Source organism: Rhinolophus ferrumequinum, chromosome X (genome assembly GCF_004115265.2).
Source record: "Rhinolophus ferrumequinum isolate MPI-CBG mRhiFer1 chromosome X, mRhiFer1_v1.p, whole genome shotgun sequence".
Lineage (NCBI taxonomy): Eukaryota > Metazoa > Chordata > Mammalia > Chiroptera > Rhinolophidae > Rhinolophus > Rhinolophus ferrumequinum.
The window spans coordinates 53,713,246-53,857,424 of NC_046284.1; the positions used below are offsets into that span (position 1 = coordinate 53,713,246).

The 144,179-nt window shown below is 39.8% G+C and overlaps 3 protein-coding genes across 6 annotated transcripts; 2 read left to right on the forward strand and 1 right to left on the reverse strand.

Moving 5' to 3' along the window:
* The first annotated feature begins 13,241 nt into the window (after positions 1-13,241).
* On the forward strand, positions 13,242-84,752 carry SYTL4 (synaptotagmin like 4). 3 transcript variants are annotated; one of them, XM_033108539.1, is made up of 17 exons: positions 13,242-13,364; positions 59,005-59,184; positions 59,437-59,652; positions 59,790-59,899; positions 60,125-60,227; positions 68,575-68,676; positions 69,145-69,220; positions 69,496-69,586; positions 69,702-69,805; positions 70,318-70,413; positions 71,515-71,693; positions 71,990-72,092; positions 72,648-72,809; positions 78,220-78,328; positions 80,109-80,208; positions 80,967-81,175; positions 83,093-84,752. In XM_033108539.1, exons 2-17 carry the CDS (start codon positions 59,075-59,077, stop codon positions 83,239-83,241), a joined length of 2,019 nt encoding a protein of 672 aa, XP_032964430.1. In that variant the 5' UTR covers positions 13,242-13,364; positions 59,005-59,074; the 3' UTR covers positions 83,242-84,752. The 3 variants fall into 3 exon arrangements, with proteins under 3 accessions (XP_032964430.1, XP_032964448.1, XP_032964439.1); XM_033108557.1 differs by having other exon boundaries at positions 59,043-59,184; positions 83,093-84,744; XM_033108548.1 differs by lacking the exon at positions 13,242-13,364 and adding an exon at positions 13,730-13,888.
* Positions 84,753-86,754: 2,002 nt separating this feature from the next.
* Positions 86,755-120,146, reverse strand: SRPX2 (sushi repeat containing protein X-linked 2). 2 transcript variants are annotated; one of them, XM_033108573.1, is made up of 11 exons: positions 119,850-120,146; positions 117,949-118,031; positions 113,695-113,775; positions 96,071-96,262; positions 93,819-93,995; positions 93,391-93,517; positions 93,110-93,231; positions 91,818-91,997; positions 91,353-91,486; positions 89,075-89,196; positions 86,755-88,008 (listed from the first exon to the last, which is right to left on the reverse strand). In XM_033108573.1, the coding sequence occupies exons 2-11, from the start codon at positions 118,028-118,030 to the stop codon at positions 87,828-87,830; spliced, it is 1,398 nt and encodes a 465-aa protein (XP_032964464.1). In that variant the 5' UTR covers position 118,031; positions 119,850-120,146; the 3' UTR covers positions 86,755-87,827. The 2 variants fall into 2 exon arrangements, with proteins under 2 accessions (XP_032964464.1, XP_032964474.1); XM_033108583.1 differs by having other exon boundaries at positions 117,949-118,166.
* A 6,837-nt stretch (positions 120,147-126,983) lies between these two features.
* TSPAN6 (tetraspanin 6) lies at positions 126,984-132,957 on the forward strand. The gene is made up of 8 exons (XM_033108595.1): positions 126,984-127,212; positions 128,222-128,410; positions 128,697-128,771; positions 129,619-129,717; positions 130,218-130,352; positions 130,757-130,840; positions 132,004-132,109; positions 132,739-132,957. The coding sequence occupies exons 1-7, from the start codon at positions 127,126-127,128 to the stop codon at positions 132,070-132,072; spliced, it is 738 nt and encodes a 245-aa protein (XP_032964486.1). The 5' UTR covers positions 126,984-127,125; the 3' UTR covers positions 132,073-132,109; positions 132,739-132,957.
* The last annotated feature ends 11,222 nt before the right edge of the window (positions 132,958-144,179 follow it).

Here is a 144,179-nt window from a genome sequence, read left to right on the forward strand (position 1 = left end):
GGACCCTGAAGTGGTATATTAGAAAGGCCTACATGTGGGATATTTCACATCTATCATAGCCTGTTATTGCCATAATCAACTTTTATCATTTTGCAGATGAAAAACCAAAGAATAGTGAGGTAAATGCCACATTTTTTCAAGTACACATGATTAATTTAATGAGTTCATATCTTTTGATTCCCAGGCCAGACATGATCCTATTGGACTATAGTGCCCCCAAATGGAAATGTACCAAAGGAAGATGAGTCCTACTCAAGTGTGAAGAATCAAACAAAGGGTCAACTGGACTTAGAGTGGATGCTAAACTACTTTTTGTTTTTTTAAGTTTGACAGAAGGAAAAAAAAATGTTGAAAGCATTGGAAGGTATCTTCTGCCTTGAGAACTTGATTTTTACGTACCTTGAGCACTGAATCATCCTAGCATGGTGTAATAGAAAAGCATTGGATTTAAGTACTTGTTTCTTTTCTTTTTTTAAATTAAAGTTTATTGGGGTGACAATTGTTAGTAAAGTTACATAGATTTCAGGTGTACAGTTCTGTATTGCATCATCTATAAATCCCATTGTGTGTTCACCACCCAAAGTCAGTTCTCCCTCCATCACCATATATTTGAGTCCCTTTACCCTCATCTACCACCCCGCTCCCCCCTTACCCTCTGGTAACCACTAAACTATTGTCTGTGTCTATGAGTTTTTGTTTCTCATTTGTTTGTCTTGTTCTTTTGTTGCTTTTGGTTCATATACCACATATCAGTGAAATCATATGGTTCTCTGCTTTTTCTGTCTGACTAATTTCACTTAGCTTCACTTAGCATTAATGTGTTACCTAACTTCTTGAGCCACAATTTCCTCATCTGTAAAGTGAAGATAATAACAGTACCTAATTTACAGTGCTATTGTGAGGATTAAAAGAAATAATGCATGTAAAGCACTTTATACAGTGTTTGTCATATAGAAATATCTCAGAAGTGTTCATTAATCTTTCCTTTTCCAGTTGTACAGAAGTTTGTCTAGTATACTTAGCTTGAGTAGAAAAATGGTGGCTCTAAAGAGTCTGAGTTCAGTCTCTTTGAGCCATTTGTGAAATGGCCCATCTCTTTGTAAGTGAACATTTTCCCAAATACGGGTTTTAGCTCATCTAGCAAAACCCCAGCCCACAAGAACTTTATCTTTATGACTCCTTTTTCCTCCTCATCATTATCTGAGACCCCAGAAGACAGGACAGAATTTCACAGGCAGCTTTGTAATTCAGCATGAAAGTTCACCATAGCTGAGGGGCTTTGCTTGCCCTCAGACAGGGTTTCTCAGCCTTGGCATTATTGATGGTTTCAATTGGATACTTTATTGTGTGTATGTGTGTGTGTGTGTGGGGGGCTGTACTGTGCACTATAGGATGCTTAGCAGCATCCCTGCCCTCTACCCAGTAGATGTCAATAGCATCCCACCCCTCCCCAGAGTTATGACAACCAAAACTGTCTCCAGACATTGCCAAATGTTCCCTGAGGAGAGGGGCAACATTGTTCCTGGTTGAGAACCAGCTCTAAGAGAAACTAATCTGCTAGCTGTTTTAGCACATAAACATCCTGTAGAAGTAGACTAAGGAAATCTTTAGGAATGATTGGAAATTCAAAGGGCAAGGATGAGTGTGGGAAAGAAGACTTCAGGCAGAGGAATACACTGGATTTTGAAAGAGAACCTATCTTATATGCCAGGCTTTATGGACACAGATTAATAAGACATAGGTCCTGTTCTCAAGGAGCTCACATTTCAGTGGGAGGGGCAGCCACTTAAACAATGAGAATGTGGTGAAGTGAGTGCTACGTCAAAAATATATAAATGGTGCTATTGGACAATGGGGGCACAGAGGAGGGTCACCCATATTAGTGTGGTACAGGAAGGTTTTCCAGAAAAGATCACATTTGGGCTGAAAAATGAGTAAGGATTAGCCTAGAGGAAATAAAGGAGGATTGAAGAGACATTAGAGAATTTGGAGTTTGAGAGAAGTGCAAATCTTTTCGATTGGCTGGAAGAGGAGTGCTCAAGAACAAGAGTGGTGGAAGACATGGCTTGTAAATAGGTAGGAAGCAGGTCAGTCCTTCTAAGCCACATAAAAGACTCAATTCTAAGAACTATCAAGAGCCATTAGGTTTCTCCATGATCCGGTTTGGATTTAGGGAAGATTACTTTAGCAGCAGTGTGGAAAATAGATTAGAAGTAGGGTGACCAGTCAGGAGGTTATTGTTGTAGTCCAGGTGAGAGATGATTATGGCTTGAGTTAGGATAGTGGCAGTGGGAAGGAATTTACAATAATTTAATTCACAGGCATTAAAATGTTCAACCATTTAAAATCGAAATTTTTATCTCACTTTCAATTTAAAGCTTCTCATCCAGCCCCCAACTTCCAGTGCAGTTTGACTAGAGACCCACAGATCTCTAGTGAAGGAAAGTGACTTGGTTTGTTCTTTCACTCTCCTTGCTCCACCTCCTTCTCTACTTGTTATGCTGCTTCTGACTCCTCCAGCTTTCAGGGGTGGGGTGGATAAGGAGAGGAAATTTTAAAGGGACTGTGAGAAGCTTAATTGACTGGGGCCGGTGTAATTTAGCTATCAATACCCTTTGTGAGGTAGAGGCCCAAATACTGCCCTTTTGTGTGATGTGCTTTTGTGGTTTCTTCAGGGACCACATCCACTCCCTATCCCTCTACTGGGGACCTCTTCCTTGTACCGTTCCTGATGGGAGCAATGTACCCTCTAACTATCTTCCCCCTTGGGCACACAATTTTCTTCTCATGGGATCTTCATTTTTCTGTTGGAGTTGCCGGCTACAGTCAGAGGAAACTAACTGGCCCATAGAAAACCTGGTCCCTTTTTCTTTGCCTTGCTATTGTGAACAACTTCAGTGAGCCTTCTGCTTTTAGATTTCTTCAGGTAAAAGTCAAGCACAAGTGTCTACCTTCTCTAGACACCAGAGGACACATGTGAGGTTCTACCATGAACTCTTCCTGCTTCAGTGGCAACACAGGCAAGGCCTGTAAATTTCAGTAGTGCAGCAAAACTCCGGCCTGGGAGTAAGAGTCCAGTCTCTCCTCCGGAAAGGTTTAACTGGGACCTTTTAGCTTGGTTTGAGCAGGAGAACCATAGCACTTTCTACTCCTATGAATTCCCTTCAAAAATCCTCTTTCGTTTTCTTTAATTGATCTCTAGATTTTCCTCATGTAGACTGGAGTTGAATGGTGAGGAATGATAATTGAAATACCAATTTGGTTACCTCTTAGCAAGTACTAGTTGATATATTTATTTATTGCTGATAGGCAACATAGAGTGCTAGTTAAGAACCTTAACTCTGGAACCATACTTTCTGGCTTTAAATCCTGACTTAACCATTTGACCTCCCTGTGCCTCGGTTTCTTTATTTGTAAAATAAGGATAATAATAGAATCTACATCATAGGATTTTTTTGAGGACTAAATGTGTGTAAATCTTAGATTAATACCTTAAAACAGTATGTAGAATAATAGTGCTGTGCATTTTTACTGTTATGCGATTAGTGCCATTGCTTATTTTTCATTGACTTAGAGTGTAAGCTCCATGCATGCAAGATCTTTTTTGTTTGTTTGTTTGCTGCTGCATTTCCAGCTCTTAAAGATAGTGCATATAACAGGCACTAGGAAATGTTAGAGTCCTTAGACTTCTTCTGAATAAATTAAAGTGAAATTTAAGCTTTAAATGTTAAGGTGTGGGCAGAGGAGGTTAAGCAACATATAGCCAGAGAGATAGGAGAACCAGGAGGCTGTGACTTCAGAAACCAGGAAGGAGACTTTAACAAGGAAGGAATGGACAACAGCGTCAAATATCACTGGAGTGTCAAAGAAAAATATAACTAAAATGTGGTCATTGCATTTTGAACAAGAAGTCCCTATCTTTTTGCTTTCATATCCTGGTAAGTAATGGTTCTCTTTGCCCTAGGGGGGCTTTTATAAGAATGGATGACCACTCAGAATAAGTCTTTGAATAGGTCTTAAAAGTTTTCAGCTTAAAAGTTACCAACTTGCAAAGAACAAACCGGTCCTGCACTTAATTAGTTTTGGCGATAACCACAAAGGATCCATCCTTAATACAATTCACTACACTTTTCCCAACCCAGACTCTCCTCTTGAATCAAACAACAAAACCGGCTGTTGACATGTGCATACAACTCCATGCCACTTCCTATCCTAAAAACGTCCTTCTTCCTTCCCCTTACCTACCCTGTCTTTTCAAGGATATAAATAGAATATATAAAGAAGTCTTACAACTCAATAATAAAATGGCAAATAACTTAAAATAGACAAAGGATTTGAATAGGCATTTCTTCAAAGAAGATAAACTAATGACGAATAAGTACATGAAACGATGATGAACATCATTAGTTGTTAGGGAAATGCAAATCAACACTACAATGAGATACCACTTCACACCCACTGGTGTATCTATAATAATAATTAATAAAAAACAAACAATAATAACAAGTGTTGGTGAGGATGTGGAGAAATTGGAACTCTCATACATTGCTGGTGGGAATGTAAAATGTTGCAGCCACTTTGGAAAGCAGTCTGGCAATTCCTCAAAAGGTTAAACATATCATATGTTATCATATGACACAGCAATTCCCTCCTAGGTAAACACACAAGAGATCTGAAAACATGTTAAAAAACAACAACCTTATATGTAAATGTTTACATCAGCATTATTCATTAATAGCCAAAATGTGCAAACAACCCAAATGTCCATCAACAGGTGAATGGATAAGCAAAATGTGACATATTCATACAGTGGGGTATTATTTAGCCATATAAAAGAATGAAGAATGATTTGGATGATGTCACCAAAAATGATGGAGTAGAGGACTCCAGGGCTCCTCAAAAGGCTGTAATTATCTACTGAATAAATTCCAAATTCTTCAACATGATTCACAAGGCCTCTGAAGTTCTAATCCCTACTCATCTATTATGAGGGCAATTATGTCCCCCTCCCTAAAATTTATATATTGAAGTCCTAACCTGCAGTGTTTCTGAATGTGTCCTAAGTTGGAAATAGGATCACTGAAGATGTAATTAGTTAAGATGAGGTCATTAGGGTGGGCCCTAATGCAATATAACTGGTGTCCTTATAAAAAGGGGAAATTTGCCAAACTACCAACGGCATTTTTCACAGAAATAGAAAATATAATCCTAAAATTTATGTGGAACCATGAAAGACCCCGAATAGCCATGGCAATCTTGAGAAATAAGAAGAAAGTGGGAGGTATTACGATACCTGACATCAAATCATACTACAAGGCTATAGTCATCAAACAGCATGGTACTGGCATAAAAACAGACACATTGATCAATGGAACAGAATAGGGAGCCCAGAAATAAATCCATACCTATATGGTCATTTAACCTACCAATGTTTCCCCCCAAATAAGACCGGATCTTATATTAATTTTTGCTCCAAAAGACACATTAGAACTTATGTTCAGGGGATGTCATCCTGAAAAAATCATGCTGGGGCTTATTTTCCAGTTACGTCTTATTTTCGGGGAAACACAGTATGACAATGGAAGCAAGAATTTGCATTGGGGTAAAGACAGTCTATTCAATAAATGGTGCTGGGAAATCTGAACAGACACATGCGAAAAAATGAAGTTGGACCATCTCCTTATGCCATAAATGAGAATAAATTCAAAATGGATTAGAGACTTAAATGTAAGATCTGAAACCATAAAACTCCTAGAAGAAAACATAGGAAGAAAATTTGCAGACATTACCCTTAGCAATATTTTTACTGATATATCCCCTCGGGCAACAGAAGTAAGAGAAAAAATAAACATATGGGATTACATCAAACTAAGAAGTTTTTCATAGCAAAGGAAACCATCAATAAAACAAAAAGGCATCCTACTGAATGAGAGACGATATTTGTCAATGGTACATCTGATAAGGGGTTAATATCCAAAATTTATAAAAAACTCATTCAATTCAACACCAAAAAAACAAAACAAAACAAAAAAAACCACAACCCAATTAAAAAATGGGCAGAGGACATGAAGAGACACTTTTCTAAAGAGGACATACAGATAGCCAACAGACATGTGAAAAAAATGCTCAAACTCACTAATGAGAGAAATGCAAATAAAAAGAACAATGAGATGCCACCTCACTCCAGTCAGAATGGGTAACATCAATAAATCAACAAACAACAAATTCTGGCGAAGATGTGGAGAAAAGGGAACCCTCGTGCACCGTTGGTGGGATTGCAGATTGGTGCAGCCACTATGGAAATCAGTATGGAGGTACCTCAAAAAACTGGAAATGGAACTACCTTATGACCCAGCAATTCCACTCCTAGGTATCTATCCGGAGAAATCCAAAACTCCAATTCAAAAATCTTTATGCACTCCTATGTTTATTGCAGCACTATACACAATAGCTAAGACATGGAAACAACCAAAATGCCCATCGGTAGATGACTGGATTAAGAAACTGTGGTACATTTATACAGTGGAGTATTACTTGGCCATAAAGAAGAATGAAATCTTACTATTTGCCACGATATGGATGGACCTAGAAAACATTAAGCTAAGTGAACCAAGTCAGACGGAGAAAGAGGAATACCATATGATTTCACATATATTTGGAATCTAAAGAATAGAATCAATGAACAAACTAATCAGAAACAGTCTCAGCAATATAGAGCAAAACTGAGGGTTGCTAGATGGGAGATGGGGCGGGGATGAGGGAGAAGGTGAGGGGATTAGAAAGCATAAATTGATAACCACAAGATTGCCATGGGGATACGAAAGACAGTTTGGGGAATATAATCAATAATGTAAAGATTTTGTAGGGTGTCAGATGGGCACTTGTCTTATTAAGGAGACCACTTCAGGGACAGTGTAAATGGCTGACCACTGCAGTGAACACCTGAGGCTGAAGCTGAAAAACAATGTCAACAATAATTTAATATATATATGGTCACAGGATGTGGAGGACAGCACAGGGAACAGAGTCAGTGGAACTGTAACAGCTATATACGATATCAGAGGGGTAGTAGATTAGGGGAGGGAGGTTATCACTTTGTGAGGGGTGTAAATGTCTAACTGTTACATTGTTTTGTACACCTGAAACTAATCAAAAAGAAAGGGGGAAATTTGGACACAGGGAGACATGGACAGGGAGAACTCCTTATGAAGATGAAGGCACAGATTGGGGTGATGCTTGTATAAGCCATGAAATGCCAAATATTGCCAACAGACCACCAGAAGCTAGGAGAGGGGAACAGATTCTTCCTAACATCCCTCAGAACTAGCCCTGTAGACCCCTTGATCTTGGACTTTTAGCCTCCAGAAGTATGAGAAAATAAGTTTCTGTTTTTTGAGCCACTTAGTTTGTGGTACTTTGTTACGGCAGTCCTAGCAAACTAATACATCATCTTTCTAGCCTCATCTGTGATCACATTTTTTTTTTTTTTACACTTCATGCTCCAACAACACCACCTTCCTTTGCATAGGCCTATTGTTTCTATACTCTTTGTTCTTGCTTATGCTATTCTTCTGCCTGGAATGCCTTTTTGGTCTAGCTAATTCCTTCTAATCCTTTAAGATTCAGAGAAGATACCACTTTTCCAGGAACCCTTCACTGACCACACTGGTGAAAGTGGCCTTGCTAGGTGCTTCCACATATCCTGCACATCTTCCCAGCTTTGCACTTTCCACACTGTATTACAAATTTGTGTTTTTGGCTTGTCTGCTTCCCTCCAACCCCATGCAATAAATTGTGAACACCTCGAAGAAATGTTCAGTCACCAAAATCCCAGTGCCTAGCCCAGTATACTTTCCACATAGTAGATGTCAATACATACCTCTGTGAGTGAAAGAACTATTTTTTTAGTGTTTATTCATCTTCTTTCTTCCCATAGCACCTACTAAAGTGCTTCACGTGTAATGGGTGCCTAGTAAACCTTAACCAGTGGTTCTCAACTGAAGACATTTGGCAATAGCTGGAGACATTTTGGGTTGTCACGATTGGCATCTACATCCTACAATGCACAGGATAGCCCCTCACAACAAAACATTATTCAGTCCAAAATGTCAGTAGTGCGGAGGTGGAGAAACTCTGATCTTGACTGAATAAGAGACTGAATCTACTTTTTACACCCCATACTCGTTGTAGACCACTAGTGAACTAAATATGCTTGGTCAAGAAGACTTCTTTTTTCGTTTGTTTGTTTTTGCAAAAGTTTTTATTTTTATTATCTAGCAAGAAATGAAGAGGGAGTGTCCTGGCATCTGGAATTAAGACTTTGGCAATAGAAGAGTACCTGATCAATAAGAGAACACATAAATTACAATATAGTTATGCCTGGAATGCTCTATAGCAATGAAAATGAATGAATTAGAGCTACGTCTATCAACAGGGATAAATCTCATAAGCATAATGTTGAGTGAGGAAAGCAAATTGCAGATAGTACATGCAGAGTGACACTATTTCTGTAAAGTACTACATATTGTTTAGGGATAGACACATATGTAGTAACTGTATAAAGACACACATGGAAATGATCAAGATCAAATCTGGTATAGTGAAAACCTTGGGATGGAGGTGTATACAGAGGGCTCTGATTGTAGTGGTAATGCTTTCTTTCTTTCTGTCTTTTTTTTTTTTTGGCGTGTTTAGAAGTTTATTGAAGAGATGCGAAGATGGGTGGAATTTTAGTTTGAATGTAAATCTCTTTTTTTCCCTTGCTAAATTATATATATATATATATATATATATATATATATATATATATATATATATATATATATATAAATTTTGATTACAATTTATTGGGGTGACAATGGTTAGTAAAATTACATAGGTTTCAAGTGTACAATTCTGTAATACATCATCTATATATCACATTGTGTGTTCACCACCCAGAGTCAGTTCTCTTTCCATCACCATATATTTGACTCCATTTACCCTCTTCTACCACCCCCTCCCCCTTAACCTCTGGTAACCATTAAACTATTGTCTATGTCTGAGTTTTTGTTTCTTCATGTGTTTGATTTGCTCCTTTGTTGCTTTCAGTTTTATATCCCACATCAGCAAAGGCATATGGTTCTCGACATTTTCTGTCTGTCTCATTTCACTTAGCATAATAATCTCAAGATCCATCCATGTTGTCGCAAATGGTACTATTTCATATTTTCTTATGGCAGAATCGTACTCCATTATATATATATCACATCTTCTTTATCCATTCATCTATCAAAGGGCACTTTGGTTATTTCCATGTCTTGGCCACTGTGAATAAAGTTGCACTGAACATAGGAGCACACATATGTTTATGGATAAATGTTTTCAGAATTTTTTGGTATATACCCAGGAGAGGGATTGTTGGGTCATATGGTAATTCTATTCTTAACTTTTTGAGGAACCTCCAAACTGTCTTCCATAGCAGCTGCACCAATCTGCATAATGCTTTATTTCTTAAGCTGGGTTGTGAGCATATTCTCTTTGTCGTACTGTTGTCTATATATTTATGCATTTTCAAAATATTTAAAAAGAGCAATTGCTCAATGCTGAGGCATCCCATCACCTGGGGCTGAGGAAAAAAACAAACAATGGAGTATCTTATTAGTTTGCACTATCCAGAACTACTTCAATGTGGTAAATTGAAACAACTCATCATATCCGATCATTCACTATGGGACAGGAGTTTACATACCATACATAAGATAATAATCCATAAGTTCCTATTTACATTGTTGCACAGGATAGTGCCTGGGTTTGCTTGCATTGGAGCGCTCACAATATTTGGCATAAGAATTTGAGCACAGAATCCTTGCGACAAACAAAGAGGATCAAACAGATAATGGACAGCAGATTGCGAAGCATGGAATCTGTGTAAACAGGCCATTGACTAACTTGGTTTTGGTTCATTGCTTATGTTTGTCTCTGTGTATTTTCAGATGGTTTAGTGAAACTGTGATAGGAGTCAGATCCTCACACATCCTCTTTAATGAGGTGGACCTTGGAGAGTGAGAAACCACACATGCATAAAGAAGGAAAAACTTAAAATAATATCTGGAAATTTTGCTGTGGAATAAGAAGATTGGACTATATGTTTTCTGAAGTCCCTTCTAGCTGAGGGTATTTCCAGCTCCTGCCAAGCACCACCTGCAAAGAAGAAGCAGAGAAGTGCTTGTTCTGAGTTCCCACAGGCCAGGTTAGGGAGATGAACACATTCAAAGCCCAGAGCTGAGGCAGAGAGGCCCTGAGGATGGAGTTAGCAACGCTAGACAGAACAAAAGGGTTTCCTTTTTGAAGAGTCTTCTTTGCACTTAAGGCTGTGGGTGGTGTATTTAAGGATTCCAGAATGGCAGAAAACTCTGGGTAGAGCCTGGGAGCTGAATTTTACTGTTTTGTCTGCTAGAATTAAAATGATTTTTTCCTTCCCTATTAAAGATTTTCAAAAAAGATGTTTTATATTATCAAAGCTATACCCACTATTATAAGAAAGTTGAAAAATACAGAAAATTAGGATGAAAATGAAAAGTTCATTTAGTTATACCACCTAGAGACAGCCACTATTGATAGTTTGCATATTTCTTTCTAGCCTTTTGTTCATGCATATCCTCCGATTTCCATTAATTGTTGTGATCATATGTATATTAAATACTGTATCCTACTTTCAGTTAATATTACACATACGTATTTCTTGTCATTATGAGCTACGTGTAAATACAGTAGTCCCCTGCTACCTGCTACAGTAGTCCCCTGCTACGTGGTTTTGCTTTCCACGGTTTCAGTTACTCATGGTCAACTGTGATCTGAAAATTTTAAATGGAAAATACCAGAAATAGACAATTCGTAAGTTTTAAAGTTTGTACCATTCTGAGTAGTGTGATAAAATCTCGTGCCGTTCTGCTCCATCCCACCGGGGATGGGAATCATCCCTTTTGATCAGTGTATCCACATTGTATATGATACCTGCTCATTATTAATTTTTGGCTGTCTAGGTTATCATATCAACTGTCACAGTATTGCAGTGCAGTGTTCAAATAACACATTATACTTAATAATGGCCCCAAAGTGCAAGTGTAGTGATGCTGACAATTCAAATATACCAAAGAAAAGCCATAAAGTGCTTCCTTTAAGTGAAAAGGCTTGTATGTAAAGGGAAAAAGCATAGTATGTATAGTGTTCAGTGTGTTTTCAGGTATCCACTGGGGGTCTTGGAATGTATCCCCCATGGATAAGGGAAGACTACTTGTCAATTTTACTGGCTATATAATATTCCATCGTATAACTCTAATTTACTTAACCATTGAACCATTAGGTTTTGCCCCTAGTATTTGATTATTCTAAGTAATACTGCAGTTAACATCATTGTACAAAAAGTTTGTGTTTCTTTAGGACACATTCATTCATTCATTTATTATACAAATATTAGCGAGGGCCTACTATGTGCCAGGTACTACCATGTTTCCCTGAAAAATAAGACCTAATCTGAAAATAAGCCCTAGCATGATTTTTATGGATGCTCGTAATATAAAATAAGCCCTAATGAGTCTTTTGGAGGAAAAATTAATATAAGACCCGGTCTTATTTTCAGGGAAATATGGTAAGGCTTATATTATATTATGAACATCCTGAAAAATCGTGCTAGGGCTTATTTTCCAGTTAGGTCTTATTTTCAGGGAAACATGATACTCTAGGTGCCCACTTTCTGCCTTGGGTTTTTTATACTGATACAGGAAACAATGGAGAAGGAGCAAATTTAAGAGAAAAGATGGTGGGTTCAGCTTCAGATGTGTTGAGTTTGAAGGGCCTGCAAGACATCCAAGTGGAGATGTCAAGAGAGCAGAGCTCAGTGGAGATATCTGGATAAGCTATAAAATTACAGGTGTGGCCATACAGATGATAATTAAAGCCAAGTGAGTGAAAGAGATCACTTAGGAAGAGAGTATATGTAGCCTAGCCCTGAGAATGTCTGTCTTTCAGAAGTTAGATAGCAGAGTGGAATGTACAAAGGAACTGAGGAGAGGGCAAAAGGGTAGGAGGAAAAGCAGAAGAGTATGGTGTCATAGATGCCACAGGAAGACTTTCAAGGAGGAGGAAATGGTTAACAGCATTAAATGTAGAGAAGAGGTCAAGCAAGATAAGGACTAAAAATGTCTTATTTGTTTGTTTGTTTGTTTATTTATTTATTTATTGACACGGAGGTCATTAGCTGGGTATCTTGTTGAGCACAGTCTCAGTGGAGTGTTGAGGAAGAAAGTCAAATTGTTGAGTGAAAATTAAGGGAGTGGAGATTACAAATGTACCTCTAAAGTATATTTGGAATAAATTTGTTCATAAAGAGGAGCTGGAGAGGTATTTGGTGTGTAAAGAGGATTTTTTTTTTTAAGATGGCGGAGACTTGAGCATGTTTATTTGCTGATGACAGGTGAGAGGGACTTGAGCATTGTTAATGGGTGATGAAAAGAAGAGAGGGAGAGAGAGAGAGGGAGGAAGAGAATGGGAGAGGAACTTACAATTACTGGGTAGATATAAACATTTTAGAGTCTAATTGATATATATTACTCACATGCTTTGTCAAAGGATTTTTAACCAAAATACACTCCTTCCAGCAATTATAAGATAACTTATCTGGTGGCCACTTTGTCATCATTGTTATAAAAACAAACAAACAAAAAACTTTGCCAAGGAACCTCATTATTGTTCTAATTTACTCTTTGATTAAATAGTGAGTTGAATGTTTTACCCACTTGTGTCCATGTGTGTGAATTTAGTCTTATGCTATTTGCCCAAAACGTTTCTATTTTAGACACTTTTCTTTGCCACAAAAGGCTGAAAGTCGAAGAATCAGAATGGTATCATGTTTTATCTTACCAAAGTATATGGTCTACAGTCTTCTTCTCCCTAAAAGTACACGACCGTTTGACAACTTTTGGCTCAGCTGAGTGAAGAGGTTTGTGATTTATCATCTGAGAGAGTGACCACAGATGGAAATAAAAAGGGGGTCAGGTCTAGTCTTAGACCCTTATCCTTAATCCTCAAGCTCCCTTTCATAATCCTGGAGGGCATCCCTCCAGTGCCTTAAGGCTTTGGTTCCCAGAGCTCCTCTTGTAGTGGCACCGTCCCCTACTCAGGAGCCTGGAGCGCTGTGCGGCCCCTTTAAGAGTCCAGCTCCTCCCCGCTCCAGGGAAAGTTGCAGCTTTTTCCGCCTCCCGGGAGGGTGAGAAGGACCGGCCACTGCCGGAGTGGGGTTGCGGTCTTCCCAGAGCCATAGACCCTGCCCTGAATCCGGTGCTGGGACTTCTAGCCTCTCTCGTGGCACCTGTTGCACCTGACAGGTAGGTTCGCGGCCAGAGGCCGCCCCTTCGCCGTCGGTCGGGGACTCCTGCCTGGCCCCCAGCCCCTTGTCTCTGCCTAAGCGCCCCCACCCCCATCTCAGGGCCCTGCGTCCTTCCCTAACCCCTTCCGCCCTCCCACTCTTTCCTGTCCCCTTTCTGCCTCCCTGGATAGCCCTCCTGCCCACGCCTCGACTCCAGTCTGCTTGACTCCCCGGGGACAGTCCCTCCCCGCCAGTTTGCTTTCTCCCGAGCGCCTTCCCAGGCCCACTGATCGCTAACGAAGGCTGTGCCTCTCTGTGTTCCCTGTCACGCCTCGAGCGGCGTGGCCGGCTTTTCCCGCCTGCCGGAGCTGAGGCAATTCCGGAGAGCCGGCCCGGGGGGCAGGGGTGGGGCCGGAGCTCCTAGCGGGAACTGCGCCCTCCGAGGCGTCGAGTCACCTTTTCGCCGGTTCCTCTGGCAGTGCCCGGCCATTGCGCGTGGTATTGTCCCCGTACTCCTTACGGACCTCAGGCGGCCCGCCACAGGTAAAAAGGCTGCTGGCTGGCTGGTTGGCCCTAGTCCTGCCTCGGTGGGCTTCTTCTGCACTTGGGGCGGGGGACCCGGCTGTGTGCTCCAGAGTTGAACTGCTTTATCTTGCCACTTTTCAAGCAGGCTTTGCTCCTGGAGGAGAGTCCTCAGAGCCCTCAGAAGGGGCCCAGAACACTTCTATCTTCTGTTTTGGTTTATAAAGGGGCTTATGAACGTCTCCAGCCCTTAACGTTGAATGAAATGGTTAGTTTTGGTGGTGAAATCATTTGGTTAGAATTCTGGTGGCTTGAACAACTGATCTGTTTCTCATTAACTAACCTTTTCCTCCCCCAGTACCCTACTTCTTCAGGACCAGAGGACCTAGCGCTCCAGAATACAGCTTTTGGCAGGGTTGACCCTAGAGCTTGAACATCTGTGGCAGACATTAGTCTTCAGTACATCCTGGACCTCCTATTTTAAACTGGCTTTTCTGCTTTTTCAGCTCCCGGACACCACCCCTCATAAATCCATTAATATTAAGGTATTAATGACCTAATGTGTTTACCCACTGGTTTGTGGAGAGAATAATGTCTAATGCAAAGAGTTGAGACTCTGAGAAAGTTTTTTGTTGTGTTTTTTTTTTTTTGGTTTGTTTTTGTTTTTTGTTTTTAGCACCTGCTGGAAATCCTAGTAGAAAGGGACCACCAACTTGGCTTGTGAGACTTATCCTGGCAGGAGGCAAACATTTCTGGTAACACAATTTCAGGGGCCTCACTCTAAGTCTGAACAGTGAAATGGAGGCCTGTTCAGGGATGACTGGTCTGTGAGTGTATGTAGCATTCTGGTTGATACTCTCTGAGTTTTCCCCTTAAAGGCTGCTATTAATAATGGTTGTTAGAATCCACTGAGCCAGGCGCTGTGATAAGTTCTTGACATAATTATCTCATATAATCCTCATGATAACTCTATGAAGTAGGCGCTACAATTATAATTGTGTTATGATGAAAAGGAGACTGAGAGGTTAAGTGCCTTGCTCCAAATCACCCAACAGATGAGGGACAGAGCTGGGTCATCTTAATGCACAGCTCTGTTCCTATCCCCTGTCATACCGTCTCTGCTGCCTTGGATGTTAGGAACACTAAATAGCTCACGAGTGAGGACTAAGTGATTAAAAATTTCCCTTCCACGCCAAAGTATAAGTTTTGGTCCTTGACTCTACCCTGGATGCACTGAGGAGACTTTGGACCATTTACCTCACTGGTATCTTGCCCACTTCACCACTTCACTTCCAGCAGGGGGCCAGTTGCCACATTGCCACTCTAGGTACACACCCCTGAGTGTACCTGTCTGAATGAAACTTCCAGGGCTCTTAGCTCAGTAGTCATTGTCCTGAAGTTAAGAGAGGGTAACTGGATTCTAGGGATGTGTGACTGACTCAACTTCTTCCTTTCCTGCTTGCTAGGGGAGAAATGAGGATGTGGTATGCGATAAGGATTTCCCAACAGTCAAGCCAGAGAGCCTGAGGGGAAGTGTTTGCTTATTTTATCCTGGGATGGATGGCATATCTGAGGCAGGGACAGTCCAGGAGAAAAATGTCTTCCCTGATCCGATCACTGGGCCTTTGCTCAAACTGCTCTTTTTTTCCCCCTGAAAAGATAACTTGCCACCCATACCCACTCCCTGCCATTAATTCCTATTTATCTCAAAATTTACTCTAAAGTCACCTCCTTTGGGACAGCCTTTCTGAATACAATTCCTTCCCCTATGCAGAATTACCAGTTATCCTGTGTCCAAAAGCTCTTTGTTTATACCTCAGGAAAGCCCTTAACACCTCTCTTAGTTGTTTTTCCACCTGGAAGGTTAACCACTTTAAGGTCAAGGTCTGGATCTTGGAGCTCCCTTTGTCTTAAGCGTGAAAAATCAACAAACATTTGTGCTAAGAACCGGGGGTCCCATGCCTTCAAGGGCCTGAGGTCTGGTGATGGTGGGATTGAAGTACAAAAGATACCTTTTTTGAGGCGCTTGAAATCTGACAACTAGGAGTTTGTGTTTAAATGTCACCTCAGTGAGGCCTTCCCTAATCATCTTGTTTAAACTTGAAACCCTTCCCGGAATATTCTATGTGCCCCTTCCCTACCTTATTACTCTAATGTAACATATTGCATATTTTATTCATTTTTCTTTCTTATTGTCTGTCTCTCTCCCCCCTCCACAATGTAAGTTCCACGTGGGCAGGGCTTTCTGTCTGTTTTATTCACTAGTGGACCCCAGCACCTATAACAGGGCCTGGGACATAGGTACTTACCAACGTTTGTTCAATGAATTAATGAATGACATTACTGTTCTAGGAACTGGCACTTTTTTGGGCTCTCCTGGAACTGAAACTAAGTGTCCCCTGTCTGTCACCCTACAGTGTTAGGCTGCCCTGGGCCTAGTTCTCACTGTTTTCCTTCCACTGAGTTTTGCTTTCAGATTGCATTACTGATGACAACTTTGATCTAGTTGGAAGTGCTTCCTCTCTCTCTCCCTTTAAGGCATGAGGCTCTGGATGGAAACTTCTGAAGTTTGAAGTGGAAATGTAAAGATGCTATGCTTCTTGTGGCTACGAAGAGAGGCTGCACTGAGGGAGGGGTGTGGATTGTCAGATGTCTGGATACATTTTAGGCATTTGGTGAGCTCAGTAAGAAGCTGGAGTAAGTTACTGTGCAACAGGGAAGTGAACAGCCTAAAAGAATAAAAGATGCCACAAATAAAGCTTCTGGCCTAAAGTCACCCTTAGCCTTTTAGGCATGAGATAGCTATTGGATTATTAACTTTATGGAAAAGACATTGCTGAGTGCTACTTGTGTAGTGCTTGAAACCACTAGGTAACATAAAAGAAAACAAAGTACTGATCTGTTTAAATGTGTTTTGAAATATTCAGAAAGAAAAAAAGGGCTAGAATCCCTTAAAAGACGGGCTTGGAAGGAGTCGGACCCTTGATATGGTATAAAATATGTGATTCTTCACCATTTGATGTAAACTTTGAAGCTCAAATTTGTACAAAAAACTTCTGCTCAGCATCCTCTTCTACTAAATTTATTTCGCTAACCTCTGAACATTGGATCTCAGGGCTCAGTCCATGAACATTTGTCCATCCAAAATCTTCCCACAAACACTCATCCAGCCCCATGGCTTTAAATACCATCTATCTATACACTCATCACCCCCAGGTGTATGTCTCTGACCCAAGCCTTCTTTTAAGCTGCAGCCTCATATGTCTGCTGGCCTATTCAGCATCTCTACTTGGATGTCAAGTAGACATCTCAAATGTAATGTGGCCAAAACAGTACTCCTGATTCCTCTCACATCCCCAGCCCCTTCCCTCAGCTTCCTCTCAGTAACATGGCACTAGCATCCATTCAATTGCTCAAATTAAGAACCTAGGGTCACCCTTGATTCCTCTATTTCTCTCAGCCCACCAACATCCAGGTCATCAGCAAGTCCTGTTGACCTGAACTTCCAAGTGTATATATTCTGCCACATGTCTCCATCTCCTCTGCCTATTGCCCTAGTCCAAACCACCACAAAGCTGCAATAAACAGTTTGCACAACGCTGAAGGGTGGATAAATATAAGATGTAAGACACATATGCACGCAAATATTTCTGTGAGTTAGCTTTCTAGTAGAGAAATAGTTGGGTCAAAGGATATGTACATTTGAAAATGTGAGTAGGTGCTGCCAAAGTGACATCTAAGAGGGTTTATATTGTCACCATGAGAGTGAGTCTTTTTTAATTTTTGCCAATCAGATAGGTGAAAAATAATATCTAACTGATTTAACTTGCATTTTTCTGATTACTGGTGAGGCTGAGTATCTTCTCATGTGTGTTAGCTTTCGTCTTTTTCCTGAAACTTGCTCCTTAATATTCTTTGCACATTTTTCTTTTGGGTGATATATTTAATTTTTTTTTGTAAGAGCACTGTAATTACTAGGGATATTTACCCATCGCCTGCTATATAGTGCAAGGTTTTTTCTCTCTAGTCTGTCATATGTCATAACTTTGTTCATGATGTGTACCCCTCTTGAAATCAGATAAAACACACTATAAAACATTTTAAAAACATGTTCATTAGATTTGGCAATTATGAGGTCAATGATGACATTGGTGCAGCAGCAGGATGGGAGGCAGATTGTAGAGGGTTGGAGAGTGAGCACTGAGGACTGATAAGGAGTATGGTACACACTTTGAAGGGGCTTGGCTGTGATGGGAATGAGAGACTATTTCTTATAGACAGTAGGGCACGTGGGACAAGAAAATGTTGTTAATTTTGTTTTGCTTAATTTTAAATACAGAGAGAGGTGAGCCCATTTGTGTGTAGATGGCATAGAGCTTGATGATGCAAGGTCGCTGAGAAAGCAGGATGATGGGAGCTCCAGAGTGAAAGAGGTGAAAAGACTGGCTTTAGAGAAAGGGAGGTGGCTCTTCCATTGAGACAGGAGGGGAAGTGCGCAGGATTGGTGAGGCTGTGGAGAAGGAAGGAGCTGTGGAAAGACAGGATTTTGAGGGAGGTCCCATCTGATGAGAACGGTGAGGGGTTGCAATGGCATTTGAGAGGGATGGTAAGAGGATCTCATTAGAGGTATATCATCCAGATTGCCACATCAGGGAGCCAAGAAAGTCTTGATAACTTGAATGTGTCTCCACCCCATCACAGAGCTCTGTATCCATTTTCTCCAGCAGCAATCATCAGCCCAGGTGTAGAAACAGTGTGAACAATCCAGTTTGGAGGATTTTTCTGGGTGGCTGTGACAGAAATATAAGAGGGCAGGAGATTAGTCGCTGCTGGCAGAATAGTTGAAATGATGGACCAGTGTGGCTTTCATAGCTGTGACTATGTAAACCTACCTTGAACTCGAGTAATTCTTAAGACATGGAAAATTTCCATGGCATCTACACTGTTTCTTGTTTGTAGCTCTATCGGTTCAGGCATCAGAATAGCTTTAGTACCAGTGTCTTTTAACTGTTGCTTGCAACTTATAAGAAAGCATGTGTTGATTTACTGAGGGCCTACAATGTGCCAGTTTCTAGGCTAGGTGCTTGAGATATAGTGGAGAAGAGAAGATAGACGATGGCCTTTTTTATGGAACTTATTTCAGCAGGGGAGATATGTATTGAACAATGTAGCACATAATCAATAATTTAATCACAGTTGTGATAGTTCTGTGAAGTTCGGTTTTTTAGAAATCACATTGTCACATGGCTTTCTCCAACAGGTTTTACCAATTTACATTTGCCAGCGAAGTATGAGATTACCTCCTACATTTTCCCTCTTTAAAATTGAATATATGTTTTGTAATTTTGCTGAATCTATAGGCAAATATTTAAAAAATCTTATTATCAGCAGGTGTGAAACTTTTACTTTTTTATGTATATTGGCCATGAGATCTTCCTCCTTGAAGAATTATCTGTTCATGCTCTTTGCCTATTGGGTACTTACCTCTCCTTGTTTTTAGTAGATCTCTCTTTCCATGTTTGAAATAATTAATCACCCTTCTTTTTCTCCTCCCTTAGCTCTGGAAACACTAAAATAGACTTTTACCCAGTCTCTCAGGCCATTCCCTTTTGATCTCTTTTAAACTTCTTTCTTACCTGCATTGGAAATCTTGGTGTGCTTAGGGATCTGATGACATTATTACTTGACCCAATAAAAGATAACATATAAGTTTTCCGTTCTCTCCACATTCCGTTCCCAGGAGGTAACAATATTAAATTTGTCTCTCTTTCCAGGCATTTTCCATGCCTACATAAATATTTCTTCCCCTCCCTCCCTCCCTCCCTCCCTCCCTCCCTCCCTTCCTTCCTTCCTTCTTTCTTCCCTCCCTCCTTCCCTCCCTCCCTCCCTCCTTCCCTCCCTTCCTTCCTCCCACCCTGTCTTCACTTAAATGTTAAAAATACAAATATATCACAGAATTGTACACCTGAAACCTATGTAACTTTCCTAACAATTGTCATCCCAATAAACTTTAATTAAAAAAATACAAATGGAATCATAATATATATGTTTTGCAATGTATTGTTTACTTAATATTTGTGGCAAGCTTCTAACATCAGTATATATAGAAGTACTTGCTTCTTTTTAACAGTGGCATAGTATTACATTTTATGTATGTACCATAATTTATTTAATCAGTTTCCTATTGATAGATGTTTAAATTGTTGTATTTATTTTTTTGTTGGTTCAAACACTGAGCATTCTTCTGATATATATTTCTGCATGTACTTGAATATCAGTAGGATACGTTTTTCAAAATGGAATGGAAAAATCCATCGATAAATGGTCAGTGGTGCTACAGATTCAGAGAGGTCTAGGAAGATGCAGGCTGACTATCGTCCATTGGATTTAGAAGGTTCTTGATGACCTTAGAGGAAATTCAGGGTAGTGAGGGTTGGAATTTTAGACTTTGGTGGGTTGAGAAATGATTGGGGATATGACTAAGTGGTGGAAGTGAATATGGACAATTCCTTAAAGAAATTTGGCTCTGAAGAGCAGAGAGAGGGTGGGTGATTGTAGGGGACGGGTTGAGATCCAAGGAAGGTTTTGTTTTGTTATGTTTTGTTTTTCTTCAATTTAGGAAGGACTTAGATGTTTTGAAAGGCTGATGGGAAGTAAGGGATGATTGATACAGCAAAGTCTTTACAGGGTAGGTCCTTATATCAGATAGAAAAGGATCCAGAATGAGGTGGAGGGATTACCCTTAAATAAGAAAGAGGAAGAGCATTAATATTGGGAAGAACAAAAAGTGAATAGATACAAATGAAAATCGGTTTATAGATTTGGCAGCAGGAACTTGTCTGAGGGCATTTTTATTTCTCTATGATGTAAGAGGAAAGGTCATCCTCTTAGAGCAGGGATTGAGATGGGGCAAGGTTTGGGTTGGAGATTTGAGATGGTTGAGGAAGGTTTGAAATAGTTATTGTGGTGACCAGGAGAGTAAACGAGGACCAGGGAAGCGAACTTGGAGTGTCAGGCAGTGTTGAGGTAAGCTTAGAAACGAAGAATTCATATTGATAATAATCTACCAGATTGTGATTTTTCTTTTCTCCAGTAGAGCTCAGGAGTCCCAGTGCAGGCATAAAAGCACAACAGTTGGACTCTTCTAGGGTTATGTTTTTTTAGCAGATATTTGCAATGAATATTGAGGATATTGACAAGAGTGCAACTGAAACAATAGAATCCAAACTGTCTAGGAAAGGAAGTGAAGACAAGGTGAGCGTAGAGGGTCTGTGGAAAGACGAACTCTCCCCTTTGAGGTCTGAATACCCGTATGAACAGACTAGAAGGATAGGGGGTTGTAGTCAGAGTGGAGTATTTGAATTAATATCAAAAGTGGAGAAGTCCTGGGCGATAAGTTCTTGGGTGTGGCTGAATGTGATATTCAACAAATATTTATTGTGTGCATATTATGTGGCAGACATTGCTCTATGCAGTGGAGGTACAGAGATGAACAAAAAGTCCCTTTCTTGTACAGTTTTCTATCTAGTAGGGGAGATTATTCATTTTTATAAAATAAAAGGGCATCCTCATTGATATGCTGGTTACTGAATGTGTAGTTCTAATTAGAAATAATACTAATAATACCAAGAGCAAATAGTCATATATATGGGGTTAGGAAGTCCATCTAGATTATTTTGAGTACCTTACTTTATTGTAAGTTATATTAACTGAATTATGAAAATTGCTATGTCCTCCCCTTAGAACTTTTTAAGGCACTTTCATATGCTATGTCAGAATTAAGGATAAAACAAATGCCGTGTTTCCCTGAAAATAAGACCTGGCCGGACCATCAGCTCTACTGTGTCTTTTAGAGCAAAAATTAATATAAGACCCGGTCTTATTTTAATATAATATAGGACCGGGTCTCATGTAATATGATATAAGCCCAGGTCTTATATTAATTTTTGCTCCAAAAGACGCATTAGAGCTGATGGTCCGGCTAGGTCTTATTTTCCGGGAAACAGGGTATATACACATGTAATTTGGACATTGTAGCAGTTTTAAATTTTTCACACTTTAGTATTGTTTTAATATTAGAACATTGCTTCTAGCTGTAGACCAGATGTTGGTAATGCATGTACTAATCTTGTTCTAGGGATTTGATGTAATGTGTAAACTAATTATGGTTGAACAGGCAGTTTAAGAGGGAAAGAGGGCTTACAGTATGTTAATATTTTATTTTATATTCTCCAATCTATACCGATGTTTATTTTATGTCTCATTGGCCTTAAATAACACCTTACAATTATCTGTCACATATACTGTTCAATTTAAGTTCAACTACAGGTTATTGGATTGCGTTTAAGGTTTGTGTGGCCATAGCTAGATCACAGCATCCCTAAAATTAAAAAGAAACCAAATGCATGAAATCACAGTTATGTGTGAACATGGGCTGGATTAGTCACGAAACATCATGATTTCTCATTTAAGGGAATTGCGTGGGTGATTTTTAGGTGATGTGGCCTGCAAGAAAGAATTAGATGGTAGCTAGAGTTCAGTTTAGAAATCCCCACCATCTGTGACCTTGGCAGGAGAAGAGGGTCTTCTCTATGGGGGTGCTGGTATATCAAAACTTGTTGACTAAGGAAAGAAAACGGTGTTCCATACAATGATGAGGCTTAAAAATGACAATGTGTTGGCTCTCACCAGAGTTTAAAAAATGTTTTATGCATGTAAATGACCTGAATTTTAAAATATTCTGTTCTTTTAGTTGGGGATTTCCGATCTTTTTAAGCTTTGGGGCTGTTAAGGAAAGGGACTTTGGCAGAGAAGAGGATGAACTCATCATCCTTCACCCCATCAACCTCATGCGGCTCTTGTGAACCCACCTGGGTCATGTGAGAGGAAACTCCCAGTGTAGGTCTTGCAAGCTGGAAAGCCAAATGGGATTTGTCTTAATATATGCATTTCCCCTGTTGCCAAGGTGTCAGGGGTATGTGTGTTTGGATGCATAGTCTCGTTTTTATGATCTTTTTTACTTCTATGTATGGAGGTCTGCTTTCTAGGATTGGTGGTAGATTTCTAAGATGCTTGGAGTTGCTGAGGAGCAGGAAAAAAGTGTGAAATCATGAAAATAAGACGACACTTCCATGTATCCAAGTAACTACTCTGCAAGAGAAACATATATATTATATTGAGACAACTAGCTTCCCTCTGGGATTCAGTTTTGAGAAGTATGTATTACTTTCAGTGGGAATTTCTTCAAACCATTTTTGAATAGAATTTGGTGGTATTGAAAAGTAACCATGTAGATTTAATCTGGAGGAAATTTTCCACACCTATGATTCTAAAAGCTAACAAAAGAGACTCTATTTTAGTTACCACCACCCCCCACCCCCCGCCCCATATGCTCGTACCATCCTTGAGAAGTAACATCCTAGATGAGGAGAATGGGTCCTTTCCCATGTGCAGAGTTGCTCTGAATGTGTTACACCTTATTGCGGGGGGAGGTTAGGGGATGGAGAAAGTAAGCCAGACCAAGGGCCTCTCAAGCATTTATCTGTTATTATCTGAGGACTTTTTAAAAATTCTGCCTGTAGTGCCTAAGTGTAAGATGTCTCTTTTTCCAAATATCACCATGTATAAGCAATATTGTCAGAATATGAAGAGATCATATAGCATAGTGGTTAAGAGCTTGGACTCTGGAACCAGACTGCCTGGGTTAAAAAAAACCCAGACTGTCAGTTATAGGGCATATGACCTTGGGCAAGTTATGTGCTTGACGTGTACCTCCCTTTCCTCATTTGTAGAACGTGATAACATAGTACCTACCTCATAACATGATTGTGAGAACTAAATGACTCTGTGTGTGTAAAGTGCTTAGAAAAAAGTGCCTGGTACATAATAAGCATTTTAGAAGTGTTAGCTGCTTTCTTCTTCTCCTCCCTTTCTCCCTCCCACCCTCCTCCTCCTCCATCATCATCATCACCATCATCATCTTAAAAGGAACTAAAACTGCAAAATGCCTCAGTACATGCAGACTCCAATTTTGTAGAACCTATTTTGAAAAAGATTGTGGGGTCAAAAGAAACTTAGTGCAAAACCAAAATGAGAATCTTGTCAAATTGAGAGCTAGTTATAAATTTCTTGTTGTTAAGAGAAAGTAAAAAACTTGGCTCCCGTAACACTTTTGAGAATGGACCCACTGTGGTCAGGCCTGGGCATGTTGTCTGAGGCATGGATGTGCTCCATCGGTGAGCTTGCAGGGGTCTAGACCCAAGCCAGCAACTGGGAAGCCTCAGCTGCCCTTTGGTTTTGAAGCCTTGATTTTGACTCCTCTACTTTGACGCCACTCTTGTTTTTCTTGTTTTTGATCCTATTTTTAAATTTTATGCTGTTTTGTTATGTTTTATGTATCTTTGTAAGTCGCTTTTTAAGTCCTGTCTGGAACAGTGTATAAATAAGTACTTTTAAACTGATCATGTCTAATTACTAACATTTGCTTAATATTTATGCTTGTCAGCCTACTTCTATGCAGAGAGGTACCGTGGCTATCCATCTGGGCAAGAATACTGATTAGATTTCTCAGATTTCATGGTAAGATGTCAAAACAACCGTATGCTCATGTATTTTCCAAAGCATATGGTTAATAATAATTAAAACCAAAATCTACCAATATTGGGTGCTTATTCTAGACCAGGCACTATGCTATGTCCTTTACTCATGACATATACTTGAATCCTCACAGCCTTAGGCAGGAGCTCTTATTATTAGTGACTGTTTTTACAAATGCAGAAACTGAGACACAGGGAGGTTGAATAACTTGTCCATGGTCACATGGCTAAAACATAGTGAAGCTATGGTTTGAACCCAGGCAGCCTGGGCCCAGATCCAGAGTTTGTAGGCACAATTCCATTCTCTACTGCTCTTAATTAGAAATCTAGCACAACAGAACTCCAAGTCCTAATAGAAGAGACTATTCTGTGTTACAGAACATTCACAGGTCCTGCAGATTTTACCCTCATGTTATGTCTTCAGTATGCCCCTTTCCATCTCTAGTACCACTGCCCCGTACTTTGGCCTCTCATCATCTTTTCCCTGTATTTATATCACAGCATCCTCAAATCTATATTCTGTGTAACTTTCACAGTGATCTAACACATCCTTGCCTTCCCTAAAACTCTTCAGTCGTTCCCATTATCAAAGGCCGATTAATCTTGTTTCTGAGCATAACATATTGAGCTGCTCTGTCCATGTGATGTGATCCCCCCTGTCTCTTACACATGCTGTCTTACAATTTACTATCTGGTATCACTGCACTGCTTGCCCACACCACGGTGCTTTGTGCCACCATGCTTTTATAAATGCTGTCCACTCTACCTGGCTAACCAGCTGGCACACACCATTTATAAACAGTTCACATGCTACTGCTGGTATCTCTTTTGATTCTCCTTTCCCCAAGTTGGAGTAGGTGTCCCACCTTGATATTCTCATAATACCCTGTACACGTATTTCTTTGGTTATCATGTTCTTTTATGATTATCTATTTAAGCATCTCCTTTGATAGACTGTGAGCTCTTTATGGGCAGGGTCTATGCATCATTCTTTTATCCTTAGCCAGATAGCACAGCAATTAGTGCATACTTGGCCCTCCTAACTAGTGAGAATTCTGTAAACAGTTCAGAACACAGAACCCTAGGTCAGGGAAAGAAGTAGGATTTTGAAGGCCTGAAACCACACATATATTCAGAGAAAACTACCAGGACAGCAGAGGGAGGTTTCACAGAAGAATCTTCGGGGCCAGATACATTTACATTATTTAATGCAGGAGCCAGAAGGGGTTTGGGAGGATGAGAGTGGGGATCTGTATCCAAAAAGAACTTGGAAGGATCTGAGAAACCAGAGTTAGCAGCTTTGTGATTTGAATCTACCTTAAATTTGTCTGAGTGGACTTGACTAGATAGCTAAGACAGATACATTTTAATAAACATATTTAGAGTAGTTTTCTTGGAAGGACATCACCCTAAAAGTAAAGGGGACAGTTGATAAAATAACCAATATAATATCCCAACGTAAACATTTTATTGATTGTTGGCAATGTTGCATGTTCACTCAGCTATTACCAACCAAAAAAGATGTTATCAGTGGGTGCCTTTGTGCATACGTGACTGGATTCAAACAAGGGGATTTAGGGATGGTAGGGATGGTTGCATCTCTGGAAACTTTCTTTTCTACATGGAATCCTTTTTTTTTTTTTTTTTTTTTTTTTTTTTTTTAAGTTCTGCTGACTCACCACATAACCTGCATTTTGTCTCATTTTCCCATGCTCTAAAATCAACTCTCTTTTATCTTTAGATTTTAAAATAATTAGGTTTTTCCCCCAAAGGGGACTGGAGTTTGCTAGCCTTTTTAAAAAGATTTTTATTAAAATATAGCTAACATACAACATTGTATTAGTTTCAGGTGTACATCATAGTTATTCAACAGTACCCACCTGGCACTATACATAGTTATTAGCTTATTATTGATTACATTCCCTGTGCTAAAGAAGTGATCACCACGATAAGTCCAGCAACTATCTGACACTGTACCATGCTATCACGATATTATTGACTACATTTCCTATGTTGTACATTGCATCCGCAAGACTTACTTGTTTTATACCTGGAAATTTGAACCTCTTATTCCTCTATGTGTTCCCCCGTTTTTTAATTTTTCAATTACAGTTGACAGTATTTTATATTTATTTCAAGCATACAGCATAGTGGTTAGACATTTACATAATTTAGTAAGTGACCACACCCCCCCGACTAGTACCCACCTGGCACTATACATAGTTATTACCATATTATTGATTATATTCCCTATGCTTTACTTTACATCTCCATGATGTTTTATAACTACCAGTTTGTATTTCTTAATCCCTTTACCTTTTTCACCCTGCCTCCAACTCCCCTCCCATCCATTAACCCGATAGATCTATTACCCATCTAACACTATATATAGTTATTACAATATTATTAACTATATTCCTTTTGCTATACCCTACATCCACATGACTACTGTGTAACAACCAATTTGTACTTCTTAAGCCCTTCCCCTTTTTTGCCCACGCCAAACCCCCTCCCATCTGGCAACCATCAAAATGGTCTCTGTATCTATGTTTGCTTCTGTTTATTTTGCTGTTTAGATTCCACTTATAAGTAAAATCATAGGACATTTGTCTTTCACCATCTGACTTACTCCACTCAACACAGTACCCTCTAGGTTCATCCAAGTTGTCACAGATGGCAAGATTTCATTATTTTTTATGGCTGAGGAATATTCCATTGTAGATGTACCACCTCTTCTTTATCCATTCATCCACTCTAGGACACCCAGGTTGCCTTTATATCTTGACTATTGTAAATAAAGCTGCAATGAATACATGGATGGGCATGTCCCCTCGAAGTGGTATTTTGGGTTTCTTCAGGTGAATACCCAGAAGTGGGATTACTAGGTCCTTCTTTGTCTCTTGTTACGGTCGTTGTTTTGTTTTATTTTTTTTCGGGACCTGGGCTCAGGCCCTAGTTCTTTTTAACTTTATTTTTTTTTTATATTAGTTTCAGGTTTACAAAACTATAGTCTTTGTTTTAAAATCTATTTTGTCTGCTATCAGGATTGCTACCCCAGCTTTTTGTTTGTTTGTTTCCATTTTCATGAAATATCTTTTTCCATCTCTTTGCTTTCAGTTTCTGTGTGTCTTTTGATCTGAAGTGAGTCTCTGGTAGGCATCATATATAAGGGTCTTGTTTTCTTATCCATTTAGCTTCCCTATCTTTTGATTGCAGCATTCAATCCATTTACATTTAAAGTAATTGATAGGTATGTAGTTATTGCCATTTTATTATTCATATTTTTTATTTTTATTTTTCATCTTAAAGAAGTCCTTCTAACATTCCTTGTGATACTGGTTTGGTGGTGATAAACTCCATTAGCTTTTTCTTGTCTGGGAAGTTCTTTATCTGTCCTTTGATTCTAAATGATAGCTTTGCTGGGTAGAGTCATCTTGGTTGTACGTCCTTGCTTTTCATCACTTTGAATATTTCATGCCAATTTCTTCTGGCCTGCAAAGTTTCTATTGAGAAATCAGCTGATAGTCATATGGGAGCTCCCTTGTAGCAAACTAACTGTCTTTCTCTTGCTGCTTTTAAGATTCTCTCTTTGTCTTTAACCTTTGGCATTGTAATTATGACGTGTCTTGGTGTTAGCCTCTTTGGGTTCAAATTGTTTGGGACTCTGCAGGTACTGGGCTTCACCACGTTAGGGGTTTTCCGTCATTATTTTTTTCAAATAAGTTTTCAATTTCTTGCTCTCTTCTCCTTCTGCTACCCATATAATGCAAATGTTGCTATGCTTGATGTTGTCCCAGAGGCCCCTTAAACTCTCCTCATTTTTTTTGGATTGTTTTTTCTTTTTGATGCTGTGATTGGGTGTTTTCTGCTACCTTTCTTCTAAATCGGAGATTCAGTCCTCTGCTTCATCTAATCTACTGTTGATTCCCTGTAATGTATAATTCATTTCCATTATTATATTCTTTATTTTTGACTGGTTCTTTTTTATATTTTCTATCTCCATTTTTACATTTTCTATCTCTTTATCGACGTTCTCCCTGAGATCATCGTGAATCCTTATAACCAGTGTTTGGAATTCTGTGTCTGGTGGATTATTTATCTCCATTTTGTTTAGTTCTTTTTCTGGAGCTCTGTTCTGTTCTTTCATTTGGGATATGTTTCTTTGTCTCCCAATTTTGGTTGCCTCCTTGTGTTTGTTTCTATGTATTAGGTAAAGCTGCTCTGTCTCCTGGTCTTAGTAGAGTGGACTTATGTACCCTGTTTCCCTGAAAATAAGACCTAGCTGGACAATCAGCTCTAATGCATCTTTTGGAGCAAAAATGAATATAAGACCAGTATTATATTATATTATATTATATTATATTATATTATATTATATTATATTATATTATATAAGACCCAGTCTTATATTATAGTAAAATAAGACTGGGTCTTACATTAATTTTTGCTCCAAAAGCCACATTAGAGCTGATTGTCCGGCTAGGTCTTATTTTTGGGGAAACATGGTAATAGCTGTGTTGTGGGGCTCAGTGGCACAGTCTTCCTTGTGACCTGGGCTGGGTGCTCCAGGTGTGTCCCTTGTGTGAGTTGTGTGTAGTTGCTATTTGCAAGTTCTTGTAGTTGAGCCTTAGTTGCTATTTTCATGCCAGTAGAAGGGAGTGACTCTTGGGCTCATTGGTTGTGAGCACTGCCTGTGACTACAGTGGAGGAGTTGTGGTGCAGGGGCTGATGCTATAGAACAGGATCTGCCTCAGCAGAGCTCTGGTGCCTGCCCAATCCACCCCTTAGGTGTGTTGTCCTTCGAGGTATTTGGGTGATGCTCCAGCTCTTTTTGAAGCTGGCCACTGGGTGCTCCAGCCTAGGAGGGGACCACTTGGAAGGGGACCTGCTACAGGTCAAGTTCAGCTGCAGCCTGTGCCCCACCCGGGGCCACCCAGCAGGAGCACAAAGCAATCCAGAGATGGGCACCTCCCGCGTCATGCTTGGAAGTGCCTTGAGAGGCCAAACCGCAAACCTAGGCGGCTGCCACTAGTGCCAGGCTTAGGGCTACTCAGCCAGGAGTACGGCACATACTCAAGTCAGATACTGCTTGTCTTGGTTCCGCGAACCTTTGAGAGACCCTAGGAAAGTCTGCAGCATGAGCCAAGGCAGGCAGTTGGTATGAAAAAGCCACTGGAATCAGCTTGGGTGTGCCTGAAAGTTGGGTGGGGCAGGGTCTCAGAATCACCAGGGTGTGGTGACCAAATGGTGTTAGCCAGCTTGATGAAGACTCAGATATGGCGGCTTCCTGCCTGAGTCTGCACGCAGGGAAGGGGGAGGGCTTAACAAGGAAACAATGGCTTCTGCCAGCTCCTCTGTCAGGGAGAAAGCTGCCCCTCCAGTCCTTGTTCTGAAGCCAGGTACCAGTTCCCCCCCATATGTCCCTGTCACCTCTCCAGCTGTACCAATGCTGGAGCTCAGAGCCAGTGATTCCACCAGCAAGAAAGTCCATTCACAGGTCCTTTAAGAGGAGTGCCTGTGATGTCAGCTGCCCTTCGTCTCACTCAGCCACAATCTCTGCTGGTTTTCACAGCCAGAAGTTATGGGGACTTCTCTCCCCAGCACTGGAACCCTGGGCTGGGGAGGGTATGGGAACCTCGCTCCTCTGGGGGATACCTCCACAGCCAAGATATCCCTTCTGATTTTTAATGGTCACACGTGGGAGTGGGACCGGTTCATTCTGCGTCTCTGACCCTCCTACTTGTCTCGAGTTGGCTTCTTCTGTATTGTTTTTAGTTGTAGGGCTTCCTGGAGTTTGCTAGCCTTTAGTGCTATGCTTCACCCATGTTTTGGAAACGCACACACATAATAGGTATTAATTTGGACAGTGGTTTAGATTGGTCTGCTTCAGATACTGTAACTGCCTTGGTCCAATTAGTTAATAGAGTCCACTTTGGAATATACCTTAATCGCAGCACAAATCCTTATCCATTATGCTGCCCTACTTCATCAGGGCAACTGTATTATAGTCATTGGATGATTTAGTCTTTCCTAATTAACATACATCATAATTGTAAGCGAGCTGAATCACCATAACATATGAGATTGGACAATTAAGTTCGTGAACTCATCCTAGAAAAAGTGCTACATACCTCACTGCTGAATATCACTATAGTCACCTTCGAAGTACTCCCTTTGGGAAGCTGTGCATCAATGCCAGTGCCTAGTCCACCCTTCAAAGCAATTTTGGAACTCTTTTTCTGGAATGGCGATCAGAGTTGTCATAGTATTACCCTTGATGTCCTGAATGTCATCAAAATGTTTTCCTTTCAATAGCACTTTTTCTAGGATGAGTTTGCGAACTTAATTGTCCGACCTTGTTCATCTAAAAATAAAAGAAGTGCATCATTGGATGCGTCATTAAATAATAATACTCATATTATAGTTCTAGGAAACAATTATATAAATGATTTGGTGCTGTTCTGAGTATGCTGTCTTTTTCACATTTTTGACAAATGGTTCAAAACTTACTGAAATTCTTCATTTGGAAGATAAAATACATCTTTTAGGCAACAAAATTAAATAATAATGGAAACTTTTTTTAGATCCCACATATAAGTGAAATCATATGATATTTGTCTTTTTCTGTCTGACTTATTTCACTTAGCATAAAAAAACCCCCAAGCTTACAGATACAGAGAACAAATTGGTGGTTGCCAGAGAAGGTGGAGTGGGGTGGGATAAACTCCAGTTATAAAATAAATAAGTCATGTTGATGTGATATAGAGCATGGCTACTATAGTTACTTTATACTGTATTGCGTATTTGAAAGTTGCTAAAAGAGTAAATCTTAGAAATTTTTGCCATAAGAAAAAAAATTTGTAACAATGTCTGGTGACTGATATTAACTAGACTTTTGTGGTGATCATTTTGCAATATACACAAATACTGAATCATGTTGTACACCTGAAACTAATATAATGTTGTATGTCAATTATACCTCTATTAAAATAATAATAATAATAATAATAATAATAATAATAATAAAACATTTTCAAATCTACTCTGTTTTAGTTATTCTCTATGGAAAAAAACAACCTTCGACTTTGAATGCATTTAAAATCTACTGCCTTATTCTGGGATATTAAAACTTCTGGGATAGTAAAACTTCTGATTACAATAATGTTTAGTTACACTTAATCTTAAAATTTATAAAAACAATGTTGTTAAGGTATACTTTACATACAATAAACTGTACATATTTAAAGTATACAGTTTGATAAATTTTGACATCTGCATTTGCCATGAAACCATCACCAAAGTCAAGCTAGTGAATATATCTTGTGCCATTTTGTAATCCTTCTTTCCCTCTCAGTATGTACTATACTCCCTGCCAAGGCAACCACTGATCTGTTTTCTTCTATAGACTAATTTGCATTTTCTAGAGTTTAATATAAATGAAATTATGTAGTATGTGTTTTTTTGTCTGACATTTTGTCAGTCAGTATAATTATTTGAGATTCAGCCATATTGTTGTGTATGTCAGTAGTTCATTCCTTTCTATTGCTGAGTAGTATTCCATTGTATGGATATACCACAGTTTTGTTTTGTTTTTTTAAATCCATTTACCACTTGATGGACATTTAAGTTGTTTTCAGTTTTGGCTATTACAAATAATGCCATTATTAATATTCATATGCAAGTGTTTGCATAGACATATGTTTTTTCTTTTCTTGGATAAATACCTGAAGGTAGGAAGGCTGGGTCATACGGGAAATACATGTTTAACTTTTTGAGAAACTACTAACTCTTTTCCAGTGTGGTAATACCAATTTTACATTCCCACAGCAATGTATAAAAGTTCCAGTTGTTCGAAATCCTGGCCAACATTTGGTACATTTAAGATTTTAGCCATTCTAATAATGTGTAATAGTATCTCATTGTGGTTTTAGTTTCCATTTCCCTAATGATTGATGATGTTGAGCATCTTCTCATGTGATTATTTGCTATTCATATATCTTCTTTGGTGATGTATTTATTCAAATCTTTTGTCCACTTTTGAAATCTGCTTTTTAAATTATAGAGTATTGAGAATCTTTATATATTCTGGATACAAGTCCTTATCAGATGTAATATTTGCAAATATTTTCTTCCACTATATGTTTTTTTTTATTATTATTATTTTGTCATCAGCATCTTTCAAAGAGCAGAAGTTTTTAAGTTCAGTGAAGTTTAATTTATCCAGTTCTGGCTCATGTTTTAGGTGTCATATCTAAGAAACCTTTGCATTTTTTTTTTTTTTTTTGCATGTGGATCTCCAGTTTTTCCAGCACCATTTGTGGAAAAGACTAATTTCTCTACTGATCCTTCGCACCTTTATCAAAAATCAAGTGACTGTAAACATAAGGATTTATTTCTGGAATCTATTCTATTCCATTGATTTATTTGTATGTTTGTGTGCCAATACCATACTCACTTGACTTCTGCAGTTTTATAGTAAGTCTTGAAATCAGGTTTTGTTAGTTTTCCAACTTGTTCTACATGTGTTTTGAACCTCACAATATATTGGGGGTTTTTTTTGCTCAAAAGTCAATTATATTTTTAAAAGAGATTTAAATAGTAAGAAAAAATATTTTTACCCACATAGTTACCATTCCATGACCTCCTCATTCCTTTTTGTAGACACATATTTCTATCCGGTATAATTTTTCTTCTGCCTGATGGATTTCCTTTAACATTTTTTATAGTGCAGATCTGCTGGTGATTATTTCAACTTTTGCATGTTTGAAAAAGTCTTTGTTTCACCTCAGCGTTTCAATGATATTTCACTGGGTTTAGAATGCTAGGTTGACAGTTTTTTGGGGTTTTTTGTTTGTTTGTTTGTTTGTTTTCTTTTCGGTATGTGGAGGTGTTCCACTATCTTTTCATTTGCATTGTTTTCAATGATAAATTTGCTCTCATCATTATCTTCGTTCCTCTGTATGTATGTAGCATGTCTCTCCCCCTAAGCTGCTTTTAAGATTTTCTCATCTTTGATTTTAAGCAATTTGACTATGGTGTGCCATGTGGTATAGTTTTCTTTATATTTCTTGTGCATGAAGTTGATTGAGCTGCTTCGGATCTATATGTTTATAGTGTTCAACAAATTTAGGGGAAAAAATGGCCATCATTTCCTCAAATATTTATTCAGTTCCCCCCATTTCCTTTGGTCACTCCAATTACATGTATATCAGGCAGCTTAAAGTTGTTAAACAGCTCATTCATGCTCTGTTCCATTTTTTCAGTCTTTTTTTCTTTCTGTTTCATTTGGATAGTTTCTATTGCTATGTCTTCAAGTTCACTACTCTATTCTACCAGTATATATAAGCTGATGTTAATCCCATCCTGAGTATTTTTCATTTTATACATTGTAGATTTGGTCTCTAGGTTTGATTAAATTTTTTTTTATTTAGTCCATGTCTTTATTTCACTTTTTGAAACATGGAATGTAGTTATAATAATGGTTTTAATTACTTTGCTAATTCTAACATTTGTGTCAGTTTTTGATGGCTTTTTCTCCTCATCATGAAACGTACTTTTCTGCTTTTTTGCATGCCTGTTAATTATTTTTTGGGTGCCAAATATTGTGAATTTTACCTCATTGGGTGCTGCACATTTTTATATTACTATAAATATTCTTTTTTTTTGGTAAGAATACTTTATTAAATTTAAGGTTTTTATTAAAATATAGCTAACATAAAATATGTTAGTTTTAGGGCTACATCATAGTATTCAACATTTATATACTTAAAGAAGTGATCACCATAATAAGTCTAGCAACCAACTGATGCCACACCATGCTATCACAATATTATTGACCATATTCCCTATACTGTATATTATATCCCCATAACTTGTTTGTTTTATAACTGGAAATTTGGACCTTTTATTCCCATTTACCTTCCCCCCTTTAAAATTTTTCAATTACAATTGACATTCAGCATTATTTTGTATTAATTTCAGATATACAGCATAGTGGTTAGACATTTATATAATTAGTGAAATGATCTCCCTGACTAGTACCCACCTGGCACTATACATAGTTATTACCATATTATTGATTGTACTCCCTATGCTTTACATTATATCCCATGACTATTTTGTAACTACCAATTTGTACTTCTTAATCCCTTACCTTTCAAACTCTGCCCCCAACTCGCTCTCATCTATCACCCCAACAAATCTAGTACCTATCTGACACCATACAGTTATTACAATATTATTGACTATATTCCTTATGCTATACCTGATCTCCTCATGAGTAGTTTATAACAACCAATTTGTAATTCTTTTTTTTTTTAATTTGTTGGGGTGACAATTGTTAGTAAAATTAAATAGATTTCAGGTGTACAGTTCTGTATTACATCATCTATAAATCCCATTGTGTGTTCACCACCCAGAGTCAGTTCTCCTTCCATCACCATATATTTGAACCCCGTTACCCTCATCTCCCACCCCCCATCCCCCTTACCCTCTGGTAACCACTAAACTATTGTCTGTGTCTATGAGTTCTTATTTCTCATTTGTTTGTCTTGTTCTTTTGTTGTTTTTGGTTCATATACCACATATCGGTGAAATCATATGGTTCTCTGCTTTTTCTGTCTGACTTGTTTCACTTAGCATTATGCTCTCAAGATCCATCCATGTTGTCACAAATGTTCCTATATCGTCTTTTCTTACCGCCGAATAATATTCCATTGTGTATATATACCACAACTTCTTTATCCATTCATCTATCGCAGGACATTTTGGTTGTTTCCACATCTTGGCCACTGTAAACAAAGCTGCAATGAACATTGGAGCACACGTGTCTTTATGTGTAGATGTTTTCAGATTTTTTTGGTAAATAACCAGGAGAGGAATTGCTGGGTCATATGGTAATTCTATACGTAATTTTTTGAGGAACCTCCACACTGCCTTCCATAATGGCTGCACCAGTCTGCATTCCCACCAACAGTGTATGAGTGTTCCTTTTTCTCCACAGCCTCTCCAACACTTGTTACTATTTGTCTTGTTGATGACAGCCATTCTGACTGGGCTGAGGTGATATCTCATTGTGGTTTTTATTTGCATTTCTCTGATGATTAGTGATGGTGAGCATTTTTTCATATGTCTATTTGCCATTTGTATGTCCTCTTTGGAGAAATATTTTTTTGGGTCGTCTGCCCATTTTTCAATTGGGGTGTTTGTTTTTTTGTTGTTGAGATTCATGAGTTCTTGTATATTTTGGATATTAGCCCATTATCAGAGGCACTGTTTGCAAAAATCTTCTCCCATTCAGTTGGTTGCCTCTTTATTTTGTCGATGGTTTCTTTCGCTGTGTAGAAGCTTTTAAGTTTCATATAGTCCCATTCGTTTATTTTAGCTTTTACTTCCATTGCCTTTGGAGTCAAATTCATAAAATGCTCTTTGAACCCAAGGTCCATAAGTTTAGTACCTATGTTTTCTTCTATGCAGATTATTGTGTCAGGTCTTATGCTTAAGTCTTTGATCCATTTTGAATTAATTTTGGTACATGGTGAAAGACAGCAGTCCAGTTTCATTCTTTGGCACATGGCTTTCCAATTCTCCCAGCACCATTTATTGAAGAGGCTGTCTTTCCTCCATTGTATGTTTCTAGCTTCCTTGTCAAAAATTATCTGTCCATATTTATGTGGTTTTATTTCTGGGTTCTCAATTCTATTCCATTTGTCTATGTGTCTGTTTTCCTGCCAATACCATGCTGTTTTGATTATTGTTGCCCTGTAGTACAAGCTAAAGTCAGGGAGTGTGATACCTCCGGCATTATTCTTTTTCTTAAAATTGCTTTGCCTATTCGAGGTCTTTTGTGGTTCCAAACAAATCTGATGATTTTTTGTTCTATTTCTTTAAAAAACGCCATTGGGATTTTGATGGGGATTGCATTAAATCTGTATATTGCTTTGGGTAATATAGCCATTTTAACTGTGTTGATTCTTCCAATCCATGAGCACGGAATGTCTTTCCATTTCTTTGTGTCTTCTTCAATTTCTTTCAAAAATGTCATATAGTTTTCAGCATATAGGTTCGTCACATCCTTGCTTAAGTTTATTCCTCGGTGTTTTATTCTTTTTGCTGCAATTGCAAAAGGAATTGTTTTTTGTATTCCTTTTTCTGAGATTTCATTGCTAGTATATAGGAATGCAATGGACTTTTCTACGTTGATTTTGTAGCCAGCAACTTTACTGTATTCGTTGATTGTTTCTAATAGCTTTCTGGTGGAGTCTTTAGGGTTTTCTACATATAGCATCATGTCATCTGCAAAGAGTGATAATTTAAATTCTTCATTCCCAATGTGGATGCCTTTGATTTCTTTCTCTTGCCTGATTGCTCTGGCGAGGACTTCCAACACTGTGTTGAAAAGCAGAGGTGATAGGGGACAGCCCTGTCGTGTTCCTGAATGTAGAGCAAAGGGCTTCAGTTTTTCACCATTAATGATGAGATTAGCTGAGGGCTTGTCATATATGGCCTTTATTATGTTAAGGTATTTTCCTTCTATACCTATTTTATGAAGTCTTTTAATCATGAATGGATGTTGTATCTTTTCAAATGCTTTTTCTGCATCAATTGATATAATCATATGATTTTTGTCCTTTATTTTGTTTATGTGATGTATCACATTGATGGATTTGCGGATGTTGAACCATCCTTGTGCTCCGGGGATGAACCCCACTTGGTCGTGATGAATAATCTTTTTAATGCATTGTTGTATTCGATTTGCTAGAATTTTGTTTAGGATTTTTGCATCTGTATTCATCAGAGATATTGGTCTGTAGTTTTCTTTTTTTGTGTTGTCCTTACCAGGTTTTGGTATCAGGGTAATGTTGGCCTCATAAAATGAGTTAGGGAGTACTGTCTCTTCTTCAATTTTTTGGAAGAGTTTGAGCTGGATGGGTATTAGATCGTCTTTGAAGGTTTGGTAGAATTCACTAGTGAAGCAATCTGGTCCCGGGCTTTTGCTTTTGGGAAGGTTTTGGATGACTGATTCAATTTCATTACTGGTGATTGGTCTGTTTAGATTTTCCAGTTCTTCATGGTTCAGCCTTGGAAGGCTGTATGATTCTAAGCACTTGTCCATTTCTTCTAGGTTATTGAATTTGGTGGCATATAGCCCTTCATAGTATTCTTGGATGATCCTTTGTATTTCTGTGGTGTCTGTGATAACATCCCCTTTTTCATTTCTGATTTTGTTAATTAGTGTCTTCTCTCTTTGTATCTTAGTGAGTCTAGCCAACGGTTTGTCAATTTGTTAATCTTTTCAAAGAACCAGCTCTTTGTCACATTAATTTTTTCCATTGTCTTTTTGTTCTCTATTTCATTTAGTTCTGCTCTGATTTTTGTTATTTCCTTTCTTCTGCTGATCTTAGGTTTACTTGTTCTTCTTTTTCTAGTTCTTTAAGTTGTAACGTGAGGTTATTTATTTGGGATTTTTCTTGTTTCTTGAGATAGGCCTGTAATGATATAAATTTCCCTCTTAAAACTGCTTTCGCTGCATCCCAGAAATTTTGGGAGGATGTATTTTCACTGTCATTTGTTTCTAGGTATCTTTTGATGTCTCCTCTAATTTCTTCTTTGACCCAGTCGTTCTTTAAAAGTATGTTGTTTAATCTCCATGTATTTGTGTTCTTTCCTGCTTTCTTTTTGCAGTTGATATCCAATTTCAAAGCTTTGTGATTAGAGAATATGCTTGGTATGATTTCAATCTTCTTAAATTTGCTGAGGCTGATTTTATGTCCCAATATATGGTCTATCCTTGAGAATGTTCCATGTACACTAGAAAAGAATGTATAGTCTCAGGTTTTAGGATGAAGTGCTCTATATATGTCAATTATGTCCATTTCATCTAATGTGTCATTTAGGGCTGCTATTTCATTATTTATTTTCTGTTTGGATGATCTATCCATAGCTGTCAGTGATGTATTTAGGTCCCCTAGTATAATTGTGTTTTGGTCAATTTCTCCCTTTAGTTCTGTTAGTAGTTGCTTGGTATATTTCAGTGCTCCCTGATTGGGGGCATAAATATTGATGACTGTTATGTCTTCTTGTTGTATAGTCCCCTTTACCATTATGAAATGTCCACCTTTGTCTCTTGTTATCTTTTTTTCACCCTGAAGTCTGTTTCATCTGATATCATTAGGGCTACACCTGATTTTCTCTGGGTACCATTTGCTTGGAGTGTCAATTTCCACCCTTTCACCTTTGAGTCTATGCTTGTCCTTGTAGCTGAGATGTGTCTCTTGGAGACAGCATATGGTTGGGTTTAGTTTTTTGATCCAATCTGCTACTCTGTGCCTTTTTATTGATGAGTTCAGTCCATTTACATTTAAGGTGATTATTGATATGTGAGGATTTCCTGTCATTCTATCTTTAGTTTTCTGGTAAGGCTGTGTCTCCATTGTTTCTTTGCCTTTTTATTGTTGTCTGTTATTTCTGTATGGTGGTATTCTATAATGTTTCCCTCTGTTTCTTCTTTTATTACAGTGTGTATTTCAGTTCTGGAGTTTTCTTGAGTGGTTACCCTTAAGTTTATCTAAAAGAAAGTTTGATATTTAGAGTATTACATTTTCTTTAGCACACTTACTTTCTCCATCCCCATATTCCGGTTCAGGCCTTTACTCTCCCCCTTTTTACGTTTTGGTTGCCACAAATTGTCCCTGTTTTTGGTGGTCGAGTAGCCTCATTTAGTATTTCTTGTAGTGCCGGTCGTGTATTAGAAAATTCCCTCAGTTTCTGTATGTCTGGAAAGGTCTTTATTCCTCCTACATATCTAAAGGATATCTTTGCTGGATATATTATTCTTGGCTCATAATTTCTCTCTTTCAATAGTTTGAATGTTTGGTTCCACTCCCTCCTGGGTTGTAGAGTTTCTGCTGAAAAATCTGATGATAATCTAATGGGCTTTTCTTTGTAGGTTACCGTCTTCTTTTCCCTGGCTGCCTTGAGGATTCTTTCTTTGTCGTTGATTTTAGACAGGTTCAATACAATATGCCTTGGAGGTGGCCTGTTGGGATTGAGGTAATTAGGTGTTCTTTTTGCTTCTTGGATTGGAGGATCCAGTTCTGTTCACAAGTTTGGGAAGTTCTCATCAACAATTTGTTTGAATATATTCTCTGTTCCCTTCTCTCTTTCTTCTCCTTCTGGTATGCCCATTATTCTTATATTGCTCTTTCTGATGGAGTCAGAAAGTTCTTGTCGAGTTCTTTCATTCCTTTTAAGCCTCAAGTCTCTTTCTTCTTCCATCTGTGTCATTTCCAGGTTTCTATCTTCGATGTCACTGATTCTTTCCTCCATCTGGTCAACTCTACTATCTAAGCTTGTTATTTCATTCTCCATTTCTTCTATTGAGTTCTTAATCTCCAGAAATTCTATTTGGTTCTTTTTTAAAATTTCAATCTCTTTCGTAAAATGCTCATGTTGTTCTTTGATTGCGTTTCTGAGTTCATTAAACTGCCTTTCTGTGTTTTCTTGCATCTCGTTGAGTTTTTTCCGTACTGCAATCTTGAATTCTCTGTCGTTTAAGTCACATATTTCTATATCTTTAAGTTCCTGTTCTGGAGACTTTTCACTTTCTTTCTGAGCTGTCTTGTTGCCTTGGTTATTCATGGCAATTACTGATTTATTATTTCTCTTCCTAGACATCTGCATGAGTGTCCTCTGCAACAGGTTGATAGGAAGAGGTCTTTCTTTTGTTTTTCAGTACTTGTTGGTAGAATATTTTATTTTCTCTCTGACAGCAACCTTTGTTTTCTCTCTCACACGGTAGTGCTATGTTTTCTCTGCACTATTCCAGCTTCTCATACAATAGGGGGATTACCTGGGGGACGGGCTTCTCCTCTGTTAACAGTTCGCCTGGGTCACAGGGCACAGTGTCTGTGTGGGTATGCGGAGAGCTTTGGAAGTTGCAAAGCTCTTCCTGCACCAGATTCAGAGCCGGTATGTTTCAGCAGTTCTGTTTACTCCTGCAGGGATTCGCCCAGATAGGTGGGGACAGGGGCAGGGTGAGTTGTGAGAGGTGGCCCAGAGCAATGGCGGGGGCCACCACCACAGCTGGTCCTGCTTCCACAGCTCCCTCCCCTCTGCCGGAACTTGTTGGGATGCGAATCTGTGTCTGCGGTCCACATTTCTCAGAACAGCAAATATTCTGTTCTTTTGATCTGACACTGCTACTAATCCGCTTCTAGCACTGGCCAGGTGGGGGCTGGGCGAGCTCTGGGAGGGTAGGGAGGGGGCGGCTAGTCTCAGTGCCTAAGGCTTCCATTCTCTGCTTGTCAGTGAGGGCTTAAACCACTGTTTTCAGCCTTCTTCCCTCAGTCTTTGCTCCGAGGTATCTGCCGTGAGTGTTGGTTCAGCCGTGTTATATGCTACCCCCTCAGCCCTGTGGGCCATAAGCGGAGCCCTAGCAGTCTGAGTTCTTCCCTCTCCCGCAGCTGCGGTAGTTCCGGGATGCAGCGAGCTCGCAGCACTGGGTAAGTCTGCGTTCTGTACCCGCATGGCTCTGTCTCCACACTTCTCCCTTCCCTCCTCCCCCACTTGCGCGATTCGCCCACCTTTCAGTGAATTCAGTAGTGGGCCTCTTCGTCTTGCCTGTCTGCTGTGCAGGGTGTCCTTTGTGGAGTTATTGTTGTTTGATTAGTTGTAAATTCACGGGGAGCTTTACAGAGGCTCACCTCACGCCGCCATTTTGATGATGCCCCAATTTTTAATTCTTAATCCTTTCTCCTTTTCACCGATACCCCCAAACCCCTTTCCATCAGGCAACCATCAAAATGTGTTCTGTATCTATGAATGTGTTTCTGTTTAGTTTGGATTTTGTTCTTTAGATTCCACATATAAGCAAAATCACAATGCATCTGTCTTTCTGTCTGGCATACTCCACTCAGCACAATACCCTCTTGGTCCATCCATCCTGCTGCAGATGGCAAGAACCCATTCCATTCCCTGGCGGAGCAATATTACGTTGTATATATGTACCACCTACTCTTTATTCATTCATCTGTCGAAAGACAACTTGGCTGCCTCCACATCTTAGCCATTGCAAACAGTGCTTCAATGAACATATGGATATACATGTCTCCTCAAAATACCATTTTGGGTTTCTTCAGATAAATGCCCAGAAGTGGGATTGCTGGGTCTTTCTTTGTTTCTTGTTATAGCCTTTGTTTTAAAGTCTCTTTTGTCTGGTATAAGTATTGCTACCCCAGATTTTTTTGTTTTTTCATTTCCATTTTCATGAAATATCTTTTTCCATCCCTTTCCTTTCAGTCTATGTGTGTCTTTCAATCTGAAGTGAGTCTCTTGTAGGCAGCATATGTAAGGGTTTTGTCTTCTTATCCATTCAGGCCTTCTATGTCTTTTGATTGGAACTTTTAATCCATTTACATTGAAAGTAGTTGTTGATATATATGTAGCTATTGCCATTTTATTATTCATAATTTTGATTTTTTTGTCTTAAAGAAGTCCTTCTAACATTTCTTGTAATACTGGTTTGGTGGTGATGAATTCCTTTAGCTATTTCTTGTCTGAGATACTCTTTTATCTGTCCTTTGATTCTAAATGATAGCTTTGCTGGGTAGAGTAATCTTGGTTGTAGGTCCTTGCTTTTCATCACATTGAATATTTTGTGCCAGTCTCTTCTGGCCTAAAAAGTTTCTGTTGAGAAATCAGCTGACAATCTTATGGGAGCTCCCTTATAAGTTACTAGCTGCCTTTCTCTTGCTGCTTTTAGAATTCTCTCTTTGTCTTTAACATTTGGAATTTTAATTTTGATGTGTCTTGGTATTGGCCTGTTTGGCTTTATTTTGTTTGGGACTCTCTGCACTTCCTGGACTTGTATGTCTATTTCCTTCACCCAGGTTAGGAAAGTTTTCAATCATTACTTCTTCATATAGTTTCTCAATCCCTTGCTTTCTCTCTTCTCCTTCTGGTGCCCCTGTGATGCGAATGTTGTTATGCTTGATGTTGTCCCAGAGGAACTTTAAACTATCCTCATTTTTTGGGATTCTTTTTTCTTTTTGCTGCTCTGTTTGGGTATTTTCTGCTACCTTGTCTTCCAAATCACTGATTTGATCCTCTGTTTCATATAGTCTGCTGGTGATGCCTTCTGGTACATTCTTCATTTCAATTATTGTATTCTTCTCTTTTGACTGTTTTTTTTTTATGGTTTCTATGTCCTTTTTTATGCTTGCTATCTGTTGAACTTCTCTCTAAGTTCTTTGAACATCCTTATAACCATTGTTTTGAACTCTATATCTGGTAGGTTTCTTGCCATTTTTTGTTCTTTTTCTGGAGTTGTCTCCTGTTCTATCATTTGGGATGTATTTCTTTGCTTCCTCATTTTGGCTCCCACTGTGTTTGTTTCTATGTATTAGATAGATCTGCTATGTCTCCCAGTCTTGCCAGGTGGTCTCATGTAGTAGGTGCCCTGTGGTGCCCAGTGGTACAGTCTCTCTGGTCACTTGCTCTGGGTGCTTCAGGAATGTACCCCCTGTAAGCCTCCAAAGCCCTCTGAGTCACCATCCCTCTACCAGAGCCCAGGATGAGGGCCTGTGAGTGAGTGAATCTGTGCACGGTCCTTTAAGAAAACATCTGGGTTTCCAGCAGCCTTCCATCCCACCTAGATGGTCAGAATCCCCACTGTTTTTCACAGCCAGATGTTGTGGGGGCTCCTCTTCCTGGCACCAGTACCCTGGGCTGGGGAACTTGGTGTGGAGCTGGAGGCCCTCACTCCTTCTGGGGGGAAACCTCCATGGCTGAGATATCCCTCCTGATTATCAACTGCCACATGGAGGTTTGGGGCTGGCCTGTTTCACGTCTCTGCCACTCCTGCCAATCTCAACTTGGCTTCTTTGTATCCTTAGTTATAAAACTTCTGTTCAGCTAGAATTTAGATGGATCTCCAGGTTGATTTTTCTATAATTTAGTTGTAATTTTAATGTGTTCATGGAAGGAGGCAGCAGACTGTGAATCTATTCCACCATCTTGGATCTCTCTACTATAAATATTCTTGAGCTCTGTTCTGGGATGCATTTGAGTTACTTGGAAACAGATTAATCCTTTCAGGCTTTGCTGTTTAGATTTGTTATGCAAGACCAGAGCAGTGCACAGTCTTCAACTAATTATTTCCATTACAGAGGTAAGACCCTTCTGCATACTCTGCCCAGTGTCCAGTGAATCATGAGGTTTTCAAGTTTGGCTGGTGGAACAAGCACTGTGTGAGTGACAGGTGCTGTTCTTTTGAGTCCTTTTAGCTGGTTCTTTCCCTGGTCTAGGGTAATGTCCTCACAGGTATGCTGACTAGTCCTTTGGTGAATACTCGAGGGAGACCCTCTGCAGCTCTCTGAAGATGTTTCTTTATCCAGATCTCTCAGGTACTTTGTCCTATGTACTCTAGCCACCTAGGTTTCCCCAGACTCAGCTCTGTCACCTCAACTCAGGGAGTTCACCGGGTTCTGCCTACATTCCTCCTCCCTGTGCAATGGCATGCAAATTGTCTCAAGGCACTAGGCCTGGAAAATCAGAGGGCTCATCCTATTTGTTTTCTGTCTCTCAGGGATCACAGTCCTTCATTGTCTGATGTTCAGTGTCTCGAAAACCACCATTTTTCATGTATTTTATCCACTTTTAAAATTAGTTCCAGGTGTACAAAATAACGTAATAGACATTTACACCCCTCACAAAGTGATAACCCCCCTCTCTCAATCTGCTACCCCTCTGACATTGTATATAGCTGTTATAATTCCATTGGCTCTATTCCCTATGCTGTACTCCATATCCGGTGACCATATATATATTAAATTTATAGTTGACATTCAGTATTGTTCAGCTTCAGCTTCAGGTGTACACTGCAGTAGTCAGACATCTACACCGTCCATGAACTGGTCTCCCTAATGAGACAAGTGCCCATCTGACACTATACAAAATCTTTACATTATTGGTTATATTCCCCAAACTGTATTTTGTATCCCCGTGGCAATCTTGTGGTTACCAATTTGTGTTTTCTAATTCCCTCACCTTCTCCCTCATCCCCACCCCTCTTCCATCTAGCAACCCTCAGTTTTTTCTCTATATTTTTGACTGTTTCTAATTAGTTTGCTCATTTATTCTGTTCTTTATTCCACATATAAATGAGATCATATGGTATTTGTCTTTCTCCATCTGTCTTGGTTCACTTAGCATAATGTTCTCTAGATCCATCAATATCATTGCAAATGGTAAGATTTCATTCTTCTTTATGGCCGAGTAATACTCCATTGTAAAAATGAACCTCAGTTTCTCAATCCAGTCATCTACTGGTGCGCATTTCGGTTGTTTCCAGATCTTGGCTGTTGTGAATAGCACTGTAGTAAACATAGGGGTGTATATATTTTTTTGAGTTAGCGTTTTAGATTTCTCTGGTAGATACCTAGGAGTGAAATTGCTGGGTGATAAGGTAGCTCCATTTTCAGTTTTTTGAGGTACCTCTATACTGATTTCCATAGTATGGAAATTGGTGGCTGCACCAATCTGCAATCCCGCCAACAGTGCACGAGGGTTCCCTTTTTTCCACATCCTTGCCAGCACTTGTTGTTTGTTGATTTATTGATGCTACCCATTCTGACTGGAGTGAGGTGGTATCTCATTGTGGTTTTTATTTGCATTTCTCTAATGATTAGTGAGGTTGAGCATTTTTTCATATGTCTGTTGGACATCTGTCTGTCCTCTTTAGAAAAGTGTCTCTTTATGTCCCCTGCCCATTTTTTAATTTTTTTTTTCCTTTGGTGTTGAGTTGAATGAGTTTTTTTTAAAATAAATTTTGGATATTAACCCCTTATCAGATGTATCATTGACAAATATCGTCTCCCATTCAGCAGGATGCCTTTTTTTTTTTTTTTTTTTTTTTTTTTTTTTTTGCTTCTAAGAGACAGCAATTTATTTGACACAAGGGCTTCCAGTACCTTATCCTTGCTAAAGTTTAGGAAACTGAGGCGAGATGGTTAAAAAAAAGGCCTAATAGTTTGAAAATGCCTATCAACAATCTTTTTTTTTCTTTTTTATTTAATTATTTTTTTTTATTAGTTTCAGGTGCACAAGACAAAGTAATACTTAGACGTTTATCATTTATATCCCTCACACTGTGTGAACCCCCTCCCCCCATCCACTATCCCTCTGACATCGCACACAGCCATTACATTTCCACTGTCTCTATTCCTAGTGCTGTACTCCGCTTCTTGTAAGTATATACATACGTATATATACATATATATATAAAATTATAGTTGGCGTTCATTATTGTTCAGCTTCAGGTGTACAGTGCAGTGATCAGGCATCTACATCATCCCTGAGGTGGTCTCCCAAATGGGAGACGTGTCCATCGGATACCCTACAAAATCTTTACAACATTATTGATTACATTCCCCAAATTAATTTTCAAAACCCCGGGGCCATCTTGTGGTTACCGACTGTTTTCTAATCCCCTCACCTTCCCCCTTATCCCCACCCCCGGCCCATCTAGCAACCCTCAGTTTTTCCTCTATGTCTCCAAAACTGTTTCTAATTAGTTCATTCACTGATTCTTTTCTCTGGATTTCTCATATAAGTGAAATCATATGGTATTTGTCTTTCTCTGTCTGATTTATTTCACTTAACATAATGTTCTCTAGGTCCATCCATGTTGTTGCAAATGGTAAGATTTCTTTCTTCTTTATGGCTGTGTAATACTCCATTGTACAAATGTACCACATTTTCTTAATCCAGTCATCTACTGATGGGCATTTTGGTTGTTTCCATGTCTTGGCTATTGTGTATAGTGCTGCAATAAACATAGGAGTGCATAAAGATTTTTGAATTGGAGTTTTGGATTTCTCCGGATAGATACCTAGAAGTGGAATTGCTGGATCATAGGGTAGTTCCATTTTCAGATTTTTGAGATACCTCCATACTGTTTTTCCATAGTGGCTGCACCAATCTGCAATCCCACCAGCAGTGCACACGCGTACCCTTTTCTCCACGTCCGCACCAGCACTTGTTGGCCTTTTTGTTTTATTGATGGTTCCCTTTGCTGTAAAAAACCTTTTTAGTTTTATGTAATCCCATATGTTTATTTTTTCTCTTACTTCTGTTGCCCGAGGGGATATATCAGTAAAAATATTATTAAGGGTAATATCTGCAAATTTACTTCCTATATTTTCTTATAGGAGTTTTATGGTTTCGGATCTTACGTTTAAGTCTTTAATCCATTTCAAATTTATTCTCGTTTATGGCATAAGGAGGTGGTCCAGCTTCATTTTTTTGCATGTGTCTGTCTAGATTTCCCAGCACCATTTATTGAATAGACTGTCTTTACCTCAATGTAAATTCTTGCTCATCTTCATTGTCATAGATTAAATGACCATATAGGTGTGGATTTATTTCTGGGCTCTCTATTCTGTTCCATTGATCTATGTGTCTTTTTTAATGCCAGTACCATGCTGTTTTGATGACTATAGCCTTGTAGTATGATTTGATGTCAGATATCATGATACCTTCCACTTTGTTCTTATTTGTCCAGATTGCCGTGGCTATTCAGGGTCTTTTATGATTCCATATAAATTTTAGGATTATATGTTCTATGTCTATGAAAAATGTCATTGATAGTTTGATAGGAATTGCGTTGAATCTATATATTGCCTTAGGTAGTATGGGCATTTTAGCTATATTCTTCCTATCCATGAGCATGGTATGTGTTTCCATTTACTTGTATCTTCTTTAATTTCTCTCTTCAGTGTCACAATTTTCTGAGTACAGGTCTTTTACTTCTTTGGTTAAATTTATTCCTAAGTATTTTATAGATTTTGAAGCAATTGTAACTGGGGCTGTTTTCTTAATTTCTCCGTCTGATAAGTTTATTATTGATGTATAAAAATGCAACTGATTTCTGAATATTAATTTTATATCTTGCTACTTTACTAAATTCATTTATCAGTTCTAATAGTTTTTTGGTGGAGTCTTTGGTGTTCTCTATGTATAGTATAATGTCACCTGCATATAATGACAATTTTACTTCATCCTTTCCTATTTGGATGCTTTTATTTCTTTTTCTTGTCTGATTGCTGGGGCTAGAACTTCCAGAACTATGTTGAATAAAAGTAGTGAAAGTGGGCAGCCTTGTCTTGTTCCTGATCTTAGGGAGAATGGTTTTAGCTTTTCCCCATTGAGTATGATGTTAGCTGTGGGTTTATCATACATGGCCTTTATTATGTTGACATATGATCCCGCTATTCCCACTTTGCTATGAGTTTTTATCATAAATGGCTGCTGGAATATGTTATCTTGAGGCTGCTTGAGGTGTTCTTGTTTCAGGCAGAGTGAAATCCATTCCATTTTACTCTATCTTGGCCGGAAGTAGAAGTTCACTGCCATTTTTATAATCCCAATTTTTCATGATCAGTTATAATTTGTAGCCCAATTTCAATTCTAACCTTTCAAAAATGTGGACAGTATTACATTTCTTAATATAGCTGGATGAATTCTAAATATCAGTGTTCAAAAGTGTAAAGAATCTGACATGCAGCAATATACATCTCACATCACTACCCAGTTTCTGTGTAAAACATAGTGTCATTTGAGTAACAATAGCAGTTTAATTCAGGGCTTCTCATTTAAACTAATACCCTGTGAAAGACTGTTTTCATGTTCAGTGAAGTATACATTTTACCAAAATTGTCCATTGTCCTTGGCCCAAACAATGAAGCTTGTATCACGTCACTTTGGTGGTATGTGACTGATAATCCAATAGAATTTATATGCAAAACCATCGCATAATTACTACTTGTAAAGTTAGAGGAATAATTTAATGCCTGTTAAGTCTTTTTCCCCTTGATCATAGATCAATTTTTCTGAAATTCTTCTGTATCTCTAAGGTTGTCAATGTAATTTCTCACTTAAAAACAATGCCTGAAACTTTAAATGGTGTTTAGATGCAGTTTAACTTGCAGTTCATCTGTATTCTTTAAAAGGGAATAAATGTCACTATGCAAGACCCAGTTTAGTCTTAAAACACAAATGCACATATGAAAACTGACAGTAAAAATAGCTAACACTTAGCATTCTGTGTTCACATTACTTTAAGCACTTTACATTATTTTAAAAATACTTTTAATCTTTTTAAGAAGCCCACAAGGGTCGGCACAGTTATTATCTTCATTTTACAAATGAGAAAATTTAGGCACTGAAAGGTTTAGTAACTTGCCCAAGGTTGCACAGCTAGTAAATGGTGAAGTTGGGATTCAAATTCAGGCAACCTGTCTCCAGAGTCCATGTTCTTAACCATAACACCATACTGCCTTAGGAAAACAAAACACTTTTCTTTCAGCTCTATTACCACTCTTCATTTTCTGTGAGTTTAAGTTTAAAAATATAAATACGAATATATTTCTGAGTAAAGACATTCAGTAAACATTTGTTGAATTCATACTGTGTTTCAGACACTGTGCTAAGTAGATTTCTGGGGGTATGAAGTCCAGATATAGTGCCTGCCCTCAAGTAGGTCATGTCTGGTAGAAGTTTCTAGTTTGAGCATAAATATTACCATTTTCCCGTTTATATATACATTGCATGTTTAGGGGAGGAAGGGGTACCTATGTGCACAACAAATTGAGCACAGCAAAATCTGTTTTATTTGCTGCCCAGTGCAGGGACATTATTAGGTATTTTTCTAATTCACTTCAGTTTCTATTTTGGGAACACCAACAGTAATTTTTAAGCTAAGTACTATTCTTACAAGGAATTCTATATTCTATGTAGTCTACATCTAATTTTTTTATATTCTAGGACCTTGCACAAAGTAATATAACTAATAAATAGTAAAGCTAGGATTTGAACCCAAGTCTGTCTTGTACCACTATATTCATTATTTCATCCTTCCTTTCTGTTTGGCCCACTTTTTAATTTTTAAAACTGGTATTCAGAATTTAGTATAATTTGAGATAGCTCTCCTCACCCCTTCTTGAAAACTAGCTGTGTTACTATTAATGCTCATTTATTATTATTATCTCCTAATCTATAGGATTAAGGTATAAATGGGATATGTCAATTTGGATATATAATTCTATGTATGTTCCTTATATTAAGCTTATTGTATTCAACTCGTCCATACATTTACTACTTAAGAGGGGTATGTTAACCTCTCATTTTGATGGTACATTTTTCAGTTCCCTCTTTTGTAAGTATTGGCATTAAAATATTACCCTGAATTTTGAGAAATATGCATACATATGTAATTATATATGTATATATTATATATACACACACATATAAATGTATATCTATATATATATATACACACACATACATATATATATGTAATTTTCTAACTAAACAAACCATCTTTTCTAAAACATCTTCTTCTGGAACTGAAGTTCCACAAGGATGCTGTATTAAGATATTTCATCTAAGTATTGACACCTCATGACTAACATGGAACAAATTGCCTGTTAGAGCTCAGGTTTGGTCACCCATGTAATCTGAGCTGTGGTTTTCTCAGTAGATAATCCATGATCTTTTGACCACACACCTGTGATTGAATTTCAATGAAGGGCCTTAACAAATATTCCTGGGCTTTGGTTTCTCCACTAAACCCTAGTGTCCATCAATTGAGTGAATATGAAAGGTCACAAGTTTTCTAACTGCAAATCTGTCTGGATTTCTTATTTGTGCTTCCATTATTTTTCTGAGTTATATTTTTCCAAATGTGATCTACCATTTACCATGAAAAATATATCACATAACTCACTGCATACGAAAGCATTAGATTTATTCCATATTTTCCTTTTTGAGTTACTAGAAAATACTCTATCCTATGGTAAGGGGGTAGTGAGGCAGGCAGCAGGGTTCCTGTTTAAGATGTTAATGATAAATTTAGAGGGAGACATCATCAAAATGGCAGCGTGAGGTGAGCCTCTATAAATCTCCCCTGGAATTTGCAACTAATCGAACAACTATAACTCCACAAAGGACTCCCTGCACAGCAGACAGGCAAGACGAAGAGGCCCACTACTGAATTCACTGAAAGGTGGGCGAATCGCGCAAGTGGGGGAGGAGGGAAGGGAGAAGTGTGGAGACAGAGCCGTGCAGGTACAGGACGCAGACCTAGCTCAGTGCTCCGAGCTCGCTGCATCCCAGAACCACCACAGCTGCAGGAGAGGGAAGAACTCGGACTGCTACGGCTCTGTTTATGGCCCACCAGGCTCAGGGGAAAGCATATAACACAGCTGAACCCAACGCTCACGGCAGACACCTCGGAGCAAAGACTGAGGGAAGAAGGCGAAAACGGTGGTTTAAGCCCTCACTGCCCAGCAGAGAATGGAAGCCTTAGGCACTGAGACTAGCCACCCCCTCCCTACCCTCCCAGAGCTCGCCCAGCCCCCAGTTGCCCGGTGCTAGAAGCGGAACAGTAAGAGTGTCAGATCAAAAGAACATAATATTTCCTGTTCTGAGAACTGTGGACTGCAGACACAGATTTGCAGCCCAACTAGTTCCGGCAAAGGGGAGGGAGCTGTGGAAACAGGACCTGCTGTGGTGGTGGTCGCCGCCATTGCTCTGGGCCACCTCTCACAACTCACCCTGCCCCTGTCCCCACCTATCTGGGCGGATCCCTGCAGGAGTAAACAGAACTGCTAAAACATACGGGCTCTGAATCTGGTGCAGGAAGAGCTTTGGAACTTCCAAAGCTCTCCGCATACCCACACGGACACTGTGCCCTGTGACCCAGGTGAACTGTTAACAGAGGAGAAGCCCGTCTCCCAGGGAATCCCCCCATTGTGTGAGAAGCTGGAATAGTGCAGAGAAAACATAGCACTACCGTGTGAGAGAGAAAAAAAGGCTGCAGTCGGACAGAAAATAAAACATTCTACCAACAAGTCCTGGAAAACAAAAGAAAGACCTCTTCCTATCAACCTGTTGCAGAAACCACTCCTGTAGATGTCCAGGAAGAGCAATAATAAATCAGTAATTGCCATGAATAACCAAGGCAACAAGACAGCTCAGAAAGAAAGTGAAAAGTCTCCAGAAAAGGAACTTAAAGGTATGGAAATATGTGACTTAAATGACAGAGAATTCAAGATTGCAGTTCTGAAAAAACTCAACGAGATGCAAGAAAACACAGAAAGGCAGTTTAATGAACTCAGAAACGCAATCAAAGAACAACATGAGCATTTTACGAAAGAGATTGAAATTTTAAAAAAGAACCAAATAGAATTTCTGGAGATTAAGAACTCAATAGAAGAAATTAAGAATGAGATAGCCAGCTTAGGTAGTAGAGCTGACCAGATGGAAGAAAGAATCAATGATGTTGAAGATAGAAACCTGGAGATGACATGGATGGAAGAAGAAAGAGACTTGAGACTTAAAAGAAATGAAAGAACTCTACAAGAACTTTCTGACTCCATCAGAAAGAGCAATATAAGAATAATGGGCATACGAGAAGGAGAAGAAAGAGAGAAGGGAACAGAGAATATATTCAAACAAATAGTTGATGAGAACTTCCCAAACTTGTGGACAGAATTGTATCCTCAAAAAATTACGAATAGTATTACCATATGACCCAGCAAACCCTCTCCTGTGTATCTACCCAAAAAATCTGAAAACATTTATACATAAAGACACGTGCACTGCAGTGTTCATTGCAGCTTTGTTTATGGTGTCGAAGACATGGAAACAACCAAAATGTCCTTCGATAGATGAATGGATAAAGAAGTTGTGGTATATATACACAATGGAATACTGTTCGGCGGTAAGAAAAGATGATATAGGAACATTTGTGACAACATGGATGGATCTTGAGAGTATAATGCTAAGCGAAATAAGTCAGACGGAAAAAGCAGCGAACCATATGATTTCACTGATATGTGGTATATAAACCAAAAACAACAAAAGAACAAGGCAACGAAATGAGAAACAAAAACTCATAGACACAGACAATAGTTTGGTGGTTACCAGAGGGTAAGGGGGTGGGGGATGGGAGATGAGGGTAAGGGGATTAAATATATGGTGATGGAAGGAGAACTGACTCTGGGTGATGAACACACGAAGGGATTTATAGATGATGTAATACAGAATTGTACAGCTGAAATCTATGTAATTTTACTAACAATTGTCACCCCAATAAATTAAAAAAAAGTTGTTAATGATAAATTTAGTATTATTGTGATTTGTTCTTTGACCTATGAGTTATTGAAAAGTGTCTTTACATTTCTAGAAAATATTGGGATTAAAAAATATCGTTTGTTATTGACTTCACATTTAATTTTTTTGAGGTCAGAGACCATGGACTGCATGAAAATGATTTCTTTGAAATTACTGAGACTTGCATTATAACCTAGTACAATCCCCCTAGTCATTTTGGGGGATAAATGTTCCATATGTGCTTGAAAAGAGTGTGATTCTCTAACTGTATGTAGAATTCTACATATGTCCATTAAATCAAGCTTACATCTTTCGTTGTTTGACTTGTCTATAGAGTTACAAATTTTTTATCTGCTGATACTAGCAATAATGTTTCAGTCTATGACAGATTGCTTATAGGATAGTGGTATACCATATAGCGTAGGTGTGTAGTAGGTTGTACCCTGTACGTATCTGTAAGTACAGTCTGTGATGTTCAAACAATGATGAAATCACCTAAAGAATCATTTCTCAGAACGTATCCCTGTCATTAAGTGGTGTATCACTGTAATTCAAGGTGGTATGTTAATATCCCATTTGAATGGTTGATTTTTCAATTTCTCTCTCTATTTGTACTTAGTCTTCGTTTATATATTTGGAGGTGTTTTATTAGTATATAGAGGTTTGTTTACTCTGTAGTGATCTTTATCCTTTATAATATTTTTGTCTTGAAGTTTTGTTTTTTAGGTATTAAGATAGCCTCAATTTTCTTTTGGTTAGCATTTAGTTCGTATATCTTTTTCCATCTTTTTTACTTTCAGTCTTTCCTTGTCCTTATGTGTTAGGTGTGTCCCGTATAAATGGCACATAGCTGAATTTTAAAATTTTATTCAGTCTGTTAATCTCTGTATTTTAATGGGTGAGTTTTGCTCATATATGCTTTTTATGTTTATTAACATATCGGAACTTGTTTTTACCATCTTTTTTTTTTCTTTCTAGTTGTCTCATTTTTTCCTATGCTTTCCTTTTTCTGCTTTCCTTTAAATTTTTTTTTCTTATTTGTTTTCTTCTCCCCACTGATTCTGCAAGATCCCCTCTCAAGTGAACTTGCTAATAACAGGGTTAGTGTTGGAAATCACAGTAACCCATAGTTGAAGGTAGGGCTAGGGGTGGGATGTGACTTTTCTAAAAGGAGTCACGTTTGCAAGTGATGGGGGAGAGGAGACAAGGAGATGATGGAGGTCATGGCTAATTGACTCTAAAAACATTTTGTTTTTTTACAATTGTGAGACAAGGATGTCTGATAGGACTGGAGGAATGGGAAGTGGGAGTGTGAGATGAAGTCTTAATATTAATATTAAAATTAATATAAGATCCAGTCTTATTTTACTATAAGACTGGGTATAATATAATGTAATGTAATGTAATGTAATGTAATATAATATAATACCTGGTCTTACATTAATTTTTGCTCCAAAAGACGAATTAGAGCTGATGGTCCGGCTAGGTCTTATTTTCGGGGAAACACGGTATGTTGATTCTTCCAGTCCATGAACAGGGAATGTCTTTCCATTTCTTTGTGTCTTCTCCAATTTTTTTTAAAAAAATGTCTTATGTTTTTCAATATATAAGTCTTTCACATCCTTGGTTAAATTTATTCCTAGGTATTTTACTCTTTTTGTTGAAATTGCAAAAGGAATTCTTTTTTTATTTCGTTTTCTGAAATAAAACATTGTTAGTATATACATTGTTAGTATATAGGAATGCGGTGGACTTTTGTACATTGATTTTGTAGCCGGCAACTTTACTGTATTTGTTTATTGTTTCTAACAGCTTTTTGGTGGATTCTTTAGGGTTTTCTATATATAACATCATATCATCTGCAGAAAGTGACAATTTAACTTCTTCATTACCCATTTGGATGCCTTTTATTTCAGAATTCTCTTGCTTGATTGCTCTGGCTAGGACTTCCAATACCATGTTGAAAAGCAGAGGTGATAGGGGATAGCCCTGTCGTGTTCCTGAACGTAGAGCAAAGGGCTTCAGTGTTTCACCATTAATTATGAGATTAGCTGAGGGTTTCTCATATATGGCCTTTATTATGTTGAGGTATCTTCCTTCTATACCCATTTTATTAAGTGTTTTAATTATAAATGGATGTTGTATCTTGTCAAATGCTTTTTCTGCATCAATTGTTATAATCTTATGATTTTTGTCCTTTATTTTGTTTATGTGATGTATCACATTGATGGATTTGCAGATGTTGAACCATCCTGTGCCCCTGGGATGAACCCTACTTGGTCATGACGTATAATCTTTTTAATGTATTGTTGCATTTGATTTGCTAGAATTTTGTTTAGGATTTTTGCATCTGTATTCAGCCGAGGTATTGGTCTGTAGTTTTCTTTTTTTGTGTTATCCTTACCAGGTTTTGGTAGCAGGCTAATGTTGGCCTCATAAAGTGATTAGGGAGTACTGTCTCTTCTTCAATTTTTTAGAAGAGATTGAGTAGTATACGTATTAGATCGTCTTTGAAGGTTTGGTAGAATTCACTAGTGAAGCCGTCTGGTCCTGGACTTTTGCTTTTGGGAAGGTTTCGGATGACTGATTCAATTTCCTTACTGGTGATTGGTCTATTTAGATTTTCCAGTTCTTCGTGATTCAGCCTAGGAAGCCAATATGTTTCTATGAACATGTCCATTTCTTCTAGATTGTTGAATTTGGTGGCATACTGTCCTGCATAGTATTCTTGGATGATCCTTTTATTTCTTTGGCATCTGTAGTAACTTCCCCTGTTTCATTTCTGATTTTGTTTATTTGTGTGTTTTCTCTTTTTATCTTAGTGAGTCTAGCCAATTTTATTAATCTTTTCAAAGAACCAGCTCTTTGTTGCATTAATTTTTTTCTATTGTCTTTTTGTTCTCTATTTCATTTAGTTCTGCTCTGGCTTTTATTATTTCCTTCCTTCTGCTGACTTTGGGTTTCATTTGTTCTTCTTTTTCTAGTTCTTTAAGGTGTAACATGAGGTTATTTATCTGGGATTTTTTTGTCGTTTCTTGAGATAGGCCTGTAATGATATTAATTTCCCTCTTAAAACTGCTTTTTCTGCATCCCCCAAATTTTGGTAGGATGTGTTTGCGTTCTCATTTGTTTCTATGTATCTTTTGATCTTTCCTCTTATTTCTTCTTTGACCCGGTCGTTCTTTAAAAGTATGTTGTTTAATCTCTACATATTTGTGCTTTTTCCTGCTTTCTTTTTGCAGTTGATATCCAATTTCAAAGCCTTGTGATCAGAGAATATGCTTGGGATGATTTCAATCTTCTTAAATTTTTGAGGCTAGTTTTATGTCCCCGTGTATGGTCTATCCTTGAGAATGTTCCATATACACTAGAAAAGAATGTATAGTCTGATGTTCTAGGATGAAGTGCTCTATAAATGTCAATTGTGTCCATTTCATTTAATGTGTCATTTAGGGCTGCTATTTCATTATTTATTTTCTGTTTGGATGATCTATCCATAGCTGTCAGTGATGTATTTAAGTCCCCTAGTATAATTGTGTTTTGGTCAATTTCTCCCTTTAGTTCTGTTAGTAGTTGCTTGGTATATTACAGTGCTCCCTGTTTGGGGGCACAAATACTGATGACTGTTATGTCTTCTTGTTGTATAGTCCCCTTTATCATTACAAAATGTCCATCATTGTCTCTTGTGACCTTTTTTATCCTGAAGTCTGTTTCATCTAATATCAGTATTTGCCTTACTTCTAATCCCATTTCTTCTCTTGTAGCTCTTATCTCTGTCAGGATTGTCACTAGCCAGTCAGTTGTTTGACCTGGATGGACTTTGTTTACCACAGAGTATTGTCACGATGGAGGATGACTTAGGGTGCACTTTAAAACACACTTTCTCTGAACCGTATCTCACACCCGACTGACTGCACCGAAGAAGTTGAAACTTGTCACACACTGTTACTAAGGTTCAACACACTGCTTTCCATATTGAAGATCCCTGCCTTTCCATTGGATGGCACTCGGCAGCAGCATTCACCGTATTTTGTGATCACAATGGAAAGACGTCGTGTCACACATTGATTCTGGTATGGCAATTTCTGTCAAATAAAAACATTACACTGTGTTCTCATCCACCTTATTCACCAGATCTGGTATTTTGTGACTTTTGGCTCTTCCCCAAAGTCAAAATGACCATGAAAGAAAAGTGTTTTGAATCGATTCAGGACATGGAGATAGCCACAACAGTGCTACTAAAGACACTTACAAAAGACGACTTCCAGAACTGCTTCAGAAAGTGGCAAGAACGATATGTGTGTTGGAAGTGAGGGGGATTATTTTCAGGGGGATTAATGGCAGTGTGTCTTTTACTATAATATATTTTTTTTATTTAAACATTTACCATATTGTTTGATCACACCTTGTAGGCTATTTTGGAAATGAGGAACCAGAGGGTGATGGAGGCATACTTAGTAAACCTAGGTTGTCTTTTGTCTGGACTATTACAGTAATCCCCGTCTCATTTAAATTGTTTTCTTTTTTTGATATTTAAAAGTAAGACATATGTGTAAAAAAAATCAGAACTGTATAAAAAGTAAAAAGCAAAAGTTGCTCCCTTCCAATTCTACTCCCGAAGAGAAACCAATGATAAGGGTTTTTGTTCTAGAACTTTTTCTTTGCATATACAAATGTATAGATAAATACTTTACCAAAGAAATCATTCAATATTGTCCTGCAACTACTTTTTTTTTTTTAACTCGGGTGTATTTTCATCCAGATCTACCATATTTTAAATGGCTGCATAGTATGCCATTATGTGGAATTATTATTTGGTTTAATGATTCCTCTGTTAAGGAACTTTTTTCTCTTATAAATAATGTTGTAGTAACATTCATATATATATATATATATATATATATATATATATACACCCTTGCACACATATTTGTGTGAATATTTCTATTAGGCAGAATCTTAGAAGTCGTATTGCTTGGCTAAGGAGTATGCATATTTTACAAGTGTTTTGTACTACCAAATTGCACTTCAATCTGTCCTTTCAATTAGTCTCTCATAGTATAGGTAGGGTGATCTCTGTAAAATGAATTTGATCATGTGATTTCCTGACATCAAAAACAAGACAACAACAAAGATGTTTGATGAATTTCTATTATCTATATAATGATTTTTTAAAATTCTTAATTGTTAAGAATATTTCAGAATTATATAACCTGGCCTGACCTGTCTCTCCTACCATTCTCCCCAACCAACAAACTTATACTTTGTTCTACAAGGCAAAATCCACCTCTTCTGTGAAAACTTCCATGTATACAGCTCTCTCTCTTCCCTGTTTGTACAAGATAAAATTAGTTACTACCTTCTCTAAGTTCCATAGCACTTAATTTATTATCCCTCTGATAACACTTAGTACATTGTATTGTATTTATGTGTGTCTGTCTCCCCTACTACTCTGTGAACTTCTCAAGGACCAGAACTGTTTTACTCATCTTTGTATCCCCAGCACTTTGCACAATGCCTGTCAGAGTGGGTGCTCAAAAAATGTGCGTGAAATGAGTGAAAATATTCTTGATGTAGTGTTAGCAATAAGAAGTTTGGGAGATCGAATGGGTGATGGAAATTTTGCAGTATACCGTGTTTCCCCAAAAATAAGACCTAACCGGACAATCAGCTCTAATGTGTCTTTTGGAGCGAAAATTAATATAAGATCCAGTCTTATTTTAGTATAAGACCCGGTCTATATAATATAATATAATACAATACAATACAATACAATACAATACAATACAATATAATATAATACCGGGTCTTACGTTAATTTTTGCTCCAAAAGACACATTAGAGCTGATTGTCTGACTAGGTCTTATTTTCGGGGAAACACGATAGCAGAAAGCTGACTGAATGCTGGGAACATGAAAGCTGGTCTGGAAAGGAAAAATGGGCTTCACCAGGCAGGAGTCCCCATGTGGTTTTCTCCTCTATTCCAGAGACTAGGTGTCTGATCATTTGCATTAATAGACTTGGGACTTGAGAACATTTAATGTATTGAAAATTGGATGATTGAGGATCTGCTTGGTAGACGGGGAATTTTACTCAGCTGTTCCGTGCTCTTTCCCAACCAAGATGCTTATGCTGAAAGTCCCAACCCTTTCCCAGAGTCATGAATAAGTTTTTCTTCTTGAAAAATGAAAGCCTCTTAATTTTCAGGGTAGGATTCAGATGGGAGTAGGAATGTTAAATAGGTCAGATACTTCTACATTGTTTCTTTAGCCTGGCTCAAGGGGAAAGTAGCCCATTGAAAGGCACTAGTGCTGTGGGCCTATACTGGAGTAAATTATCTGTGTGAAATTAGTTCTTACCTTATTTCAGGCAACTCTGGTAGCTCTCCTGGTCTGGTCGCTTCACAGAAAGAAGAGTAGAAGAAAAAATAGAATAAGTCATGTCGGAGATCCTTGACCTCTCTTTTCTGTCTGATGTGGAAAGAGATTTGATCCTTAGTGTTCTACAAAGAGACGAGGAGCTCCAGAAAGCAGATGAGAAAAGGATTAGGTAAGAGTCCCAGAAAAAACATGGGTTCCCAGGCCTTTGACCAATGATATCCGGACTTTTCCTTGTACCTCTCATCTGAGTTTCAAAGGAACTTGTGTATGAGATTTACAACTCCTCATTGGGTCAGGTTGGGCTCTGAGGTTGTTGCTTTCACAGAACTGAATAGTCTTACTGTCTCTACCCCACAACCCTTCTTCATCTAACCTATGCCCCTCCCGAATTCACTTGTATTTCTCTTTTGTGTCTTGGCAGGCGATTGAAGAATGAGTTACTGGAGATAAAAAGGAAAGGAGCCAAGAGGGGCAGCCAACACTATAGTGATTGGACCTGTGCCCGGTGCCAGGAGAACCTGGGCCGTTTGACTCCTAAGACCAATACTTGTCGGGGTTGTAATCACCTGGTATGCTGGGACTGCCGTATCCAGGAAAGCAATGGTACCTGGAGGTGCAAAGTGTGCGCCAAGGAGATGTGAGTGTCACCTATGGCTGAGTAGAGAGAGGAAATGAGGCCCTGGCTGTGGTGAGAATTTCTCCCCTGAGCCCTTGCTGGTTGAATGACAAGGGCCATTCTTTATCTATCTGCCATTTTCTTTTATTCCTTCCCAGAGAGCTGAAGAAGGCAACTGGAGACTGGTTTTATGACCAGAAAGTGAATCGATTTGCTTACCGCACAGGCAGTGAGATAATCAGGATGTCCCTGCGCCGGAAACCTGCAGGTACTGGATCTTTCTGGAGTTGGTTCCTTGAAGTATTTTACCTCAGTGATAGAACCTCTGGTGTGGAAAACCTTGTGTACTCTTACTGGTGGCATCCTACCTCCATGGGCTCAGCCTGTTTGTGGGAAATAAAAAGATTATATTGCCATCCCTTCTGCAAAGGTGTTGTGTTTCCATTTCCCCCATCGTCACCACCACTCTGCCATGCTTTTGTTTGTCTTAAAGTGAATAAAAGAGAGACAGTGAGACAGTCCCTCCTTCATCAGTCACAGATGGGTGATGTCTGGCCGGGAAGAAAGATCATTCAGGAACAACAGAAGGTGTCCAGGTAAGAACCAAGCAATCATTTAAAGAAATGCTACACATCCCTTTAATTCTATTATGTTTTACTTTTTTCTGTTTATAAAATAATAGATGTTCATTATAGGAAAATTTGGAAAGTACAGAAAAGAATTAAGAAGGAAGGAAAAAATATTCTTAATCCTACTACCCACATGTAACATTAACATTTTGGCATATTTACTTTATAAGGGCAATTTGAAGACAAATACAAATAACACATACTCATTATTAAAATTTTAGCCAGCATAGGAAACAATAAAGAAGGCAACAAATCACCTAAATTCCTAATACCCCAGTATTCACATTATGTGAAAATTATTTCAGTTATCATTTGTGCATATATATATATATATATATATATATATAGAGAGAGAGAGAGAGAGAGAGAGAGAGAGAGAGAGATGGGTAAATGGATAGATTGAAAAAAACTTTGTAATGTAGGACAATAATAAATTAAAAGTATTGTTTAATTTTACTTGAACTTACCAGAATAAAACACTGAAATAAAGTTGAAGAATTGCTAATCTTCAGACCAATGTTTCTTTACCATAAAAGATACTAGTCATTAGCATCACCCTAAGCTTAAGAAAAAATATCATGAAAACATTGAGCAGTTAGTCATTTTTTTTCTAATGTCTTTTTGTTAACAACCTTTTCGACATATAATTCACATGCTATACAATTCACCCATTTATGGTGTACAATGCAGTGATTTTTAGTATAGTCACAGAATTGTCCAACTGTTACCTCAGTATATTTTAGAACTTTTCATCACCTTGAAAAGAAACCCTGAACCCTTTAGCTATCACTCCCCACAACCTATCCTTCCCCATCCCTAAGCAATCACTGATGTACTTTCAATGTCTACTTTCAATGTCTATATTTGCCTATTCTGGACATTTCATTTAAATGGAATCACACAATATGTGGTCCTTTGTGACTGTCTTTTCTCATTTAACGTAATGTTTTTAACGTTCATCCATGCGGGTAGCATGTATCAGTACTTCATTTCTTCTTACTGTCAGATAACGTTTCCATTATATGTAGATACTACATTTGTTTATCCACTCACCTGTTAGTAGACATTTGGGTTATTTACACTTTTGGGCTCTTATGAGTAATGCTGCTATGAATATTCATTACGAGTTTTATGTTTGGACATATGTTTTCATTTCTCTTATGTAGATACATAGGAGTGCAGTTGCTAGGTCAAACAATCGTTTAGTCATTTTTAAAAATCTGCCTGTTTCAATATTAAACATTGTCAGTGGATTCTCTGCTGTGAAGGAGGAGGAGATTAGATTTCTTACACTTCCTCCCAACTCTTTCCCCTACTCCCAATTTTTATTAATCAAATTGTTTTTACTTTGTCAGGACTTGCGGCATTTACATTTCGTTATGCTATCATTGTACATCATCTGCTTGTTTTACCCATGTCTTTAGTTTTAAGTTCATATTTAAAAGAATTGTATGCTTATAACAGGTGTTGTACCCGGGCTTCTCTATATTTCTGAATTCTTTACTTTGATTTATTTCTTAATTGTCTGGATTTTACTATTGAGAAGTTCCTTCAAGAAGGGCTTGTGGGTGCTATTTTTATTTCATTTATGTTAAGAATGTCTGCCTAGTGCCTTTATACTTGAGTGATGTATTGGCTGGGTATTATATTCATGGGCCACACTTTCCCTTAGAAAGTTGTAGACATTAGCCTATTGTCTTCTGCCACTGGATGTAACTGTGAAGAAGTCTGAGGCCAGCTAGCCACTTGTTTTTTTTTTTTCATTTGTAGGTAACTTTGTGTGTGTGTGTGTGTGTGTGTGTGTGTGTGTGTAGTTGCCTGGCAAATTCTTGTTGAAGTTTAGTAACTTAACAAGGACATAATCTCAGTGGTATATCATTTTTCCCTAATATGCGGTGTATACTTGGTAAATTCTTTCTTCATTACTGGAAAAAATTTTCTGTACCATATACTCTGAACTCTTTTTCATTAGTTAAGTTCTCCACCCTAGGGACATTGTATGTCTTTATCCTCCATTTCAGTCCTCTTCTTTTAAATGCAAAAGATAAAGAGAAAGATGAAAACAATTAAAACCATGATTAGCCCAGCTCTGTTCTCGGTGTTGTTACTTTGATTTTCATCCATTTTCTTTCTTCCCTTCCTTCCCTTCTTCCCTCCCTCCCTTCCTTTTTGCTCTATCTAATTTTCTTATTTGAATGAATTATCTTGTTTAGGTTTTAACTTGTTCTGTGCTCTCAGTCTTTCTTTTCCTTTAATTATGTTGCTTTATCATCTTCTGTTTGAACTCTTGCACTTCATCAAATCTATATTTTTACCAAATACCTGTACAGTGTAAAGGACTCAGAAGAAAGCTACTTATTTTTCTAGGGTTATATTCTTCTCCAGAATGGGTTCTTTGTTCACTCTGCAAGTTGTTTCTATTTCCCCCCATCCATGGCGTATTTATATATGTCAGACCATTTCTTTTCATTTTATTCATGTTTAACATAGAGAGTTCTGCCCATATCTTTTGTTTGCTGTGATATAGTGTGTGTAAATTCTTCTTGACAGGCTTCTCACCTCAACTTGAAACAATTTATCTCTTCCCCACACCCAATTACACTTTAGTTTAAGGATAGAATATTGCTTTCTATATACTTCTTTTTTGTAATCCAAAAAAGAAGGCACAAAAGGCAACGTGGGGGGTCCTGGATTTTGGTGTCCTGAAATTCTCTAAAATGGCCCAGCTCACTCAATCCAGCTCTAGATGGGTCCTCTAGCTCATACCAGTGCCCTGAGAGGTGACATACCCCGACAGTCTTGTCTGCCTCTGTTGGGGTCCCCCAGGAATACCTGGGGTTACTTGAGTACTTTGTTTTCCTTGACTTATCACAGGACTTACTCACTTAGTCTGCACATCTCCACATTGGAGGAGTTTTGCTGAGCTAAATCTGTCTTCTGATTTCTTAGCCATAATTTTTTAAATTTTATGACTTGAGGCTTTACTTCTTTCTTCATTTGGTTGCTGCTGGTGAATATTTGGCTTTTTATTTGTGTTTTTTTTCTAACTTTCCTTCACCCAAAGGCAAATAACTTTATCACATTTTATATGATGCTGAGAAGAAATATAGAAATACATCAAGTAAGTAACCACACTGCTTCTGCCCCAGGCAATTATTGTTAATAATTGTTAATAGTTTTGGTGTATGGACTATCAGACTGTCTAAGTGTACATATATGGGTTGGATTCTTAATTTTTTAATTAGTTTTTTTTAAAAAAAGAGGATCATACTACATGCACATTAAGTAAAAAGAAAGTAAAAGAGAAAGAACTTTAAAAACTCAATACCACAGATATCCAATAGAAAATGAGCAAAAGATTTGAACAGATATTTCACCAAAGACAATATACAGATGTGAAATAAGCACATGAAAAGATGCTCAACATTGTTAATCACTACGGAAATGCAAATTAAAATCACCAAAAGATACGACTGTATACCCACTAGAATGGCTAAAATTTAAAAAGACTGACCATACCAGTTGTTGGTGAGGAGGTAGAGTAACTGGAATTCTCATACACTGCTGGCAGAGCAGTGGAGCCACTTTGAAAAACAGTTTAGTAGTGTCTTAACAAGTTAAGTGTATCCCTACCTTGTGATTCAGCCATTCCATTCCTAGGTATTTACTCAAGAGCAATAAAAGCATATGTCCATATAAAGACTTATGCATGAATATTCATAACAGCTTGATTTGTGATAGCCAAAACCTAGAAAGAACCCAAATGTCTATCAACAGGGATAAATTAGGGTTTGTTTATATAGTGTAATACTACTCAGCACTGAAAAGGAAAGGACTACTGATACATGCAACAACATGGATGAATCTCAAAATAATCATGCTGAATGAAAGAAGCCAAACAAAAGGACATATTGCAAAAATTTGTTTATATAAAATACTAGAAAATGCAAACTAACTTTTAGTGACAGAAAGCTTATGAAGGGGCACAAGGAAAGTTAATTGTGGTGATGTTTCACTAGTGTATACATACATCAAAATTCATCAAATTGCACACTTAACATGCAGTTTATGTCAGTTATAACTCAAGGTGTAAAAGGAAAAATTATAGAAAAACGTAACTTCAATATTTTCCATGTCAGCACCAATGGTCTACCTCATTCTTTTTAATATCTGTAAGGTGTTTCTTTGTATGTATGTACAGCAGGTCCTTGAATAACGTCGTTTTCTTCAGCATCATTTCATTATAATGTTGATGAGAAAAAAATTGATTCCCGGCCGGGGCAACTGTGTGGCATTTGCATGTTCTCCCCATGTCTGTGTGGGTTTTCTCTGGGTACTCTGGTTTCCTCCAACATCACAAATCTGTGCAGGTTAATTGGCGTGTCTAAATGGTCCCAGTGTGAATGGGTGTGGGGGTGTGTGTGAATGTGTCTTCAGTCGAAAGGCATCCTGTCCAGGGTGGGTCCCATCTTGCACCCTGAGCTGCCAGGAGAGGTTCCAGCCACCTACAACCCTGAATTGTGACCCTGATGGGAAAATAATGATCTTACTTGTTTTTATTCATCTTTCTTACATGTATGCATAACTCATATTTATTTCAGTGTTTAATATTAAAAGTGTTTTGGGTCTTTATTTAGAAGTTTGTTGGTGTTTTTGTGATGAAAATATGCCATAAGAACTTAATTCTTGTTTATATCAATTAGCCTGTGGTAAAATTGGTTTCGCTATACATCGTTTTCACTTAATAGTCAGTTTCCAAGAACCTATCGATGATGTGAAGTGAGGACTTACTGTACTGTGATTTTCCCCACACAGCCTTGGGTGGGTTATTCATATGTTCTAGGTGATGAGGCCCCCTGTTTCCTTTGTGGATAAGCATAAGAATGATTTTTATGTCCTGAATCTGATTAACAGATCTGACATCATCAGTCAGAACGTAATTTCTGAAACCTACTGCTTCTGGCTGTTTATGACCTGTTACTCATTGGACCCAGAAACCTCTTATTTATCCTAAACATGAAAACAGACTAAGTGGCCATAAATGATCTTCTCCATAAAATTATGGAGCCTCAGAGATAATCTAATTTAACCCCCTTATTTTTACAGAAAAGAAGGCAGGATAAGTGATTTACCTGAGATGATACAGATATGTAGAGCCCAGGACTCCCATCTCTTAGTTTATTTTTTACTGCACAGATGTCAAATAATTGCTTTTTTACCCTAGGGTTGATTTGTTATCAGCTCTGGATCTGTACGTATTAATGGTTAGGGAAAAAAATACAAGCAGAAAACACTCTCCATGAACCATTGTTAAACTAGCTCTCTAGAGGAATGGTTCCACTTTGGGTTCTTTATTCTTTGAAGCAAAGGTGGAAAATTATTCTGAAGTAAAAGTGAAATCAAGCTCCCTGCTGTGTCTTGAATTATAAAGCTAATACATCTATCTCTTAAGAAATGACCTCTGTTTCACCTCTTGCATGACCTATGATTTCAAACACTACTGTTGGTTTTCAGAGAAATCTCAAACATTATCTGGTAACTTAGAAAGTTTATTCTTTATTACTGCTTAAGAGATGAATATCTATGATACAGATATTCGTTACTTCAGTCTTGGTTCATTTATTAATTCGTTCATTTGTTAACAAATATCTGTGAATGCCTACTATCTGCCAGGCACTGGTTTAGGCAGTGGGATACACTGGTGAACACAACAAAGTCCCTTGCTTGGGGAGCTTAAATTTGGGGTTGGGGGACATGGACAGTAAATAATCAAGTAAATGTATTGTATATCAGATGTTGACAAGTGCTATGGAGAAAATGAAGTAGACTAAAGACATGGGGTGTGTACATATGCTGTTTTATTTAGGATAGCCAGGGAAAAGTCTTAATAATAAATTGACGTTTGAGCAAAAAGTGACGCAAATGAGGGAGCAAACCCTGAGAGTATCTGGGGGAAAGCATTCTAGGCAGAGAAAGTGGCAGATATAAAGATCCTAAGGTAAGGTTGTGTTTGGCACGTTTGAGTAATCTGGAGCTGAGTGAGCAAGGGAGGAGTGGCAGGAGATGAAGACAGAGATGGGGTGAAAAGTAGATCACATAAGACTTTATTGGCACTTGTAAGGACTCTTTTACTCCAAGTGAGAAGGAGGGCTCTGAGTGACAGGATATTATTCTTTCTTTTATACATTGAGGTAAAATGCACATAATATGAAATTCATCATTTTAGCATTTTTAAAGTATACGATTCAGTGGCTTTGTGTACTTTTAGAATGTTGTGCAACCATCACTACTATCTAATTTCAGAATGTTCTCATCACTCCAAAAAAAAATCCTGTACTCATTAAACAGTCACTCCCCATTTCTCCCAGCCCCTCATCTGCTTTCTGTCTCTTTGGATTTGCCTCTTCTGGGTATTTCATATAAGTGGGGCCATACAAAATGTGGCCATTTGTGTTTGGCTTCTTTCACTTAGCGTAATGTTTTCAAGGTTCATCTATGTTGTGGCATGTATCAGAACTTCATTCCTTTTTATTGTCAGTAATATTTCATTGTATGCATAGACCACATTTCGTTTATTTATTCGTCCACTGGTGGACATTTGGGTTGTTTCTGCCAGTTGACTATTGTGAATACTGCTGCTATGAACATTTGTGTACAAGTTTTTGTGTGGATATATGTTTTCAGTTCTCTTGCCTATATACCTAGGAGTGGGATTGCTGGGTCATGTGGTAATTCAATATTGGATTTATATTTTAAAACTCAATTTGGCTGTTGTTTTGAAGACAGATTGGGGACAAGAGCAGAAGTAGGGAGTTCAATTAGAAGGCTATTACAGTTATCCAGGAGCTAGATGATGGTGATTTGGACCAGAGTAATGGCAGTGGGAGGGGGCGAGAACTTGTCAGATTCTGGATATACATTGAAGATAGAGCCAAGGAGATTTGCTCACAGGTTGGATTTGTATTGTGAGAGAATGAGGGGAGTCAAAGATGATTCTTAAGATTTTTGACCTGAGAAATGAAAGGAAGGAGTTGCCATTTGATGAAATTCAGGGAAGAGTAGGTTTGGGGGAGAATTAGGCCTTTGGTTTTGGACTTGCTGTGTTTGAGACATCCAAGCAGAGATGTCAAGTAGGCTCTTGGAAATATAAGTCTGGCATTTGAGTGAGAGATAAATTTAGGAGTTATTAGTTTATAGAGAATACGTAAAGCCATGAGACTAGATAAGATCATTTAGGAATAATTCTAGATAGTAAAGAGAAACAGTCCAAGGAATAAGCCTGGACACAATCCAAAGATTAGACCAGTAATGGAGACTGAGAAGCAGCAGACGTGAGGTCAGAGGACCAGGAGAGTTTGGTGTCCTGGAAGCTAAGTGAAATTACTTGAGATACTTGAGGAAGAATGGTTTTTTTCTTTTTCTTTCTTTTCTTGCTGCTCTCACAAATTCCTTGAGGTAAGGGGCCCAGGAATAGTGTCCTTCCCTTTAGAGATGAGGGCTGCTTTTTTGAATTCCTGAGGTGATCCTTCATTAAGCTGAAAAAGAATTCTGGTCTTCTGAATACTGTCTTCAAAACATACTGCTTATTTATGTGTATAGTTTAAGCCCCACCAAGAGAGCATTTAGTCAAGAATTCAGTCACCAAATATTTGAGTGCCCACTCTATGCTATTTTCTCTTCTAGGTGTTGGGAACACAGTAGTGAACAAGACATGTTGTTACTGATCTCATGGAACTTAGTCTAATGGAGAAAGACACTAAACAAGTCATTTGTTTAAATTATTGAACAAATTAAATCATTTCTTTAAAAGACATAACCAAGTAATTATATATGTGAGGAAGGTTACTAATCCAGACTTGAAGTGGGGGCGTGCTCAGAGACATCTGGAGGGATTGACGTATAAGGAGAGACCTGAAGAAGTAGTCGATTTAGCCAGATGAAGAAAAATGGCCATTGTGAAAAGAACATCCCAAGCAGAGAAAAGAGGGAAGAGAGAGGGCTATGTCATATTCAAGGAACCAAAAGAACTTCATCTTTCTGGAATGTAAAGTAAAAGGAAAGGTCTAGAATGAAAGATGAGTCTGAAGAGGTGAGCAAGGGTCAAGTCATAAGCGTTTTTTTGGCATGCTGAGGAGTTTGAACTCAATCCCAACAGCAATGGGGAACCGCTGAACAGTTTTTAAAGTATACTCTAAGTATATATTTATCTTAGAAAGATTACTTAGGCTGCCATTGTAAATAGGTTGGCAGGAAGCCTGACTCCCAGCAGGAGAGCCCACTTTCTTTATATCTTGGCTCTTGGGTTTTATTCTAGTGTGCCATTTGAAGTGCCCAAGCTGAAAAGTGGAAAGAATGCACTGGAGGCAGAGCGTGAGAGTCTGGATAGCTACACGGCTGACTCAGATAGCACGTCCAGGTGAGATCCCCCCGCCCCAGTCCCTGCACCTCTACTCGACCTGAGTTCCCATTTTATTCTCTAGCATCAGGATGCAGGGCTCCTGTGCCTTCAGTGTACCCAACTTCTCTCTTCAGCAAGTCGCATGAAGTCTTTTCTCTGACCTTGCCACAAGTCTTTCAGTAGCACTTCCTTCTGGAGCATGCAGCTTCCACAGGCTGCTGCTACGCCTTGGAGGATTCTTCCTGGACCAGTAGCAATGGTGCTGCTGTCCTATAGAAATGAGGGTGTGAGTGTTTGTGTTTGTGCACAATTGCTTATCTGATCATCTGCATTCCTTCAAGGTAAATCTGATGTGATGTTTATCTTCTAGATTCGGTTACTACAGTGACCCCAAGCCAGTGGCTCTCCTTCCATAGAGTTCGGGTCCATAGATAGAAGGGGAAGGGGAGGAGGTGATTTTTTTATAACTTCTGTATCTACCTCCAGAAGAGACTCTCTGGATAAATCTGGTCACTTTCCAGAATGGAAGAAGATGTCTGCCCCCAAATCTCAAGTGGGAAAGGTAAACTTTAGTCATTTTTCTCTTTCTGAATTTAAATCAAGAATTCAACTAAACAAATTTTAGTTCAGATTCACTTGGGGGCATTTGCTAAGGTTTTGGTTGAAAGGTGAGAAAACAGGTTTTGGACTGCTTCCTAGTATTAAATTAAATCCCTAAGATTAACTTTTCCTTTAAGATTGCTATAGTTTAGTGTAAGTCTGAACCTTATTCTTCTTGAGGCTATCCTTCCTTATTCCATCCTCCCACCTACCCAACAGTTCTTTTCCATTTCCTAGGAAACTCAGTCTGGGGGTCAAAATGTGGTATCAGTCGATGAGGGTGACATGATATTCAAGAAGAACACCAGAAAAATCCTCAGGCCTTCAGGTAGCTGTTTTCCTATTATAGCCTTTTGAGATTGAAGTTCTGAATACCCTTGATGGGTTCTTGGTATGGAGAAGAGTAGGTCTCTTTTGATTTGGGTTTTTGGTCTTCCACTCAGAATACACTAAATCTGTGATTGATCTTCGCCCGGAAGATGTGGGGCATGAAAGTGGATCCTTGGGAGACAGAAGCAAATCTGTCCCAGGCCTCAGCGTGGATATGGTAAGTACCCTTGCATTTCACTTCGTCATTATGTGAAATTTCATATATTTAGAGTTGACTTTAGTACCCGATACTCTCAATCAACATGTTTAGTTCTTTAGGAAAAGGCAACATGAATCTTAATTCCCCCAGATTTCTAAAGTAAATCTGGTTGCTGAATCGCTTAAACAAAAAGATTGTCTTCACTGTCTCTTATGTTCTAATACATTGCTTGATATACAGTTGGGGGCTCAAATAAATTCTTATTTTGATTAAAATGTAAAGGGATGGGGGATTGGGACAGTCAAATGGGAAAGAGATATTCTTATCTTATTCTTTGGTATTTGAGAAAGATGGTTGGAATATAGTTTGGAAGCCTGAAATGCGGGAACATAAAAATAAGGATATGTGAGTACACATGTACATGACACCACAGAGCTTAGCAACCATTATGGCTCCTACTACAGGAAGGATATTAGTCTTTGAACTTTTTCTTATTTTTATTAACTCTGAATCTCTATTTATTGTTCCAGGAAGAGGAAGAGGAGGAAGAAGAAGACATTGACCACCTGGTGAAGTTGCATCGCCAAAAGCTAGCCAGAAGCAGCTTGCGAAGTGGCTCTTCCATGGTAAGTTCTATTAGTTCTGTGGCTATAGACACGTTGGGGTACCAGGAAGGAAGGAAGTGCCTCCCTGGAGCAGAGTCAGTAGCTGGGGAAATCATCCTACTCACTCCTTCCAGGTCAATGAGATGCATTTGTTTCTATCCTCACTTTAGATTGTAGTTGCTTAGTGCACAGCTAGGTGACTTCCTCAGCCTCTCTGCCCTAGAGAGTCTAATTAGGGCCGGAGATGTGCTTTCTCAGTTTTGTGAACAGTAACCTGTGACTTCTTCCCTAAAGAGTTATCCAGGCGATGAAGTGAACAAGATCCAGATTTCATCATCAGAGCCCTCCCCAAATCTCACATGCAAGGGCAGTGAGTGGCATGCGAAGGGCCCTAGCAGGGTTAATTGTCGTCGGGGTATGATTAAGGAGCAGCAGTACTGATCAGAACCATGAAGTTAAAGGGACACTTAAGAAACAGGGCCTAGTTATGTCATAAGTATGATGATTGATGTTTAGGGGTAACAAGAGTCAGGAACCAGGGTGATTAGAGTTTGTTCCCACCCACACACACAGGAAGAGAATGACAGGCTTGTAGAGCTGATCACTACCCAAGAGGAAGATGTCTTTTTACCTTTGGTGGGGTACCCCCCAAGTTCTGACCCATTTACTTCTCTCTGTAGGTCTTGATAGGGATAAGGTGGATAAAAGAAACCCACAGAAAATCAAGGCACCTTATTTTAATTAGTAACGGTCCCCTTCTAGCCAGTGTTTTAGCATATATAACATATACCAAAAATGGACTTACGTCCGCCTTGCCTCTACACCTTGCTCACCTTCTGGGGCAGGTGAAAATTAACAATAAAATGTGTCAAAGGAGGGAAAGAGGAGAAGCTGAAAGCCTGGGTGATGCATGAGCTGATTTATTACACTGAACAATTGGGAGTGTGCTACTAGCTTTCTCTTGTACTCTGGGTACAAAATTGTTGTCGGTACTGGCTTGTTGCAGGGGCTTTTGAAACTTTTGTTTTGTTCAGTGACTATGGCTTTATCATGAGGAAAGATGTGAGCAATGTGGGCAGGGGAGTATGCCCTTGCCAGATGTTTGTGGGTCTTTGTCTTCAGAGTACAATTGGCAGCATGATGAGCATCTATAGCGAAGCTGGCGATTTCGGGAACATCTTTGTGACTGGCAAGATTGCCTTTTCCCTGAAGTATGAGCAGCAAACACAGACTCTGGTCATCCACGTGAAGGAGTGCCACGAGCTGGCCTATGCCGATGAAGCCAAGAAGCGCTCTAATCCGTGAGTGTTTCTGGAACCTGACTCATGGTCTGAGATGAGAGCTTAGACCCTGGTATCTATCTGGGCACACTTGAACCGAGGTTATTGCTTCCTGGGCAGAGAGAGAGGTGTGACTGAGAGTGGTTAGAGGAGGTGTGAGAAAGGAACCAGGATTGGGAATATGCAAGAATGGCATGTCTAAGAGGGCTCAATGTGACATTTTCATTTCGTCATGGCTTATATATATGGAGAGCAGGGAAGTGAAGAATGGGTTGAGAGAAGACAGTGAATTACTGAGTACTCTTCTTGGTTTCTAGATACGTGAAGACTTATCTTCTGCCTGACAAGTCCCGGCAAGGAAAAAGAAAAACCAGCATCAAGCGGGACACCATCAATCCGCTATATGATGAGATCTTCAGTGTAAGTATCTAAGACCCTGAAGGAAGGAGAACTTGTTCTGTCATGTGCGCTAAGCTATAGCTATTCCTCGGCTATGTGGCTGGTTGACATGGTTTTGAGTGGCCATGTCTGTGTCTGAGGGTATACTATGGGCACGTGTTCATATCCTGATCTCCCAGAGAACAAAGGTGATCTGGCTGTTTTGGTGTGAAGTTGGAGATACACGTGGCCACAAATCTCAGTTTAAAAAGTCGTTTGGGGTCAGGAGTACCCATGGCATCTTTGTTTTTGTTTTTGTTTTGCCGGGGAGGGGGGGGGCGGGGTAGTGGTAGTGTTCCAGTGTTCTCTCACCCACTCAAGGAAAAATTAATTTCCAGGTCCTCCCATGGAATATGGTAGGATTTTGTGAAATGGGGTAAGTGGAGGCTTTGAATGAGCAAACTCAAAGTGCTTAGGGACTAGAGTAATTTGATATTTAGGACTATGCACTTTGGATATGGTTGCTCAGATTTTGGAATAATCTTTACTGAGGAATTGTCAATAACTAATTATATGGGCTTCTCTTTTCTTTCACAGTATGAGATCCCAGAATCTCTCCTGGCCCAGAGGACATTGCAGTTCTCGGTTTGGCATCATGGTCGTTTTGGCAGAAACACTTTCCTTGGAGAGGCAGAGGTCCAGATGGATTCCTGGAAGCTTGATAAGAAACTGGATCATTGCCTCCCTTTGCATGGAAAGGTAGTCAACAACTCACATAGTTTGGATCTGAGGTAGAATTGTTCGCAGTGACCTCTGCTGGTATATGTTGGTAGCATCTTTAAATGTAGTCTTCTGTAGAGTTCTAGCGTACCCTGCTGGGGTTGCTGAGTTTGACAGTAATCTCATATGCATTTGTATGTGAAGTGTGAGTAATCTCTTCTGCCTATGCCAGGCAAAAGATAAAGCCATAGTTTTCCTTTCAACAGTATTTCATATATGTGCCAAGCTTTGCCTCCGAACCTTCCAGAGTCTGGGCAAATTCTAACATCCTAACTTGCACCTCTTCTTCAAGCTAACCTTTTGGGTGTATCCTAATCTTCACTCCTTTTCCAAGATAACCTTTTCACTAAAGAAGTGGGAAGTGAAGCAATTCATGGAGTTCCAATTTCTGTGCTCTTGGTCACATAAGCCAGGGAAATGGGGATGGCACCTCAGGTGAGAGTGTATCAGTGTGCATAATAGTGCCTGGGATCTGAGTGCAGACCTGGACTTAAATCCTGGCAAATAACAGGCAAAATCACCTAATTTATACAATAATTTAGGTAAGGCACCTAACTTCCATGAGCCTTAGTTTCTTCATCTATAAAATGGAGATAATGCTATTCCTCTTTTGCAGGATTGTATGCAAAGTACAAATCAGTGCCTGGCACATAATGGACATTCAATAGGTTACTATCGTTCTGGTTAAGATGAGGTTGCCAAAACAGACTGCTTGATTATCAGAATTGTTCAATGGCAAGGTTCTTCTGTAAAAAAGTTTTTACACTAGCATTTTTACTTTAATTTTTTAAAATTTGTTTAAATTAAAAAAGACATAACATTATGTATTAACATAAAACATATTTATACCAGCATTTTTAAATGCTATAAATAGTATGGTGCATAAAATATCTTTGAAAAGATAGACAAGATACTAGTAGTAGTGGTTGCCTCTAGGAAGAGAGACTGAGGTGGGAGGGCGATTTAGTTTTCTCTATATGCCCTTTTATAATGTTTGAACTTTTCTATATGCACACACATACACACACACACACACACGCACACACACACACACATATGCACCAGGGGTGCCAAAAAATGTGTACAAGTGGACGCTTTGGTCAACGTTGCTCAAGCAGTAGTTCGCCCAGACAGAAGTGTCTGGACACTGATGGTAAACACTTTGAGCACCTTTTGTAATTGCAGAAGTCAAACATGACTTGTATTCATCTTTTGTTATCAGTATATATTGAGTACTGTAATTTTAATACAGTTTTTCTTTCTTAAAATGTGTATACATTTTTTGGCACCAAATATATATATATATATATATATATATATATATATATATATATATATGTATGTATGTATATAGTTTATTAAGAAAATTAAGAATAAAAGGATTTATATGTACATGGTTCAAAATTAAAACAACATAGACATGTATAAGAAGAAAAGTAGGTTCCATTACCTAGAAATAACCACTGTTATCAACTAGTTGGATATCTTTATAGAAATTTTCTATTTAGCAGCACAGAGGTACACGTATGGATTTATATATTTTTTCCTTTTTTGCACAAGTGGGCTCATACAAACCTCATTTGTGTGTGTGTGTGTGTGTGTGTCTCTTGATTTTTTTATTCAACAATTTATCATTTATTATGGACATTTTTCTGTGCCATCACTTACAGATCTATCTCATTTTAGTTGCTGTATAGTATTCTTTCATGTACCTGTATTATAATTTATTTACCATTTCCCCACTGATGGGCATTTAAATTTAAATTGTTTGCTTGCCTTTTTTTTTTTTTTTTTGCTGTTAAACCTATGCTATAATATAGCTTGGTCTTCTTTTGTGAATGTAAACTATAGGAGAAATTTCTGGTGGTTGAATTGCTGAGTCAAAGGAAATGTGCATCCAATATTTTGATAGCTACTGCCCTCCAAAAAATAGTCACAGCATTAAATCTGTCCCTTTAAATACTAATAAAAACAGGAAAGCAATTATCACAAACTGTAGCATATTATTAGAAATTTAGAATTTCTTAAGCATTTGGCACGCAAGTCATTCTCTCAAGGGCCTACAGTTGATATTGGAAATGTTAGTATAAATCATCACGAACTAATGCCAATAAAAATGTCTTACATCAAATGAAAAAGCTGCATCAAAATAGAAGTATTTTCTCTTTGTAATTATTTTGAGCCAGAATAAAAATATGCTACTGAAACACATAACGCCAATTTCCATCTAAGGCTAAACTCTAATTCTTAAAAAAAAAAAAAAAAAAAAAAAAGAGTCCACTGAAGTTTACAATCTAGAAATCTAGAAGTTAAAATTTTGTAGACATTCGATAAACAACACAAAGACCACTTCAGTATTACATATCTATTTTAACTTAACACATTCTACATTTATTGTCTCTGATTTTTCTTTTTTTGCCCAGTCAGTTTTCTCCTCCTGGCATCTAGCTCCCCATTCTTTTTTTAAAAAAATTGAAATGATTGGGGTAACATTGGTTAATAACATTATATAAATTTCAGGTATACTACTTTATAAGACAACATCTCTATACTCTATTGTGTGCTTACCACCTGAAGTCTAGTCTCCTTCCATCACCTTGTATTTGATCCCCTTTATCTTCTTTGTCCTCCTCCCACCCCCTTCCTCCTGGTGACCACCATTACCTCCCTATTCTTTTCTATCTGTCCCATACACTAAACTTTGTACATTCTGGGTATGTGGTACATTTTTTCAAACCCATGAGGATTATGCCATCCTGGTATTGATATGCTCAGTAGTGAGGACCTAGTTTAGAGGAGCCCCAGTGAACACAGGCAGGTGATAGGGCACCTCTAGTCTATACTAGCTCATATTGTGGATACAAAGCATAAAGAACAGTGCCATGCCAAGAGAGCCAATAGAGGGACACAGTTCTGCTACCCACAGCCAAAGATGATAGGCCACTTACTGCTCATCCCAGACGTTCATTCTTCACTTTTGCATTCATTCAGTAAATATTTGTGGAGCACCTGCTATGTGCCAGGTACTTTGCTGTCAGGCATACTAAGATGAACAAAAATAGGCTTGATTTGCATCCTCCTGGCATTTAGCTTCTAGTGGTAGAGATAATTATTAATCAAAAGTAACATAAATAAATGTAAATAAATAAATGTAAAGTGAAATGTAAGTAAGTGTAAAGTTAAGAATTGTGGCATACTTAAATCCTTGTAACAGAATTCCACCTAGCTCTCAAATCTTTGTAAGTGCTATTTTAAAAAATACTTTTTTATCTTTGAAGATCATACAAGTGTACATGCCATTCTTATTAAAAAGACACTATAGACATATATAGAGTAAAAACTGAAAGCCCTCTTTCCTTTCCCCATTCCACTCCCCTCCTTAGAAGAAACAAGTGTTCAGTTAGTCTGTATCCTTATGGATTTTTCTATGCAGCGTAGTATAGTGGTTAAACGCGTGGACTCTGGAACCAGTCTGTCTGAATTTGAATCTGCCTCTGCCAATTACTAACTGTGTGACCTTGGGCAAGTTACTTAACCTCTCTGTTCCATAATCTGTTAAATAGGGATAATAATATCTATCTCATAGGGACTATCTTGCGGATTAAACAAAATGATATACTTATAACAGTGCCTGGCACAAATTAAGTACTATTTAAGTGATAATGATAATAATCATTTGCATACATGCATATTCACATATGCAAATATGTGTATATTTTACTATACAAAGGTCGGACACTTCAGTTCGCGAACTTATCCTAGAAAAAGTGCTACATACCTCATTGCTGAATATCACTATGGTCACCTTCAAAGTACTCCCCTTGGGAAGCTATGCACTGATGCCAGCGCCTAGTCTACTCTTCAAAGCACTTTTGGAACTCTTTTTCTGGAATGGCCATCAGAGCTGTCATCGTATTATCCTTGCTGTGCTGAATGTAATCAAAATGTCTTCCTTTCAATATTTCCTGTATCTTTGGGTAAAGAAAGAAGTCACTGGGGGCCAGATCAGGTGAGTAGGGAGGGTGTTCCAATACAGTAATTGGTTTACTGACTAAAAACTCCCTCACAGACAGTGCCATGTGAGCTGGTGCAGTGTTGTGATGCAAGAATCATGAATTGTTGGCAAAAAGTTCAGGTCGTCTAACTTTTTCATGCAGCCTTTTCAGCACTTCCAAATAGTAAACTTGGTTAACTGTTTGCCAAGTTGGTACAAACTCATAGTGAATAATCCCTGTGATATCAAAAGAAGTTAGCAACATCATTGCAACAAGTTCGCGAACTTAATTGTCAGACCTCATAAGTGGGATACTTTTTTTTTTATAGTTTAAGAAAGTTTATTGTTATTAACATTTACTAAAGCTTTCATAAAAATATTTAGAAATATCATTTATTATGTCTGGAGATTACAGAGAAAAATCACATGGTTTTCTGTTTTAGTCATTGTTTCTTTTTTTGGTTATACATAAGGTTATTTGCTTTAATGTCACTTCATTTTTTTTTTGACTTTTTTTTTTAATTTATTGGGGTGACAATTGTTAGTAAAATTACATAGATTTCAGATGTACAATTCTGTATCACATCATCTATAAATTACATTGTGTGTTCACCACCCAAAGTCAGTTCTCCTTCCATCACCATATATTTGATCCCCCTTACCCTCATCTCCCACCCCCCAACCCCTTACCCTCTGGTAACCACTAAACTATTGTCTGTCTTGTCTATGAGGTTTTTTGTTTGTCTGTTTGTTTGTTTGTTTTTCCTTAGACGTTTATCATTTATATCCCTCACACTGTGGACCACCCTCCCCCCATCCACTATCTCTCTGACATCGCACCGAGCCATCCCATTTCCACTTTTTCTGTCTTGCTTTGGCGACCTAACAGTACATCTTGGCTATCTTTCCATGTCAGCATGTATAGTCACGGCATTGTTTTGATGACTGCGTACCATATGCCGTATGAAGGCATTAAAATCACTCATTTAATCTTTTCTATGTCAATTGACATGTAGGTTGTTTCTACTTTTTGGCAATTACTTACAATGCTGGTAGCAAGATCCTTTATCATGGTGTCAGTCCCCTGTGAGTTTGTGTGGCAACATTGCTGGAAGACCTATGAGGGTATTTGGAATCCAATAGCTATATACCCAAGTAGCAAAATAGTGGGCATTGCAGAAGACTTTTTTTGGTTCTTTTGTATCTCCTTCTGAAGAAACTGCCTTAGAAACCTGTGGCTGCCATGGCCTAGGGACCCTGGATTGTATTCATAAGGAGAAGGATCCTCATTGTTGTGAAGCTGTTGTTGAGGGTAATTTTAGAATCTCCTCAGCAAGAGGTCCCCACAACTCCTGAGAAGCCCAGCTTGACCTGTTGGGTCTCCCTGTGTTTCAGATCAGTGCTGAGTCCCCGACTGGCTTGCTATCACACAAAGGCGAGTTGGTGGTTTCATTGAAATACATCCCAGCCTCCAAACTCCCTGTTGGAGGTGACCGGAAAAAGAGTGAGTTTTTTGGGGGGCCCCTGGATTTAGCCCTTATCTTCTGCACAGGATCTTTGTGAGGTGGTGCTGGCTAGTGGGTAGCACTGTTGGAGAGACCAGATTGAGACGAGCCTGGGATCATCTTGTAGGGAAGTATCCTTTGCTTACTAAGTAAGCCTTTTTTGCATTTTTCAACCAGAAGGGAATGCTGTAGGGTTGGCATTCCATTATTTTAAGCCATTAAACATGACTTGGTCTTGGTCCAGCTGTGGCAGGCTACTAAGAGGGCAGGATAGAATAGAAACTTTGGGGCTGAGAAAAAGTGGTTGGATAGGGTGGCGAAGTATGAGGGACAGGAAGTTGAAGGCTGAGGAAAAGTAAATCAACGTGCCAGGCACTGTGGTAGAGACTCTGGGTAGGTAGATGAATAAGAGATGACATTTACCCTCCCTTGAGGAGCTTCATTTAGCAAGAAAGACAGTCGTATGCTAAACGAACACAGATACAGGAGTGATGAATTATGTCTGATTACATTTGGGAGAGCATTGAAGAGGAAGTAATGATAAACTGGACTTAAGACTTTACCAGGCAAAAAAGGGAGAGGATGGTGTGAGAAAAGCATTTCCAGGAGAGGTGATAGCATGAGCAAAGGTTTTAAAAAAACATGATAAATGTGGGATGTATGTGAGTGTGAGGGAGTGGACTTATTTTGGTGGGGCTGGAGTTATGGTATGTAGATGTGAGAGTGGGACTGGAATTGTTCATGAGGCTGGAGCCTTACTGAAGAGGGCCTTGAATGTAATGGTAAGGAGTTGAACTTGATCCATTGGCAATGGGAAGCCAATGTTCTTAAAAAGATACCTGCAGCAAGGTCAAACTATAGGATGTGGGGAATCAGTGACATCCCCAAGGAGGTTGTACAGAATGACTAGAGAAGAGAGGCAAGGATAGAGCTGTAGGGAACAGCAATGATATAAAGAATGAAAAGAGGAAGAAAAGCAGTGAGCTAGAGTATTATCAGGAGAGAGCTTGACGAAGGGAGCGAGGGTTGTCAACAATACTGACATACTACTGAAAGGTCAGGCCCACTGAGGGACATGGCTCATGGGTGGTAGATTACATTCTCAGTGGATTAGATGAAGCAGAAACCAAATTTCACTAGAAACTAGGCTGAGAAGTAGAGGTGTTGAGTGTGGACTCTTTTTTGGAGGGTAATTCATGGTGAAAGAAAGGAGAGACATGGAAAATAGCTTGAAAATGAGATAAGAATGAAGGGAGATTTTGTTTTTAAAAGATTTTTTTAAAAGAAGAGATGAGATTAGCATATATTTAGACTGAGAGGATGGCACCAGTGGAGAACAGATATTAAAAATGAGAGGTGGGGGTTGAAACGGATGATGTCCGATGTGAAGTGAGGGTGAGATCAAGAACACAAGTGGAGGGGTCCTTCTCTTTTTCTTATTCATTCAACAATATTAGACAACTTGATTTCTCTAAGCCTCAATTTTCTCATCTATAAAACGAGGACGATAATAGTATATGTCTCATAGGATTGTTTAGAGAATTAAATGCTTAACGTAGAATCGGGCACATAGCTAGTTTTCAATAAGCATTTATTGCTGTTGTTATTAATTTAGCACCTATTGCTTACTGTCAGGCACTGTGCTAGGTACTGAGAATCCAAGTCAGGTGTGGTCCAGTTCTTATTGAGCTTGCTGCCTTCAGGAGCAAGGAAAGGAAGTACCTCGAGAGAAATCTGGAGGTGTAGGGGCTCACTTGCTATGGCTGACATCCCTTACAGGTAAAGGTGGGGAAGGGGGAGAGCTCCAAGTGTGGATCAAAGAAGCCAGGAACCTGACGGCTGCCAAATCAGGAGGGACCTCAGACAGCTTTGTCAAGGGGTGAGTCCCTGGACCAGCACCAAACTAACCAGTTTCAGGGCAAGAGAGCTAAGAGACAAACCCAATTTAACCTTTCTCTGTGGATATTATCCTTGTGTGTCCTACCACCTCCAGCAACCAACTTTGTTTCTGCAACTGGATAATGGCAAAACCTCCACTACCATGTTTACACTGGTCTGAGCTCAGTTTGTACTGGGCTGTGGTGCTCATTGCCGAAGAGGAGGGTGGTGGACAGATCGGTCTGACTTTTCCTTTATTATAGACTTATGCTCTTGATTGATCTTGATTAAAAATCTGTCCCCTGATTGTCAAGATTTGGGAACTCATAACTTTGTTCCCCGCAATATTTAAGCAATGCCAGCTTTCCCCAAATTACAGATCATCCCACCGACTTAAGTTCTCTAACAAATCATGTTCAGCTGTGTCTATCGTTACTACCATTGGTTTTATTTAAAGAGGACCTTGCCCAATAGAAATGGAACCAAAGACCTAAAACCCCTTTTTGGTGGAGTAGAAATAACAGCTCACTAATGACATTATGTTAATTTGCTCTCCAGGTTGAATGAATTGTATCAGGTGAATGATGTAGTAGAGGTAGCAGGAAATCTGCTTCAGCAGATTCAAGGGCAGGAGTGTGTGTACTAGGATCCGAGTGTTGACTCACTTTCCTGGGGTAGGCCTGTGGCAGGGGAAAGGGGAATTTAGATAGACACTTCCAGCTTTGCGTGCGTTGCTGATTGCTCCCCGCCCTCTGCCAGATACCTCCTTCCCATGAGGAACAAGGCCAATAAGCGTAAAACTCCTGTGATGAAGAAGACCCTGAATCCCCACTACAACCACACATTTGTCTACAATGGAGTGAGGCTGGAAGATCTACAACACATGTGCCTGGAACTGACTGTGTGGGACCGGGAGCCCCTGGCCAGCAATGACTTCCTGGGAGGGGTCAGGCTGGGGGTTGGCACTGGTGAGAGCCTCTCCCCTTTCCTCACTGTCTTTCTTAAAAGCCTCTTGTATTTGACTCCTAATATACCCACGCCCTTCCCTACAGAGCATCTCTATGACAGGAGTTGTCTTCTTTTCTTTGAGTTAACATTCCACCAATATTTACTGAGCGCCTACTATGTACAGGCCTAGAGGAAGACTGAGCTCATGCACTGTTATGTGTACAGATAAATGTGACCCTGGTTGCCAGGAACACCATCATCCTTCCACCAAAACAATCTGAAAACTTACTTATATCTGTACCTACCATTTCCATCTTCCACCCTGATACAAAGAAAGAAGGGCCCTTTCTGGCAAAGGCCAATCTCTTTCCAATTGTCCTCACCTTCTCAATGACCTCACTTTTGGCATCTTCTGTCTCTCTCTGCCTCCCTACTGGAGGTGAAAACACATATGCTCTGGTATTCCAGATCTTAAGAAACAGAAAGAAACCTTCCCTTGACCTCACATCTCCCCTCGAATTTCTTAGAAAGAATTGTCTCCACTTCCTCACCTTTCCTTTAGTCCTCAATCCACTGTGATCTGGCTTCTGTCCCACCACTCCACTGAGCAATTGCTCATGCCAAATTTTTGTTTTCATCTTACAGAATTTTCAGTGCTATTTAATGTAGCTGATTGCTTCCTTTTTCTTGAAATACTTAGCTTTCATTGCTACTACACTCTTGATTCCCTTTCAACTCACTGCTCACCTCAATTTTCTTGATGGGTTTCTCATTCTATACCCAAACTCTGAATGTTGGTGCTTTTCAAGGCATCCTTTTCTTTTCTCTCTCTAGTCTTTCCATTCCTGTGGCCTTAAATAATACTTGTATATTTTAATAACTCCCACAAGGCATTTAACACAAAGCATCTAGGATGATGCTTTTACCAATGTAAGCCAGTTCGTGTCAGTCCCCTGCTTAAAACCCTTCAGTGGCTTCCTGTTGTGCTTAGAAAACAATCCAAAGTTCTCACCGTGCCTCCAGGCCCCATCTGATTTAGACCGTCTCTGTTCCTTTATGATCCACCCTGTATCACTCTCCTGCTTGCTCACTGTGCTCCAACCACAGTGACTTTCTTTCTCCTCTCCAAATATAGCAAGCTTATTCCCACTTCATAACCTCGGCAATTAGTGTTCCTCCTGTCTGGAAAGGCCGGCTCCTTGCCATCCTTCAGATCTTGACTTAAAAGTCTCCTTCTCAGAGAGGCCCTCAGACCACTCCATCTAAAGGATCTAGGCCCTCCAAATCACCTTGTTTATTAACTTCATGACATTTACCCCACTATCTGAAATACTCTTGTTGATTTACTTGTATATTTTCTGTCTTCCCTGTTCAAATGGAAGCTACCTGTGGGCATACATTTTCTGTTTTGTTTACCACTGTATCCCCAGAGCCTAGAAGAGGACTGGCACACAGTAGGCACTTAATAATGTTTGTTGAATGAATGTATGTACAAGAGAATAGGAACGAGGCTGCATACAATCCTAACTTAAGGCCCGGAGTCTACAGCTGGAGAAAACGGTGTTCAGCTTCTTCAGTTGTTTTCGTTTTTGTTTTTGTTTTTTAATCCAGTCAAGTTGACAATAACAGAAGGGCAGTAGCTCTGGCATGAGGTGTCAGACACCAGAGCTCCACATCAACCTCAGAATAAGAGGTCAATAGCTACTGTGTGCCGTTTGAAGTCCCATTTTATCAACCTGAAGTCTCTTTATAGAGCCTCAGGAGCACAGAAATAGTGCAAGATTATTGAGGAACAGTTTCCAGACTGCTGTCCCCATCAGCCCATCTTCGTAGCACACTGTCTTTTACGGGGTGGCTGCCATTGTTGTATGACCCATCTTTCCCAGTGGGCTGAGGAGTGGGGCCCCTGTTCAGCCTCCTCTGGTGTTTCTCCTCAGGAATCAGTAATGGGGAAGTGGTGGACTGGATGGACTCGACTGGGGAAGAAGTGAGCCTGTGGCAGAAGATGCGACAGTACCCAGGGTCTTGGGCGGAAGGGACTCTGCAGCTTCGTTCCTCGATGGCCAAGCAAAAGCTGGGCTTATGAGTACCTGCCCTTCTCTGCAGGCCAAGCCCTGACCAGGGAAAATCAGAGGAAGTGAAGAAACCAAGAGCAAAGATTTATAATTTAATGTGTGTGTGTGTTATGTATGTGTGTGTGTACAAACATGTATTTCTACAGGTCTCATTGTGGTAGAGTGATGCAGACTTGTTCCCCTTTTGAAAGTGGGCTCAAAAATTAGGATCTCTTCAAAATGTTTTTATTTGTGCATAATCTAGTATACTTTCAGAGTCCTTTGTTTCTTATATCTTTCCGAGGCTTAATTAACTTATAAAATCTTCTAAAACAATGTTTTATCTCCCGCCTTACTATCCATGTTCCTACTCCCCCGGGAAGCCATGGCTACCTCTGGCATTAGTACCAATCTATGTTTCAAGGTATTCCTGGTCTGAGGCCAAGGCTCTGGGAAGCAGGGTTGGGTTACTAATGAGGAGAAGACGAGAGAGAGGTGAGTAGGCCCTCTCCTTCTCTAATGTGTGCTTTTAACTCATTTTCTGCCTTGATGCATTAAAGGAACTTGGATTGTAACTTCTCTTGTTTTTAAGCACTTTCTACCTTGCTTGAGTCTAATGGTTTTCTTTGAAATGTTAATAAAATTCTTCAGTTCCTTCTGGTTTTAGAAACCTTCACTAGACCTTATAATGGAGCTGCTTTAGAAAAGCACTTTAATTAAATCATGGCCTTTTGATGGAGTCATGGACATGCCCAGCAAGTGCTTCTTGGTGATCCCATAGGACCAGAGTGACTGAGGGTGAAGTGTCTTCCAGTCTGTGTTGAATTCTTTGCATTTAAACTGATACAACAGTTGTTGGAGAACTCCTCATTTCTCTAATGAAAGGCAAGACATCTTCACTCTCATCATGTACCACATCTTTCTTAGCATTTGTGTCCGCGATATGTTACCACACAGACTATGGTCTCTATACCATGATGCCAGCCAGAATAGCCAAGTACTGTCTAAACTGGTCCAGTGTTTCTCCAGGTCGGGTACTGTTAGTGCTCCAAGAGAATGTGTTCAGAGAATCTCCCAGTTACTCTGACTTCCTTCTTGAAGTGAGTTCAGTTCTTATTTCTTCTATTGTTTCCTAAACTTGACCTACATGTAACATGGGCGCAGTGTCTTGAGACCTTTCTAAGTAAGGGTCTGGTGATCTAAGGTTCATTTTCTGAAACTCACTGTTCCAAAATGACCTTTTTATTCCTCCAAGTCTATCTACACAAAGTCGTTTGTGAAAGGAGTCTCTATGAGAGAAGAAATCCCTGTCAGTCCATTTGGCTCCTAGCTGACTCTCCTAGGAGGCCACTGGATTGAGGGCAGCTGGATGGTTTCTGTTGTATGTATGAATTGAATGGAGGAGTGTTTTTAAAAGGTTTATTTGGTGTGGATTGATATTGTAATGGAAGGCATAACTTGGGATCCTGGGCTGTAACTTGATCCTTTGTTCTCCATCCCCTGAAATGTGTGTGTTCTTCAATAAAGTGTTTTCATTAGTCAAGTGTTTGCATTTGTTAGTTCTATAGGTGCTTTTGTCTCTGATGTCTGATTTACTGTTGTTGCTTTTCATGTGACTTGAAAGATAAGAACAAAAGTGACAAATGTCCTTCCCTACCCATCCTGTGCTGATTCAAAGAAAATTTCCATGTCCCACGTTGCTGCCTGATACCTCCGCTGAGCTCTCATCCTTTGTGTTTGGTATCTAGGGAAAGAACTGAGACGCCATCTTAAAAGTGGCACTACTTTTCTTTCCCTCTGTCAAGTACCAATGGAACTCCTCCTTTAGCTTTGTGCCCCCACCCCACCCCCCATTGAATATCTTGGGGAGGGGGCAGAGAGGGGCACAGAGAATAGAAACAGAGGTATGTAAAGGGTTGGGGTTGGGCTAGCTCCTTTGGGTCTGGCTGGGCCTGATTCTGCTGCTGTCTTCTTCCCCTAATTTAGGAGTGAATATTTCTTCAATCATAATCCAAAGAAGGTTACAGTAAAACTTGACCTAAAGAACGTAAGATTGACTTGCCTTGACTACTCATTAAAATAAAACAAAACCAAAGCTTTTCAATTTTTTTTAAGCTAGAGGAGCATTTAGATGTGAAAGTCAGGCCCAGGTCGGAACTCTGTTCAGGAGGCACTGGCCCTCCTTATGTTATCATTGGGCCTTTGACCTGCTCACATGGCTGGTTTGCCACTTGGCGTGTTAGTGATAAAGACAAGGAAGGACATTCATCTTGCCTGACGTGTAATCTTTGCCTTTGGAACCGCAGACACTCTGACTGGAGACTTCCCACATTAACTCATTGTATTTTGCCTTCTGCCCATAACTTGCCTCCTGCCTTTCACAGCTCTTATATTTCCCTGGAGGGAAGAGGGAGAAAGGGACCTTTTTGCTCTAAGTTTGATAATTTCCTCCACGTCCCATTCCACTCAGCAACTGCCTAACTTTTGATTTTGCATTTTAAAAAATAGATTTCCACTACTCCTCCCCATCCCACCCCCATGGAAGCAGCTTCTCTCTGACTCACTACTATTCCCGTATGTTCTGGGCTCATGATTTATGTCCCATTGCTCTGCTGTGGAGAGTGAGTTTTCTTGGGTTGAGAGCCTTCCATTTCCCTCTTTCCTCCTGGGCCTATTCTGAGTCTTGTGTCTGAGTAGCATTATGTATAGAAGGTGAAACCTTTTTCCTTGCTTGGAGCTGTCAACTGTCTTTAAATGAGAAGTAGAAAAAGAAGTAGAGGCATATAGCATAATGTTTAAGAACATCGACTCTGGAGCCAGACTGCTGGTGTTTAAATCCCGACTCTGCCACTTACTAGTTGTCTGATCTTAGGCAACTTGCCTAACCTCTCTGTGCTGCAGTTCCCTCAACTGAAAAATGGGACTAATAATAGTGCCTGCCTTATATGGTTCTTGTGAAGATTTCAGAGTCAGTAGATAGAATGTTTAGAATGGCACCTGGCATACAGTGAGTGCTCGAGCATTATTAGCTCTGCCTCTCCACTCAGCCTGCTTTTCTTTCAAACACTGCTGCACCACTGAGTGCAGCTGAAGCCAGAGCATGAGTCTGAGTGTGGCCCCACTTCCCAAGAGCCCGGCCTCAAATTTACTTTCAGGCCTGGCTCTTAAGGCTAGACTTAGCACTGCCGTAGCTTCCATTTGCTCTGTGCTCACCTCTTAAAAGTGATTTTCTGATGAAGTTAATACATGAGGCTGAATCTGTCTGTTTTCCTTCTCCACTATTTAGTTTTACAGAGGCTTGCAGTGGTGCTTTCAAGGTTTTCTAAATCACGAGCAGGGAACTCCCCTGAGGAAGGGACAGCATGAGCTACCTTTTGCTATGGAACTGGAGCCTCAATAAGAGGAGATTGTTGCCCATGAGCCATCTGGAGGGGCCAGGAAAAAGCATTCTGCTCTGGCCTCATTTTTCTTCCCAAGCTCTCTCCCATTGCAGCATTTTCCTAATTTTTAGGTGAAGCAATGGTTAACATAACATTTGTAGCTCAAAGTCCTAACAGGGGAAATGACAAGTCCAAGAATATGGTGTTTTTTGTTTTTTGTTTTTAATTTTGAAATCTTGTTGGCTTTATTAAGCAATTCATTAATTGTAGAAAATGAAAAGTTTTTATAAGCAAAAGGATGTGGCAGGGGAGTTACTGCAAAAGAAAGGATTGCTTTTAGAACAAAGGGCATTGCAGGGATTTTATCATGCAGATTACTTCACTAGTATTGATCAGGAAATTTCAGACTGATTGGTTTAAAATCCCACTCCCGGGAGAGGCTGCAACTGCAATTAGTTTAGTTATTAAGTTTTGGTTTGGTGACATGGCTTGAGAAAAGTGACTCCATTTTGGCCTGTTTCTTTTTTTTTTTTAACTGTGGGTTTCCACATGATAAACATCAAATGATAGATGACTTTTCTGCCACCCCAGGGCCAGTGACCTTAATGCAGATGAGGCAGAGAACTTCCCAGAAGATAAGTACTAGTTCTCCTTAAGGGAAGTCCATGGCTGCCATTGGTCTCAGTAGGCTTCAGATCTATAATGGGTCCCCTCATTTCTTGTTTTTGAAAGAGGTACATGTGTATTAGAGTCACAACACCTCCAATGCTAGTTAACCTATGAGGAAAATCCAGCTACATTTGTTGAAATGTCCTGGTTGTCTGTTGTGATGGTGCTGCCCTCTGTTGTCACCTCACGGTAGAGGAACCCTTTAAAACACAACCAGTTAGTGAATGAACTTCGGATTTACTTATCTGGAAGACTTTGGAGAGCTGAGCAGAGGCCCAGATTAGGGAAGAAAGACCTTCTGCCGCCCCAACATGCTGCCCAGGGCGTGTTCTCAGTCCCTATCTAGTTTCTGGTGCTCCTCCAGTGCTACCTAAAGCAGAGACTTGCTTAGGGAAACTATCACAGAGCCCTAAAAAGGTGCCCGGAAATGTCCTGGGATTGGGGAACCTCACCCACCTCAGAGTCCCATTCCTAGAACTGTGGGAAACCATTTTCTCCTTTGATTAGGTCCCAGTTTCAGCCAACTAGGGGAGCTTTTCCCTTGACCTCAACCATGCCCTGGCTCAAGTTCACTCGCATACGTCCCTTTGCTCCTGGCGCTGGGTTAGCTCCTGGTTGCTCAGTAGGTAGTCATCAATGAATGTGAAGATTTCCTCGGGGGTGACAGGTTCCATGTAGCGTTCCCGGTCTATTCCCTGCTTGTCAATCAACACCATGTTGAAGTAGGAGCGAGTGAGGCGCTGGAATTGCCTAGAGAGAAGGGCCAAGGGAGGTGTGAGACCTTGTTTGGGCTCCATCCCACCAGGTTCTACTACCCTCTGAGCTTTCACAGCTCCACTGATAGACTGATTCCTTCCCAACCCGATCCCTTGTCATCCCCTCCACTACCTAGCTCAAGCCCCTTTGTTTTTCTCTGCTCAGACCCTAGTCTTGCTACCCTTATGTGCCTGGCTCTGCTAAGCTGTCCTTTGCTCACCCCAGATGGAGCAGCTGCTTTATTACCAGGCTGTGCTTCCTTCACAGAACCCTGTAAGTGAGGCTATCACATATAGCTATGTGGGCTGCATGGAATAAGTAGAGGGAGCACCAGTCACATGCACTGCGATGTGACTGGTGTTTTCCAGAGATGGGCTGAGCATAACCTGCACAACCATCCATGGCAGCCCTCAAGTTGATCAGTATCACCTGGTCAACTCTTCTATCTGCAGTGTCCTTCGTGTTTGTTTCCCGGGTCTCTCTCCTACCTGGTACTGAATCTTTTCTGTCCCCACTGAGACTGGGCCCTAGAGGCATATATTGTTTTTAGAAAATAGAGCTGTGATGGCTTTATTGGTTCTGAGTATATCTGGAGGCATTGGAAATGTGATAATGGATAGATAATGAAAAAAATCAAGTTTTGCCACCTGTCACCTATAGTCAGCTCTTCCCCCAGGGGCAGATGGGTGCAATTCAGGTTTCAGTGCCTACAGATGCCTTTTGCTTCTTTGAGACAAGGCGAAGAGAGGCATGAGGCAACAGGATCAGGGGTTTATCTGAGTCATGTTTGGGTCTGTGTGTCAGCTCTGGCTGTGCTTCAGAGTCACCTGAGGTACACTGTCCCAAGGTGTCTTGGGGTGGGGCCTGGCCATCTGTATTTGAAGTCACCCAATTTGATTCTGATGTCTTGCCACTCTCTCGTCTTACCTAATGCATCCAAAGAGTTCAAACACAAGGAATGCCCCAAGAGTACTGTCGCTGATTCTCCCACAACCCTCCTGTTGCCAGTGTTCTGCCTAGGGTTTCTTCCCACCCCTTCCTGTGGCCCCCCAGCCTGGACCTGAGCTCCTCGATGATGTTGGCTGACAGCTGCTGCTCCTGGATGCGCCCCACCTCGTGAGGTGGCTGCCCCACCAGCTCAATGATGGTCACATGCCGCAGGTCCAGTCCACAGATAGATTGCTGGGAGGGGAGAGACGATTTTATGGAACAGGCTCTCTCAGACTCAAACCTAAGGCTACTCAACCGATTCCTTCTGGGACCAAGTTGAGGCAGTCTGGGAAAGGATAGGTTTCTCCCCCAACCATCACACGATGGGTCTACAACCTCTCCCTTCTGTCATTCCTGAAGTACCTGCCCTAACAGTGTTGCCTTTATTCTAATGAAGTGTACAAAACTGCTTACACCATGTGAGGTAGAAAAGAGTAATGTCATTGATGAATTGCAGGAACATAATCTCTCCTTGCTTAGTTTTACATAGGTTTTTAAACTATGTGGGTTCTTTTTTTAAAAAAATTGAGATACTAACTGACATATAACATTAATTTCAAGTGTACAACATAATGATTTGGTATTTGTATATATTGTGAAATGGTCACTACAATAAGTCCAGTTAATATCCATCACCATGCCTAGTTACAATTTTTTTTCTTGTGATGAGAACTATTAAGATCTACTATCTTAGCAACTTTCAAATATATGATACAGTATTATTAACTATAGTTACCATGCTGTACATTACATACCTAGGATTTATTTATGTCACAACTGGAAGCTACATAGATTCTTAATTGATAGCTATTGTTATATGATACTAATGGCTATTGTTTACTGAACAGGCATACCTAATGCCTTGCAGGCATAATCTAATTTAATCCTTACAGCACCCCTAACAAGGTAGGTGATATCCTTTTTACACTGTAGAGGAAAAAATAACTTGCCCACATTTGCGTGACAATGAGATACTGAGCCGAGATTTAAATTTAGTGCTGCCACAACCTACCCAAGTGTGTGCTCCTTACCACTAAGGCTACATGGCCGGGGCCTTCTCTCAGTTGGTGCTCTTTTCATTACCTTTTGTTGCCTTCCTCCCTCTAGGCAGGGCACCTTGTAACCCTCCCCTGGCTCTCTGTCCTACCTTGTCCTTCAGGGTCACCTCTTAACCAGTCACCTGGGGTGAGGTTTAAAGCCACAGTGAACACTCCACCCCTTGTCTGAGCTGCAGGCTATTCCTTTAGTCCTGATCTTCAGAGTCACTAGCCTCACTGGCTCATTCCTGTTCTTGTTCTTGCTTCCTGTTCAAACTGAGGTATTGCCTTTGTCTGCCTTTTTTGGATCTCTGGAGGAACTAGGTCATTTTTGGTCTAGATACCCAGGGTCATCTTTTCGATAAAGCTGCTTCCATCAGGGGCTCTGAGTATTAACTTGGCAACTTGTAAGATTCAACCTTTAGAAACCCCCTAAATAGTTTCTTCTTTTACCTGGGTATACAGCCCCTTTTGCAGCTCGTCAGAGCTGGTTCTCTTAGTCATGTCTTCATACCCTGAGTTCTTTTCAAGAACCTAGTCTATTCTTTTTATAAGTCCCAATAATCATACTTACTCTGTCTCATCCACTTCTCCCACAAGTGGCTTTGGCTAGGCATCTCATATGTTAAAAATCATCATGCAACAACTCCCTCATTTTACTTTGAAATAATACAACACTTTTCCTTCTCTTCTGCTACTATTAGGGTTAATTAAGAGTGTGGATCCTGGAGTCAGACTGCTGGGTTCAATCCTGGCTCAGCCACTTATTAGCTAGTGACTTTGGGCAAATCTTTAACCTCTCTATGCCTCAATTTCCCCACCTTTAAAATGAGGATAGTAATAGTACCTACTTCTTAAGGGCTGTTGTGAAAATTAAATGACTATGTGTAAAGCACAGGCTTATACAGCTGTACCTGTATAACACTTACCATCTAAGTGTTTGTTTGAGCTATTATTCCTTGAGAACATAAAGATAATTTATTCCCAACATTTACATTTCATCATACCTGTCTTACAAGTCTTTCTAGAGTGCTCTGGCACACTCCGTTCCCATCCTTCACCAAGCCCCCTGCAAGCCATACCCACCATTCCAGTGGCCTTGCTGCCTTTTTAGTAAAAACAGCAGTTTTTTAAATGTGCTAAATTTGTCTGCAGTAAAACTGATCAAATGCCCTCCACAAAAATTTTGAGGAAGTAGGGTTTATGCTGCAGAAAGAGCAACTCTTTTATTTAGAAGAGGTAAGGGAGTCACAGGGTGGGGTTAGAGGCTATGTAAAGGAGCTAAGTCCTATTTAGGGCAGTGGGTCTCACCTGTATCATAGAGATCTGCATTTTATAATATCGGTTGGAGGGATCAGGAGCTGAGATGATGAGGAGGCGCCGTTTCTCATAGAACTGATCCAGAAGGCCAGCAGCCGAGTTAACATTGACATTAATCCTCATTGCTAGGGCAGAAGCAGATGGCCAGTGAGGGTATGGACTTCTCTTTCATCCCAGCATGGGTAACAACATCTTGAAGAGTTCTCGTCGTTCAGGTTAACTCTTTTTGGTTGTTTCTCCCTTTCCTTGGGGAAAATCCTGAAATAACACTTGGAGGTTTTAAGCCCTTCATCTTGGAGTATTCTGAGGGAGATCATTGGTCCTTAAACACACCTCAGAACCCCCTCCCCCTTTCCCACATCATACACACTGCTATTGGACCCCTGTGCCATACACATTGGGAGGTCCTCCAAAGTAGCCCTGATCAATATGTCCACTTTCTCTGGTTTCACTCACGAGCACAGACGGGTGCTGATCCTGACCACTGGCGGCTGGACTGACAGACCCGGGAGGGAGTCCCTTGGCGCTCGTAACCTCCATCACAGTGGTATTCACAGGTGGCACCATAATTGTCCCCTGCTGAGGTGCAGGTGAGGTAGCCATGCTGTGGTGGTTTCAGAGTTGGGCAGCGTCTTACTGTCAGGGAGGAGTTCAAGTTAGGGTCCATGGTATCTCTTTTAGGGAAAAACAAGGCTAAGAGGGTGCCCACGCTGTGTTTTCCAGATCAGGAGATCTAGGGTGATCAGAATGAATGACTTCTTTGTGTTTCCAATGGCCAGGGATAGAGCCAGAATTTCCCTTTCTTAAGGGATTAAATTTGAAATTGTAGACAAAGGCATTCATAAAATCTGGAAGTACAGGTGAGTATATATATATATATTGTCATCAAAAGGCTTTATTAATCTGCAAAATAAATATTACTGTTTTTGTTTTCAGACTTTGTGGACTCCCTGCATAAAGATGACTGCCTTACAAAATTACTTTTAATAACAAAAAATAAATTTGAGGATACTTAAATATCCATCAGTGGGAGAAGCGTTAAGCAAATTTTAATATATTCTTAGAAGTAGATTATTATGCTGTCATTAAAACCATTTCTGAAAAATTTTTAAAGAACATGGGAAAATTACTTGTGTCATAATGAAAAGTTAAAAAGGGTAATCTAAGATTAGATATACAGTATGATCTCAACTATATATATTTTTAAAGTATGTGAAGATAAAAAAAATGGAAAAAAATACCAAAAGATTAATAATTGCCTCTGGATGATAGGATAATAGATTTTTTTCCTTTGTGTATTTATTTACTTCCCAACTGTTCAGAAATGAGTGTGAACTCTTTTTATAATGAAAAAAGTGAAACAAAACAATACAACACAAAACAAAGAAGAAGAATCAGGCAGACAACACCACCAATTTCAGCAGAGGCGAATGAAGACTGATTAGATTTGATAATCAGAAGGCCAAGAAAAGAAATAGATACAGAGTATCTTGGTGAATTTTATCTAGATTTAGGAGAATGAGAAAATCTTGTTGGGGAGTCTGAGTTTCTGAAACGTGTATGCACATGTCATGCAGGCTTCCTGAATGACCCTGGTTCGTGAACTTGTTTTGCCCTCTCCTAATCTAAATGAGGTGTCGGTTTCAGGCATACAGAGGAGAGGGTCATCATCTAGAGGGTGGGCATCTAGAGGGTCAGGGCAGAGCAGGAATAGTGAGCAATGTGGAAAAGGAAGACTTCTTTCTGACCTTGTACTTTCACAATGAACTTGCAGCTGGCCCGGTTGTAGGCTCGGTCATAGGCAGTGTAACGAATCACATGCTCTCCTTCGGGAAAGTGAGAGCCAGGCTCAGGGCCCCGAAGTGTCACCCTGCATGGGACAGAGTGAAAGAACCACCGAGGAAAGAGACCCTTAGGATCTGGGTCTGGGGCACATCATCACTACAGCCTCAGCCTTTTCAGTTCAGTGTTGGCAGCCTGAGAGCCTGGGAAAAGCTGTTGTGAGGTATAAGGGGCATCTGTTACTCACCTAGTGATAGTACCATCAGCAGAATCTTTCACTAAGGGTGGGTCCCAGTACACTCGAGCAGTCAGTTTCTCCGGCTCTGCCATCTTCTCACGTGAGTGTGGACAGCGGATCTTGGGGGGATCTATGTCTGCCAAGGTCAGAAATCAGGTGCTGGCTTGTGGGCCCCCTGTCTTCCCTGGAGGGAACCCATAGAAGCAATACCACACCACTGGGTAGGTAAAAGATGCAGTCTCTGTTCAAGATGCTCAGTGAAACTGGGGAAGGAAGCCCAGCTGCAGAGGAAGCTATCACTTCATTAAGCATGTGCCCAGAGTGCCACCCTCATAGCAGGCAGGAATGCCTTCTGTGGTGAGAATTCCACTTCCTTTGTGGACCTCATACCAGGGCGGCTGTTTGCAGCAGGACAACTGGGAGCAAGCAGCATTTACCTACACATACAGGCTCGCCTCCACTCCATCGCCCATCTTCCATGCAGATTCTGCTGCGGTCACCTTCCAGGTGGTAGCCACTGGAACAACTGTAGTCACAGCGGGAGTCAAGAAGCACCCCATTTGTGCAAGTGTGAGTGCCACTCGTGATGAATGGCAATGCGTGGCATCTCATCTCTAAGAGAGAACCAAGTGGCAAGCTCAGTGGCCTGTGGGGCTATCTGGAGGTGATGCCTGGGCATCTAGCACAGGGAGAACCATATCAGACCAGCAGAAAATATAGAAAACTGTACCCAAAACTGCCCGTACATTTTTCTGCCTAATTACCTCTTTTTTCTAATTGCCTTGTTATTTTTATATTATAAGATACAGTAGTGCTGGGGGGCGGGGGTGTTTCTCAAAGAAGTAAATTACTTGTCCAAATACATGGATTTAAGAATCACGCCTGACTTTGGATCCCAGCTCCACTTCTTACTAGCTCTCTGACTTGAGCAAGTTACCTCGTTTCTCTGAGTCTCAGTGTTTTTACCACTAAAATGTGGCTACTTCATAGACTGTTGTGCAGATTAAAAAAGACAATACATATCAAATTCTGGGCTCATTTAGGGCCTGAGCTGCTGTTAGTTTTCATCTCTTGTTCCTCAAATGCTAGATAGCCTTGAGCAAATTCAAAGCTCTTTTTTGAGTATAATTTTGGTGTTACCATAAGCACACCTCAGCTGAGGCTCACTTACAGGTGGAAGTAGGCTGGCCCCTCTGTCCGGGATAGAGTACAAATCAGGCCAGTGCTTGGAGGGCCAGCTTTGGTGGTATTTGATTAAAGAGGAATCCATGTACTTTAGACAGCACCTGTGCCATAAGCGGAGACTGCTACCATGAGTTGATTGTGAGCCTGTGCTTGTCAATGTCTAGTTTAAGATACCTGATACTTGCGAGAAGTGGGTGAGCCATACATTCCTTTAGGTTGTCTAAGTTCTAACCCTGTATAAGTTCCATTATTGGAGCTTCAAATATAGATTCTATAAGCTATGTTCATTTTGTTTCTTGGTTAAACTAGACTAGAAGATTATTGCCTTTTACGTTTTCCAGTATCCTTTATGCAAAAATGACCTCCTTGAAATCAGGGCCAAGAAAAAAAGTTTGTCTTCTCAGGCGAATTTGTTTTCTTAGTATTATTTGACAGTGAAAATGATACATCCAAAGTGTTTACCCTTTTGTCTCTTATGAGGAAGGGCAAAGCTAGATTCAGTGTTCAAATATAGTAATTAACTCATTCTAGGCACCTGGAAATATGTTCGTCTCCCTTCTTTTGACTGGTTTTATGTTCATGTTCATTTATAGACATATTATTTAATTTTGTAAGGCCAATTCACATTCATTTTGGAAACAATGGGGTCTAAGTCCCATTACATTAATTACAGTCCTAAAACATTAATTAATTACAGTCACCTAGAGGGGTGCGCTGGCTTCCTTCTTTCTGGCTATCAAGCTTCTTCTCTCCTCCACAGCACTCTCTCTGACCAACCCAGTTTCTCTCTGGATGCTCAGCACCCTGGGTCTGGTCACACTGCATTCACATACACATACTTGCGTTTCTATCCTGTTAGTATACAAGATGCCTTGGGGTAACTGAGGAATTGAGTAAGCTCCTGAAGCGACCAATACTTGGCCCTGCACACATGGGTGTCCTACAAATGGCATTCAGCGATAGACATATGGACAGACAAAGCTCAGCTGCTAAAAAAGTAGGCTGTAGGGCTTGAAGAAGAGATACGGATGTGGGAGCTGATGTGTATTAGCATCCTCACATTCTAGCCTAAGGATTCTTCTTGACTTTCCAAAGAAAACGAAGAATAGCAGATGTCTCATGTCCTCACTGCCAAGGCCTTCTAAGGCCTTAGGCCAGGAAGTATAGCAGTTTATCACAAGTGGGAAAGAATCTGAGTCCACACATTCTCGAGAGCTCCAGAGGAAGGCCCATGTCCACATCAGGCCCCAGGCCCAAGCCTCACGTGCACTCTAGGGCCCCCTGAGCTAGCAGGGCTGGCTGCTACTTAAATGGTCCTATTACTTGGGCAATAACCTCAGGGAGAGAGAATGAGCTAGAATGTTAAGATGGGGAAAGGCCCTGTTGGGTGCCTATGGAAAAACTCAATTTGCATAGAAACACCTCCAGGCCTATACTCTCAGTGGATGGCTAGCTAGTTGGCTTCTCTTGCATATACATGTCAGCATCTGCACACACCACTTACGCCTGCAGTAGGCAGTTCCAGACCAACGGCGGCTTGGCAGGCATTGCACCGACCTTCGTCCAATCAGTCGAAAGCCCCGGTCACAGGAGAGCTCACAGCGAGTGCCCAGGCTGCTGTGATAATTCCCTCCCCTTGGTGAGTAGCATGTGGCTTCTCCATCCTGGATATTTAATGTGTAACACCATCGGGGGACTGTAGAAATAGAAGAAAAGTAAGCTAAAAGTATAGTAATCAAGATCATGTGGTATTGGCAAAAGGACATATAGATCAAAGAAAGGAGAGCTCAGAAATAGATCCATACAAATATGCTGAAATGATTTTTGACAAAGGGGCAAAAGCAAGTCAATGGAGGAAAAATAGCATTTCAAGCAAATGGTGCTGGAGCAATTGAACTTCCATGGGCAAAAACACACACACACACACAATAAACAAAACAAAACAAAACCTCGACCTAAGTCTCACACCTTATACAGATATTAATTCAAAATGGATCATGGATTTAAATGTAAAAATAAAATTACAAAACTTCTAGGAAAAAAAACATAGAACATCTCTGGAATCTAGAGCTAAGAGGTCTTAGACATGACACAAAAAGCACAATTCATAAAAGAAAAATAATCAATAAATTGAACCTTGTCAAAATTAAAAACTTTTGTTCTGGGAAAAGCACTGTTAATAGATGAAAGACAAACTACCAACTGTGAGAAAATATTTGCAAACCACATATCCAACAAAGGACTAGTATGTAGTACATATAAAGAACTCTCAACACCTAACAGTAAAAAGGCAAACAGTCCAGTTAGCACATGGACAAAACACATTAACAGACATGTCACTGAAGAGGATATACAGTTGGCAAATAAGCACCTGCAAAGATGTTCAGCATCATTAGTTACCAGAGAAATTCAAATTAAAACCACAGGATACAAATATACACCCATTAGGATGTCTAAACTTTAAAACAAACAAAACACAATACCAAGTGTTGGTGAGTGTGGAGAGAAACTGGAGCTCTTATGGATAGCTGGGGGAAATGCAAAATGATTTGGAAATGCTTTGGAAAATATTTTGGTAGCTTCTTATAGAAGTGAATACAGTAGTACCTTGGTTTTCAAATGTCTCCCTTGACGAACATTTTGGTTTATGAACGCCGTAAACCCAGAAGTAAATGCTTCGGTTTTTGAACACCCCTTGGAAGTCGAACATATCACACGGCTTCCGCTGAGTGCAAGATCCTGAGGCCTAGCTGTCGGCTGTTTTCGAACGTTTCAGAACTCGAACGGTCTTCCAGAGCGGATTACGTTTGAAAACCGAGGTACCGCTGTATACACTTGCCATACAACTCTGCAATCCCACTTTAGGTTTTTACCCAAGTGAAATGAAAACCTGTGTTCATACAAAATCCCATATACAAATGTTTAAGGTGCCACTATTTATAATTGCCAGAGCTGTAAACAACTGAAATGTACTTCCGTGGGTGAGTGGTTAAACTAACTGTGGTTTATCCATGCACAAGAAGGAAGTGCTCATATGTGCAACAATATATGTATCTCCAATGCAGTTTGTGAAGTGAAACTAGCCAGACTCAAAAGGCTGCATATTGTAGGACTCTTACTTATACGACATTCTGGATAAGGCAAAAATATAAGGACAGATCAGTGGTTGCCAGAGATCAGGGGTAGAGGATGGGGTTAACCTTAAAGCAACAGTCCTGGGCAAGTTCTTGAGGTTATGGAACTGTTTGGTACTGTAGTAGTGGTTACCTGACTATGCATTTGCCAAAACTCATAGAACTGTATGCCAAAAAGAGTGAATTTCACGGTAGGCAAATTTAAAAGAATTTTTAAAAAATAACAGAGATGGAAGCTAGAGAGAGGAAGGGAATGCAATATCAAAGAAGATTGCTTAGGAGTGAAAGTCCAATCCTAGTTCAGTACTAAGCACAAAAGGTAATAGGGCCATTAAATCATAAAAGCGTCATAAAGTTGCCCCATTGGCTACACAATATAAACTACTCTTCAGTGGGTTCAGATTTTAAAGGAATACATATAAACAGGCAGAGGGCCACCTGCTAAGGATGCATACACAGGATGACACAGATCTCTTAACCTGGGGTCTGGAAGGCTAAAACCCTAGATAAGCTTATTGGATTCCCAAATCCTAAGGGACAACAAAGAGGGTGCTTTGAAAAAAGCACATCAGGAGTTAAAGGAAGAAAGGAAGGCTAGAGTCTCTGCTTGTAAGGCATCAGGAGAATGAAGATAGATGATAGTGAGGAATCTATCCTTCAAGTAACAACACACTTGTGGCTTCCAGTGTTAGTTTTGAGCCTTTGGCTGTGACACATGGCTGCCATCTGGAGATACCGTCTGCAAATTACATAAAGTCTCTTAAGCACTACAGTTGCAGAGCTGTTGATTATATGGTTACAACACATATCACAAAGACTTCATATGGGAGGCTGGGACCTCAAAAATCACCCCTGTCCTATTTCTCTCCCGCATTCTGTCAGAGGAGATACACATCACATTGGAATGGATAGAATAAGTGAGCCTAGTAAAGAGAAATATAGATCTCAGGATAAATGCTGAGACAACAAGAGAGGACCTAGCTACTGTAAATAAGTTTAAATTTGCTGGCCCAGAGGAATCCTGGTATAAAGAAAACATGTTGGGAGGCTGAAAAAGAGTGAAAACACTATCTCAATTTTCTTTCCCACCCCCAGATTTATTTAGGTATAATTGACAAACAAAACTATATATTTAAGGTATACAGTGTGATGTTTTAATACTGGGGGTGCCAAAGAAAATATATACACATGATTTTTCAGGATGCTTGTAATATAAGCCCTACCCCTAAAATAAGCCCCAGTTAAGATCATCAGCCAGGCCTGACACATTTAATACATTCGTTGCAACACACGACAAATGTATTGAATTATAAAATAATAATATTAATATATAATTAAATATAAATAAATAATATTATTGACAATAATACTTAAAATAAATGATAATATAAATCATAATTAAGTATTTGTAAATACCCAAGCGGGTGCCTTTGGATGAGAGGTCAACGCCTATATAAACAGATGAACTCCAGACTTATTGCTGAATGACCAATCGGAGTACAGACACAACGCACGAATAATGTGCACACTTGATAATGAATGGACATGGTTGTGTCTAATATGAATCTTCATAATTCAATACATCGTGTGTTCTAACGGACGTACTAATGAACTTGTGTGAAATAAAGAAACGTTTTCTGAATTTTGGTGCCTGCAATTTTTCGTCACTTTTGTGTGGACCATCATTCTTAACTGTCATCATTTTTGTTGCCACTCCTGTCTCTTAAGTCTTCAATTAACACTTGATTTAATGGTACATTTAAAGAGAATAATATTTTGACCCCCAGACAAGATGAGTGCAAAAAGAAAGAGCTCTTCCGTCCAGTACAAGAAAGGAATCGTGGAGGACTCCCAGGGCAAGAATCTTATGGCTTTCTGCAAAGAGAAGAAGTTGGATCTCTGAATGGTCCGAAAATGGTGAGCAGGGTACGATAACCTCAGTCAACAGGTGGACGAGGGAAATGCTAAGAAGCGCAAGTGTGGATCAGGTCAGCAACCATTATTTCCTGAGCTGGAAGACATCATCTGCGAATGAATTGCTGACAGGAGAGCAAAAGCTTTGGTTGTGCACAGGGCTGATATTCAAGCATTTGCCCTTGCAATGGCACCACAGTTAGAAATATCCCCAGAAGAATTCAAAGCATCACAACACTGGCTGTGTGGCTTCCTTCAGTGATATGAACTGGCTAAGATCCACAACACTGTTCAAGCTGGAAGGTACCGAAGTGATTAAATGTGCACTTGCATTCAAGTCCTTTGTTGCCGGCATTGACTTTTCTAAATACCAACTCTCCAACATGATTGCTATGGATGAAACTGCAGCGCTTATGGGCCAAGGATCTCAAACGACAATTGATCAGAGGGGTGCCTCGTCAATCTACATTCCCTCCACTGGTTACGAAAGTGCACGTGTTACCTGTATTTTGGCAATTCGTCTGGATGGAAAGAAAGCCCTACCTCTAATCATCACTAAGGGCAAGAAAGATAAGGTTGAACATGTTTCAGGCATTTATGTTCTTGAAACCAAAAAAGCCTGGTGCACACAAGCAGTTATAAGGAAGTGGGTCAATTTAATGCTGCCACTTGTTTTGCGAGGTGGCCAAAGAGGTCTGCTGGTCTGCGATTCAGCCAGTACTCACCACGCAAAAGACATTAAGAACTTCCTTGCAGAGAGAAGAATAGGTCAAATAATGATTCCCGCAGGAATGACTGCCTATCTCTAGACTTGATATTGCGATAAACAAGCCATTCAAGGACCATTTGCGCACAGAAATCAATGACTACACTGAAAATAGAATGGAGAGAAATCATGGAAACTTTGTGAAGCCTAGCCTGCAAGAGGTAGTGACTTGGGTGAAGAATTCATGGGATAAAATCACTGACAGCTGTGTTGCCAATGCACTATGAGCAGGCTACGTGGACAAGATGTGCTCATTTAAAGAGAGCTCAATTGCTGGACATGAGAGATTGGGGCCAATGGTTCCACAGGAAATGGAATTGCCAGAAATTCAAGCCAGAATTCGGGGTTTGGAGAGTTATGACGATGTTCCAGAAGAAGATGACATGGCTGTTTTTGAATAAATGTAGATTTTTGTACATGAATAAATGAATAAATGTAGATTGTTGTACATGAAAAAAATAAGACATCTCCTGAAAATAAGCCCTAATGCATCTTTTGGAGCAAAAATTAATATAAGACCCGGTCTTATTTTGGGGGAAATACGGTGTATATATAAATGATTGCCACAAACAAGTTAATGAACACATCCATCACCTACATAAGTTACCTTTGTTTGTAGTTAGAACACTTAACAATTTACTCTTAGCAAATTTCAAGTATACAGTACAGTATTATTAACTATAGTCACCATGCTGTACAATAGATCCCCAGAAGGAAGAAGGCAGCCTCTGGGAACTATGAGTATAGCCTGGCGAGATTGACAGCACTGATAGCATAGTGTTCTAGAATATTTAAATACAGGCTTATAAGCACTTAGAGAAGTGCTGATCTCCACAAGTCCTCAAGAACGAACAAGTCATTCAAGACTGACTTCATTTCTTTCTTGGGTACAGTCACCAGACTGGTAGAACAGGGGAAATGGTGGGTACACCATGCGGAAATAAATAAGGCATATGAAAATGCCTTCATGCAATGCAGAAATGCAGGAGAAATGACAGTACAGTTATGGAGATTCATAACTGGTTGAACAACTGTACCCAAAGCATGCTGGTGGGAAACTGAAACTAAGAATGTGGCTAACCACTTCATGGTAAAAATTTCTGGCAGGAAATGTATTCATCATTACTGAGTAGCTATTGTGTGCTAAGCACCAGGTTTTATATTTTCATTTTCATATCCATCATCTGTAGTTCTCCCAACAGCTCTGTGAGGTAGGAGGCATTTATCCCTATTTTGCAGATGAGGAAGTAACTTACCCAGGGTCCCTCAGCAAGTAACGGGCAGAGCTGGGATTTGAATCCAAGCTTTGTCTGGCTCTAAAACCCATATTTTTTTCTAATCACAATATCTGCCGCTGCAGAATGTTAGGCTGCTATTTTGGCATATACATTTACATTTTTCAATAGGTAATATAGCCACATGGTTCAAAATTCAAAAAATAGAAAAAGTTACACAGTAAAGTCGCCCTCCAACCCCTGTTTCCACACCTACTGTCACTTAGTCCACCCATAAAAAACAAAACACTGTTAATAGTTTCTTTATGTACATAAAGCAAATTGCTATAGATTCTATTTTTCCCTTCTTTTAATACATACAGTAGCATATTTTGCCCACTGTTCCCACCAATGTTTTTTTTAAATAAACAATGCATTTTAGAGATCTTATATCACTACAAACACGGAATTTGTTTAAATGAAATAACATTTATAAAATACATAGCACAGTGACTGGCACATAATAGGTGTTTGCTCATGATCAAAGAGCTGGAAGGTGGAAGAGCTGGGACTTGAGCTCAGGCCAATGGCCTGTGCTCTGTGCAGCTATTCACCTGTCTCTTTTCAAGGATTATAAAGAAAATGAAATGCTGACAACAGGGTTGAAAGGGCCTTCTCTGTGGTTATCTTCAGATAACCCAGGCAGAGTTACCAGCTTGCCCAAGGCTGAAGCAATTTTCAGGGAAAGCGGCAGCCCAGAGGGCCAATGGCAGACCTCAGAGAAGGATTTCTGACTCCAAACTAGGAGTCAGAATAAAGGAATGAAAGAAAGTTCAAGATTAATGAAAGTGGCACCGAACTACACCAGTAGTTTGCTCTAAAATAATGATCTGGTTTTCACTGGTTAACTCTTCTTTTTTAAAATCTCTTTTTTAAAATAAAAACAATGGGTTATATTTTAAAAAGATTTTTATTAAAATATAGCTAACATACAACATTATATTAGTTTCAGGGGTACACCATAGTTATTCAGCATTTATACACCTAAAGAAGTGATTACCATAAGTCCAGGAACCATCTGAGAGCATACCATGCTATCACAATATTATTGACTATATTAGAGAGGAATGAGCAAGGCTTTGGAGTTAGACAGACCTGGATTTAAATTTCTGCTCTACCACCTCTGAGCTCTGTGACTCTAAATTTAACTTCCCTGAGCTTAGTTTCCTGATCTGTAAAATGGGAAAAATAAATCAGTTTCATAGGGCTGTTATGAGAATCAAATGAAACTGTGTATGTAAACTTTATCCAGCCCTGGGAATGATATTCCCTAAATCACTATCTGGGTTTGAGCCACTGGCTTATCCTGCTTCAAGCAATAGCACACTGCTGCCTTCTGAAGACACCATCCCCAAATTATCATCCCCAAAGAAAGTCTCTTGGGCACCACGACAGCTGTAGAGCTGGGATTATGAGGTCCCAAAGATTTTACAAGGGAGGCTGGGATCTCAGGTTGTATTTTCCTGGCCACCCACCTCCTACATTGATAACCTCATTCAATTAGTTTTATGCCCTGAGACTAAGTCCCAAAGAGAGCCAGGAGACACTTGACCTCAAGGACACAGGCTTCCACGTAGCTTATATTTTTCTAAAGGGCTTTATACAGATTTAAAAATAATCAATGAGGCAGGTTTACATCAATCATAGGATTGCTAGACCTCTTGAAAGTGCCTTCTGCATCTTTTACTTTTTCCTATCTACTTCTCCCATTTACAGTGTCCTACAATCTGACTTCTGCTCCCAGGATGCCAACTCGCTAGTAAACATTTTTTGAGCATCTACTTTTACATAGCTCTGAGGGGGTGTCGTATGTGGCTCTTTTTGTTAAATAGGTAACTATTTTGTTGAGAGTAATAAAAAATAAACCAAAGAGGCAGTACATAATGAATGCCAAGTGAGTGGTCCAGAAAATAAACATTTATTTCAGAAGAGATACATAGTAGGTACTCAACAAATATTCATTGAATAAGTGAATACAAGAATGAATGGGAAGGTGCAAGATGTTGGAATATGTAAACACTATACCTGCAGCCTCCCAGGATCACATTAAAATTACAACTAAATTATAGAACAATCAACCTCAAGAATCATCTGAAGACTAGATGAACAGAACCCCTATAACTAAGGACATAAAGAAGAGGCCACATTGAGACTGGTAGGAGGGGCAGAGAAATGAAACTGGCTGACCCCAAACCCACAGATAGTGGTTGAACACTTGGAAGGACACGTCAGTGGCAGAGTTACCCCCTGAAGAGGGAGGGGTCCCAGGCCCACACTGGTCTCCCCAGCCCAGGGGTCCTATGCCAGGCACAGGAGTCCTGACAATATCTGGCAGTGAAAATCAGCAAGGACTTTGTTCGTCCATCCCAGTGAGGAGGAAGATAACTCGAGACCCAGATGTCCTCTTAAAGGACCCACACACAGTCTCACTCACTTGCAAATACTCACCTCGGCTCCAGTGGAGTGATGGCAACTTGACGGGTGCCAGAGAATTATGGAGAAAGACTGAGTTGTGTGGCTTCAGAGCAAGCACTGGAGGGACAGCCGCCATTGTCCTTGTGTGGAGACCATCTCATGTGTAGCCAACAGGAGGGCACCATCTTTCCTATGTTGAACCCTCTCCCAAAGGGCCAAATCTGAGACTGCACTAATATTGCAAAATCCGTGCATGTGCACCACTTTGGTAAAGTCCCGGGTCCCTGCCACACCCAGCTAGTGCTGCACTGATGGAAGCACTCTTGGCTCCTGGGCAGATGGCCCCAACCTCCAAGCGGTGGAAGTGTTTTACAGAGCAGAGAGCTCTCAGCAGCCTGGGGAACTTTAGGTGGTGGGCAGTCAGCCACAACTTGTACTGCAGCCTCTCTTGGGTGGATCTCAGGGATCCGCGGGCCTGAGGCAAGCAGCGTCTAGCTATGGTGTTCTCAGGTCATTTTGCGAAGAGGTCACAGGCCCAGAACTGGTGTAAGAACTGAATCTGCATTAACTTTGTAAAAACCACTGTCCACACCCCATGATTCCCTGGGACCCCACACAGCCCAGCTAGTGCTACAGCACTGGGGGCACTCTCAACACAAGTTCAACCAACCCAGTCCACACACCTAAGGAGGCTCTTTCAATGGCTGAGTCTTATGGGCATCCGGCAGGTGGCAACAGGGCTAGGGGGGCCCTGGAGTTTTTGCTAAGCTGCCCTAGGCCCAATACACGTGGCAGTCAGCCTTGGTTCACAGCGAGGCCACCCACACACACCTCCAGGTCCAGCACAGGCAGCAACCAACCACATATAGCTTTGTAGCTTCTATCAGGTAGCCCCAGGCCGGTCACAGGCAAGGCTGAAATTTGCCTCACAGGAGCTCCTCCCAAGAGACACCAGAAACAACAAACCAAGAGGCCAGGTTCAGACCACATCAGAGGACCACTCAAATAGTCCCACAAGCGGTACACCCAAAGGGTGTTCTCAACAAGCACAAGAGCACACTGGGACAAATACCACTCTGAGGGGTCAGGCCCACACACAACAGCTCATAGACTGTGGGCATAGTCAAACCTCACAGCCAGTCAGCCGAGAGTCAGTTCCACCCACTGATACGCCAAAAGCAATCAAGGCTCAACTACAACAGTAGAATACACACAACACACACAAGGGACACTCCTGGAACACACGCATAGGTGATCAGGGAGACTGCACCACTGGACCACACAGCACACATATTACATAAGGCCACCCAGCAAAGACTGAGAGACATAAGAGATCTACCTAATATACAGAAGCAAACACAGAGAGGCAGGCAGAATGTGGAAACAAAGAACCATGTCCCAAATAAAAGAACAGAAGAGAACTCCAGCAAAAGAACTAAATGAAATAGAGGCAACCAAGCTACCGGAGACGGAGTTTAAAACACTGGTTATAGGAATGCTTAAGGAACTTAGTGAGAACTTCAACAAAGAGATAGTAAGAACTTCAACAAAAAAGGACATAGAAACCATAAAACAAACAGACAGAGGGGCAGCCAGATGGCTCAGTTGGTTAGAGCACGGGCTCTGAACAACAAGGTTGATGGTTCAATTCCCACATGTGACGGTTGGCTGTGCCTCCTGCAACTAAGATTGAAAATGGCGACTGGACTTGGAGCTGAGCTGTGCCCTCCATAACTAGATTGAAGGACAATGACTTGGAGCAGACAGGTCCTGGAGAAACATACTGTTCCTCAGTATTCCCCAATAAAAAAAAAAAAAGTTTTAAAAAAGAAAGAATACACTAGAAGGAATCAACAGCAGATTAGATAAAGCACAGGATTGAATCAGCAATTTAGAAGACAAAGTAGCAGGAAATACCCAATCAAAACAACAAAAAGAAAAAAGAATTTAAAAAAAGAAAGATAGTTTAAGGGACCTTTGGGACAATATTTAATGTAACAACATTCGCATCATAGGACTACCAGAAGGAGAAGAGAGGGAGCAAGGCATAGAGAACCTATTTGAAGAAATAATGACTGAAAACTTCCCTAACCTGGCAAAGGCTATAGACATATAAGCCCAGGAAGTACAGAGAATCCCAAACAAGATGAACCCAAATAGACCTACAACAAGACACATTAAAATTAAAATGGCAAAGGTTAAAACAAGGAGAGAATCCTAAAAGCAGCAAGAGAAAGACAACTATTTACTTATGAGGGAGCTCCCATAAGATTGTCAGCAGATTTCTCAACAGAAAGTTTGCAGGCCAGAAGGGAGTGGCAGGAAATATTCAAAGTGATGAAAAACAAGGGCCTACAATCAAGACTACTCTACCCAGCAAGACTGTCATTTAAAATTGAAGTAGAAATAAACAGCTTCCAGAGAAGAAAAAGCTAAAGGAATTCATTACCACCAAGCCAGTATTACAAGAAACATTAATGGGACTTCTTGAAGAAGGAGAAGGGTAAGGAAAAGAAGAAGGAGAAGGAGAACGAGAATGAGAATAAGAACAAGAACAAGAACAAGAAAACAGAGAAAATAAAAAAATGTGAATAATAAAATACTAAATACTAGGGGACTTTAACACCCCACTGACACCAATGGACAGATCTTCCAGACAGAAAATCAATACTGAAACAGTGGTCTTAAATGACACACTAGACCAGATGGATTTAATTGATTTTTTTAGAGCATTTCACCCCAAAGCAGCAGAATATACATTCTTTTCAAGTGTACAAGGAACATTTTCTAAGATAGACCACATGTTAGACCACAAAACGAGTCTCAATAAATTTGAGAAGAATGAAATCATATCAAGTGTCTTCTCTGACCACAGTGGTATGAAACTAGAAATCAATTACAAGAAAAAAACTGGAAAAACACATGCAGGACAAATAACATGCTACTAAATAACGAATGGGTCAACAAAGAGATCAAGGAAGAAGTCAAACGATACCTTGAGACAAACGAAAATGAAAATGCAATGACCTCAAACCTATGGGACACAGCAAAAGCAGTCCTAAGGGGGAATTTCATACAAATGCAGATTACCTAAAGAAACAAGAAAAACCTCAAATAAACAGTCTAATGCTACACCTAAGGGTACTGGAAAAAGAACAGCAAACAAAGCCCAAAGTGAGTATGAGGATGAAAATAATAAAAATCGTAGCAGAAACAAATGAAATAGAGGCAAAAACAAAACAAAACAAAAAAGAAACAAACAAACAAAAACCAAAAACTATTCAAGAGATCAATGAAACCAACAGCTGGTTTTTTGAAAAGATAAACAAAATTGATAAAGAACCAGACTCATCAAGAAGAAAAGAGAGAGGACCCAAATAAATAAAATCAGAAATGAAAGACAAAAAGTGACAACAGACACCATAGAAATACAAAATATTTTAAGAAAATACTACAAGCAATTATACACCAACAAATTGGACAATATGGAAGAAATGGATTAATTCCTAGGAGCATACAATCTTCCAAGGCCAAATCAAGAAGAAACAGAGAATCTGAACTGACCAATTACTACTACTAAGGAAATCCAATCAGTAATCAACAAGCTCTTAACAAACAAAAGTCCTGAACCAGATGGCTTCACAGGTGACTTTTACCAAACATTCAAAAAAGAATTGACACCTATTCTTCTCAAACTATTTCAAAAAATACAAGAGGACGCAAGCCTCCCAAACTTACTTTAAAGGCTACAATTACCCTGATTCCGAAACCAGATAGACATTACAAAAAAAAGAACACTAAAAGGTGATATCCCTAATTAATGTAGATGCAAAAATCCTCAAAAAATATTAGCAAACTGAATTCAGCAATACATTAAAAAGATGATACACCAGGATGAAGTGGGATTCATTCCTGCTATGCAAGGTTGATTCAAAATCCACAAACCAATTAACATGATATACCACATAAACAAAATAAAAAATAAAATTCATATGGTTATATCAATAGATGCAGAAAAAGCTTTGACAAAATCCAGCATCCATTTATGATAAAAACTCTCAGCAAAGTGGGAAGAGAAGGAACATATCTCAACATAATAAAGGCCATATGTGACAAACTCACAGGTAATATCATACTCAATGGGGAAAAGCTAAAAGCATTCCCCTTACGATCAGGAACAAGGCAAAGATGTCCACTTTCACCATTTTTGTTCAACGTAGTACTGGAAGTACTAGCCACAGCAATCAGACAAGAAAAAGAAATAAAAGACATCCAAATCAGAAAGGAGGAAGTAAAATTGTCATTATTTATATATGACATGGTACTATATATAGAGAACCCCAAAGACTCCACCGAAAAACTATTAGAACCGATAAATGAATCTAGTAAAGTAGCAAGATACAAAATTAATATTCAGAAATCAGTTGCGTTTTTATACACCGATAACGAACAATCAGAAACAAAAATCAAGAAAACTATCCCATTTACAACTGCATAAAAAACAAAACAAAAACAAAAAACACCTAGCAATGAATTCAACCAAGGAAGTAAAAGACCTGTACTCAGAAAATTATGACATTGAAGAGAGAAGTTAAAGAAGATGCAAATAAATGAAAACATATACCATGCTCATGGATAGGAAGAATTAATATAGTTAAAATGTCCATACTACCCCAAACAATATATACAAGGTGTGATCAGAAACTATGGTGAAAGTTTAAATTAAAAAAAAAAATTATTACAGTAAAAGACACATTGCCATTAATCCCCCTCAAAATATTCCCCCTCACTTTGAACACAATTATCCCACTGTTCTTTCTAATTTCTGAAGCAGTTCTGGAAGTCCTCTTTTGTGAGCGTCTTTAGTTGTGCTGTCATGGCTGCCTCGATGTCCTGAATCAATTCAAAACGTTTTCATTTCATGGTCATTTTGACTTTGGGGAAGAGCCAGAAGTCGCATGGTGCCAGATCCAGTGAATAAGGTGGATGAGGACACACTGTAATGTTTTTATTTGACAGAAATTGCCATACCAGAAGCAATGTGTGACATGGAGCATTGTCACGATGGAGGATGAAGTACAGACACTCACAAAAGAGGACTTCCACAACAACAACAACAACAACAACAACAAAAGTGGCAAGAACAATGGGAAAAGTGTGTTCAAAGCAAGGGGGAATAATTTGAGGGGGATTAATGGCAAGGTGTCTTTTACTGTAATAATTTTTTTTATTTAAACAAAAGATACGGTGGTATCTTTTGATCACACCTCGTAGAGCCAACACAACCCCTATTAAAATACCAATGATATTTTTCACAGAACTAGAACAAATAATCCTAAAATTTATATGGAACAATAAAAGACCCCAAATAGCCATGGCAATCCTGAGAAAGAAGAACAAAGCAGGCGGTATCATACTACCTGATACCAAATTATATCACAATGCCATAGTAATCACAACAGCATGGTATTGACATAAAAGCAGACACTTAGATCAATGGAACAGAATAGAGAGCCCAGAAATAAATCCGTGCCTATATGACCATTTAATCTATGACAAAGGAGTCAAGAATATACCTTGGGGTAAAGGCAGTCTATTCAATAAATTGTGCTGGGAAAACTGGACAGATACTGCCATAAAAGTGAAACTGGACCACCTTCTTACTCCATATACAAGAATAAACTCAAAATGGATTAAAGACTTAAATGTAATAACCTGGAACCATAAAACTCCTAGAAGAAATATAGGAAGTAAACTCTTACCCTTAGTAATACTTTCACTGATATATCTCCTCAGGAGAGGGAAACAAAAGAAAAAAAAATAAACAAATGGACCACATCAAACTAAAAAGTTTTTGCACAGCAAAGGAAACCATCAACAAAACAAAAAGACGTCCTACTGAATGGAAGAAGATATCTGCCTATGCTACATCTGATAAGGAATTAATACCCAAAATTTATATATATTTAATATATATATATATATATATATATATATATATATATATATATATATATATCATATTACTCAACACCATCAACCAAACAATCCAATTAAAAAATGAGCGGAGGACCTGAATAGACATTTCTCCAGAGAGGACATTCAGATGGCCAATAGACATATGAAAAAATTGCTCAATGTCAGTAATCATCAGAGAAACACAAACAAAAACCACAATGAGATATCACCTCAGACCTGTCCAAATGGCCATTATCAATAAATCAACAAACCACAAGTGCTGGTGAGGATGTAGAGAAAAGGTCATCATTGTGCACTGTTGTTGGGATTGCAAATGGGTGTAGCCACTGTGGAAAACAGTATGGAGTTTCCTCAAAAATATAAAAATAGAACTACCTTATGACCCAGTAATTCCACTCTTGGGTATTTATCCAAAGAAATCTAAAACACTAATTTGAAAAGATATATACACCCCTATGTTTACTGCAGCATTATTCACAATTGCCAAGATATGGAAAGAAAATGCTCATCAATAAATAATTTGATAAAGAAATGGTGGTACATATATAAAATGGAGTATTATTCTTCCATAAAAAAGAATAAAACCTTACCATTTACATAATAGAGGCTATTATGCTAAGTAAAATAAGTCAGACTGAGAAAGACAAATACCATATGATTTCACTTATATGTGGAATCTAAAGAACAGAATAAATGAACAAATAAAACAGAAATAGACTCATGGATACGGAGAACAAACTGATGGTTACTAGAAGGGAGGGCTGTTGGGGAAATGGGTGAGAAAGCTGAAGAGATTAGTAAGTACAGATCGGTAGTTACAAAACAGTCATGAGGATGTGAAATACAGTATGGAAAATATAGTCAATAATATTCTAAAAATGATGTGTAATGTCAGATGAATACTAGACTTACAGGGGGATGACTTCATAAATCACATAAATGCCTAACCACTATACTGTACACCTGAAACTAATATGAAATAATACTGACTGTCAATTATAATTAAAAAATATAGTTATCGACACTAAAGTACAGCATAGGAAATATAGTCAATGGTATTGTAATGTGTCAGATGGGTAGTAGATTTGTTAGGGTTATCACTTTGTGAGGTGTGTAAATGTCTAATCACTGTTGTTTTGTACACATGAAACTAATAATAAATAAATAAATAAATAAATAAATAAATAAATAAATAAATAAATAAAAGTGAAAGAATGAACGGATGAAGAAAAGCTCAGTGTGGGCTAAAGAAGTCAGGGAACAGAGCAGAGTTCTACTATGCTGGCTGAAGTATAGATTTCATGTGGGAAGAAGGGGTAATGAGTTGTCAGGCTATCCAGTTAAACTGAGGCCAAATTCTGTTAGAAATGGTCACAGTGGCATACTAGGTTTGAAAAAAGGAGAAACATGAACCAGAGAATCCAGTTAGGAGGCAATTGCCATTATCTATTTGTGAGGTAACAAAAGTTTTAATCCCATGGATTAATAAAGAAATGACAATTCTTGATGAATGACTGGTGAGAGGTGATGAGGAAAAGGGGGCTATTAGAGGTGATGGGGCTATTAAAGCTGCCATTGAAGTATTTTTAAGAGAAAAGTAGGAAGGTAAGCTGGTAGAGCCTTTTTCATGGAAGATGAAAGTATTGGGTTTCAGATATCTCCAAGTGGAAGTGCCCAGCAACAATTGGAGATGTAGTCCAGGAGTTCTGGAGACAGATCAGTGTCACCCAAAGTTCAGATCCATGCTTCATTCTCTCTCTTGTCACCACGAGAGAGCCCATCTTCTTTCTTGTCTTCAGCTATGACCAGAATAGTAAAATGTCATGGAACCCAAGGAAGGGAGTTGAGAAAAGAGGGATGGCTCACTGCGCTGAGTGACTGGGGAGATTGATGTTCAAGAAAGGGGTATAAGATTTGGGCTTTGGGAGTGAATTGTGATCTTCAAGGTATGTCGTTTCAGCATGGAGATTTGTATGTAAGTAAGAAACAGACTGTAGGGAGTTTAGGAATTAGTGGGTGCTGAGACAGAGAGGCAGAGATGTGGACCATTAGGCAGTGAGAAGAAGATAGATAGAAGGTAGCAAGAAAGGAGCACAGAGGAGCACAAAGCTCTGATCGTATCTCTATTGAACCTATTTTTTTCAAAGGTTACCATTTACCTTCTTTCCAAATACATTTGCAATACCCTTAATTTGTCTCTGCAATATTTGACCCATCGATTCCTTATCCTTTCCCTTTCTTTAAAACTCTCTTCTCCCATGGCTTCTGTAATTTAATAGATCATACCCTGATCTCCTCCTACATATGGCTGACCACTAACTATCTCTTTTCCCCTTGTTGGCTCCTCTTCTCCTAATCACATGTAGATGTCTTCTAAAGCTCTGACCTTGGCCCTCTGCTCCCTCAGACAGCTCTTCCATCTAAGCTGATGACTCACAAAGTTCCATCTTTCCATGTCCCACTGCCTACAGGGCACCTTCACCAAACCACTTTTTTTTTCTAACCTTGTCTTTCTGACCTATAGTTCTCCCAGGTATTCTGACTCGATGCTTTCAGGTGTCCTTTTGTTTCTTAGCCTCTGGTACATCAAATCTATACCAAGTCTTGTCATCCCTTTCTTTGAAACATCTCAGGGGTTCATCTTTACTCTACATTTCTTTGCCACCACCCTCAATCATCTCTAACCAACATTACTGTTACTGATTCCTGGAGAGTCTCCCTTACCCAGGCTCTACCACTACTGAATCCCTACTTTCTGTACACACTAATGAGGTTAATATTCTGAAATTACCATTTACTGTGTCACTCCCCTGGGCAAAAATATATGATGGTTCCTTACAACTCATAGTACAACAGCTAATCTCTTCTGCATAGCTTGAAAGCGTAGAAACAAAGAATCTTAGAAATAGAGGGATATTAGATATCACCTGGTCTAACTTTCCTTCTAGTGCAGGAATCGCAAGGTAGTCCTCTTACCCCTCCTTAGAAGAGTCCCTAGATCATGGAGCCTTTCCTAATTTGGTCTCACTCTTTATATTCAGCTTTATTTTCTACCACTGCCTTCACATCCCATCTCCTCCAGTCAGTCTGGTTTCTTCCTAGCTCCTTCCTCTAACAGGTTTGTTCTTACCTCTATATCTGAAAATCCACCAGCTCTGAAAATCCACCCATCATTCAAGACCTAGTCTAAATGTCATCTTTCATGACCCCTTCCCTGACTTCTTTTTCTTAACTCCTATTGCATTTACTGCTACCGAATAGTTTCATACTTACTCGCCCTACATGGGCTAATTTCACTGCCCTTTCTGAGCAGAATCTAAGCTCCTTGAGGGGGACAAAACCCTATCTTAGATTTTGTATCACCCACAGGATTACCTTGCACAGGATTAGGCATGCATTAGGTACTCAGTCAATAATTAATGATTAATAATAGATGGGCAATCTTAGTGCTAGAGACGTGAGGTCACATAGCAAGTCAGTAACAAAGTTCATGATTGCAAATTATAGATTGGAAATCACGGCTGCTTTAACACCTGAGCTTCAGTTTTGGCACATATGAGCTAAGCTGGATGAGGATGCTTCGGGAAGGGCCTAGGTCTTAAGCTGGAAAAGACCCTTCCTGAACCTGAGAAGCAGGGAGGATTACCTCGGTAGTCCAGGGCAGGGGCCTGTGGGACTTCATCAGCATATATTTCATTGTAGCTTTCATCTGGGTAGTAGCCTGAACCTAGAATGAAGAAGACAATTTCAAGATGATATAGTGACTTCTTACTCAAGTCCTTCCCCACCTTTCCCCCTATACAACTTGGTCCCTTCCTGAGGACATGGCAGTCCATGGGTAGCGAGCCAAGTGGATATTTAGTGGGGAAAATTCTGCCTTGTAAAGCAGCAGAACTACTGTGGGCAAACCTCAACACCTCAGGTACATAAAGGGGGAGATCATGGTGGGGGTGTTGTTCATTGGTAGCACTAGAAGCCTCCATTCAAAAGGAAAAAACATCAAACTTCTTAAGCATTCATCAATCATGCCAATCTGGACTATCAATGACTCATTTCCATGATGTAACACATGAATCTTGGAGAGCCACTAATGACCAAGCTCTGAGGATGGACTACTGTCCGAGGTAGGAGGAAAAATATAGTCTGAGTAAGGGTCTTCCCACTAGTGACGGGTCTGCTCACAGTCCTCAGAGGGCAAGGATTCCTTAAGCTCCCACTAGCCCACAGGGCACCAGCCTTTTGCCACCCAGTGCCATTGCTAGGGGTGGCATGCCAAGGCAAAGAGGGAGGACTCAAAAGGCAAGGGGAAATGAGAATTAGTTTCATGCCTGAGCTGTTTGCCCTAGTTTAGAAGAAAAAGCAGGCAGAGTCCTTTGGAGAAATTTCCGATTCCTCTAATCAGCAGGAGCTTTAGCAGAGAGCTGCTGAGCTGGAGAACATTCCCAATCCACCCCCATTCCGTTAAGTGGCCCAGTCTCTGGTGCAGTCAGGTCTGCGGCTGTCTGCGAGACTAAATATTGTGTTCCACCAGACGGCAGGAAATCAGTCATGAACACAAACTAATTGGAATAAAACTTGGTTCTTTCCGGAGCGAAGTTTCAGGAAGCCCTCCTTCTAGCCTCCCTGAGCTCTAATGCATGCAGAGGAATAGAGCAGCCAGCCGTGCTGGAGTCAGAAGACAATTCCTCACTTCCAGGAAAGAGTGCTTCCAGGACAAGGCTGGGTTTTAGTGCTAGAGCCCTTCAGCCTGTGTAAATACTCAGACCACAAGTGCCCCTGCCGCCTTCTCTCTGGGAAGAGGCACAGGCCCCCCTGCACTAAAGGGTGGAGTAGAGGGCTAGATGATGAAGCTCCTCCATTCCCCACAGACCGAGGATGGGGTGGGGGTGGGGGGGTGTTGGGAAACCGGTCCAACTTGATGAACAAGGGAAAGAATCAAATTGAAAGTTTGCCTTATGAAATCATGTCCTCATTGGTTTGCCCTCATTCCAGAGGAAAGAGTTCATTTTTTCTCCTTCTCTTGATTTTTCTTCTGTTTTCCCATTTCAGTTCTTCTCCTGGCTTCCCTTTACTTCTCCTTAGGCTTGCTCTTTTTCCCACATGGGAGGTTTACTTATGGAGGGCCGAATTCTTGTCGGCTGTTTCAGTTTAGTATTAGCCTCAAAGCCTTACAGCTCCTGTAAACAGGAGGCCAGATGTGTGTGATTCCCTAAAGGGTTCAATCCTTGAACTCTTGTTCCAGAGCTCGCTTGTGAAGAATGGCCAGCAGGGAGAAAGCCTCTGTTTACCAGAAGAGCAAACAGGAGTGTCAGAGGTCTATGGCTAGAAAACAACAACAACAACAACAACAACCACAACCATGACTGCTAACATCACTCAGCGTGTGCTCTGTGTTCAGCCCCTTACATGTGTTATCTCATTATGTCATCCTAACACCTCTGTGAGGTCGACACCCTTATTGCTCTCTAATGTACACAGGAGAAAACAGGCTCAGAGGAGTGAAAGGAGTAGCTCAAGTCTCCTATCTAGTAAGAAGCAGTGTGAGCATTCCAGCCCCGGGCTGTTTGACCCCCTCGATACCAAACTCAGACACTCCACTAAAGATGGCAGTGGGGGGAGCTTTGGACAATGTCCAGCAGGGATAAAAATCCAAAATATTTTTTGCAATCCAGCTTTTTTACCCTGTGTGTGTGGGATCGAAGGCCACCAAGCATCATACATCATTCCAGAATGACCGGGGATGTGGGAAAACTGAGGGGAAGACTCAGCCATGTAATTACAGCCTCCACCAGGGTGCAGAGGTAGCTGCAACAGTGCCAAGTTTCCTTTGTGACGGGAATGGGTTGACGCCACCTTACTACTTCAAACCTTTCCATTTCTCCTCTCTGCCTGTCTTTGGGTATTTTTTGCAAATATTAGGATACTGAGATGAGATATAAGAAACTAGAGAGGCACCCTTTCCACATTGTTCTATCTGCTTGTCCTTCTTCAGCCCTGGAGGAGAGAGGTTTGTGCAGCATTCCTCAGCTCCTTTCTTTAGATCAATCAGTGGTTACTGTGGGGTCTGTTACTGGGTTCCTCTGACTTCCATAGTACAATCAGACTATCTAAGCACTGCCCTTCACAAAAGTGTGGTTGGGAATGTAACTGACAGTTGAAGACTATTTTCAGATCCACACTAATGTTTGGCTTATAATAACAAATATGGTCTGACTTCCTGAACTGCACAGATATGCCAATATACATTTCTAACCCAGTTTGATATATTTATATTCTTAACCCTTCCCAACCCCTGCTGATTGTTCATGGATCTTTTACTGAATAGCCCTGAATCCACCTTTGGCTGCTTTCCTTGTGCGATTCCCATTTGAGGACAAGGCGATAGCCAGGAACAGTGCTGGATGCATAGAGAGTGGTCAATGCGTACTTGTTGAGTGAATGAATGAACAAATGAGTGGAGCAAGCTCACTTGTTCCACAGCTAAGCTAACGATGTGGGGAGGGATTATTGGGAGTTTTACAAATGTCTGTCATGTAGCCTCCTAAGAACAGAAGAAGGCAGAATGAATGGATTTGCAAGTCTGTCAGAGACCTCACAGCCTGATCTCCTCAGAAGGAGTGACGACTGGTGATTTCCATGGAAGTGGGAGTGCCACCTTTGCAAACAGCTCTCTGAGAACTTCAGATGAATCTTAGTTTTTAAATAAAACTGCCCTGTCCTCAAGACTCCAATAGCTCAGGCTTCCATCTTGGGAAGGGTAAAGGCTTTTGTACTCCATGAGGTTTCTTACAGGTGTTCAAAACTGGACTTTGAGTCATCTAATCTCCACTCCCTAAGTCCTGTTGTCTTTAGCTGGATTTTGGTCTTATGTACTTGAACTGAAGCATGGGAAGTTTGGGGAGAATGGCTCCTTTTACCCCAAACAGTGTGTACTCTGCCAAGGGTTTGACTTGAATTTCTTCATCTCAATGTCAGCTCTTGTACTTTATCCCCTATAAAGCCAGGTCAAGCCAAAGAGGGGAAGACGTTTGCATATTTGTTTGAAAGCTTCGTGCAGCTGTTCCAGACAAACAGAGCTATTGCCAAAGGCCTCCACCAGGAGCTAAGGGCATGTGGAAAATTTTAACTGCAATGACTGTGGCTGTGATGGAAGCAGTTTGTTATTTACTCATCTCTGGATATTTTCCTAACTCCATTGCTAGGGCCTGTCTCCTCCCCCAACTCCCCCCAGCCCCCATGATGGCAGACACTGCAGACCACAGAATATTCTTAGCACTTGGAATGCCAGCTGCGCCCCATCTAAAACGTCTATCTGCCCCCTCATTATCCTCCCATTATTCCTCCCCCTCCCCTTTCCCTCTCCTCATGAGTCTGTTCTCCTAAGCTCCCTATGTCTCCAGGGGTAAAGGATGAAACATTCAGGAATCCAGAAATTTCTATTCATTTGGAAGGAACAAGCCCCAAGAAACTGGGGAATTCCTATTTGAGAGAATGTAATCTGTCTTGTCATTAACATCTTTGGCAGAAAGGGGCTGTAAAAATCTCATCCTATAAGTAAGCTCTGGGGGAGAGAGAGGGAGGGAGGGACAGAAAGAAGGAGAGAGGGAGGGTGGAGGGAGGAAGCTAAATGCAGAGGCAGGTGAGACAATGGCCTCGAAAACCATGCTGTCCAACCTTCTCATTTTTGTGCTGGTGAAGCCTGTTTTCAAATATCTTTTGTTAGTTTGACTCAAAAGCCTCCCTTGGTAGCCTGCTACAATATTTAACCATCTCTGTTGTTGAGAATAGTTCTGCTCTGTTTTTAAGTGTCTCTCATTACAATCTAACTCTTCCCTTCTCCAAGACTTGGTCTAAGCCCTGCCCTGCCTGGAAATAATGGGCAACAGCTCCTAGAACTTACCTGCATACCATGTTGGTGTCACTGCTGGAGCGAGGAACAACAGCAGAGAGAGAGCTCCTCTTTGAGTTAGTTGACCGGACATCCTTTAAACGGGAAGGGGGTGTTAGGGAGACAAGAATATGGGTAGGTGACCAGAAATACCAGAGCAAAGGAAAATAACTTTCAAAAGTCAGCCATCAATGAATTTCCAAAAGTGAGAGGAAGAAGAAATGTAGGCTCTGCGAAGAAGAGAGATTTTAAAATTAATGAATGCCTGCTATGTCATCCCCCTTTTGTAAGGATCTTCCACTTTATAGAACAACAAGACTCTATTTGTTATTTATAGTCTCTTTTCCTCCCAGAAAGAGGAGGATGTAAAACAACCAATTCTCAACTGACCCTGATGAGATCAGATGCAAATGTTCCATGGTCCAAGTTATAGAGAGGGACATTGAGGTACTACATCCAGAAAAAGGTCAACATAAAGTCATGTAGAATCAAGAGGGAATCCTGCAATCTAAAGGTTGACAGTTGATGGTTTCATCCATTTAGCTAGTATTTCCTAACTACTAATCTGGGAAAGCATTAGAGTGTATGAACTAAGAACTTGAACACTGGAGTTACGAATATCTTGATGTGTATCTAATTCTGTCCCTTTAAGCTATGGGGCCTCAGGCAAATGCCTTAACTCTTATGAGCCTCAGTTTCCTCATCTATAAAATGGGAAGAATAATAGTATCTACCCTATAGAATAGATTATTGCCTGGCACATAGGAAAGCAATAAATATATACTAGTTATTATTACCAACTTTGTATTGGACAGGACTGGATGTCTCCTTTCTCTAGTCAGTAACTATATCCTGACTCTGTTCTTAGCTTTGACTTTTAAAGCTTAGAGGTTTACTAGTGGTTTCTGGCTTTCAAGCCCAGCTTAACCTTCAAGTTTTACCCTGCTGAGCCAGCAGGAAGTTGGTGAGGTTGGGAAGAACCTACTGAGGTACATGAGGAGAGGGTGAGCAAGCTCCAATTGCCCTCTCACTTCCTGTCCTGTCCTCATTCTAATGGGATGAGAGTTTTGTGGTTCCCAGCAGGCAAATACTTCATAAATGACAGTATTAAATTTTGCTGCCCATTGGTATAAACTGGCCACTGGACTTTTCAATAAATACCCATTCACCCACATGCTTTCAATGAAATGCCATGCTCAGGGGAGGAGTTAGTGCCCGAAATGGAGAAACAAAAAAATGGAAGATTCTGGCCAGAGTCCCTAAGGGATATGAGAAGTCAAAGAATGGCATACATTCATTTTCCAATTTATTGCTCCTTGGCTTCAGATTTTGTCTAGAGAGTGACAAGGAAGCAGGATAGAGAAAAAGTGAGAGCAAGTGAGAGAGGCAAGGAAAATGGAAAGATGCGGGAAGGAAGCTGGAAAGAAAAGAAAATCTGCCAGAGCTGAAGGAAAGAGATAAAAGCAGAAAGAGGGAAAAAGAAAAGGATGAGAAAGGAGTTTAAAGAGAGGTCCAGGAAAATTAACAGCTAGATAAACTAATCACAGAACCCTCTCCCACAGGCAGCCTCAATCCAGTTTTTTGGTTCAGGAGTAAGGGCTTTCTTTTTTTCATATCTGGTGCTCTGAGTCTTTGACCACTTCTCTGCCCACTTCCTCCCCAATCTCAGACTGAAAATTTGACACACCAGAGTCAGCCAACCCTCTGCTGAGCATTGGGAAGTTAGTGGAAACCTGTGTCTGCAGCCGGTCACAGCTCAAATGGAAAGCAGCATATGATCAGTTTCATAAAAGAACTTCTTCCTCCCTCCTCACCCCCAGCGATGCTGCCCAAGTCCTGAGGCTTATTACCTACCCTCCATGGCTGTGAAATGGGGATAGTGTAGTGTGGAGGGGTTAAGCAGCAGATCTTACCTGTTTTATGGCTTTTGGTGCTTTCTTTTTCTCTCCTCGTTCTCTTTCTCGTTCCTCTCTGCTTCTCTCATCAGTTGCAAAAACTTCTACTTTAACATTCCTAGAACGAGTGGCTCCTGGTCTGTCCGGGCCTCCGGGATTCTGTTAACACTGCCCAGATGTTAGGACATCCGCATCTGCCAAAAGTTTCCTTAAAGCTATATTATCCCCCAAGCTATAGCTGTTTCTCCCTCTGAGAAGCGTTTTAGAGAGGTGAAGGAGAAGGAACACAACGGTTAGAGGAACTTGGTCTGTCTGCCGCTGCAGAACAGGGGAAAGTGTGAATGGCACTGGCCCCACGCCCAAGCGTATAGTAATGACTAACAGAGGCTGGCTAAAGGACCTCCGGAGATGTGGTGCTCTGAAGAACACGGTCTTTTTATGACTCAGCATGACATCAAGGTTGAATGAAAAGGAATTTCCCAAACTCTGAGGAGAGGGGAAGAGTGTGCTGATTTTGACACTCCCTGGAGATTTCCCTGTAATTCCTTAGCACTCCCCAACTCCAAGTTGCCTTACCGTCCATATATATGCACAGGGTCAGACACACTTTGAAATCCTCGAACTGATTGCCTAACGTCTATGGACTTCAGTTCCTGATAAGATTATGTTGTTTACAGAAAATACCATGCTCTTCTTGCCTGAAGAATCAAGACTGGTTTCCTATAGTAAGAGTGGAGGGAAAGCATGCCTAAAGAGGCTTTAGTGGGAGGCTGTTTAAGAGAATCTTGATAATCTGTGCATGACAAGGCTACAACCATTGCTAAGCTGTTTCCCAGTGACCTCTGATGAAGAGATATGTTTCTCTTCCCTAAGCAAGCTTTCTTTTTAGTGTCTGACAATGAGACTATTCTACTATAGTGCAGGCCAGCTCCTTATATTCTCCCTCCCCTCAGACTTGACATTTCCATCTTTGAAATATCAATGGTCATAGTGGAAATATTTCAACTGCTTTAGAAAGGGTTTCTTCCTTGTGTGTACAAGCAAATGGTAACCCCTTCTCAGTTATGAAGGGGAGAATTGTGCTTATGATAAAAAATAAAGGTTCAATAGCAAACCTGTGTCATTTCCAATCCACCATTCATAAATATGTATTGAGTTTCTACCGTGTGTTCAACAGTATGATAGTGGTATAAAGATGCTGAAGATATGATCTTGGCCTCATTCATTTAACAAATTTATCAAATATCTACTGTGTTAAGGATGGTGAACAGGCAAAAATCTCTGACATCCTAATCCATAATTAATTCAACAAATATTTATTGAGCATCTATTATGTGCCACACACTGTTCTAGGTACTTGAGAGACATCGGTGAAAAAAGGTAACAAACATCCTTGCCTTTATGGAATGGAGGAGACAGACCTTCAACAAATATGTTCTTGGTTACAATTGTGTGTGCTTAGGGAACGAACCTTCATTGGGCATCTACTGTAAGCTAAGAACCGGGGCACTGGGATAAGAATTGTGTGATACTTGATCTTAAGGAGCTTGCTTTCTAGCTTCCAGAGGGTTTATGTTTAGTAGGGGAGAGAAAGGAGACACAAACAACTAGAAATAGTACAAGACCATATAAAATTCCAAAAGCTATGGTATCGACTGTGAGGACTCTCTGAGCACTCTTTTGGAATAGGTGGGCCTGGATATGCTCTCAGGCAAGGGAAATGACATAAACAAGAGCTCACTGTTAGGTCAGAGGGGGATGGGCTAACTGGTTAGAGGGTTCAGGGGAGTGGTAGGAAACAAAGCTGAATAGATAAGGTAGGGCGAGATTGAGGGGCCCTTGAAATCAAAATAGGAGTTCATTCTAAACTTATGTGTTAGAAAATAGTGACTCTCTTAAAAGGGAGAGAGAGAGAGAGAGAGAGAGAGAGAGAGAGAGAGAGAGAGAGAGAGAGAGAGAGAGAGAAAATTTTTTACCAGGGTTGTTTTCCTTATTAAAAAAAGGGTTGTTTTCTTTATTAAAAAAAACAACCCCATTCATTCACTGGCTCCCTCTTGGCAAAGAGTACAGTCTGAGCTCTTAGCAGGCATACCAAATCCTTCACAAGCAAATGCCACCCATGTCCTCAGCCTAGTTTTAAACATTTACCCCATTCCTTCTCATTCTGGACACACTGAACTTCTTGCTCTTTTTTCACACCTTGGTGCCTTTGCACAGACATATTTACACCTCCCTGCATTCCTTTCCCTCCTTTCCTGACCTGTGGAAACCATATTCATCTTTGCTGCTGAGAAGCTACCATCAACCCACCCCAGCCAGAGCTGGTTTACTTTGCCTTTCTTTTCTATCACATCACTCTGTACATGTCTCAATGATAGGATTTATCACACTTATTGTTCATCTATGACAATCTCTGTCCCCTACTCTACTAGTCTGTTCATCTCAGATTCATCTCTATCCCTTACTGGACCATGAGTGCCTAGAGGGAAAGGACCTTGCCTTAGCCCTCTTCATTTCCCCAGTACTAAATACAGAGACTAGCACATGCAAGGATGAGGATGCTGCATAAGGCCTCACATCCCACTTAGAACTGGAAGGAGCAAGAGGGGTGGCAAGGAAAGGTTAAAGAAGAAAGTGAAGGGGAGAGAATATGGAAATCATAGGGAGAACAAAGGGGATAAATGAGAGAAGAGGGACAGCGTTACTATGAAGCATGGTATAAAGAGCTTACCCAAAAGAGATGGGGTTAATTAAACAAACCCAACATTTCTTCAACATCTAGTATGTATAGATAACAGTATGCTAGATACTGTAAGGACATAAAAATAAATAAAACACTTGTCCATATGATTTGCTGGGGAAGATATGACAAAGACACACAAAGAGACAGACAACATTGATACATACAAATATAAATTTCTTAAAGTCCTTAAAGTTCAGTATCATTCTCAACTTCAAGATTTTTAATATGAAACCCTTCAACAGTTAATAAGATATTGTCTTAAGAAATATTAGATTTGGTAACTAACTTGCCTAGCTGAGATCTCAGCAAAGCTTAACAACGCTAGACTAGAAACAACTTTCTTAGAAAATGGACTAAGGCAAATTGACATGCAATTGTGAATTTTAATACCATTCAAGAATATTTCTCATTTTAATGTGTCCTAAATTGTGTATTACGAGCTTTCTTGAAGATGACAGAGTTCTTCAGTGCTGAAAATGGAGGAAAGGATTCATGGAGAATTTAAAAGGAGAGGATGGGAAAAAAGTGAATGAAAAATACACACAGAAGAGAGTTTCAGAGAAGGAATAATAAGACTACATTAGAGAAAATAGGAGTTAAAAAGATATTCCTATTCAGAAAACTAATTTCTAAAACTGTACATATGAATTATCTATTTAAATGATGATGTTTGAATTATCTGTTTAAACATGTTTATCTGATGGTTGTAATATAAAATGAGGTTTTAATAAGTAGGAGGTGCTTTAAAATTTTATTATAGGCATTTAGACAAAGGTAATTGAATGGATTCTAGAAAAAAGGTATTAGAAAATGAAAATGGCAAGGTCTTTATGTGAATAAGAGATAAGATATATTCTGGGTGAAATAGTTGATGTCTTTTTATTGGTTCCTAAGACAAGGTGTAATAATGTCCCAAGACATTACCTGGCAGTTCAACTTAAGTTTTCTATTTTATGACAATGTGATACTGGGATGACTTAGACATTTAGTTTTTAATTTAATTTAGCTAATCAAACTTTGAGTCACTACTAAGTTGTTAGTCTCAGAGACCAGCCATGACCATTGAGCTCAACAGTGATTGGCTGAGCACCAAATGAGCTCATCAGTTAAGCATTGTGAACTAGGGTGTTGAGGAGAGTATGAAAGGCAGGCGCACAAGCCTCCCACACTGGGTCTTTTGGGTAATTTCTGAACATGTAGTTGGAAGGATATAAGTAAGACAGGTAAGTAGAGAAGAAAGCAATTACCAGGTATCCTAGTAAATGACTAAGGGTCTGAGTTAATGTGAGTGGTCAGACTATGATTACTGTGGGGTGGGGGTGAGGGGTAGAAAGAAGTGGGGATTGAAGGAGGAGGTGGGGGTGGGGGAGTGGGTGGTTGGTGGTGGAGGGAGGATGGTCTCTTTGAGTTGGGGTTGAGCTAAACCTTAAGTACTTAAGTAGGGGGTAGAAATTTTGAGTGGGAAGGGAATAGGGAACATCTTGTTTATTGGGGAGATAATCATACTGGTCTATTGTGGAACAGAAAATTCACATTGGAAGAGCAGTAAGAAGTAACTTGATATCATCTTTGCTGGGGGAAGCATAGTTTAAATGCCAGAGAAAAGCATTTAAACCTAATCTTGAAGGTTACAGGAAGTTAACAGGGAAGGGACACAAATCCCTACTAAATATTGAATGAAATACAAGCAGCAATACATAAGAAAAGTATTTTCCTTTTTTCCTACATTTTCAGTATCAAACGTGTTTTTGCAGTCAGAAAGAGGGAAAAATTAAAGTTGAACCAGAGAAAGTATTGAACTCTCTATCTTGCCACTCTGGGATGAGCAGGGTAACTTCCTAACTTATTGGGCTATTGGAGTGAAGGTAAAAGTAAAACTCAAAAAACATCAAGTACAATGTAGAATTGGGGAACCCATCAAAGTTCTTGTGCTTCAGGGGCTCCAAAGAGCCCTTGTTCACGGTCAAATGTCTGAGTACAGCAATGTTTGGTAGGGTTATTCCCAGCAGAGACAGCTGTTTGTACAATGGCAACCATGTCTCATCACAGAGTGGCCTCATTTCTGATGAGGGAAACAGAAATTAGCAGGGCTTAGTCCTAGGCAAGTTACTCAGCCTCTCTGAACCTGTTTCCTTATCTGCAAACTGCTGCCAGTAGTAGTCTTGACCTCACAATAAAGGCTTTTGTGATGTATTCATAAGGTGACATGTGTTGAGTGCATAACAACGGTGGTTAGCAACAGTGGTTGCTACGTAGTCATTGCTCAATATCACAGTATTATTAATACTTTAAAGAATAAATTTATCTTATGACCTAGAGAATTACTTTTTGCATCGCCTTAGATGGAATTAGATGCCCCTTTCGTCTGAATTTGGCTCCAGATCCAGGCCTAAATTTGAACTGAATTGAATTTCTGGCTTTGGTGGTGTGACAGGGGCGAAGTGGGATGTCGCAGAGTGGGAGGCAGGGGTGCAAGGTGTTACTGCCATAGGAATATTAAATTCCATGTCAGCCTTTAGTTTAATTTGGCACCGACTGTTACTCGAACAAAGCAGCGTTGTGAGTAGCAGAGGAAGGGAGAGGAGGAAAATCAACACATTCTTGGAAATAAGATGTGGCTTTTGCTTTGACTGTTTTTCATCAGCCACAGAAATATTTCTTTGCTCTGGGGCTCACAACGAAAATCCCCTCCAGGACATGGTATAAACCTAAGTTTCAGAGGAAACTTCCATTTAAAATGTCAAGGAGTTAGCAAGACTTCACTTCATACTTGTTTAATAGGAGAACCCCTTAGATAGTGTTATCTAGCCTCAGGAAAAAGCTTTGCATATATTTAGAGCACCCCCCACCCCACGCCCCACCCCAAGCCTCATTTCCTGTAGCTATAGCATTCGTGGTGCTAGAAATGTTGATGTATGCTATATTTCCTGATGAACTTGCCTCAGTGTTAATAGGCGTATAAATGTATCATTGATCCATTCTCTCCATGTATCAATGTGTTAGGTTTTTCTAATTTTAGGATAAAATTCTAGTACAAAGCCTGGTAGTGCAGTAATTCTTTCTCCAACAGTTGTTTTCTTGGACCTCAGACATTTGGCATGATGCTAAAAGGAGCTGGTCCTAGGTCATTAGTCGAAGCATAGGGAAGCTCTGTGTGACCAAGTCAACGGAACATTTCTGTTTTATGTTTAAAGCAAGATTTCTGTAGTATATGTTTAAAGCAAGATTTCAAGCAAACACGTTTGGGCATGCACCTCTCCTTCGCTAATGCAAGACTTTTTGCCATAGCAATACTACTGAATGCCCATTTGTGATGTTAAGCTTGTGTCAATGATGTAATGGGTTGGCTAGGCAATTGATATGGTCTCCTAATCCCATCCCTTTAGAAATAACACACACTTACTAGACACTCAGTCTCTGCCTTGAAAGAGCTTACTTACACTTCAGTTGAGAAACCAGACCTTAATACATGCTCTGTGTTGTAACAATATAGACCCACCTGTTCAGGATACATAACATGGGAACAAGGAGCTACCTATATACATGATTTAAAAGCAAAAATAATACTATACTTCCATACTTTAAATGCCATCTATAATTTACTAGGAATGTCCAATTATCATCTTTCCTTGAGAGTTAACTTGTTTTTGGTTGAATTTCACTTTTCTGTGTTTCACCATATAGGTAAAGGAGCATGCAAATCTAAATCTATAGTATTGTTGGTGTTAGGTATCAACTCACATTTCCTACAGGAAAACAAAAACTGTTTTTTCTCATAAGGATATATTTTTATGGAGGGAGCAAGAAGACTCAGACAAAGTTTCACAAAGTGTGTATTTTCCACTAAATGGAAAATTGAGTTGACATCCAACAAGTGATTATTCCCCACAATCCATTCATTCTTATGCTCCCTCCCCACCACATAAAACAATGTTTAAAAATTGAAAAGCACAAAATAAGAGAAAAAAATCAGCCAATTTTTCCACTCAGGTAAATTTCACCTTTCCTTTCAGTTTTTGTCTCAAAATTTATGACTGTACGTATTGCTTTGCAACCGCTTTGTTTCTCTTTGGAAATATATTTTTGTGGGTATTTTGCCATGTAATAAAATGCTCTCAGGTCACTTTTAACCGCTTTTTATTCCTTTTCTTGCCTCTAGGGTACCAGGGGTCAGCGAGGCCGAATCTCAGCGCGCCAGGCGCTGCTGGTGATAGAAACAGTAAGATGAAGTTATAAGGACGGGGGAGGGGCAGGGCCGGGGAAAGACTCTTAGTAAAAAAGTAGGCAAGCTCCAATGAAAGATGTAAGAAATTCCCCACACTAGAACCTTTGTACGTATGTAGTTTTCAGCAGGGGGCGCTCGGAAATTGTCATCACTTTCCGGACAGCCTCCCGGACTTCACCCTCTAGAAAATTGAACAGTGTTTCCGGCTCTTCCCAGTTGTGGACGCTCGTAAGTTTTCGGCAGTTTCCGGAGAAACTCGAGGACTCCGCACCTCGCTTGCTCTGTTCTGATCGCTCGGAGCAGCGGGGCAGGGTCCTGGGCTAGTCATGGCGTCCCCATCTCGGAGACTGCAGACTAAACCAGTCATTACTTGTTTCAAGAGCGTTCTCCTGATCTACACTTTCATCTTCTGGGTGAGAGACGGCGGCGCCGGGGAACGGAAGGGGATCCTGGGCTTGGGTGGGGGGTGTGACACTGAGCGGAGGGAGCTCCGATCAGGCGTGGGAGAGGGGAAGCGTGCGGGGCGGTTGGCGGGTGGTTTGGGTTGCAGTTGCTGCGGGGACCCGGGTGCTGTCGACGAGTTGCTGGGGCCCCAGCTCGAACTCGGGCATCTTGCCCGCGCCACGGTCTGGGTGTGGGACGACGTCGGCGAATAGGCTGAGCTGGGACCCAGACATGCCTAGCGTTCAAATTCGATTGGGGGTGGGGCGCACGAGGGACTTAACTCCCCAGAGTACTCAGAGGGTGTCCCCAGACCGTTGTAGAGGTAAGGCTGGCCCGGCCACTTTGAGGACTCGCTTGCATAATAGTCTCTTTCTTTTCACTGCTTCATAAGCGGGGAGTATTTCTCAGGTAAGTATGGTAATGGTTCCTCTCCAGCCAATCTATCCTTGGGCTTGCTTTTGTGTACCATTCTTTGTGCTCATCTCTGAACTGGGGGGTGGGGGTGGGGGAGGAGTAGGGGTGGGGGTAGGGAGGGGAAGTTTCTGGAACTTATAGAAACTTTTTTTTTCCCTCCAGGAAGGTTTTCTTCTTAAGGCGGGAGCAGCACAGTTAAGGAAGTTTTGATCCCTAGGGCAAATATGCCGTGGGCTTGTGTTTACACAAAAAAACGGATGAAGTTTAAGAATTTTGTTAAGATACCTGCTCTAGCTGCCCCCTGGTTTCACCCTGGCTACCTGGGCTACCTAGTGATCCAGCGTGTGGATTTATCAAGGCCTGTCCTTGCGTGCAGATCCCCTTTCTCCCTATGTCTGTGCCGCCGCCCCCCGCCTTGTCTGCCATATCCCAGCCACAGATCTGTGGCCACAGACTGCTAAATCAATTGTCACACCTATTGTTTCTTAAATGCCTAGTGGTTTGTGGTTTGAAGATGGTGCTGTATACAATGTATAACTTTCTATTCTCTGATTTCCCGCATAGATCACTGGTGTTATCCTTCTTGTGGTTGGCATTTGGGGCAAAGTAAGCTTGGAGAATTATTTTTCCCTCTTAAATGAGAAGGCCACCAATGTCCCCTTTGTGCTCATCGGTACTGGCACTGTCATCATAATTTTGGGTACTTTCGGCTGTTTTGCTACCTGCCGGGCTTCTGCATGGATGCTAAAACTGGTGAGTTTTTATTTTTCTTAGAATTGATTCTTGGTTTTTGAAAAGTCTTGCACACTAGTTTTCTTGGAACTGGCCATAGCCTTTTAAGATTTTTCTTGTTAATTATGAAAACTTACCAAGTGACAGTTCAGCTGCCAATTCCCACTTTTATTGTGTTTTCCCTGCCCTTTTCAATAAAAACATGCTGAGCTGATTGAGCAGACCTTTTTTTTTTTCCCCTTTGACTCCCTTTGCGGCTGTGATGTATCTTGTTTATGCTGACTTGGACTTTCTTTTTATCCTGTAGTATGCAATGTTTCTGACTCTCATTTTTTTGGTTGAACTGGTCGCTGCCATCGTAGGGTTTGTTTTCAGACATGAGGTAAGCTTGAGTTTGGGAGATAATAATGGATTAATTTAAGTAACAGAGTTAAAGACAACTTTTACTAGTTCAAAAATCACAACTGCGTTTAAAGCTTTACTTTGCAACCTATAGCTGACAATATGGCTTTTTTGGTAAAATTTCTAGCCCTCTTTTAATATAAAAGAAAATTTAGAAAATTGTAAAGACTAACAATCACCAGAATAAAATTAAAGGTACCCATAATTACATACTTCCAGTCATTTTTCTGTGCATAAGCACCTATTAAAGTGGAGATGGTACAATTTATAACTTTGATAGGAAACTATGTAAAGCACAAAATTGATACCTTCTCACTTATGGCACACATTTAGAAAAGATTGAATATACTTAATGCAAATAATCAAAACCTCAATATTGAATTAGAAATAAGGGTTCCACTCTGTTAAGCCTGAGGTTAGAAAATGATTCAGTGAGTTTAGTGAAGGCTCATCAATGAGAGTGTTTTACAAAGTGGTAATATAATCTCCCAAAGTAAGGTTTTGTAGATTAAAAATTCCATAGGCATCAAATTTGTACTGTTTAAAGTGGATAAAGATTGGGGTTGGGGGGCTACAGCTGGCACTTGAATAAATACATGCGCCTATAATACTTTGAACTTGTAGTGGTTATCTCTTTTTGCTTAGTAGTCCCCTCAGCTAAACTATATCCCTTAGAGGACAGGATTGGACCACAGAAGTTAATTACCATGCATATTGCTGCTGTCAAAATACAACATTGGTCAGATGTAGGAATTTCTCATTTGACCTAGAAACCAAAAGAATTTTCTAGAATCTTTGTTTACTGGCCTTGTGTCTCTTTGCTGTAGATTAAGAACAGCTTTAAGAATAATTATGAGAAGGCTTTAAAGCAGTATAACACTACGGGAGATTATAGAAGTGATGCAGTAGACAAGATTCAAAATACGGTAAGTGGTCATAGGTGGTGGCTTCTTAAGAGGGAACACGTTCCCCACCCCTCAGAGAAGAGGATAGGGCCCTGGCTGCTAGGTGCTGTCCACTTATATTATATTCTTATTATAATCTTAGATTAGGAGAAAATGGAGCTATGTCCCTGGAAAGAAGTGTGGGATGATACTAAGTGACATATCTCCATTTTCTCCTAATCATTCTCCTCACATGTGTACCTCTTCTCTTCACTCCCCACTGGCATCATGGACCAAGTACTGTTAGCAACTAGGATAGCAGGAAAGTAAGGCCAGTCCAAAAATGTTAGAAACATTTGGTGTTAGAAACAAGTGCTAATCTTTTGAACTATAATGCCAGTTGAGGACAGCCACACAAAAATATCATTGAGTATATATAATAAATGTTGTTTTGAACACAAATTGCAATCTAAAATGATAGGTTAAATATTTGACACAAAGTTGTAATATGAAGTATCAATGTTTTTGTTGGATTTTTTCAGTTGCGTTGTTGTGGTGTCACCGACTTTAGGGATTGGAAGGATACTAATTATTACTCAGAAAAAGGATTTCCAAAAAGCTGCTGTAAACTTGAAGATTGTTCTCCTCAGAGAGATGCAGATAAAGTAAACAATGAAGTAAGGAGCCTTTTAATTTTTTTTTCGAAAGTATTAACTGAATACAGAGTTGACTCAATTTTTAATTTTTACTCACAATACACATAATCTGAAATAGGGCAGGTATTGTTCTCATTGAAAAAATGAGGAAACTGAAACTCAGAAAATTTGTAACTTCAGCTCAAGCAACTAGTAAGAAACACTTTTAAATGCATAATCCAAAAGGTGGGACTTCTGTTCCTCAAATTTTTGTCAAAAACACTGTGCTTGAAAGGAGACTGGATCTGTTATATGAAAGAGTAAGTTTTAATAAAATGCCAAAGGCTGGGGTAGCTAAAGCTCATCTTTCTGCAGAGATATATGATCAAAGTATTTATTATTGCTTGTACTGTACTTAATGTTTTTTTTTTTTTCTCTCCCATGAGGGTTGTTTTATAAAGGTGATGACCATTATAGAATCAGAAATGGGAGTTGTTGCCGGAATTTCCTTTGGAGTTGCTTGCTTCCAGGTAAGTCCCTGTGGTTAGGAAATGTTTCATCACTCTTGCAGGTGTCAGCTAGATTTCCACTCTAAGGCTTCAAATTTTTGCTTCGGGGGCCTTTGATAGCAAGGGCATTTTCAGAGAACTCACATTTTCACAAAACTCTTGTTGCTCATCACAGTATGAAAATACTTTTATTTTGTATCTGAAACATATGTAGTCAATCATTTGTGATTAGGTCTTTATTTAACTTATTTGGGAGGGGATTTAGTATTTTCATTTCAATTTTTTTTTCATTTGTACAATAAATATTTATTGCTTTACCAAGTCATATTTGGACATTCCCATTTTGTGATGTCTTGGATCTTACGTTTTCCCACAACTGCAGAGTACTCTAAGATTTTATTCCCATTTTACCTGTTCTTTTTGCCATGGCCAGTCATGCCTTGAAACTACAGAAAGCAAGGCTTAGAATTAACTTCTAGCAGTAAATATCTTTTGAAAGCAATTAACTGTGGAAAGACCTGGTGCTCTCTTAGTTGTGGCAATTTTCCAGCACCATAGTTAATTAAATAAATCATGAGATCGATGGGAACCTTTCTTTGCTCTGCAATCAGTCAAGATTCTCAAACATTATTAGGATCTTTCTTTCCTGGGCTACAACTGCCTAATGAGTTGCATGTAAGTCCCAACCTATTAAAATTTAGATCATACAACCCAACATTCAATATGTGCCTGTTATTTTGCGTGGATATTATGTTGTGGGTCAAATTGTATTTCCTGAGTTTTGCTACTTCTCACTGTAGCGTGAAAAGTCTGTATTGTGGCTCTAAATCTCTCACAAATGGAGATTTTACTTGATGACATGCTTATTCTAAGCTATACCCTGTTTGTTCTGGTAACTGAAAAGAAGAGTAAGGAAAGCTTTCCCCAAACTGTGACATTTAGAATTTTCCTTGAGTGATTTTTGCTAGTGATACTTGTGAAATTCCTGGTCGCGGTACTTGTAAAACTACACTTATATTCTTTGAATGTGATGTAGATGCTGCAGAGTATCAAACAAAACTGTCTAGAAAACTTCAGGAAGGAAATTATTAGTGAATTAGAAGTGAAAGGAGACAGTATCTATATCCTGAGTTCTTTAAACTCTTTGGTGTGTGTGTTTAATTTTGCTCGCATTTTATTTCCAGCTGGTCGGAATCTTTCTCGCCTACTGCCTCTCTCGTGCCATAACAAATAACCAGTATGAGATAGTGTAACCAGCATAACACGGTCTTACTCCTCTCCAACTTTAAGGTACGTTCATTTTGGTCCTCAGCCCTGTCAGTCTTGGTGTTTGCTTTAGCCTATGCATGTGATGGATGGACAGAGTTTGCCAAGAAGGTCTTGTCCAGTAGTGCCTTCAAATCTTGTTGGTACTGTTAGCCCCACATACACAGCTCAAGTCTCTACATACAAGGCATGGCCCAAAAGTACAGAAGAGCCTCTCTGGGTTTACCAACACATCAGCCTAAAGATCCTAAATGGTCCCCTTTCTAACAATTTTGGACCTAGAATGAAGAGAATTGAGGTTCCCTGGCAGGTATACTTTGCTCTTGACCAATAGTGGGATTTCCCCTAGTCTTTGACCTAGTTCTCATTTATCACAGTTCTCTGGTGGACTGTGTATCATTAGAGCCATAAACTCATCTAACCTAACCAGGAACCAGATTTAGGGGAAATGTGTGTTTCAATAACTTCAGCATTTGAATGGTAAAATGTAAGAAGAGTTGCTGGCCGAATTAATCACCCTTCACATTTTAATTGAGCCACCGCTTGGGAACACATGAAGGTCTTCATTGGTAGAATATATTAGAATGTGTGCAAGTGGATACAGATATAAAATTTGGGTTACAAGTAAATTAATTTTTTTTCTTTAATTTTAGGACATTTACATCCCCCCTCCCCCATGAAGTACCAGATCGCTTGGATGGAATACTGCCTGACATTACCCACGAATAGACTGAAAGACTACACCAATAGTCTGATTCAATCTAAACCTTTGTTCAGTATACATCCACCTTTTGTCCCATTCATTGAAGAACATTGAAACCCCTTACCACTCTGAAACACTGGAAGAGCTAGTAAATTGTAAATGAAACGATGCTGTGTTCCTCTTGTCTTTTGTTTTTCTCATTGTGGGTCTTTTGAAAAGCACTATAGATTTTCTATTTTGATGTAGTATTATAAAATGGGAAATCGACCCCTCCGAACCGGCCCCTTCCCAGCCAAGGTTATCTGGTTTGATTATATCATTTACATGAAGAAGTTAAAATGTTTTCATTAGTCTCTCTCTGTTCTGCTGATAGGCAAAGAGTGACATTGTGTAATTTAATTCCAGCCAGGCGTTGGATGGCACCCATCATTAGAGTTGCCAAGTGGTAGTAACAGTCTCTGACCTAAGGCACCCAAGGCTAAAAGTCACTACCAATATTCTGTGACACATCAGGTAGCAGCACACTTAACACTTTACATTTCTTTGCCACCAAATTAAGGTGTTTATCCTGATGTTTATGTTTTCTCTATTATTTGAAAGGTTTAATTATTAATGGTGTTGGAATTATTTTATTTTTCTGAAAAATTTAAAGCAACTCATCTTTATTAGCTTTAGCTGGTGGTATTTCTTTACAAGGTTGATATGACTTAATTGTCAGTACTGTGGTCAGCTTTAATAATCTTAGTTTTGGTTGGTGCCTTTGATTAACAAATACAAGTCTTTTGAAAAATAAATGTTGTTTTCCTCTAAAATAGTTGTGTTTAAATTTACTTTTAGAAAATATGCTGGGATGATGTCTTCACCAAAAAAGCTAAGCCCCACATTTCCACTTGGAGTATAGTTTTAGATATGAAATGTAAAACTGAGGTATTAACTCTGTCATTTACAAAAAATTAATCCTGATTTAGTGTCAAGATGGCAGAGTAGGTAACTGTTGTGCTTGCTGCCTTTCATGACCACATCAAAATGACAACTAAACTACAGAACAACCATCAATGAGAATTGCCTGAAGTCTAGCTGAACCAGAGCCGTACAACTAAAGACATACAGAAGAAGCCACCTCAACACTGGTGGGAGGAGTAGAGATTCAGAACAGGCTGGTCCCACACCCGCGTGTGACCATTAAAAATCAGAAAAGATATCTCAGCTACAGAGGCCCCCACTGAGGAGCAAGGGGTCCCAGCCCCACACCAGGCTTCTTAGCCCAGGGTTTCACTGCTGCGGAGAGAAGTCCCCATAACTTCTGGCTGTGAAAACCAGTGGAGATTGTGACTGAGTGAGCCGAAGGGCGATTGCAGTCCCAGGCATTACTCTTAAAGGGCCCATGCATGGACTTACTCGCTGATGGACTCACTCTGAGCTCTAGCACAGGGGCAGCAGTTGAAAAGGTGCCAGGGACATACAAAGAGGAACTGAATTGTCTGGAGGGGCAGCTTTCTCCAGAAGGGAGGAGCTGGTGGAAGCCATTGTTTCTTTGTGGAGGCCTCCCGCCTCCCGGAGTACAGACACCAGCAACCGCCATATCTGAGTCTCCATCAGCCTGGCTAACACCATTCATTTGCCCCGCCCTGGTGATTTGCATCATTAGGGTATCAGAAGGAGAAGAATGACAGCAAGGAATGGAAAACCTAATTGAAGAAATAATGACAGAGAACTTCCCTAACCTGGCAAAAGAAATAGACATACAAGCCCAGGAAGTGCAGAGAGTCCCAAACAAGATGAACCCAAACAGGCCCACACCAAGACACATCATAGTTAAAGTGCCAAATGTTAAGGCAAAGAAAGATTCTTAAAAGCAGCAAGAGAAGGGCAGCTAGTAACTTACAAGGGAGCTCCCATAAGATTGTCAGCTGATTTCTCAACAGAAACTTTGCAGGCCAGAAGGGATTGGCACAAAATATTCAACATAACAAAAAGCGAGGAACTACAGCCAAGATTACCCAGCATAGCTGTCATTTAGAATCGAAGGACAGATAAAGAACTTCCTAGACAAGAAAAAGCTAAAGGAGTTCATCACCACCAAACCAGTATTACAAGGAATGTTAGAAGGCCTTCCCTTAAGATGAAAAAAAAAGTGTCAAAAATATGAACAATAAAATGGCAATAAGGACATATCTATCAACAATTACTTTAAATGTAAATGCATTAAATGCTCCTATCAAAAAACAGGGTGACTGAATGGATGAGAAAACAAAACCCTTACATATGCTGCCTACAAGAGACTCACTTCACATCAAAAGACACACACAGAATGAAATGAAAGGGATGGGAAAAAGATATTTCATGAAAATGGAAACAAACAAGTAAAACAGCTTGGATAGCAAAACTTATACCAGACAAAATGGATTTTGAAACCAAGGGTATAACAAGAGACAAAGACCCAGTAATCCCACTTCTGTGTATTTATCTCAAGAAACCCAAAATGCTTCTTCAAGGGGACATGTGCTTCCATATGTTCATTGCAGCATTATTTACAGTGGCCAAGATGTGAAGGAGACCTGGGTGCCCATCGATGGATGAATGGATAAAGAGGAGGTGGTACATATATACAGTGGAATATTTCTTGTCCATGGAAGGGAATGGGTTCTTGCCATCTGGGGCAGCATGAATGGACCTGAAGGGTATTGTGCTGAGTGGAGTATGTCAGATAGATGCCATGTGATTTTGTGTATATGTGGAATCTAAAGAACAAACAAACAAAGAAACAAACCCAATAGAAACAAACTCATAGATACTGAGAACATTTTGATGGTTCCCAGATGGGTGGGGTCTGGGGTAGTATGTGAAAAAGCGGAAGAGATTAAGAAATACAAATTGGTCATTACAAAGTAGTCATGAGGATGTAGAATATAGGATAAGGAATAAAGTCAATAATATTGTAATAACTATGCATGGTGTCGCACGGGTACTAGATTTATCAGGATGAAAGATGGGATGGCGGTTAGGGGCAGGGTGGAAATGGTGAAGGGATTAAGAAGTACAAATTTGTAGTTACAGAACAGTCATGGGGATGTAAAAAAAGTATAGGGAATATAGCCAATAATATGGTAACAACTATGTATTGTGCCCAGTGCATACTAGACTAATCATGGGGATCACTTCTTAAATTATACAAATGTCTCAACACTATGCTTTACACCAGAAATTAATATAAAATAAAATACTGAGTGTCAAGAAATCAATTAATTAAAAAAATTAATGCCTCTGTTTACAAAAACCTATTCCCTGTGTAAGGCTTACATTCCTTGTTGTGAAATAGCATATTCTTAGCATTCTTCTAGAAACTAGAGATAAGACTTTTTTGATTATATAGTTTACATTAAGAAGTTGGATAGAGGGAGATGTAACCTCTACTTTCAGGATAGTAAGGAAATTAATAATTAAAATTTGAGTTGAAATGGAGGAATTCTTTCTTTGGTTTTGGGTTTCTTTGTATACCTATTAGTAGAACCTAGCTCACCTCTGATTGCCGCACATCCACACAGTCCTTGATTTCAATGGTAAGGGGGAGTTAATCACAATTACAACAAAAGTGGGCAAAAACTAAAGCAGTTATGTAAGATTAATAATGACTTTCAGGTGCATGTTTTAAAATGCTTGGTGTTAACTGCAGAAAGAGGATATTGTCCATTACAACATTTGACAGGGATGATGTGGGGACAGAGTCCCAGAGAGCAGTTTCCAGGCTGTCGGCCTCACGTGGAAAGGTGCTGGCTCGGATAGTAGATGGCCATCAGCTGTGGCTAGTTGGCCGTCAGCTGTAACCAGTTAGCCAATTAGCCACTGATATAACTGCTGCGGCTGCGTTGGTTGGTGAGTCGGTTGGTTGGCAGGCAGAGAAGCGGATGGCAGGTTGCAGGTTGCGTGACTCCAGCCGCCAGTGAGAGTATAGTGGTATGACTCCCCTACCTATGGCTCCGTGGGTGTTCCTTTTTGGCCTCACCATGTCCTGCGTTCTTATGTGGGGAGCGGGACCAGAGACCCTGCAGGCCGCCCCGCATGACAAATGGCACAGCGAGCAGGGTCTCCTGCACGACAGATGACTTTTGAAATACGAAGGTAGAATGATAAAACAGTTGAAAAATAGTGGCTCTCCAAATGCAGTAAATCAGATTTTTTTGACTATTGGAATTGATGAAGCTAAAGAAGCAAATATTTAAAGGATAATCAGAGCAATTTTCAAATAGGTGTTTTTCACTAGATGGGCTAGAAGAAGAAACTTTTAAATTTTCTTTAAGTAGTTTTTTAAAGTTAAAAGTTTTTCCTCATTATTAAAAAGAAAAAAATAAGTCATAGGTGTGGGGACAGAGACCCAGAGAGCAGTTTCCAGGCTCTCGGCCTCACATGGAGAGGTGCTGGCTCGGGTAGTAGATGGCCATCAGCTGTAACCAGTTAGCCATTGGCCACTGATATAACTGTAGTGGCTGAGCCAGCAAGCATGGATTGCAGTTAGCAAGGGGTTGGTTGGCTGGCAGAAAAGCACGGATTACGGAGCCTGCTTCCTGTGTCTCCAACCCAGCTGCCAGCGAGAATATAGTGGTATGACTCCCCTATCTATGGCTCTGTTGGTGTTCATTTTTGGCCTCACCATATTCTGTGTCCACCCGCCGAGAGCGGGACCAGAGTCTCTGCATTACAATAGGAAATATAGAAAGTAGAAAAAGAAAAAAATAATACACCACATGTCACTCTTAAGGTGGGTTGGTGTACCTATTTTTAAGATGGGTTTATTTTGCATGGTTAGTTACAGAGGTCCTTTATAAGCCAACGTGTGCATGTGCACACTGGACTGTAAAATTCACCTCCACCTTCGATGTGCCAAATGTATTCTGTGGGTTGTCTCACTTCCAGGGACCAGGTGATTCCTGCAAGGCGGCTCTGATCTCCACTTTGAGAAGCAGAACTAGCGCGGGTATATTATCCGAAGCATGGAAAGCTTGGCAGGTTTGGCCTATTCCTGTAGGGGGTTGGGTTTATGTTGTAGGCATCAAACTTTTATGGATATAAATAACTAATATAAGGTATAAATGCCATTTCTGTGTTTCCTCAGAGCTCACACAGGATTCTTTGAGATCTGATGTGTTTAACCTCCTGTTAGAATCCAGTTTGGTACTTTGCCAGTGATGCAGTCAACCCAACGGATTCAATTATGAGAAGTGAAATAATATATGCATTTTTTTTTAATGAAACCGAGGAAACTTTGGTTCCTTGCACTTTTCTGTGAGGGCTTATGTTTGTATTTGTAGAAAAAACTTTTAATATGGTATAAATACCATTTCTGCTTTCCCCCACAGCATACATACTATACATTGAGGTTTGATTTTCATTAAGTTTGCTGCCCTTCGAGGTTGACACTTTGCCTATGATGTGGCAAACCAAACTTTTTAATTCAAAAAGGAAAACAAAAGACTGGTATATCAGAAAAGTACATACATTGAAACAGTTACAGGGAAATGAGACTTCCATTTTTAAGTCATTGGTCTGCAACTTCGCCCAGATTCCTTGTGAGAGAAAAGGCATGATTTGATATGGCTTTTCTATTAAGTAGAGACCCCATGGCATTTTGTAGAGTTAGGCACTTGTAAGAGCACAGCAAATGTTAATGAAATAAATGAATGAGTGAGTGAATCTAATTGTAATGGCTCTTTAATGTTCTGTGTGAAATAAATTGTTGATCTAAATATCTCATTCCATGTAAGCCACGTTTATATAATAGAAACCACTGCCCAGCCAGAAACCACTTAAACTCAGAAACCACTGCGAACTTCCTTCTGGTCACATCACTTTTAGCTGCTTCTCTTTTTTGGACTCATTACATTCAATGCCACTGAAGATCCTTGTTTTGTTTTTACTTTTGACCTTGTAATATCCTGCTTTTCTTCCTTTTTACTGCTCTTTCTGGTTTACTTTGCTGTTTTAATTTCCTCCTACTTTTCAAGTGTGGCTGCCCCCAAAGGCTTGCATTTGGCTTTCTGCTCTTAGATCATGCTGACTTTGGAGAAATTAAATGTAGATGATCATCAGGCCTAACCCCTTGCTCTCTGGTTTTACTCTTTAGTTGTGTGTTGGTCATAGCGTCTTCTTTGTGTCCTCCCCCCGCCACACCCAAAAGCTTAGCATTCTGATCACTTAAAAATTAAAAAAAATCCTCCCATAACATTAGTCCATGGATAGTAGGCACTCATTTGATATTGAATGAACTGGCTCCGTCACCAGGAATAACACAGTTTATGGGAATTGGGGGAATGGGCCATTTGCTCTAAGAGTTCATTTTGTTGGCTCTGCCACATGTGCATATCAGGTGCACATGAGTTCTTTGGGTAAGATTTTCCTACTTGATCTGGTTGTGGTCTCATTATCATGTCGTCAATATTTTTATTTAAAAAAATAAAGTGATTTGTAAAGCCTTCTCTCCAAGTTTCTCACCACATTATCTGGGAAAATACAAGACTAGTAGCAGTATCCTCAAAACAAATGAAATGGGCATGGTGCTTGCCTGGATAGAGACAATTCACAAATGGGTGTATACAGCACATAAAGAGGTGATATAATTACTCAGTCATCTCTGGAAAGTTGGAGTAGATACATTAATGTGCACAGTTAGGGCAACACAAATGGGGTACAGTATAAGAGATTTTGAGGTGAGGGTTGACATCCATACATTTTCACCCTGTCATGTACTTCCTTGGCAGGAAAATGGCATATAAGAGAAGGTAGACCCTTTGCACAAAGAGTTTTTTTCATACTCAGTTGCTTCACTCCAAGAGGAAAGATAAGAGAACTAATATTTATTGAGCACTTACTAATTGCCAGACATTGACAACTAATATTTATTGAGCACTTACTAATTGCCAGACATTGTCTAAGGTGCTTCAGTCAACCACTCTGTGCAGAGAGGTAGTGCTACCCCATTTTTCAGACCTTCTTCTCAGAAAAAGCTGAAGGTTACGTTAAGTAACTCGCCCAAGTTCTCACAGCTAGTAAGTAGCAGATCCTGTATTTAAACTTAAATCTGACTCTAAAGCGCAGCCTTCTTTCATTGGATTTTGCTGCATCTTAATGGTAAAAAGGGGTTATGTGACATTAGTCTATAGCCAGAGAACAGAAGTAAGAAAAAAATTTCTCCTCCAAATACCTTTAATCAGGCTATATTCCATATGAATTATTTAAGAAGGAAACCTTTAAGAAAAAGACTGTCCTATTTTCTCACAGTATGCTCTTGTATGGTGTTAGCATACAAATACATATCAAAAACAAATCCTGTTGTTACTCCCTGCCCCCACAACAATATTGAATCAAAGCAATGATTACAAACAGTTAATCACACTCTAAACATTAATCCCTCCTATTTTCTTTTTTTTTGTTTCACTTACAGTTGACTACAATATTATTACTTTCAGATGTACAACATAATAATTAGACATTTATATAACTTACAAAGTGATCAACCTGATAAATCAAGTACCCATCTGACACCCTACATAGTTATTACCATATTATTGACTATATTCCTTATGCTATATTTTACATCCCCATGACTATTTTGTAAATACCAATTTGTACTTCTTAATCTCTTCACCGCTTTCACCTTGCCCCCAAACCCCCTCCCATCTATCACCCTGATAAATCTACTCTGCATCTGACACCATCAGAGTTATTACAATATTACTGACTGTATTCCTTCTCTTATGCCCTACATCCCCACGACTACTTTGTAACAACCAATTTTTACTTCTTAATCCCTTCCCCTTTTGCACCCACTATCCCAACCTACCTCCCATCTGGCAACCATCAAATGTTCTCTGTATAAGTTTGTTTTGGTTTCATGTGTTTGTTTATCATAGGACATTTGTCTTTTGCTGTCTGACTTACCATACTCAGCACAATACCCTCTAGGTCCATCCATGTTGTTGCAGATGACAAGATTTCGTTCTTTTATATGGCTGAGTGATATTCCATTGTGTGTGTGTGTATGTATGTATGTGTTTATATATATATATATATATATATATATATATATATATATATATATATATATATATATATATAGAGAGAGAGAGAGAGAGAGAGAGAGAGAGAGAGAGAGAGAGGAAGACCTGATTCGCAAACTCATCCTAGAAAAAGCGCTACATACCTCATTGCTGAGTATCACTATGGTCACCTTCAAAATACTCCCTTTGGAAAGCTTTACAGTGACACCAGCACCTAGTCTATCTTTCAAAGCAATTTTGGAACTCTTTCTGGAATGGCTGCCAGAGCTGTCATATTACGCTCGATATCATGAATGTCATCAAAATGTCTTCCTTTCAATATTTCCTTTATCTTTGGGTAAAGAAGAAAGTCATTGGAGTCCAGATCAGGTGAGTAGGGAGTGTGTTCCAATACAGTTATTTGCTTATGGGCTAAAAACTCCCTCACAGACAGTACACGGGTAAGCTGGTGCATTGTCATGATGCAAGAGCCATGAATTGTTAGCGAAAAGTTCAGGTCGTCTAACTTTTTCAAACAGCCTTTTCAGCACTTTCAAATAGTAAATTTGGTTAACTGTTTGTCCAGTTGGTACACATTCATAATGAATAATCCCTCATATCAAAAAAGGTTAGCAACATCGTTGCATTAAGTTCGCAAACTTAATTGTCACAACTTCGTATGTGCCACCTCTTTTTTATCCATTCATCCATTCAGGGACACCCAGGTTGCCTTCATATCTTAGCTTATGTAAATAACGCTGCAATGAACATATGGAGGAACACAAACCCCCAAAGTAACATTTTGGGTTTGTTCAAATAAAGACCTGGAAGTGGGATTACTAGGTCCTTTTCTGCCTCTTGGTATAGTCTTTGTGTTAAAGTCTATTTTGTCTGGTATAAGTATTGCTACTCCAACTTTTTTTGTTTGTTTGTTTCCATTTTCATGAAATATCTTTTTCCATCCCTTTCAGTCTGTGTGTATCTTTTGATCTGAAGTGAGTGTTTTGTAGGCAATATATGTAATGGTCTTGTTTTCTTATCCATTTACTTCCCTTATATTTTGATTGGAGCATTTAATTTACTTACATTGAAAGGAGTTGTTGACAGGTATGTAGTTATTGCCATTATACTATTCATATATATTTTTTTCATCTTAAAGAATTTCCTCTAAGATTCCTTGTAATAATGGTTTGGTGTTGATGAATACTTTTAGTTTTTTTTGTTTTTTTTTTCCGTCTGGGAAGTTCTTTATCTTTCCTTCAATTTTAAATGATAACTTTGCTGGGTAGAGTAATCTTGGTTGTAGGTCTTTTCATTTCAGCACTTTGAATATTTCTTGCCAATACTTTCTGGCCTGCAAAGTTTCTGTTGAGAAATCAGCTGACAATTTTATGGGAGCTCCCTTGTAAATAACTAGCTGCTTTTCTCTTGCTGCTTTTAAGATTCTCTCCTTGTCTTTAACCTTTGGCATTTTAATTATGATGTGTCTTTGTTCGGGCCTCTTTGGGTCCCTCTTATTAGGGACTCTGTGCTTCCTGCGCTTGTATATTTCTTTCCTTCGCCAGGTTAGGTAAGTTTTCCGTCATTACTTCTTCAAACAGGTTTTCAATTCCTTGCTCTCTCTCTTATCCTTCTGGTTACCCTATACTGTGAATGTTGGTACACTTGAGGTTGCCCCAGAGGCCCCTTAAACTCTCCTCAATTTTTTTGGATTCTTTTTTTCTTTTTGCTGTACTGATTGGGTGTTTTCTGCTACCTTACCTTAGCTTTTAAATTGCTGATTCGATCCTCTGCTTCATCTACTTTTGCTTCCCTGTAATATATGTATGTTCTTTATTTCCATTATTGTAGTCTTTATTTTTGACTGGTTCTTTTTAATATTTTCTATATCCATTTTTATGTTCCCTATCTTTTTGTTGAAGTTCTCCCTGAGATCACTGAGCATCCTTATAACCAGTGTTTGGAACTCTGCATCTGGTAGATTACTTGTCTCCATTTTGTTTAGTTCTTTTTCTGGAGCTTTGTTCTGTTTTTGTATTTGGGATATATTTCTTTGTCTCCCTATTTTGGCTGCCTCTCTGTGTTTGCTTCTATGTATTAGGTAGGACTCCTATGTCTCCCGGTGTTAGTAGAGTGGCCTTATGTAGTAGGTGTGCTGTGGGACTCAGTGGTACAGTCGTTCTGGTCACTTGAACCATGCACTCCAGGTGTGTCCTTTGTGTGGGTTGTGTGTGCCCTCTGCTTGTAGTTGAGTCTTGGTTGCTATTTGCATGCCAATGGGACGGATTGATCCTTGAGCTGATTGGTTTCGAGGACTGGCCCTCACTGCAGTGGAGGAGTTGTGGTGCAGAGGCTGACTCTACAGAGCAGGATCTGCCTCAGCAGGGCTCTGGTGACTGCCCAATATACCCCTTGGGTGTGTTGTCCTTGGAAGTGTCTGGGTCATGCTCCCGCTCTTTTTGAAGCTGGCCACTGGGCACACCAGACAGACCCAGGGCCACCTGGGAGGGGACCCACTGTAGGTAAAGTTCAACTGTAGCTCATGCCCTACCCAGGGGCACCTGACAGGAGCCATAAAAGCAATTCAAAGATTTGCTTTTGCTTGGAAGTGCCTCAAGAGGCCAAGCAGCAAACCAGGGCTGGCTGCTGCTAGTGTCTGGCTTACGGCTGCTCAGCCAGAGGTACAGGACATGCTCAAGCTAGATGCTGCTTTTCTTGGTTCTGCAAATCTTTGAGAGACCCTAGAGAAGTCTGCAGTGTGAGCCATGGCAGGCAGTTTGTATGAAAGTGTCACTGGAGGTGGCTTGGGTGTGACTGAAAATTGGGCAGGCAGGGTCTCAGAATCAATAGGGTATGGCGAACAAATGGTGTTAGCCAGCTTGATGGAAACTGAGATAAGGCAGCCACCTGTGTCTGCAGGCAGGGAAGGGGGAGGGCTCAACAAAGAAACAATGGCTCCACCAGCTCCTCCATCCAGGAGAAAGCCGCCTCTCCAGCTCCCGTCTTGAACCCAGACAACCCACTATATGTCCCTGCCACCTCTCCAGCTGCTGCCCCAGCACTAGACCTCAGCGCCAGTGATTCCATCGGTGAATAAGTCCCTGTGCCATCCCTTTCCAAATTGCACCTGGGACTCCAGTCGCCCTTCATTCATCTCAGTCAGTCACAATCACCTCTAGTTTTCACAGCAGGAAATTTGGGGGACTTCTCTCCCCGGCGCTGGAACGCTGGGCTGGGGAGAGGCTGGGACTACTTGCTCCTCTTTGGGTTACCTCTGCTACCGAGATATCCCTCCCAATTTTTAATGGTCACACGAAGGTGTGGGACCAGCCCATCGTGAGTTTCTGCCCCTCCTACCAGT

Coding starts and splice junctions, on each gene's coding strand:
- TSPAN6 (XM_033108595.1), top strand. CDS start 127,126: ATGGCGTCCCCATCTCGGAGACTGCAGACTAAACCAGTCATTACTTGT. Junction 127,213..128,221: donor TCTACACTTTCATCTTCTGG/GTGAGAGACGGC, acceptor TTTCCCGCATAG/ATCACTGGTGTTATCCTTCT. Junction 128,772..129,618: donor GGTTTGTTTTCAGACATGAG/GTAAGCTTGAGT, acceptor TCTTTGCTGTAG/ATTAAGAACAGCTTTAAGAA.
- SYTL4 (XM_033108539.1), top strand. CDS start 59,075: ATGTCGGAGATCCTTGACCTCTCTTTTCTGTCTGATGTGGAAAGAGAT. Junction 70,414..71,514: donor TGCGAAGTGGCTCTTCCATG/GTAAGTTCTATT, acceptor CTTTGTCTTCAG/AGTACAATTGGCAGCATGAT. Junction 72,093..72,647: donor TATATGATGAGATCTTCAGT/GTAAGTATCTAA, acceptor TTTCTTTCACAG/TATGAGATCCCAGAATCTCT.
- SRPX2 (XM_033108573.1), bottom strand. CDS start 118,030: ATGTCCGGTCAACTAACTCAAAGAGGAGCTCTCTCTCTGCTGTTGTTC. Junction 113,776..117,948: donor GACACCAACATGGTATGCAG/GTAAGTTCTAGG, acceptor TCTTCATTCTAG/GTTCAGGCTACTACCCAGAT. Junction 96,263..113,694: donor CCCTGCCCTGGACTACCGAG/GTAATCCTCCCT, acceptor CTATTTCTACAG/TCCCCCGATGGTGTTACACA.